At 47.6% G+C, this 144,179-nt stretch overlaps 1 protein-coding gene and 2 long non-coding RNA genes across 12 annotated transcripts; 2 read left to right on the forward strand and 1 right to left on the reverse strand.

Moving 5' to 3' along the window:
* Positions 1 to 45,813: 45,813 nt before the first annotated feature.
* HAPSTR1 (HUWE1 associated protein modifying stress responses) lies at positions 45,814 to 103,712 on the reverse strand. 10 transcript variants are annotated; one of them, XR_009349361.1, is made up of 8 exons: positions 103,316 to 103,712; positions 102,573 to 102,653; positions 91,074 to 91,349; positions 73,927 to 73,997; positions 72,437 to 72,699; positions 66,870 to 67,104; positions 62,343 to 62,435; positions 59,958 to 61,097 (listed from the first exon to the last, which is right to left on the reverse strand). XR_009349361.1 is itself a non-coding variant. In XM_059155262.1 (4 exons), exons 1-4 carry the CDS (start codon positions 103,539 to 103,541, stop codon positions 78,517 to 78,519), a joined length of 828 nt encoding a protein of 275 aa, XP_059011245.1. In that variant the 5' UTR covers positions 103,542 to 103,704; the 3' UTR covers positions 76,287 to 78,516. The 10 variants fall into 10 exon arrangements, 2 of the variants coding, with proteins under 2 accessions (XP_059011245.1, XP_059011246.1); XR_009349363.1 differs by lacking the exon at positions 66,870 to 67,104; XR_009349360.1 differs by lacking the exon at positions 62,343 to 62,435.
* Positions 71,922 to 74,274, forward strand: LOC131819866 (uncharacterized). Its single transcript, XR_009349367.1, has 3 exons — positions 71,922 to 72,026; positions 73,895 to 74,031; positions 74,193 to 74,274. It is a non-coding gene; the product is annotated as an uncharacterized LOC131819866 (long non-coding RNA).
* Positions 103,713 to 104,322: 610 nt separating the features above from the next.
* On the forward strand, positions 104,323 to 105,347 carry LOC131819489 (uncharacterized). The gene is made up of 2 exons (XR_009349203.1): positions 104,323 to 104,954; positions 105,202 to 105,347. It is a non-coding gene; the product is annotated as an uncharacterized LOC131819489 (long non-coding RNA).
* The last annotated feature ends 38,832 nt before the right edge of the window (positions 105,348 to 144,179 follow it).

Consider the following 144,179-nt stretch of genomic DNA (forward strand, 5'->3'; position numbering starts at 1 on the left):
CCACAAGGAAATGGATTTGCTCTTAACAAAAGGAAGGAGGCTGGCAGGCAGAAGGGCCAGACTAGCAGCTGCCTACCAGCACGGCCTCAGTGAAATGCCACAATGCCTGATTATATTCCTCCCCGTTGGGTACAAGCCTGAGGTCGAAAGCAGCCTTAAATTGGAAAGATAAAAAACACCCTAATTACGCGCAAGGATGAAGTAAAGCAGGTCACCCTGTCCTGCTGCCACAGCTTTCTTTGTGCTTCTACCCAGCGAAAAGGAAACCTGTAAAACTCAGGCATTTACAAATCTACCCTAGGCTCATTTACTCATTCGACAGGCATTGAATGAGCCCCAGAGGTGGGTTTCCCCGCAAGTCACCTGCTTGAAGCTTCAGGGGCTGTCTCCCCGATGGGTCTCTCCCAAAGCCTTCTGCCTCATTTGTTATTTGTAATTCTGTACTCTTTTGCTTAGAGATGTTGTCCCTCAAACTGTAGAAGCTTGAGGCTGCACGAATTTGGGATTTGCCCTCCGTGAGCTCCTGTTAAGTGCCAGGAGGAAAGGGAGTACGGCTGCGGAGATGAATCCAAACGGGATGCCTGACTTCGAGGAGCGCCCTCTCCTGGCGGACAATGGGAATGAACATGCGAAGCAAATCCCAGGCAAGACAGGTGCTGGAATTCATTCATCCACTGAACTGACACGCATCCAGTACCTATCACATGCGAGGCACCAGGGGTCCTGGGATGCAAAGTCAGAGGAAGGCTCTTCTCTCAAGGAACTTATAATCAATCAGTCAATCAATACCAAAAAATCAGTACAAAAAAAAAAAAATAGGGTGAGGAGGGGACATATGGTTAGAGGAATGCCTTCAGTGGTCGGTCAGGCCAGGCCTCGTTGAGGAGCAGTGCTGGTTTACGAACACGGAGAGGCCGCAGCTGTGTCAAGGGGGAAGGAAGTCCCAAGGAGAGCCAAGCGCATGCCAAGGCCCTAAGAAAGGCCTGACCGCAGTGCTGCAGAGGGAAGAGCAGAGACAAGGCCGGGATGGCCAGGACAAGCAGAGCCAGGGGCAGAGAGTGGCAAGATGAGGTCACAGGTGGAGAAAGTCACCCGATCCTGAAGGACTCTACTGCCAGGGTGAGAGGGCTGGAGGCTGAAACTGGAAGCCATCGGGGTTTGATGGCAAGGGAGTGGCATGGTCTCGGGAACATTATAAACAGAGCACACTGTCAGGTAGAAGCAAGGCCCGCCCAGGGGTTGGCAAACATTTCCCAGAAGTTTTACAACCTCCTGTGGTAGGTGGTGGGGAAACAGGCCTCTTGGATGTTACTGGCGAGTATATAAAAGGGCCCAGCTCCTATGGAGGGGAATTTGGCAACATTTAGCAAAATTTCATAGGCATTTGTCCACTGACTCAAAATCCGAGTCCTAACCATCTATTCCAACATACGCTGGCAGAACGACAAAGGGTACAGGAAGCTACTCACTGGGGCATCACTTATGACGACACAAGACTGGGGATCCCCGGTCCTGGGGCCTCAGAAGGGGGCTGGTTAAAATAACACGGTATGTTGAGCCGGTCCTGTCCACGACACAGCTCTCCAAGTAAGGCGCAGAGCCTTGCCCTCTGCTACGCAGTGATCGCCACGATGTCCTATTAGAAAAGCAAGGTAGAGAAAATTGTGTCTGTTTTGTTACCATTTACCTAAGAAAAGAGCTGGAATATGAACAGATGTTTTTTAATGGGAAGATAAAGCAAAAATAAGAATGAGTTCCTACAGGGGGAGGGAAGAGACAGTTGAAGGGGAAGAGGGAGAAACTAGATGTCGCTGAACAAATTGTTTCGATTTGACTTTAAAATATTGTGCTATTTTAAATAACACATTTTTTACTTAAAAGTTAAATGTTTTTTTTTTAAGATTTTATTTTATTTTATTTTAGAGAGGGAGAGCGAGCGCTCAAGCAGGGGGAGAGGCCGAGGGAGAAGATGACAAGCAAACCCCCTGCGGAGCGTGGAGCCCCACCCAGGGCTCAGTCCCAGGATTCTGAGATCATGACCTGAGCCCAGATCCAGAGTCGGACACTTGACCAACTGCGCCACCCAGGTGCCCCTAAAAATTTAAATTTCAAAATTGTTTTAGTTCCTCAAAATTAAAAACAAAATGAAACCAATGAGCCTAACTGTGTATCGACTTGGTGACATCCCCATATGGAAAAAAGTTTAGTCGGGTGGCTTTAAAAATAGTGATTTCGGGGGTGTCTGGGTGGCTCAGTCATGATGTTGGGGTCCTGGGATCGAGCCCCGCATCAGGTGCCCTGCTCAGTGGGGGCCTGCTTCCCCCTCTCCTCCCGACTCATGCTCTCTACCACTATTTCTCTCTCTCTCTTTCTCTAATAAATAAAGTCTTTGGAGAAATAAAACTAATTTTTAAGCATCCCTAGTAAGAAATACATGAAGAACAAAAAAGGGACAGCAAACAAAAGTCTGTTTTCATTCATCAAATCATCGTGGGGAATGTTATTATTTTCCTGAGACCATTCTGTGCGTGATAAAATAAAGCAAATGCGTAATTATGTAGGCTTTCCTGGAACTTGGGTATGGAAGAAAGAAGGCATGGATGTAAAATTGGGGAGGTTAAGAGAAAATCTGCTCGTCCTGAGTTGACACCCAAAGACTCAGTATTAGGGCACCTGGTGGCTCAGTTGGTTAAGTATCGGCCTCTTGGTTTTTGACTCAGCTCATGATCTCATGGCTGTGGGCTTGAGCCCCACGCTGGGCTCTGCACTCAGTGGGGAATCTGCTGGAGATTCCCTCCCTCTCTCCCCCTCCCCCTACTTGTGCTAAATAAATAAATAAATATTTTTAAAAGAACTTTTTAAAAGTCTCCTATAAACTCAAGATGTATTTTTATCTCCAAAAAAGGCACCCCCTAGCACCCAGACTATGGGCTCTAAGTACCACTCTCTGCCAAGAGAAAGCAGGGGTCGATGCAGAAATGTCTGAATCTGTGCCTGGGGCAGAGGCGGGAAAGCAGGAAAGGGGAATTATAAAGCAGCTGTCAGTGAACAGGATAAAAAAAAAACCAAGAGAGTGAATGGACACTGAAACCCAGAGAAGCAAGTGTTCTAAGAAGGTGGGAGTTGAAAATTATCAAGAGCAGCAGCAAAATTTAAAAAAAAAAAAAATGTTCTGGAAACTACCAAAGGAAGAAAAAATAACACAGCCAGAGGAAACGGATCCAAATCCTGCCATCTGCATACTCACCTCTAATAGGAACCTGGCATTTGGAAAAGGCAGGTGAAAAAACACATTCTTTTCCTTGTGCTTCTCATCTGCACGTGGTGACATTTAAGCAGGAGCGCATCATTTCAGCTCCCCAGACCCAGGTGAGGCAGTGAGCACCCCATCTCTGGAGGTGATCAAGTTAAGGAAGGAAGATCATCCTTCAGGGATTCTAGAGAGATGATCTGGCCTTAGATAGCGTAAGAAGGCTCCCCAGAGCAACAAAGCAATATGGCCTAGCACACAGCAGGGGCTGTGTTCCAGAATGTTCCAGGCTGATCTGTGGAGCTTCCGCAGTCTGCCCTCCATGTCCTCCAGTTCCAAGATACTGTAATTTCATGATGTTTGCTTTGGATAAGAAGACCCTGAGTCCCTTCCACGCAGCAGTCCTCTGGGTACTTCTCTGCACTGACAGGTCTTCCTCTCCATCTGCCAGGGTGTCGCCGGCACATTCTGCTCCCAGGATTAGCCACAGAAAAACAAGCAAAAAGGAGGCTTTTATGAACACCACCAGCTGCCCAGCCCCAGGCCCTTCTGCAGACTCCAGCCATGTAAGGATGGACAAGCAGGCCTGGAGCACATCTGTAGGACGGAGAGGAAATGATCAGTCCTCCAGTGTGACCCCTGGGTGAGTTAGGGTTCCCGAAAAGAACAGTACCAATGGGAAATATGCAAGCATATAGAAGAAAGTTTGTTCCATGGGACTGGCTCACATGATTTTAGAGCTGAGACATCCCACTATCTTCCGCCTGCCAGCTGGAGGCCCAGGAAAGCCGGTGGCATGGTTCCAGTCCAAATCCAAAAGCCTGAGAACCAGGGGAGCCCCTGGTGTGAGTCCCGGGTCTGAGTCTGAGGGCCTCAATAAATGGGCATGAGGACTGTCATTAGGGCTGGGCAGTAGCTTCATAACTTGGTAAATTCACTTAAAGAAAAAAAATCACTGAGTTACACACTTTAAACAGATGAATTATACAGTATGGAAAATATGCTTCAATTAGCTTTTTTTTTTTTTTTTAAGTGTTGGCACTTTTTAAGGGCCCCCAGAGGATCAGCTAAGAGAAATTCCAACATCAGAAAAATAAGGAGGCACCTGGGTGGTTCAGTCAGTTAGGTGGCTGCCTGTGGCTCAGATCATGATCCCAGGGTCCTGGGATTGAGCCCGCATCAGGCTCCCTGCTCCCTGGCTGCAGGGAGCCTGCGTCTCCCTCTCCCTCCGCTGCTCTACCTACTTGTGCTCTCTATCCCTCTGTCAGATAAATAAAATCTTCTGAAAAATAGGGGGGAAAAAAAAGAAAGAAAAATGGGTAAGAGGTGCCCTAGCAGAGGAAACGCAGCATGTATTAGTTCAACGGAAGTCCCCAGATGTTTAAAAGTGATTTTAGGAAAGATAATGTCCTGTTGCATTATGTTGGTAGGAGAAGGTTATGGGGAGGGATGAGTGACCACAAGACAGCATTTGTAATAGGTTTGGAGTAACTCGAATTTATACTTGTTTTGCTTGAAAATTTGAGGGGGAGGGTGCTGTCCAGAATGTCAAGTGATTATTTCTCCATGATTGATTAGTAGTGACTGGCTGGAGCATTGTGTTGGGATTGATTAGTGATGTCTTCCAGGGAGCCAGTATTAGCAGCATAAGCAGGTGTGCCATTTATTTGCCAACCCAGCTTAGACCCTCAGAATCACTGCCCCGATTCAAGAGGGAGATGCCATCAGCCTGAAATACATGGGAGGCAGGAAGAGCAGAATCATCTTGCCCTGCATCCAGCAGAGAACAAAGTCCCAAAGCAGAGGCAACTTCTGTGGTCTGTTAATGCCTCTAGAGCCCAGAAGAGAATCATTTTCCCTAAGGAGCCTTGACTGCACGGACAGTGCACTAAAAAAGAAACGATTCGGGACGCCTGGGTGGCTCAATGGGTTAAGCCTCTACCTTTGGCTCAGGTCATGATCTCAGAGTCCTGGGATCAAGCCCCACATCGGGCTCTCTGCTCAGTGGGGAGCCTGCTTCCCTCTTTCTCTCTCTGCCTGCCTCTCTGCCTACTTGTGATCTCTCTGTGTCAAATAAAGAAAATCTTAAAAAAAAAAAAAAGAAAGAAAAGAAAAAGAAAGGAAAGAAAAGAGACCATTCACTGAAACCAGAACCTCTAAGGGGTCCCACTGACACACTTAAACTACCAAATGCACATTTCCATAGAAGCAAGGAAAACCACGAAGCAGCCCATTCATGCAGTTGGGACATTTTTCCCACCTCTGTTTTATGAGAATCTATCATCATCCCATAGAAAAGTTCAAATAATAATAGGATCAGAAACACCAAGACTCATCTAGGTTTATCAGTCATTAACACTGCCACATTTGATTATCTGACCATTTTTTTTTGCTGAGTTATTTGCAAATAACCGGGAGCATAGTGACATTTCATCCCTAGTACCTCAGCTTATATTTCTCAAGAATACGTCCAACACGGGACGCCTGGGTGGCTCAGTTGGTTAAGCAGCTGCCTTCGGCTCAGGTCATGAACCCAGTGTCCTGGGATCGAGTCCCACATCGGGCTCCTTGCTCCGCGGGGAGTCTGCTTCTCCCTCTGACTCTGCCTTCCACTCTGTCTGCCTGTGCTCTCTCTTGCTCTCCCTCTGAAAAATAAATAAATAAAATCTTAAAAAAAAAAAAAAAAGAATACGTCCAACAGCGTCAGCGCTGTGCAACAGTGCCGTTAGCACACCCACGAGATTTAATCAGACAATCCTAGTACCTTACAGGCAGTCCATGAGAAAATCTCCCCAACACGCCCAGGAATGTTCTTTTCCTTCAATTAATTAATTAACCCAGAATCCAATCAAGGCTCATGTACTTCACTTAGTCATCACGTGTCTCCTTAGTCTGCGTAACCGAGAGAGGTCCGGCAGCCTTGAGTTTATTTCCATGCGTTGATGCTCCTTCTAGGCTAGCTGTCGTGGGTGTTGCAGAAGGTCCCTCTCTTTCTGAAAGGGCACAGCTCTTCAAGAAGGCTTGAACACATAGATTTCCCTACATCTTTCCCACTCTTCCGCCTGCAGTCTGAGATTGCAGTAAACATCCTGTGCACAGCCGACTCCATTCGGATTCTCTAGTGAAAAACGGATTCAAGGCACCTATCTCTTCTCCACACACTGCCCTCGTTAGAGGTGGCCGCCAACGACGAGGCGGGTGTCTCTGGCTTGGCTTAAAGTCAAGGGACGGTCATCTGGCTGGCCTCTGCCTACCCAAAGAGGAGGGAAAATTCGCTCAGGTTTGGGGCTGTTGGTATAGTTTTGACGTCTTTCTAAAATAACCTTCGTGCTGCTTTATTCATTCCAGTGGGTGTTTCATAACCGGTGACAGCTTTGCCCTTTAATTGCTGAGGGATTTTAATTTGGCGCTGCTGTTTGCTGTTCGAAGTGATTTACCTCGGTTCATAAACACCTGCATCCCAGGGACTTAGAGCTCGAAAAGCAAACTTGCCGGCTGTGTGACTCCAAGGTGTGCATACACACACACACGCACGCACACTTTCAGCTGGGACCGTCTATCTGACGTCGTGAAGCGCGTATCACCTTCAGCATTGGCGTGTAATTGCTTACCTAATACTGTCCTCCAGACCAAATTGCTTTTCTTACTGAAATAAATAACTTTTCCAGTAAGATCTCTTATCACTATTAATGGGAAACAGGCATGATTTTCCATAATCGGCAGGAAGAAGCAGCTGACCCTGAGGCTTGTTTCATCTTATTTAAATGGGAGATCAGCAGGAGTTCGAGACAGAGGATGGTGAGCCGGACTGTCGCTAGGAGCCATCGGGGAAGGGGAAGGAGCTAAAAAAGGATCTTCGGCCACAAGATTTGCAGTTCTTTAATGTCTGGTCCGACAACCCTCTGGAATGATCCTTCGTGCCCCCAGGATGGCACACACTACCCTCTTTGAGAAACACCAGTCTTCCTATTTGGGATGACTTCTTTCATTCTATTTTTCGTAATACTCTCTTGGAAAATCAAACCTTATGTTCAAAGACCTCTTCTAGCATCAGCTTGGAAAAGCTGGTCATCACATCGCTGAAAAACCAAAATGAATAAATAGTGATAACAGAAAAAGTTGATCTCACCTGGGTTTTTTTTTTCCTTTCACTTTTCTTAATGTGGCCACCAGAAAATTTTAAATTGTGTGTGCAGGGGCACCTGGGTGGCTCAGTGGGTTAAGCATCGGACTTCGTTCGGCTCAGGTCATGATGCTGGGCGTCCTGGGATCGAACCCCATGTCGGGCTCCACATTCAGCAGGGAGCTTGCTTGTCCCTCTGCCTCAGCTCATTTTTTTCTCTCTCCCTCTCCAATAAATAAATAAAATCTTTAAAACTATATAAATAAAGACACTGTACATGCAGGTTGCATCCGTGGCTGGGGCTGTAATTTCGTTGGACAGTGTGACTGCTTCTCTCTGAAGCTGTAGCACAATCCCCAGGTTGGGAGTCCACAGGGACGGAAAACGGAAGGGAGGATGAAGAACTAAGAGAAGTCTTCAAATGTCCCCTTCCTAGTCCCTACTCCACCCTTCGATCAAAGAATCTCAGATGCGCACGACACCTTAAAGTTTACCAAGCTCACAAGTCAGCCAACCGGCAGCCCAGATCCCTATAAAGGCAGGGCACTTAGTGGACATGCCCCTTGGGTTAATAAAGTAACTCTCTGTGTGACCAAGAGTGACACTGGGAGCCAAACATCCCAGGTCGAGCAAAAAACAGGTTTATTTGAAAGGAAAAGTGCACCATCCAACCTGGGTACTGCACTGGCTTCCTGTGAAATGCCAATAGAGTATTACCCCCACCTTAAAAGACCACCAGAGACGTGAGTCAAAGCCACTCAGCAAGGGTCGTTTATTGCAGGTTCGAACCTGGACCTCTGCGCCGCTCGTTGCCGATAACGCCGAGAGGTCCAGAGCTGGGTTGGTGCAGGGTTTTTATAAACAGATACAAACAAGTTTCGGGTAGGGCTGTGCTAATTGGTTGACAATTTGAACAGGTATACCTGGCGCCAGTGGATTGGGTCAGGGGGACCCGTGTACACAAGCAGGGGTCTGCGCAAAAGCTGACAAAGCATGACAAAGCAATCTTACAGAAGCAGATCTGGCCGGTTAGCCCGCGCACGCGCGAAAAAGCAAGTGTTCGTACAGAAGCGAAACTAGCTGGTTAGAAACGCACTTGGGGGGGGGGGGGCATTTTTTTGGTCTCTCACCTGTAGCCACAGCAACAAATGACCAGCAACTGGGCAGCTTAAAACAAAAGAGGAAACTTATTCTCTCACAGTTCTGGAGGTGAGACATACAAACCCAGGTGTCGGCAGGCCTGGTTCCCTCCGAGGCTTCTCTCCTCGCGCCTGGTGGCCGCCGCGATCTTTGGCCCTTCCCTGGCCTGAGTGTCCATGCCCCTCCCAGTCCTGTCTCTTTCACTGTCATCACACAGTGGTCTCTTCTGTGTCCCCTCCTCTATCTCTGTGTGTTCTCCCTTCTCAAATTCACCATTCATTGAATTTGGGGGCAAGACCAACCAGATAATCCAGAATGATCTTATCGCAAGATACTTAATGACCCCTGCAAAGATCCTTTCTCCAAGCAAGGTCCCATTCACTTGTTCTGGGGAGGGATAGGCCTTTTGGGGGGGCTGCCCGTCAAGGCATCGCGGGTACCCAACACAGTCATCCCAGGTAGGAACCGCTTTCAGTCCAGAGCAGGAATAGTGACCAGGGGGTGTGAAGCATTTGCTGCAGGCCTGGCACGGTGCAAAGTCATGTCCACTTCTTAGCTCATGTATCCCATTCAGTTTGCTCGGGCTCAGCACGTGAAAGCGTGGCTGACACTTCCCCGGGGCCGTGCACAACAGTGACACGTGAATTAGTAAGTGGCACCATCTGGAAGCGGATGGGAGCACGCGCCCTCCTGCCTCCGCCATCCGTTCTCCTGTGACAGTCCATAATCTGATCGCTCTAAAGGATGGGAGGGGACAGCCCTGCTTCAGCAGAGGCGTCCCTTTTATCTTCTCCAAGACTCTCCTTCAAGTGGGGGCAAAGTTTCAGAAATGAACTGTGGTTTGTTTCTTTAAATTCCTGTAATGATGTAAAGTGTGGTGTTTGCTCATGGGGTGGGGGAGGGGGTGTCAGGGAGAGGGTTGGAAATAAACCTTTTCCAAGGCTGCAGATTTTCAACAACACTTGCACCAAGTAGAAGCAATAGTAGCAAAATAATAACAACAGTGACAAGAAAGGCAGGTGGCCCCACCGCCATGCCAAATCCTTCTGGGGCTGGCCTTCTGCAGCCTGGGGCTAAGGGAGACACAGCCGGAGCCCTGGGGGAGCTCACAGCCCCGAGGGGAAGGCGGGGGAGCGGAACGGGGACCAGGAGCGTGCACGAGCAGCCTGACAGCGATCTGAGGCCCCACGACCAGGGAGAGCAAGCTTGCAGGTGAGAGACTCAGATCCTGCCCCCCCGACTAAGAATATTCCTTGGGAATGGCTCTAGTACACAGAAGCGCAAATGCACGTGGGGACCCTCCGAGTTGTCAGATGCGGTCTGAGCTCCTCACACGCGTCACCTTGGTTAAAACCCTGCAGCCACCCCAGTTGCCCGAAGCGATCACCCACAGCCTCTTCCAGCCCGCTCACAGCCTCCCGTGGACAGACCGTTTGGGGCAGGCTGCCAAAGCTCCCCCGCCCCCGACGTGTGGTCACCACAAAGGAAAATATTGAAAGTCCCGGTCCTTGAGATTTTCCTTCCCGATGCACATTTCTGGTGCTGCAGAAAATATTTTGACATCTGCTCATAGCCGGCTCTAACAAGTACCTTTTCTCTTCCTCATGCTATATGAAATGTGAAAATTAAACAGAAGGAGCAGCCCTCACAGGGAGGACTGGAAGGACAGGACAGTCACTGCGCAACTCAGGGACCAGACCGCCGCCACTCTGCTGGGTGACCTCGGATGAGCAACAGTGCCGCTGCCTCAGTTTCTCCATCTGGTATAAGGCAATAATCAGACCGTCGTGGGAATGAAAGAACTGGACGTAACAAAGCAGGATTCAATGAACATCTGTGCAGAGCCAGCTCTGCTGCTATAGGAAAAGCAGCCACAGAAAATGGGCAAAGGCATGGGCATGTCTATGTTCCAATAAAACTCCATTTATAAAAGCAAACCATGGGCCAGGATTTGGCTTATGGGACTGCAGTGTGCTGACAGCAGGCCTGGCTTCAAATCCCATTTGTGCCTCTTAGAAGCTGTGTGAATTGATGCAAGTTACTTAACCTCTCTGATCTTCAGCCTTCTCATCTGTAAACTGGTGTGAATAACAGAACCTACCTCTTGGGGCTAAAGGAAAGACCTGTGAGATACTGCTTGCAATCCCACAGGGACCGGCACATGGGAAAGATGCAGCAGACATCAGCCCCTCCTATTGCTAATTCAAACCGCTGCCTCTCCTGAAGTCTTTTGGGCAGGGTCAGCCCTGACTCCCGCAGCCCACCTTCCAGCACTCATGGGACTGCAGGGGAAGCCTGCTTGTTTCTTCACCACCCTCTACCCATGAGCAACTTGAACCTACAACGGCACTGCCTGGCATACAGTAGGTGCTCAATAAACACCATTAGAATAAATGCCTACATGGACCCTGTTCCTAAGTCCGAAGTTGAACCAAACCCAAACATGAATTTCACCTCCCAAACAAACCTTGAAAAAGCCAGGCAGAGGTGAATAAATAAATACTCTTTGAATGGTCTGCCTTGGCCTCATAAAAAAACCAGAGTCAGATGTGGAAAGAGTGGGCAAGGGAGACACAAAGGTATGCTTAGAGCCACTCAGCAGGTTCAAGGCAAAGGAAGGAGTGGAATCCAGAGTTTGTTCCCAGGCTCCTGGCTTAGTCACCGTATCCCTCTCCTTTCTCCTTCATTCTGCCACCCCTCGGACAAATGTCCCCCCAACCCAGGTGGGGTTTCACTGATGCTGGTGGGCTAGACAGGCGAGCCCAGATTTAATGTCTTCTGCTTGATCATCCCAGCCAACGCTGAATTTCTCCAGTTTAGCCCACCACCCTGCCCAGCCATGGCTTGAAAGTACATTCACTCACAAAGTGAAACCACGGAACCAGGGCTGGGGTGCTAATGGAATTGGAACACAGGAGCAGGGCGGGGAAGTAGGAGGCTCTGACTTAGTACAGATGCCCCTTCTCAACTTATCCTCAGGATCCAGAACCTCCTGTCTCCCACTCTAATAATAAAGACAAATAGCAACTAAATCATCGAGGCTATATGTATCATGTGACAGCTCTGGGCAGATAAGATCTGGTTTAAGCTTCACAACAAGGAGGTAACAGAGCCCCACTCCAAACTGTAGCAAGACACATAGCTTTGGCACTTAGTAAGAGAGGAGATTTCCCAGCCTCCCTTGCAACCAGGTATGACCATGTGACCAGGTCTGACCAATGGGAACTAAACAGAGCTGCTGAGTTTCCATGTCCTCTCCTTCAAAGGAGTTGCTAGTCCCCATTCCACTGGTGTACTGCTGGGGAGCCCACTTGGCCATGCTGATATTAGCAGAGTAACAAAGCAGAAGGGATCTGGGTCTCTGAATGACTTCATGGAGGTGCCACCTTGAAACACTCACCTTGACTCTTGTGTGAGAGACCAAATAGACTTCTATATACTTAAAACCGCTGTTTAGGGGCCTCTTTGTTACAGCCTTGTACCCTAACTAATATAGCCTTAGTACCCTAATAAGTGTGTCTGTCTGGCAGATGAGGGACTGAGTCTCAAAGTGATTAAGTTACTTGACCAAGTGCATGCAGATAAGATACAGCCAGTCGGGGACAGAACAAGGCTGTGTTTGACCCCAAGGTCTGTGTCCTTCTCCTAAGTCCCAAAGCCTCTCAACTGCAAGGCTCATGCTGCATGCACTTCAATGTATGAAGTCCTTCCACGTACAAGCACACTGTTTCAGAGCTTTGCTCTAGCCTGGTGAAGGAGGTTACTCCTTTCGTTTTACAGATGGGGAAACTGAGTTCCCCCAGGATTAAGACATGTCCAAGCTTACACAGGTGGTGAGAGGCAATTCTGGGACCTGAACAGAGTCATCTAGCTTTAAAGGCAGCTCTCTGTCTAATGCTCTACAGCTGTCCAGCCATTTCAGTATCGACAGGAACCCCTAGAGAAAGGTCCTAGTACCTGCTCCTGAGGTCAAGCTGCTTCCACAAAATCACAGATGGCCAGCCATCTCTGCTGGGCTCCCCAGGAACAGACCCCGAGACAAGGTGTTCAAGGCAAGGCTCTCCAGAGAACAGAACCAATACGATACAGTATTAATGATAACGGACTGTCCCACACAATTCCGGAGACTGAGAAGTCCCCCTGTGTGCCATCTCCAAGCTAGAGACCCAGGAGAGTCAGCAGCCTACTCTGATGCTCTGAGGGTCAGAGAGCTGAGGGTGGAGATTCCACCCCAGGTCCAGGAGCACCGAGGCCAGGAGAGCTCTGCTGCAGCTCCGCGGTAAGGCAGCTCATTTCTCCACCATTCTGGTTCTGTGCAGGCCCTCGATGGACGGCGTGATGCCCAATCAACATGGAGGAAGGCCACTTGCTTTTCTCAGTCACACCCAGAAATCCTGGTTTTTTTCCAGCCATCTGGTGGCCCAATCAAGCAGACACATAAAATGAACTTTTGCGCAGGTTTTCTAGTGAACGTAGTTCATCTGGAAGGGGATGGCAGGTGTACGGGGAGGGAAGTGAGGCCGGGAGAGAGACAGACAGACAACCAAGCATGCATTATCCAGAAAGATCCCCTGAATACAAAATGGCGCTCAGTACCACTGGGTGACTCTCGGCAGACAGTGCTGAACGCCCCTCCGGCTCCCATCGAAGGGGTGAGGAATCTGCAGCCCTTGGTGGGGGGGCTGCTTCCAGTGGTGGCCACTCCCTGCACTTCCGGCCTTCCTATGCACAGCCAGATCGTGCCACTGGCCCCAAGGGCCCTCAGAGTACAAACACAGGAAGACAGGCATGTAGAGACGGACGCCAAAAGGAGGTAGAACACCAACACCTTCTGCCCTCTAGTGCTTGGAGGACACTGAGCGGGCAACTGGTCTACCTCTTTATAGCACAGAAGAGGAAAAGGAGCCTCATTCTGGATTGATCACTGATTGAGGCAGCTTTGATTTCAGAACCAAATCTTGCTTGATTTTAAGATTCTATTGCCTGTAAGATAGACAGTGAGGATTATAAACAGCTTTTCCAGCCTTAAAAAAAAAAAAAAATCTACATTAAATACACACAAAAGACATTTTAATTTCAGAGCTCTTAAAAGGTTTAAAAGCAAGCATCTCAAACTCTAGACAATAGGGCGTTATTGTCCTGCTGTCCAGATAAGCACATTTGCACCCTTCCCGACCCTCTGCCCCACTCTGGGCTCAGAAATTAGAGGTATTTTGTTTAAAAGTCTGTTCTGCCACTTAAGTTCTGTGATTTTCTATTTCCTTGCCACGTCTTTGTCATGGTAACAAATGCACATTTGCATTTCAAAAACCACCGCTACCTACTCCACACCTAAAAACCAGAATCACAATCCCACCCAACATTTATAAACAGGCAGCTTCACCCCCTTTGTTTCCAGGTACCTCTTTTCAGAGGCAAAAAACAGACACAGACAGTGCCTTGTTCACTCTGTCCCTCTCTCTCAAATGCACTTTTATTAATCAGATGCAGTAGGGGCTGGCTAATTTTGTTACATGGAGGAGAGTTAACATTTATTAATTGACTGTGGCTCCTAGACAATATATAATGGCTTTAGGTGTGTCATTTCTAGCAAGTTCCACAGCCCTTCCACCCACAAAAGAAACTAGATCTCAGCTCCCTTAATATCACCTGCCCAAGGTCGGGGGAGCTGGCAAGTGGCAAACCGAAGACAATGTTGGTAAAACTGCCTCCCGCCACAACTAGCATCTTGTCAGGGCTTTTTGCAACAGACAAAAACAGAAAACAGACAGAGGAGAGAGCAGGAGGAGGAGGAAAAGGCAAAGAGACTGAAAAAAAAGATCTACCCTCGGGGCACCTGGGTGGCTCAGTGGGTTAAAGCCTCTGCCTTCAGCTCAGGTCAGGATCCCAGGGTCCTGGGATGGAGCCCCACATCGGGCTCTCTGCTCGGCGGGGAGCCTGCTTTCTCCTCTCTCTCTCTCTCTCTCTCTGCCTGCCTCTCTGCCTACTTATGATCTCTGTCTATCAAATAAATAAATAAAATCTTTAAAAAAAAAAAAATCTACCCTCCACCTGTTGTCAGACCGGTTGAGGTCACTAAGGAAGGAAGGTATGTGCCCTCTGTTTCCTAGTTTCCAGAGGGAGAGATGGCATCATCCCAGCCAAAAAGGGAGAAACTTCCCCTTCCCTGTTCTCTACCCGTTTTTCCCACTTAAATATTCCCCAGCCTACATCGGCCAGCCAAAGTCCCTGGTTTCCGAGATTTGTTATCTGTTCTCTGGTTCATTTAACTGAGCCTGTTGTTTTTTATTAGCATTGTTCTCTGTCTTTCACTCCGGGAAAGTTTTAGAGAATAGTAAATCTGGTCTCTTTAGAATCCCACATGAATTTCTCAGACTCCGTTTTCCCACGTTGGGATAATAAAACTGGTCGCTATGATGAGGGAGCAGGAGGCTGGCTGAGAACGGAGCAGGGGCTGGCACCTTGCACCCCCTCTCCACCCACTCCCCTTGGTAATATGTGTGACATTTCACAGGCACCCCTGACTGCCCTAAAAGAAGAGCAAATGGTTATCTTGCAGAGATCACAGTCCTGCAAGGCAGGAGTCTCTCTTGGTTTACAAATGTCCTTGAGATTTACAACAAAGAAGTTGCCTTATCAATAGCCCAATTTCCAAAGATACATAGCTCAGTTCCTCAAGCCCTAACGTCACCCTCCCCTCCATAAAAAAACCGAAGGAGATGGAGGTAGAAGGAAAAGTAAATAAAGTTAAATTTCTTTTAAAGACCTAAATCTCACTAACAAGGACGTTTGATAGCAGGAATGTAACATTCCACCAGGAGACTCCCAATTGTCTTTATGTTAGTGCCTCATTAGAGGGAAAGTGGCCTTGGCTTGATAGTAACCAGGCCTTCCATATCCTGACAGTCTTCTTTATCCCAATAGCCCTTCTGAACAACCCTTTGTCCTCACCTACCCAACTCCTGTGTATATAACCAGCCACTCCTTACAACCCGGGGCAGCAGCTCTTCCTGCCCACGGGTCCTGTCCCCGTGCTTTAATAAACCACCATTTTGCACCAAAGATGTCTTAAGAATTCTTTCTTTAGTCATCAGCTCCGAACCTCACCCCACCGAACCTGACTTAGGTTCTGGGACTTCATCAGCTATACATTGAGCTACTGAGCACAGCTCTCAGGCAAGCGTGGCCGGTGTAGGGCCAACTGAGCAGGCTCCTGGCTGCCCCCCACCCCCCGCGCCCCGCCCTGCCATCCCTGTGCTCCCACCATTAAAGATTCATTCTTTTGGCTATTCAAAGTCATCTGTGAAAAATCTAATGATCCCGGGAGAAGTGATAGATACCTAAGATCTGGGGGTTCTTAATTCACATTTTTATGGTTCGAGAATGGGGGTGAGATGTGGACGCCATGGGCCTTCTGCCTACAGCAATGCAGACAGATGTGAAATCCTGCAGGACGTGTGGACCCCAGGGGGGGAGCCCCAGGAAAGAGGAGGGAGGGAGGAGGGACCCAGGGTTTAAGGGGTAAGGAGGGCAAAAAGATACGAGAGACAAAGTTAGTTTGTTGAACAATAATCCCGAGGTGAGGAGGAGGAAGAAAGAAGTTACCAGAATCTGGAGACAAGGACAGGTGTGAGCCGAGTGCTATCTGGACAGGAAGCTGTGACCTTTGGTCAAGAGATGCAGTGGAGCCTGATTGACTTTTCAATGAAGAAACAGAATTTCTTGAACTCACTGCCTCGTGCTCCTCCTGCTAATGATTCCGTTTTACAGATGAGCAAGATGGGCCTCAGAGAGACGAAGGCACCTGTCCAAGGCTGCTGGAACATGGAAGAGCCAACACTGGAACCCAGTCTTCCTCTCCCAAAGCCCACAACCTCGATCCTTGACTGTCTCCCAGGACAATCCAAAGCAGGCTTGGATGAATGTGTCCCCAGGAACCTGGATAACTGGTTTGCTGTGACTCGGCTAAGACCAGGGTGCAAAATTTAGCTACCAAACTGCCGTGTTACCAAAGGGACGGCAGGAGAAGCGGATCTTGCGAGTGAAATCTACCAACGGGTGATATGCACTGGGCTCCAACCGGTGTCATTATCATCAGTCATTAAGCAGAGACAGTTCCTGGCAAGTCTGTCCCAAGAGCACTGTAAAAGCTACTGAGCCTTCACCAATCCTGTCAGTCTCCCAGGACTGTAGGGAGGGAATGAAGCCCACCCAGGAGACTCTCACCCTTCGAGAGTGGTCGCGGCAAGGAATGAAGAACCTACTTCCTCCCTCCTCACCCTCCTCTCCCGGGGGGCCTCCAAGAGCCCTGCCTTCAGTCTCCCGACTGGGCCCAAGGCAGTGCCGGCCCCAGCTGGGGGAGCAGGGCTGCCTCCACGCTCTCCACAGTCAGCTGCAACAAGTCATCAACTTGGACCCACTTGGGCTGCCTTTCCCCCGGGTGGGGCTGCTGTGTGAAATGCCAACTGAGTATTACTCCCACCTTAAAAGACCACCAGAGACGTGAGTCAAAGCCAAGCAGCAAGGGTTGTTTATTGCAGGTTCGAACCTGGACCTCTGCGCCGCTTGTTGCCGATAACGCCGAGAGGTCCAGAGCTGGGTTGGTGCAGGGTTTTTATAGACAGATACAAACAAGTTTCGGGTGGGGCTGAGCTGATTGGTTGACAGTTTGAACAGGCATACTTGGCGCCAGCGGATTGGTTCAGGGGGCCCGCGCGCGCGAAACAATCAAAGCAGTCTTACAGTCTTACAGAAGCAGAACTGGCTGGTTAGGCCGTGCAAGAGAAAAAGCAAGGGTTCGTACAGAAGCGAAACTAGCTGGTTAACAGGATAAAAATGCACTTCTAGCCAGGGGGGTTCTTTTGGTCTTTCACTGTGCACGCCCAGCCGATGGCCTCTGAATGCAAACCAAGCCCAGCACCGCAGGCAACGCTGCCATCGTGACACTAGAGCATCGCCCAGTGAGGGGAGTGCAGCCCAGGAGAGGGCAGAGGTCAAGGAGCAGCCCTCACCAGGAGGGCATCCGCCAGGAGGCTCTGCTGGAGCCGAGATCTTAAGGACGAGGTGGAGTGGACCGGGTGGAAGTGGGCCATGGCCTGCAGGGGGCCAGCAGCTACCCACGCACCAAGAGCCTCCATCCACGGTCACTGACGTGACACCGGGCACCAGGCCCAGGCGTTAACCCACCCGTCTCATTTAACCTTTCTGGCAACTAGGATGTAGGCAATGCTGCTGCACCACGTTGCAGGTGACCGAACTCAGGCTCAGGGACACCAGTCATTTGCCCAGAGTCCCACAGCTACGAGCGGCAGCCCCAGGACCCCACAGAGCCAAGCTCCCGCATGTGTGTCCTTCTCTGCTAGCAAATAGCAGGTGTCCAACGCGAGATGGGTTTTCTCACTACCTAGGAACAGGCTGGGAAGGAAAGCAGAGAAGTGGGAAGAAGGATCGTCATGGAATGGGAGCTCAAGAGGGTTCTCTTTCTCAAACTGTAGTGTCGCTCTGAGAGCCTGTCTCCGGAAGCATGGATGGAATCAGTGGCGGATCAGTGAAGGACAGCAAGCCTCCTCCCTCACCCCCGACACCGTGTCTTCAGCAGCGGAGGCAGCCTGGTGCCTGCTGTCTTCTTGGGGAACAGCAGAGCCGGTGCCAAGAATGAGGGGGGCAGAGCATGCAGTCTCTCCCAGGAGCCCCAAAGTCACTCCAGTCCCAAGGGCTGAGGACATGGCGGTTAAGGCATCAAGGACCTTTGTTTTTTGGGGTTTGTTTTTTTTGGTGGTGGTGGTTTTTTTTTTTTTCAAGATTTTAGGGCGCCTGGGTGGCTCAGTGGGTTAGGCCACCTGCTTCCTCCTCTCTCTCTCTCTGCCTGCCTCTCTGCCTACTTGTGATTTCTCTCTGTCAAATAAATAAATAAAATCTTTAAAAAAAAAAAAAAAGATTTTATTTATTTGACAGAGATCACAAGTAGGCAGAAAGGCAGGCAGAGAGAGAGGCGGAAGCAGGCTCCTTGCTGAGCAGAAAGCCCGATGTAGGGCTCAATCCCAGGACCCTGGGATCACGACTTGAGCCGAAGATAAAGGCTTTACCCCCACAAAGCCACCAGGCACCCCAGGTGCCCTTTGCTTCTATTAGAAATTCCGAGCGGTCTGCCCATGAGCCAGGGCACCCTCTGATCAGAACAGCGGCAGCTCCCCAAGTCCAGTGGGTCTCTCTGTACCTTCCAGACGGAGGCCAGCGGGGAAGGGGCCCTCCCAGTCCCCGGGGGGCCGGTGGGGGAGATGGCAGTGGCAGAAGGATAGCCCGTTCTCTTCCTGCAAATCACACCATCTCATTCAGGAGGCCAAGAGCACTGGGGAGAATCTGAGATTCCACCCGAATGTCCACATGGGCATGGGGACAACAAGAGGGTACATCCCGGGGCCTCATGCCTCACGCTCCGTAAATATTGTTATTACCACTCCTATGAGTACCAACCACTGCTGCGGTCATATTACTGTCATTACTATGGAGATCACTGCACAACACAGAGACCAGACAAGATGACCCTTCTGAAGCACTTAGCACATAACAGAAGCTCAGTCAATAATATCTATGTTTATAATTACGATTACTCCACACAGACATTAACAAGACAACCGACATATTGGCAAAGGTGTCCAAGGAATCAAAATACATAGAGTTACAGAGCCAAAGTTTTCACTGACTAGAGGGCCAACCTAGCTTGTGCTAGCAAAGTAAAACAAAACTCAAATCAGACAAGGCAGTCTCTGCCAATGAGATTTGCTAACCAAAGCAGAGGCACCTATAGCCAACATATCCCTCAAATTAGCCCCACTATTTACCAAGGAGCCTCACTCTCTGCAGGGAACAGGATCCCAACACTCATTCGCTCACACGTTTATTCATTCAGGAAGGACTTCCTTGAAGTGGCTTGAGATGTGACCCAGCACCTTCATTTACAAGCGATGGCCCCTGGTGAAGTCTTGGATTCATGGTCCTCTCATGGGTAAGTTGAAGCGGATCCTTCCTCCCTTGTGGATTAGTCTATTTGCTTGTTTTCTGTCCTCATGATGCCCTGGCCTCTGGGATCTTATGGGCCTGGCCAGGGAGAGCTAATTCCTCATAGCAATTGACATGCCCTAGAGAACGCCTTTCATATGCAAACCCCCGCCGCCTCCTACACCCGGGCCCTGCCTGTCTCCACCTCAAGGCCTGGAACCACAGGCCCTTTGGCCATGCTGTATTGGCTGGTCTCCCACAGCAGCTTTAACATATTACCTCAGTGTGGTAGTTTTGGGCACCTGTGGGGCTCAGCCATTAAACATCTGCCTTTGGCTTGGTTCTTGGGGTACAAGAGCCCCTGAATCAGGCTCTCTGCTTGGTGGGGAACCTGCTTCCGCCTCTCTCTCTGCCTGCCTCTCTGCTTACTTGAGATCTCTCTCTGTCAAATAAATAAATAAAATCTTAAAAAAAAAAAAGATTTTATTTATTTGACACAGATCACTAGGAGGCAGAGAGGCAGACAGAGAGAGAGGTGGAAGCAGGCTCCTCCATCCCAGGACCCTGGGATCACGACTTGAGCTGAAGGCAGAGGCTTTAACCCACTGAGCCACCCAGGAGCCCCATAAATAAAATCTTTAAAAAAAATTTTGTGGTAGCTTAAAACAACAGAAACTCGGTCTCCCACAGTGCTGGAGGCTGGAAGTCCAAAATCAAGGCACCTACAAACGCTAATAAAGGACACTCCAGCTAACAGTCACACATTTGGCTCACGCGGGCCCTGTGCTCAGACTCTCGCGTGCATTCGAATGTGTCTGATGCTGTCGTGTGCGGGTGCTGAGCCGGCCTGTTCCAAGTCCCACCTGTCATTTACAGACTGTTGGACTGTCACCTCTCTGGGTCTCAGTTTCCCCACTTATAAATGGAGATAAGAAGGATCCAGGGCGGCGTTGCCAGTTTTATATTCTAGAGCTGGCCCCAACAATATATCCCCCCCACCCTTGCATGCTCTCCTGCGGTGCAACTCTCCACCAAGACCCAGGGTCCACCTCTCTGCCCTCCTCAATTTGCTTGGGGCCTATGATGCTCCGCCCCATAGAACACAGCAGAAGTAACCCTGGGCGGGAGACAAAGCCTTTCACTGGCCTGGCCGTGTGCAAATCCGCTGCCAGGTAGAAATGCAGCTACGTAAAGACCTCTTGGGGGGGGGGTGCAGAATGGCCCCCAAAGTCGTCCGGAGATTAATCCCCAGACCCTGTATGTTACCTTAAATAAAACAAGGGCTATCCGGATGTGATAAAGTTATGGACGTCTGGCTAGGGAGAGTATCCTGACCACCCAGGTGGGTCCAGTCTATCGGATGAGCCCTTAAAGCAGAGAACTTTCTCTAGCTCAAAGCACAGACATGCAGCAGAAAGAGAAGTCAGGGAAGTTCGGAGTGTGAAAGGGACCACCGCTGCTGGAGGGGCCACGTGGAGAGGAGTGGGGGCAGCTTCTGGGGACCCAGGCCAGCCCCCAGCTGGAAGCAGGGACCCCACCTACGTTACTGTATTCAGCCAACGACCTGTAAGGACTTGAAGTGGCTTCACTCTCAGAGGCTCCAAAAGGAACAGCCCATCCACACCTTGATTTTTGGGCTTGTGAGGCTCTAAACCACGGCCTCTCTGAGCCAGCCGTACCCAAACTCCTGGCCTCTAGAACTGCGACTTGATGAATGCGTATTATGGAAGCTGCTACGCTGGTGGTAATTTGTCACAGGAAGACGCCACCATGCTGTGACAGAGTCACAGGGAGGTGTCCGGGAGGCTGAGAGCCCATGCAGAGAGCGGCCAAGAGCACCACGGCGCCTGGGAGCAGACTCAGCTGGCCCCACAGGGGCATCTGACCCCACCCCTGCACGGCAGACCCCAAGCCAGGAGCACCAGCTGAGCCCAGCCAGCCCACAGAAGTGAGGCAGACAAGGATCACGCCACAATGTTCGGCAGAAATAGAAACCCAGACTGTCTTGTTAGCAGGATAAATGAGAGTTAATGCCCTAAAGCATCTGGAATAATAAGTATTCCACAAATGTCAGCAAATGCATTTTTACTGTGATCATCTCTGCCCCCCCCCCCCCATGAAGAAGGAGGGAGCAGGGACTCAGGGCAGTGCGGCGACATGCGGAGCTAGAAGGCGGTCCAGCTGGGATGTTGACTCCAGCTCTGCCTGGCCACATCCTGCTCTCCCCATGGCACCGGGCTGCTTCCTGACCTTCCACACCTACTGGAGAGGAAGGGAGCTGTGCTGTTCCTGCAACAGCTGACCCTGTGCTGCCAGGCCAGTTAATGGCTATGCCCCAGGCCAGAAGAGGCTGTGGGAAGCTCAGCCCCCACCAAGACTCTGACATCAGCAGACTCTCATTGCCCCTCTCCAGGGGCTGCGGGAAGGGTCAGGCTGGGCTCTGACGGAGCAGCTCATGGGTATGGTGCCCACTGCTCAGCCCTGCCTCCGCTCGCCCCTCGCTCTGCACCCCAAGAACCAAGCACAGGAAGCTGCTGCTGTTCCTAGGTCAGTGTCATTGCCAGGGTGCTGGTGGCTCTGGGCCTGGTAGGCTGGAAGAGTCTTTCCCTGAGGGTCCGCAGCATCCTGCTTCCTGAGAACAGCAATGACTAGGTCCACCAGCGGTGCTTCCTCCAGGGGAAGCTGCAAGACCAGATGTGGAGCCCACAGACAGCCCAGAGTCGGCCGCCCCCACCCAGCTGCGGGATGCCGGGTGGTCCCCTTCCCCTCTGCAAGATGCAGGGATATTATTTTTCACTTCCCTCTCTCCCTTCCCCACTCCTTCCTTCCGTGCTGCCTTCCTCTCCTCCTATTGCTTTCCCTCTGAATTCTGTGTACTTCCTCTCTGAGTGCTTCTCTGCCCCCTTTATGTGCGGGCACACATGCACAAACACCCCATCTCCCAGACCCGGGGAGGGCACCAGCTCCCCGCCAGGCAAGCTGGAGACAGAGTGGAGACCCAGAACATACAGGCTCCTCAGGGCTCAAGCCCGGGGAGGCTCCCACAGGCCTCCAGAGGTCGCAGCTTCTCCCCAGCACGCAGCCTCCTCCCTCCCTGAGGGCACCCCGTCAAGTTCCAGAACAAAGGCTTCCAAAGGCCAGGTGTCCTCCCCTCCCCAGGCCTCACTGGCCATTCCTGCCCACCTCTGCCTTCCGGCTACTCCGGAGACCTGGCTGACGGGAAGACTTGCAGGCTGTGCCAGGCTCTCCGGACCGCCCTGCTGGCTGTCGACGTCCTGCTGCACAGACCGTGGGTGTGGTGTTAGAGGGGAGGGGCCCCAGAGCCAAGACAACAAAACTCCCCCCCCCCGGGGGGGGGGGGCGCCAGGGTGGCTCAGTGGGTTAAAGCCTCTGCCTTCGGCTCAGGTCATGATCCCAGGACTCTGCACATCAGACTCTCTGCTCGGCAGGGAGCCTGCTTCCACCTCTCTCTGCCTGCCTCTGCCTACTTGTGATCTCTCTCTCTCTGTGTCAAATAAATAAATAAAATATTTAAAAAAAAAAAAAAAAAAACCCTCCCCCGGGGCTCCTTGCAGGGTCTCTTGAGGTTTCCTGCCTGTCCTGACTCTCCTTCAAGATCTGGAGCATGTGGCCCAGAACCCTCCCACCACCACAGGACTGCAGGTGAAGAAGTGACGTGCGGAAAACCCGAGCCACAGCGCAGAGGGTGCGAATGGTCTGACCTCCCTCACCCACTGCGCCCCCCATCCACACTCCTCCCCCGCCGACCCGGCTTCAGCAAGCCTTCCCTCCCTTCTGTTTTGTGGGGACATCAAAGGTGAGGGATGAGCTATGTAAGCCATCCCTGAGACGGGTCCTTCAAAGGCTTCTCTTTTGAGACGATCACTCTGGTGTATAGAAAAGATGCCACTGGGGAGACACCACGGTCTTGGGTAAGTGATAAAGCCTGCGGGTCTGAGTCAAGTCCAGAAATTACCACCACCTCTCTGCATCCCAACAGCGTGAGGAAAGGGGATCCAGGAGCACAGCACTGGTTACTAGGATCTAGGAGAATAGCGTTTGGTCTCCTGGGAATTCTGACAGCGGGCTCCATGGGGTACGTGGGAACATCCGGGAGGGTGGACCACGCTTCTCCCAGGCGTGTGGCATGACGGGACGCAGCCTGTGACAGGTGGGAGAAGGTGCCACATGGAGAGACTCCATCTTCAAGGCACCTGGCTGGCTCCGCTGGTGGAGCGCACAATTGTCAATCTCGGGGCTGTAGGTTCGAGCTCCACATGAGGTGTAGAGAGGACTCAAAAAATAAAATCTCAAAAAAAGGAAAAGAGAGAGACCCCCACCTTCACCCTTCGAGATCTTAGAGCAGCACGAGAACACACGCTAATGCCACCATGTAAGGATTAGTCGCACTTTACAGTTGGGAAAAGTGACACTGGAACAGTGAGGCGGCTTGCCCCGGGTCACACGGCTTGTTACCGGATTCAGTCTCAGGTCTACACAACTCTTAACCACAGCGCGGGCCTCTGGCAGGGAGGGACGCTTGCCCGCTTCCCTCCAACGCCTGCGTTCAGCACTAGAGCTGGGGGCCCAAGATTTACCCCCAGAGCTGGGAGAGAGGTATGATGCTAATTTCCATCAGAACTAATAGAAGAAAGAGCCTTTTTTTTTTTTTTTTTTTTTGTAATTAGAAGAGAATTCAACCTTCACAGCCAAAGAGTCTAATATCTCAGATTATGTAACAAAAGAGAAAAAGCAAATAGATGTAATTAGGGAAGGGAAGAAACAATTTGGATTCCTGGCCGCAGAAGGCAGGAGGGGCGGATCTGACGCGATTCCAGATGGAAATAGCTCTCAGGTCACCGTCCCGGTCAAAGCCATCACTTGTAGCGAACCCGTGTGTTCCAGCTCTGCACATTGTATATTGCATCTTCTAAGAACGCCCAGTGACAGGCTACTCGTGGGCCCATTCCACAGATGGAAGACTGAGGTTCACAGAAGCGACGGGTCTTGCCAATCTCTGCAAAATGGATTCCAGCCCTCAGCACCCACCCATCCAGCAGGAGCCTGCTGTACGCCAGGCACACGCCAGCAACGCCAGAGGGACTCAGAAGAGCAGAGATGATCCGGGACCCCAACCTGCACCTGTCTCACACCACATCCACTCCCTTCAGAGTAGAAACTCAGTCGCTATTTGTTGAATGAATGGATTCCTTCCAGGTGTTCCTATCATGGCTATTTCTTGATTGCCGGCAAGAGTTCCTGGCCGAGGTCAGCCAGGATGACACATTCCACATCCCACGCAGCCATCAGCTCCTGGTGCCCCAGAGGTGGCGTCCCCCCCCCCTTGCCCCTGCCCCCAGTGGCCTGCATTAGACAGCCCACGAAAGGTGTCAGCTAATGGAGTATTGATTTTTTTTTTTTTTTTTTTTTTTTTTTTTTTTTTTTTTTAAAGATTTTATTTATTTGTCAGAGAGAGCGAGCGAGAGCGAGCACAGGCAGACAGAGTGGAAGGCAGAGTCAGACGGAGAAGCAAGCTCCCTGCGGAGCAAGGAGCCCGATATGGGACTCGATCCCAGGACGCTGGGATCATGACCTGAGCCAAAGGCAGCTGCCCAACCAACTGAGTCACCCAGGCGTCCCGATTTTTTTTTTTTTTTAAGAAGCAAAAATTGCAGGTGTTACAGCAATCGATAGCCAGGGAGAGGGAGTGAAGAGAGAGCCCCTTGAGCTCCTCCAGCACGTTCCCCCAGCTCCGACAACCCCCTGCACCCCTGCCTCCAGCTGAGGTCCTGGGAACACCATGGAGGAAGAGGCACGAAGGGTAGCCTGTGCGGATGGTGTGCAAGTGGAGTCCCACTCTGTCCTACAGGTGAGGAAACCCACACGGGAAGGGGCTGGACACTTGCCCTATGTTACATGGCCACTGAGTGACACTGTGGGGACCTACTACGATTATAACTACATAACCTGGACTGGGCCCAGGGCAAGCCCCAGTGCACAGGTTCTCTGGAGAGCTTAACAAGCATATCTTGTCCATGAGGCTTTTTTTTTTTTTTTAAAGATTTTATTTACTGATGTGGCAGAGAGAGACACAGCAAGAGAGGCAACACAAGCAGGGGGAGTGGGAGAGGGAGAAGCAGACTCCCCACTGAACAGGGAGCCTGATGCAGGGCTCAATCCCAGGACCCTGGGATCATCACCTGAGCCAAAAGCAGACACTTAATGACTGAGCCACCCAGGAGCCCCTATGAGGCTGTTTCTTTTTTTTTCTTCTTCTTTTTTTTAATATTTCATTTATTTATTTGACAGAGATCACAACTAGGCAGAGAGGCAGGTAGAGAGAGAGAGGAGGAAGCAGGCTCCCCGCCAAGCAGAGAGCCCTATGTGGGGCTCGATCCCAGGACCCTAAGATCATGACCCGAGCTGAAGGCAGAGGCTTAACCCACTGAGCCACCCAGATGCCCCTATGAGGCTGTTTCTAACGAAGACCAGAAGCATGGCCAGATTGGAGCCCTGCAGGCAAACAGGCAAGAGGAGAAACCTGGAGGAGTGAGCACATACTCACCGAACAGGTTATTTATTGACTGCCTACTGTATGCAAGGCACAGGACGTTCATATGCCAGGCACAGGAGGTGTACTGGGGAGACAAGAATAAGCAGAAAGAAACACACTCCTTGCTTTCGCAGAGCTCATGACACAGTGGGGGACACCAGTGACGCAAAGGATCACAAGAATGAATCTAAAATCCCAACCATTATTCGGCTCAGAGAGGAGATGTACAGAACTGTTAGAGCAGGATACAAAGGAAACAGACCTGGTCTGGGTTAGGATTAGGAAAAGATTGATAAGGTTGAAGAAATGATGTTTGAAATGAGACCTTAAGGATACAGTGGAATGAACTGGGCCAAAGAGCATGTGGTACAAAGGCAAGAGCTTATGCAAAGGTCCTGAGGAAGGCAGGGGCAAGGATTTGCAAAAAGGCCAGGATAGTTGGAATTCAGGGCACAAAGAAGAAGCCAGGCATAGCCTGAGGCTGGAGAGGTAGGCAGAGGGGAGGCCTTGCAGGTTCTTTGAAGAAATTTTGCCTTTATCCCAAGAGAAAGGAGAGTCCATTGAACTGTCGTAAACCAGGGGGTGGGGTGGGAATTTCCATGATCCCGAGATCGGGCTGCTGGGTTGAGAATGGAGCCAGTGGCACGCAGAGCAGAGAGAGCACCAGTAGATATGCCTACGCTGGGGCTCCCGGAGCCTTGTGCCACCGTCTCTGGGCCCACCTGGTCTGGCCAAGCTGCAGGGGGCGCCAGCCACAGCCTACCTCAAGGATGCATGGAGATGATGTGTGCTCTGTTCCCTGCCCAAGGAGAGCCACGCATCCCAGACGTAGAGAGACCACACCTGGCGCAACCCTCCATGGATGGGAGATGGGAACAGACAGAGTACGGTAGATACCCTTGCCTACACCCCTGTCCTCTGGTGAGTCAGTTCTAACATCTGTTCTAAGTTCTTCCAGAATCCCAGCTAGGTAAGGCCCGTGCCTGCAGCCTTTCACCAGCTCCAAGACCCTGTCCTCGTCACTTTCCCAACAACCCACCTGTGCCCACGCCCCACTTTTGGCAATATTCAAACCCAGTCAGACCGTGGTGGGAGAACAGGTGAAAATCTACGGGACTTGAAGCAAAATACCAGCAAAGCAGGGGTTCACTGGTGTGGCTGACTCACCCATTCACCCACTCATGACCTCACCTTCTGGCTCATTCATCCCTCATTTATCCTCACCTACTCGCCCCTCCCGCCATTCCTGGGTGAAGGTACAACCTTCACGCATGTGAAGGCAGAACCCCTGGGGTGAAGGCAGAACCCCTGGAAGGTGAGAGAAACTCTGCTGGCCTGGTTTCTATTTTTGGCACTGAAGGAGCATTCCCCTTCTGCATAGGGTGTGAACGTGCAGTCACACCTCCATTTTTGAGCAGAAAGAATCCTATTCCACTTCTGAGACAACAGAAGTCCATTAAAGAGACTTTGAGAGAGGGGCCTAAAAGCCCAGATTTCCCAGCGGGGGGCGGGGGGTGGTGGTGTCACTGTTCAGGAGAGACCCAGGGATCTGGAGGCAAGTCTCAGCCCTGCATAGACTATCTAACCTCAATTAAATAATCAAGCACAGCCTCATTCCACAGGACAGACCTTTCCTTGTGAGCATGAGACTGCATTTCCTACTTCAAGTCCATTGTTCACCTCATCTCAACTCTGAAATGTCTTGAAAATCTGAAAAGACATCTTGGAGAGATCAGAAAATCATTTTGTTTCTCAGGTCACAGGTTTTTATCTATAAGCCTGCAAGCTTTAGGATACTGTAAGACTACATTCGCTGTGTCCACCCTACCTAACGTCTTCTACCTCCTCCACTCCCAAAGTTCAAAGAGTTGCATTTATTGAGCACCTACTATGTGCTAAATGTTTGATGTCAATGAATCGATGTATCTTCAAAAACAGCCTTATGAGGGCTATGCTATCACCACCACCCCCACTCTGAAATGAGAAAACTGAGACCCAGGCTAGTTGTATACGTCATCTGGTCAACACAGGTGGAAGTTGGCAGTTGAACTTGGAGCCCAAGGTCATAGCTGCGGCACTGAAGGACCTCCCTCCTTTTCTCACTCCAAGCCTTTGGGGCCTTAAAGGGAATTATCAGCAAGGGCCATTTGTACTGGAACCAAAAACAGTGGGTAAGGTTCTGTCCTGGGGGGCATCAGGAACCCAGAACTGGAAACCAGACCAAGGGAGTTTACCATATGACTGGGGGCAAGTCAGCAGATCCTCTAATCGTCCGCAGAACCAGCAGGTTCTCCAGACTGCAGCCCTTCAGACCCATGCATCCTCCCCCGCTTCTTCTCTGTTCCTTCCCCTCACGCTGCAGAAACCCCTGACTGCCTCAAGCTCCCCATGCTTTGAAACTTGGTGCTTCTGTCCCAGTGGTGCCTGTCTCCTTCAAAGTCACTCCCTATTCTTCAGCTGAGCTCATTTTTTCAAACCTCTGCTTAGGTGTCACTGTCAAGAACTATCATTGAGCATCATGAGGAGGTCTGATTTTAAAAGAGATTTGGGGGGTCCCTGGGTGGCTCTGTCGGTTAAACATCTGCCTTTGGCTCAGCTCAGGATCCCGGGGTCCTGGGATGGAGCCCCACATGGGGCTCTGTGCTCAGCAGGGAACTTGCTTCTCCCTCTGCCTCTGCCCTCCTCCCTGCTCACGCTGTCTCTTTCAAATAAATGAATAAAATCTTAAAAAAATAATAATAAAACAGAATTGGAAGTGCACATGGACAAAAAGAAAACCAGCACATCTTGGACCTCCACAAATTTGGCCAACAACCCTTGTGAGGCACACTCTGCTTTGCATTATCTATCGCCAAGAAGCAAACCACTCCAAAACTTAATGGCATCAAACAACAGTATTTCTTTCTTTCACTCACAAATACAGAATCTGTGTAGGGTTCAGGGGGAACAGGCAGCCCAATTAAGGGCAGGACCAGCCCCCTTGACTGGCAAGTGTGGGCTGCCTCTCTGCTGGGACCTGGGCCAGGGCAGGGGTGGGGAGCTGGGCACATCCATTCCTCCTCACCTGGGCCTCTCCCTATGATGTCTGGGCTTTCTCCCAGCCTAGTGGCTGGTTTCCAGGAATGAGTACATATATTCCAAGAATATATGCATAGCATTTTTATGACCCAAAGTCATATACCATCACTTCTCCCATACTCCGTTGGTCAAGACAGCCTCAAGGGCATTCCAGGTTCACAAGGAGGGACCCAGACTCCTGATGGGGCTGGCAAGGTTCTAACACATGCGTGAGCCAGGGAACACTGTTGCAGCCATGTCTGGGAAATACAGCCGGCCGCAATTTGCATAATGGCTTTCCTGTGATTTCCAGTTAATTGCTTTACAATGTCTAGTTATTTCTCCACACCTCTCGGATAGGAATCAGTACCGTGAAAGGAATAAATCCCAAGTCACCCAGGGCATCCAACACACAATGCTGAACTTCCCGATGGTGCTGGGTCCCAAGGAATATCAAAGGATGTGACAAAGCCTCAGGCAAGATAAGATCAAACACCGGTACTCCTGCCTTTTTTGTTTTGTGGGTTGCCATGGTGATGGGAAGGGCAGAAATGAGGAGACGAGACATTATCATAATATTGGAGCTTAGAAAATCTATGTCAATTTACACACACACCTGCCCAAAGCAGGTAGAACTGGGTAATTGCCAGAAGTGGGTAATTGCCAGCACTGAGTATTTGAGATTTAAAAAAAAAAAAAAGAAGAAAAGAAAGAAAAAAGAAATCAATTAAATCTTTTAAGATTCTGCAGGCTGAAAGGCCTACCTTGGGACCCCAAAGAGACAAAGCTGCTGGGACGGTAGGTCACCTCCTCCAGGAAGTCTTCCCTTGTCCTCCAGAGGAGGCTATGTTCAGCCTTTTCTTGGTTTCAGACAGAAAACTAGCATGTCTTGGACCTCACTGACCAATGTATCAGGCTAGAATCCAAAACCGTGTTTCTCCTTCCATTGTAGTTATTTTTGTTGTTGTATCACACGTAAGCTTTTAGGTTTCAACTGTCACTTCATTTTTTCATTTTTTCATATTTATCTAACAGAAGGCTTGCAAATACGTATGTAACTACATTTGAATTGCCCACTTTTTAAATGTATTTTAACACACATACACAGCCCAAGAGGTAAAAAAAATCAACTAATGCTTTTAAAACACTATTTTTACACTGATCATTCATCATTTGTGATGTTGGCTTTCCATTTATAATAAAGCTGTCAAGTTCTCCGCTTAAAATGCAATGAATATATGAATTTAATTCATATATATTATCTATGTTATAAAATCCACATATTATCTATGTTATAAAAATAGAGTACTTTGTATAAATCACATTCATGTATTTGTTGCATTTTTAAACAGGTTAATTCAGGAAATAAGAAAACACGGCCATCGTCACGACTGCACAGGTGGTACCTGAAGGACTCAAGTCTGGGGAACACAGGGAAGCTTGGTTCTCAAACTTGGCTTCCTGAATTCTAATTTCTGGCCACAGGAGCCACATCCCATCTCGGACAGGATGTTTCAAAGGCAGCTGGCACTGGCTTGGGGCGAGAAGAGGTAGGGAGCAGGGCGGAGGGAGCTGCACCCTCACCAGATTCCAGGCAAGTTTCTAGTGCCTTGGAGCCAGCAGCCCGCCTGTCAGGGTCCTTGCTCTCAGTTACTAAGCTGGGAGCAGACAGGGAGCGATCATATGGATCAAGACGGGATATTACAGAGAAGGCAGTTTAACGAGCAGTGGTTTGAATTAAGACCAGTTCTAACGTCTTCTTTTGTTTTCCACCAACTGTCATAGAAATTGCCAGGAATGATGTGTTAATTCTGTTCCCTAGCGGGTCTCTGATAGGGTGAAGGATGAATTTTAAATTGTTTGATCAGAATTAGCAACATTAGTCACTGCAAATAGCCTTTTAATTTCCACAGAGTTGCCAAGGGGAGCAGAAATAGAAACGGCGAGGAAGGTTCCAGCAGGCAGATGTGCTGGTGGTAGATGAGGCCGTGTGACTTTGCCGCTGGGAGGTTCCGGGGCGGGGAAGGGGGCTGTCTCCAGGGGCCCCCACTGGATCTGAGCCCCCAATTTTGACTCTGCAAATGTTGGAAGGGTTGCTCTCCTAGCAGCTCTAGGGTCTGAGGGGGATGCCCTTGGGCCCCACGGAAGCTGCGGTGGGGCCACCCCTCCTGATGGGAGACCAAAAGCCTCCTCCCTGGCTCAGACCCCACCTCCCCAGGCTGTCACAGGCATCCGCACCAGAACCTCCTAGAGAACAGTCCCTTCTCCCACAGCAGCACCAAGAGAGACCTTTCCAACAACATTCTCTGCTTCAAACTCTCCAAACAGCTTCCCCTTGCACTTAGACTACAAACCAACTTCTTGGTTTGGCCCACAGGTCCCCACCCACCTCCATGCCCCAACTCCAGCCACCCCCGCTCCTTCTAGAACAGCCCAGGTCATTTTTGCTGGAGAGATTTTTCACTGCAGAATAACGCTTCCCTGGCTTCCCCTGGGCAGCTCCTTCTCCTATTAGGCTCAGCTTGAAAGCCACAACTTCCTAGAGCCCACCCCCCCCCGCCCCCCGGCCAGCCCACCTGGAGGACAGTCCCCTTCATTCCCATCCGCCTCCATGACTCCTCATTTACTTCCCAGAACTTTCCAGCATGCCTCTGCCTTTCTGGGGGTGGCTGGCTTGCGCAAGAGTTCAGTCACTGTTTTGCTATATTTGTTTTGTTCGTCTGTCTCGTCCCACTAAACAGCGTCATGCCTGGTGCCTTAGGACAGCATCAGGTGCATAGAAATCCTCAGGCAAGAGCCGTGAAATGAACAAGGGAATGAACGAATGAGCAGCCCCGTTCTCGCAGGCAAACGGCTTCTATGGCGGGGGGCAGGGGCTCCTTCCTCCACGCCTGGGCCTCCCTGGCTCCAGCGTCCCTTGCCCCACTATGGACCCAGCCTCCACCCCAGCCAGGGCCGCTGCTAAACCTCCCAGTGTGCCCAGGACAGCCCCCACACCAGAGAATGACCCAAACCCAGGTGACCAGAGTGCCAAGACGGAGATCCCATGATTTGTATCATAAAGAAAGTGCTGCTGAGACATGATCTGAAGACCGGCTTTTTTTTTTTTTTTGGTGGGGACGTGTACATTTTGAAGCCTGCAGATTATGAAAACAGGACCAGCCTGTTATTGAAAAGAATCAGTACGCAAGTAGATACGGAGAGCTACTGATTCTATCTAAAACACACCTGCATCTTAAATTTAAGCACTGCTGTCCATCTCCACCACCTCCAGCCCAGCCCCGCCACCAACACCCCATACCTGGTCTGTAGGACGCATGCCCAGCTGCCCTCCTCCAACCCATGTGATACCTGGTAGCCAGAGCAGTCTTTTAAAAGCATAGCTCTGATCAAGACACTCTACCTGCTTAAAACCCTTCAGTGTACTATGCCATCCTACTTACAATAAAATCTAAAAATCCCACAAGGCACCGTGTAAGCCTTCCCTGCCTCCCCTTTCTTGCTTCATTCTATGTCCTGTTTCCCCCACTCACTGCTTTTTACCCACTACTAGAACCAATTCATGTCTTCCCAGCCCCAGGGCCTTTGCATGTGCTGCCTCCCTTTCCCCAGTATTCCCATGACTGACTACATCTCACCCTCCAGGTATCACCTTCAATTTCCCTTCATAAAAGAGCCTTTTCTGACACCCCCGCCCTTGCAAGAGCAGCTTCCCACCCACACCCGACTCTAACACAGTGCACGTTATCCTAAAGGGCGCATATTAATCATTGGTTTTCTGTGTTTATTTGCTTGTTTTTGTCTGTCTCTGGCATTAGACTCTGTCTCCCCCTGTATTCCCCTAGCCCAACACTGGCCATTTCACACACGGTGTCCCAAAGGGCCACCCCCCCCCCATGCCATGTGAGGCGGCAGTCTCCTCCCTACACTGTTGATGAGAACAGCGAGCCCTGGAGAGGCAAGGAAGTTAGTTGTTCAGCGCCCATGGCAGAGCCAGGATTCATACCCTTTGACCCCAAAAGCCCAAACCTCTTCTTAAAGGTTCTGTTAGCAAAGGAAGACAATTCTGTACGAGGCCAGACCCAGTGCACCTTCACTTTGAACCTCTCTCTTATCATCTACAGAGTCAAAAGTAATTCAGTCCTAGCTCTTCGAGGCAGCATCTGGGTATGTAATGCTGGCCTCAGCGAGGAGGAGGAGGTGGCTATCAGAAATGTCATCATTTTTCTCCTTTTCCCAGAAAGAGTAGCCTCAGCAAAGCCATTCTACGCAGCAGCCACAGCTGCTGACAGCTACAAACCACGGCAGTTTCCAGCTCTCTCCAAAACAAACGGCAGCATCGGTCTTGGGCCCTGTCAGACGTACCTGCTGCATCCAAAGCCACCTTGCTTACAAGAGCAAAGACACCGCAGTGGCCCCCAGGTCCCTGCCAGGCGGCGGGGCGGGGCGGGAGGGGGCCTTCGGAAGAAGGCCAGCCCGGCCCCTCACAGAGCCCACTGGTCGGAAGGGCTCGACCCATAATCCAGGTGCTCACCCCAAACCTATCACCTCTGCCTTATGCTTATTTATTTGGCTCTCGGTCTAGTATCCCTGTCTCCAGAATGTAAACTCCAGAGCAACAGGGATCCGTGTCTACAGTACAAGAGGAGCCCCAGCAACTATTTTCGAAACGATCCAGACGAAGAGTCCCAGGGTGCCACCATTATATATCCAAGAACAAGAGGGTCCATTCAAAATTATCCACCTGCTCCCACCCAACTGGAAAGTCAAGTAGAGAGATCGTTCTGTGAACACAGCTTTCGCAGGAGCAGTGGAGACATGCCAGGTAGGGGACACTGTTGGCGGATATGAGATCACCTACATCAGGACCCTGGTTCCTACTATCCCCACCTATGGGCTGGGCAGTTTGAGCAAGACCCCTACCTTCTCTGGGCCTGTAAAATGGATATGGTAGACAGAATGACAGCCGCCAAGGGGTCCACATCCTCATGCCCACAACCTGTGAATACATTACCCCAGATGGCCTAAGAGGCTGTGTGGTTAAGATTAAGTCAAGGGTCTCGAGATGGGGAGAGTATCCCGGATTACCTGCTGGCCCGGGGAAATCACAGCATTCTTAGGAGGTGGCGGGAGGGTAAGAGTCAGAGAAGCAAGAGGCGGAGGTCAGAGACAAAAGAGCTTTGAGGCTTGAACACTGCTGGCTTTGAAGATGGAGGAAGGGGTCACAGGTCAAGGAGTGCAGGTGGCCTCTAGAAGCAGGGAAAGGGGAAGAGACAGATTCTCCCCCTGGAACTTCCAGAAGAAACGCAGCCCAGCTGACACCTCGATCCCAGTCCAGGGAGACATTCGAGACTTCTCGCCTCCAGAGCTATAAAATAATAAATTTGTGTTGTTCAAGCCACCAAGTATGTGACTTTCATCACCAAAGCTATAGAAAGCTAAGATGATGGACATAAATAATGGTACCTGCCTCATGGTGGTGTTGGGAGAATTAAATGGTATTAATGAGCACAGAGAGCTTAGCACAGTACCTGGCACATAGTAGGTGCTCAGTCAGGGTAAGTCAGCAGTATCCCACTGAGGCCCTGCCTTCCCCAGCCTTCTGCTGCCACCCATCAGGGACGATGCCATTCTCCAAGGATGTTGATACTTACTTTCCCTCCAACTACGTCCTGCAGTTAATTCACTTAAATAAACACCAGGGCTTTGAAGTCAAGCAAGCTGGGGTTAAGGTCTGGCTCTGCTCCTTCCTCCTAGCACAAGTGTGGGTCACTTTCTTGACCTTTCTCAGACTCAACACACCTCCCAAAAGGCATTGCTGTGAGGCCAAGAGGAATCATGCCACGAAGTGCTCAGCATCCTGCAAACAGTACTGTTACTATTACTATCAATAACAATGGCAAAGCTCACAGCTGCGCTTCAAAAGAAGGAGCTGTGCTAGAAGGTAGTGAGTCCGTATCACTAGAAGGAGCCAATCTCCATCCTGATAATGACTCATCCCCGAAGACCACACAGTAGATGGTGGGGGGACAGACTGATATAAAAGTAAGAGTAGAACAGACAAGGGAGAGGGGATTATCTTCTGAACCAGCCCCCCGTCTTATACAGGGCTGATCTGAGGCCCACAGTGGAGAAGTGGAGCCCCAGCCAAGTTCTTTGTGTCCTCCCAACTTCCTGAACTGTGAGCGGCCTTTGTTCCCTGCGCAACCCCCCACAACTGCATCCAGAGCCAACTGTCTCCTATTAATATTAATGCGGTGGAAAATTAAACCAGGCTCACGCATACCACTTTCCAGGCTGCAACCACTGGGATGTGCCGAGCATTTTTTTATCATCAACTGCCATTGGCTTAAGACAGATTACAAAGTCCTGAATTAAGGGAAAAGGTGACATCTCACTACTCCGAGGTGAGAGAAGGACACAGATCACACACAGAGAAAGCTCCGGAGCCACAGCCAAGAGGACTATGCTTTCCCCTGATAGAGCTGTCTGCATTCTATATCCTCACCCCAGACCCTCCCCTCTCGACTTCCGGGAAGACTCATCATAGCATCATCATCCTCACCACCATCATCCTCACCATCATCATCACCACCACCATCACCATAATTATCACCATCATCACCACCATCATCATCGCCATCACCTCCACTACCATTACCATGATTACCACATTCTCTACCATCTCCATCATCACCATCACCGTCATCACCACCAGTATCATCACCATAACCATCACCATCATCTTCACCACCACCATCATCACCATCAACATCACCATTACCACCTTCTCCACCATTTCCATGATCTCCATCATCACAAGCATCGACACCATAATCCTCATAATCACCACCATCACCATCAACATCACTATTATCACCAGCATTACCATCAATACCATCATCACCACCGTCACCATCATCACCACCATCATCACCATCACCACCAACTCCATCATCACCACCATCTCCATCACCACCAACTCCATCATCACCACCATCTCCATCACCACCACCACCATCACCACCACCACCACCACCAGCAGCAGCAGCATCGCCATCATCATCACCATCATCATCACCCAGCCTCTCCCTCAAAGGGAGAGGTTGTGACAAGGTCATAAGCACTGTGAGACCCCCAGCAAGGAATTGGGAATACAGGGAGTAAAGGAGAGGCCCCATGGAGAGTTGCAGGCTCACCCGAGTGGAGAGCCAATAACCAGCACTGGCGTGAGCAGAGAGTCACAACTGACCACATTCTCTTGGAGTCATTTGATGAGCACTATGCTGGGGGTATGGAGTCCAGAATTCAGGTCCTGGCTTGGCTCTAAACTTGTGACCTTAAGGCAGAGGTTCTCCACCCTGGCACTATTGAGATTTTGGCTGTGGGGACCGTCCTGTTTACCTTAGGATACTTAGCAGCACCCCCTGGCCTCTCCCCAATAGCATCCCTCATCCTCCACCCAGGGTGACAAGCACAGTTTCTCCGGACACTGCCAGATATCCCAGGGAGTGGGTGCAAAATCACCCCTGCGGGATTCTAAGGGTTAAGAACCTTCAGGAAACAAGTCACTCACTGTGTTCACTTCAACAGCACATATAATAAGTCACTTACTTAACCTTTCAGTCCTGGCTCTTCATCTGTTAAATGGCATTCAGAGCTTGTGTCCCCCCAGCAGCCTGCCTGAATTTTAATCAGGCCTCCACCAATTAATTGCTACTTGCATGTCCTTTGTCCCTCTACACCTTGGTCTCCTCCTCTATACAACAGAGGCAATAATCACGCCTACTGCCTAGAGGCACTGTGAGAATTCAGTAAATGATGCATGGAGAGTGCTTAGCACATGATAAGAGCGCCATAAAAGCTATCATGCTCTTAGGACTACGCAACTCCGCGACTCGCAGACAGAGCAAGGATTGATGGGAACGAACGTGCTGATGCTTCAGATCTAGGTCTCTCTGCCCTTTCTCTGGTGCTCAGCCAAACCTTCCATGGGAAAGTTCCCAGGGAACCATGGCAGGGCAGACAGAACCTCTGGAGTTCACCTCCATGCGCTAGGCAGAGAAAGCCTCGGATTCCCGGAGTCCCGCTGCCAGCAGCATTCCCAGCCTCAGCTCCAGGCCTAGGAGAAAGACGTGGCAAACAATTCAAGGGTTTGAATACCCTTCTGCCTGTTCATTACTACTGTCATGGTGCCTTTGGCCAGGGTGCTATGCTTTTTAACCAGAGACCTGACAGCTACCCAGTCTGGGCCCAGGAAAGAGAGGTGCCATGTTGGACATCACACGGACAATGATTTCAAGAAGGGAAAGATACAGAGAGAGAGAGAAAGAGAGAAAGAGAGAGAGAGAGAGAGGGAGAGAGCCCGCGCACGGACACTCTGGAACATGGGAGTAATTATACATAGGTTAAAAAAAAAAGATGCTGCCTTCCTCTTGGTCTCAAGGAAGTACGTCCGGCCTCTGATACGGATGGATTCAAGAGAAAGGATGTGGTTTTATACTCAAAAGAAGGGCTCGGTATTAATCATGCCTTTTTTTTTTCTTCTGTATTCTTGATGCTTTGACATCTTGGAGGCTTGCTGGTTTAGAAGGCACCGATCCTCCGAGGGTTAGCTGGTTCCTAAAGGTAGCAAACGGGTCGCCTTCAAGCACACATTCCACAGGCAAACCAGCCAGTCCAGCGCCCACCCCCAAGCACCTCCTTATTTCAGACTCACACTCTCCCTCCTGGCCACCATCTCTGGCCCGAATCACTCCAGGACCGGGTACTACACACCTAGGGACAGTCCCTATGTCCCAGAGCCCACTGACACTAGTCCAGCCAGCCAGCCCCAAGGCTGCTTCCCCTGCCTCACCGAAACAGGTTCTAGTCCAGTTACGTGGCTTTGGACAGGCATCTGTTACACTGTCCCGATATCTCGGTCTACAAAATAGAACAGTCCCGCCCGTTGGTGAGGCAGGAAGGTTTCTTTGTGGGTTTTTTTGTTTTCTTTTTGTTTTTTAAATTTTATTTATTTATTTGACAGAGAGAGATCACAAGTAGGCAGAGAGGCAGGCAGACAGAAGTGGGGGGAAGCAGGCTCCCTGCTGAGCAGAGAGCCCGATGCGGGGCTCGATCCCAGGACCCCAAGATCATGACCTGAGCTGAAGGCAGAGGTTTAACCGCTGAGCCAACCAGGTGCCCCAAGGCAGTAAGGTTTAAAATGGGTGTAATATGCTCTGCACTGTGCCTGGCACATGGGGTGGGCAATTCTCCAGGTCCAGACTAAGGAGAAGGGGGAGTGCGGGACGTGAGGAGGCATGCGGGGAAGTGATGGGCCTCCGAGGCAGGGGCTGCTGACCAGCAAGAAAGAGACATCAGGGAGGAGCCCTGGGATACCCCGAATCTGTGACAAAGAGGGGTCCTCCCTGTGAACCCCCATTCTGAGACCATGGCCAACACCCCCTCCCCAAATGAAAGAAGGAGCCCCGGGCCCAACATTAGGATGTGGAAAGCGGGGGGTAATTTACAAACACCCCCCACCACACACACACACACACACACAATCACCTAGAAAAGTCCTAACGTCCCACAATATCACCTCTCTGGTCTCCATTTTCTCATCCCTGGAATGAACCATAAAATATGCAACTGCTTACATCACTGAGATGCTGTGGGTCCCAGAGACAACAGGTGCAAAATCAATGTCTTAGTCAACTGCCAAGTGCCGTACAGAGGAGGGGGTATGCTGGCGCCTTGTTATGGAGCATTCCGCCTTCCCCAGACGATTCTCAGGTTTTGACAGTTCCAGACGCTCGCCTCAACTCCCCAAAATTCAACTGTCTTTTATGTGCACTGTCTCAGACCCATAAACGCTGCAGAAACCATCTGCCCACGCTTGGCATTCATCTGCTTTCAGACCATACCGCAAGCCCATTTTTATGAATTAGGTTCTTCTGACACCTGGAATGTTCATCAACCAGCCACCTAAAAATGGTACAAAGGCATCAGCCACAGCTTAATCATGTGGCACCTAGCAGATGTCCGGAAATATTGGATTAACCAGCCCAAGTCCCAGACATGTCTCATAATCCATAGATTCCTTGGCTTGGCAAAATCCAAAGAGAAAATCTCTGTTTAAAAAAGAAAAAACAACAATCAGGGACACTTGGGTGGCTCAGTGGGCTAAAGCCTCTGCCTTCAGCTCAGGTCATGATCTCGGGGTCCTGGGATCGAGCCCCGCATCGGGCTCCCTACCCAGCAGGGAGCCTGCTTCCCCCCTCTCCCTCTGCCTGCCTCTCTGCCTACTTGTGATCTCTGTCAAATAAATAAATAAAATCTTAAATAAATAAATAAATAATAAATCAGGGGCACCTGGGTGGCTCAGTCCATGACGCATCTGCCTTCGGCTTGGGTCGTGATCGCAGGGTCTGGGATTGAGCCCCACATTGGGCTCCCTGCTAACCCTAACCCCTGCCCTTTGCTGCTCCCCCTGCTGTGTTCTCTCGCTCTGTCAAGTAAATAAATAAAATCTTTTTTAAAAATTTTTAAATAAAAAAAAAATTTTTTTTAAATCAGTGCAAAACCAACCCAAGAATTCCTGCTTTTGAAACAGGAGGGCCACAAACATCTCCCTGTGCTTACAAACTAGAATGGCAACATGGAGAGCAGAGCAGAAAGAAAACCTATAAAATAAATGTCTTTCCTTCCACGCGTCCGCGCAGGTGCACGTAGGCACAGACAAATGAAAACACGCCCCCAAGGTATGGAGAGGGGCACCCTGGGGAAAAACAAAACTCCTTGAGCTCCCAGAGTTATTGTAGATGTAATTTAGGTGAGTGAAGAGGAGGTCATACTTTGTGGAGTGCCTGGGGAGGCTCACTTGGTTGATTTAGGACTTCCGGCCTCCAAAACTGTGCAACAGCACAGTTTAGGGTTTTTTAAACTATTCGATGTATGCTACTTTGTTAGGGAAGCCACGAGAAACAGATCTATTTCACAGCACAAGAAGTCAGGACTTCTGGTCTTCCCGACTTGGCTCATGCTGTTCCCTCCACCCAGAGAGCTCATTTCTCCCTTAATCCACCCACTAAAATTCTACTTAACTTTTTTTTTTTTTTAAAGATTTTATTTATTTATCAGAGAGAGAGAGGGAGAGAGCGAGCACAGGCAGACAGAATGGCAGACAGAGGCAGGGGGAGAAGCAGGCTCCCTGCTGAGCAAGGAGCCCGATGTGGGACTCGATCCCAGGACGCCGGGATCATGACCTGAGCCGAAGGCAGCTGCTTAACGAACTGAGCCACCCAGGCGTCCCTCTACTTAACTTTTTAAGGTACAACTTAGATGTCACTTTGTCCAGGAAACCTTCTGTGACTCCCCCCAGCGCCACGCCTCTTGGGCAATTCCATGGCACCATCACCAGTCCCGAGGCGGGACAACTGTGTGTTCTCAATTTATAGTCACTGTTCCCTGCTCTGAGCTCACGGAGGCTGGGGAACTCAGCTGTTCGTATTGGTGTCCCAGGGACCCGCGAAGGACTGCTCATCACCAGAATTCAGTTACATTCTTGATTAAATAGCTTGTCTTAGCTGTAACTAGAATTTTTTTTTCCCTCTTGTAAAGGAGGGATCTGAAGCAAATATGACAAAATGTTGACATCTGTTAACTCCAGAGGGTGGGCACGCGGGTGTCATATTATTTCCTGTGCTTTTCTGAAGATTTGAAATACTGCATAACGAAAACATTCTCAACCTTAAAAACAGAAGGTAGTGGGCTATCTTGGGACACGACCAGTCCGCCGGAGCCTGGTTTCTATTGGAAAGGGCATTTCTAGTTCAAAACACGGCCTTGCACGCCATTTTAGAACTCAGCCCACCGTGTCTAGGACGAGGAGTATTATTGCTTGAGTACCTTCTCAGCACTCCTTCATGGCGGTAGGTCTTGTTTTCATGGTTACGGCAAACCTATGAGATTATAGGATTGCTTCCTCTGAACTGGGACTTGCCCAAGGTCGTACAGCTCATACATGGTGGACCTGGGACTGAAACGGAGTCTGCGTTGTTCCAAATCTAAGTCACAGGAGCAGGAATTACAGTTTTCACAATGTCCCAGGCATACATCAGCTTACTTCAGTCACACAACAGCCCTGTGAGACAGGTCCTGCTCTTATCATCATCCCATTTAGGCAGATGAAGGACATAAGGACACAGAGAGGAAGAGAAGCTTCCCGGTGGCACAGCCAGCCTGCGGTGGGGCTGGGATTCGAACTTGTGCAGACGTGTTCCCAAGCCTGTGCTCCCCTGCCCTCTGGGGTTCTCCTACCATGGAGAACAGGCTGCTGCTCCTCCAGTAAGGGCCCCCAAAAGCAGAGATGATGCCCCCCAGCCCCTAGGGGGGTCTCTGGAGGTCACCACATCCTAGGTTCTGCCTCCCAACCCAAGAGGAACAGCCAAGCATGCAGCTACCCTGGGGAGAAGGACACAGACGGGACTCTACCCAGGTGGGTACTGACACAGGGAAACCACCCAGCAACGAGCTCTCAGCCCTTCTTATACGCTCACAGTCGCACATTTCCAGAATGCAGAGGGAAGAGAAGGGACTACCCCAGATCCTTCCCACCTTCCTGCCCGCTTCCTGCCTGCCTTTCCACGTCTTCTCCCCGTGCATCTCACAGAGGGCGCTGTGCTAGGTTTCACTTCTCCCAACCTCACATCTAAGCGAGGCAACCTGTATTTAAAATTATAGGAGCCTAATATTATAACGTTCTAAATTAACCCAGCAGGTCAGCAGCAATTACTCATAATTCTCAACCACACTCCATTCCCTGCTAGGGATTTAGACCAACTAAGACTGCATGCCCAGACATGCAAAGGGGCATACAGACTTCCCTTTGGTGCCTTCCATTGTTCTAACAAGTGACTTTAGGACATGCCTGCTAACTATTCTGCTCTTCTTGAAATACAGCCTTTAGTCACCAAGATAAAGACCTAAAATCCCCTTAGGCATGTAAAGATTTTGATTGCAAAAAAAAGAGATTGCTTTCAGAAGCAATCTCTTTTCAGAGAAAAGGAGGCACCACAGTGTCTTAAAGAATCTGACTCCAGAGAATGTGGTCTTCATAGTCTTTGAATGAGAGGAGGCTCTGTGATTTAGATAGACCTAAGTCAAAAGGCGGCCCTTTAGGCAAACTTGAAGCTCACTTAGCTCTCACCCAGCACAGTGACTTGACTTCATAGAGATAACATTTCCAGAATTACTTCCAACCAGCTCTGTCTTTGTCTTATCCGGCTTATTCCTGGGTCACACGAGAGATGGCACCTGCCAGCGGAAGGGTCTAGGACCTCAGGAGAAACCCATGTGCATCAGAGAAACTCTGCCCCCTGACAATGACTTCTAGCTGACCATGAAAAAAGTGTCTGAGGTTTTTTGGACGTATTGAACCAGCCCTTTAAAAAGTCTCGGAAACTTTCATCAATACCTTCTTCCATAGAACCACTCTTCTGACTTCTATCATCTTCAATTACATGCTTGAAGGAACTTTCTGGGGAAGGCAGAAACATTTCATAGGCCATCCTGAACTGGGTTGTGGATGCACAGGTGTATACCTAGGTAAGCATACACCCAGCTGTATACTAAGAGGTGTACATTTTATACACAGCATCCCTCAATTTTAAGGTTTTTGTTTTGTTTTGTTTTTAAGGCAGGAGATGGGTAATCATCCTCGGGCCAAAGGTCATACAAAGGCAAGAACATGAGAAATTTCCAGAAATATTTCCATGTTGCTGAAAGGCGGCTGATGGTGAAGTATGCCGACATGGGGCCATGTCCAAAGAAAGCCTGATTGTCACAGATCAAAATTCTGGATTTCTGTGCGACTTTTCACAAAGTCTAAAAGGCAAGCTTCTGACTCTCAGAGCTGCTAACCAGAAAGGACCCATCAAGTCAATCTCTGGGAGATGTCCATCCGTCAAAGTGCACAAGGAAATATGACAAGAGGTAGGGGCCAGGAAAGAAATGCTGGCACCAAGGATGTGGCGTCAGGGGGAGATGGGGACCAGGTGACCCTCTCGTTGCACATTTCTCTGACGGGGTGCCCGTAGTGACTGTGACAGAGGGAAGAGGTCCCCGGTGTGGTGAGGCAGAGGGAGCTCAGGGAGAAAGCTAATGGATGTGTCTTCCCATCCCTTTGTATGAGAGCCTTTTGCACAGTACATGACAACCCAGTGTCTCCTCATTAGGAACCCTTGCTGCTCAGCCTGGCTCGTCTCTTCCTAACTATGAAGTGGCAGAGCAGCCTTTTTAATTAACAAGTCGTGTCTCTATCCCACTGTACATTTATTTCACCGCCCAACGCACCAACGCACCAACCAGGTGCCTTCAGGGAAAGAGGAGAATTTTAAGAAGCTGGGAAGGGGAGGGGTGAGTGGGGAGCTGTTAAAGGGTGTCAAATGAACAGGTGCAGGCTTGTTAGTCATGGAGACTGCATAAATCTTTGAAATTAATTTCACTGATGGTTCATTTTTCATTAATGTTTTCCTGGCCGTAAAAAAGTAACTCTATTTTCCTGCACCCCAGGAGACACAGACACATTCTTGGAGAGAGGGCCAGGCTCGAAGACTACACATATGTTTTCCAAGAATGACCTCCAGGTCATTTCAGTGAAGGGCAGGATCCCCTGGGAAGGGAGACAGCTGCGGGGGGAAGACCCTAGAGCAGGACAGAGCAGGTGTAAGGCGTGGTCAGGCCACCTGCCAGGCAGGGAGATGAGAGCAAGTCATGGCCTGTCTGATCCTCGGGGCCTCCCAGGGAAAGGGAAGGAACACCACCGCACGACATTGTAAAAGGGAAATAAAGCAAAGTAGTGATTGGAGGACTTAATAAACTAAGCGCTGAGCACGTATGTATGACCTAAGGTTTGGCTTCTGTGCACGTTCGATTTTGGTGGATAATAAAAACAGACTCTGGCCAAAATTAGTGATTTTTCAAAAAGGAAAAAGAAAATGTAATTGGGAGGATCCAAGGACAACCAAGAGAATGGGGCAACCCAAGATCATTTATCCTTACTCTCATTCATTCACCTCTCCATCTAGTAAGTAGAGGGGTCTCCCCTTATCCTCGGGGTACATTCCAAGACCCCCAGTGGATGCCCAAAAGTGCAAATAGCACTGAATTATCCATATGCTATACTTTTCCCTATGCACACATACCTACAACAAAGTTTAATTTATGAATTGGATACAGTCAGAAAAAAAAAAAAAAAGCACAATACCTAATAATAAAAAGTTACAACGTACTATACTAAGAGCTCAGTGAATGTGCTCTATCTCAAAGTATCTGACTGTCCCCATAGTCGCCCTTCTTCCCATGATGATGCAAGAGGACACAAGGAGATGCCTCCACAAGGAGATGCGGTGAGGGCAATGACATAGGCATTATGACCTGGCATTAGGCCATCTTGACCTTCCGATGATGTGTCAGGAGGAGGAACAACTGCTTCCAGACCACAGTCCACTGTGGATAACCATAACTGCAGGAAGCAAAACCACAAATAAGGGAGGTACTATGGTGCTTCATGTGCTCGTACCATGTGCCAGGTAGAATTTTAGGTGAACAAGATACAGATGATTTCTGCCTACTCTGAACAGTCTGGCAAAGACTTTAGAGAAGTAAAGAGGTCACTACAATGATTCTTAGGAAGAGGGAGTGTGGCGTAAACAGAGATGGTCGATGGCAGCACTGGGAAAAAGTTCTGTAACGGTCAGCTACTGCTGCCTAACAAACATTGCCAGAGACACATAGCACGGATGGTCTTCATGCTCAGCGGGGGCAGCTCTGCTGTGACCCACAGGGCTACAAAGGCCTACAGTGACCTGCTCCACATGCCTCCCACTCCTTAGGATCCGCAGTTACACAGAACATGCTTTTCCTGGCCATGATGGAACGTCTTGCATCTATCAGAGGAATTTTTAATTATAAAACATATGAAGTAAACAAGTTTATTTTCTCTTTCAAGTGTGCACAGTGGGAAAAAAACAAAGCATTGCCGAGCGGGAAATGGTTCAGCCTTGATTGATCCATAATGACCCATTTACATGTCACTGATCTGCCCCGCTTCACCAGCTTTAAGCATAAAACGAGGTCACCGGCCTTTTTAATATTCAAATGAAATTACTCTGGGAGCAGAAATTGGTTCAACCTCTTTGCAGAGCCATTGGATAACACCTCCCCAAATTTTAAGAGTGCTCACCTTTGAACTTGGGGATTCGACTTCCAGGAATCTGTTCTACAGAAATCCTTGCACAAATGCAGAAAGATCTACCTGTTCGTTAAAGTATGTGTGTTGCAGCATTGTAGGGTAAAGCTGTGTTAGAAACGGGAGCAACACGATTGTCAATTAACAGGGGACCGGATGCAAAGAGTGAGGTGGATAGAGACGTCCGTAGTTCGGGAAACCTTCAAGACAGCTGTTCCGTGCACTGGACAGTCGCCAGACCACCAGATGGTGCAATGACATGTATATTTAAAAACACAGCCCCTTTATCTATGTATACCTACAGGTATGTCTATGTCTTTATTCAAACCTGTCTCCACCGACATATGCATGTATCTATGTCCGTGGCTTATCCACAGTTATATTTGTATCTCTGTGTCTGCAACTGTATCTATATGCAGATTCATGCAACAGTCGAGAAAGGAAAGATCACTGGGCACCTGGGTGTCTCGGTTGAGTGTCTGCTGTCGCCTCAGGTCATGATCTCAGGGTGCTGGGCTCCCTGCTCAGTGCAGCGCCTGCTTCTCCTTCTCCCTCTGCTGCTCCCCCTGCTCGTGCTTTCTTGGTTTCGCAAATAAAATCCTAAAAACAGAAAAAGAAAGGAAATATTACCAACAGACAAGGTAAAGGGGGCACATCCCACTTTTGACTCCGAATGTTGCCATGTTACTGTTTTCCATATATTTGAATAGTAGTGACCTCGCTTTCAAAATGCAGATGACCTTGAGCCCCATCATGCCTCCAGGGGAGCAGGTCCTTCTCCTCCCCTGCCCCAGGGTCTCTCAGCCACGATCACACCCAGGAATGTCTGTCCTGGCTGGTGTCACGGGAGACACCAAACTGGGAACAGCGGCGTGGCCGGTGGAGGCATCCTGAGGCTTGGCCAACCCCCAGCCCGGTGCCCGCTGTCTGCTCACGCGTCCCAGGCTTGGAGTGCTCGGGACACAGAATTACTTTTCCCGCGCGTGGGAGGCTGCCACCTGGGGTCTTTCCACTACACGGTGCGCGCGCATGTGACGTGCGACGCGCACACGCAAGCACACGTGACGCACACACACGAGACGCGCACGAGCACCCACGCAAGCACGCACACGTGACCCACGCACACGTGACGCACGCAAACACGCACGCGCAATCATCTTGGTACCAGGGCCTGTCTCGGAAGCAGCGTCCGCTAGGGAGATGCGAGTGCAAACCGCTCAGCAGGGACAAGATCCCGGGAAACACGGGTCGGGGGGACAGTCCGTGCGGGCTGTGCCTGTCCACAGCTCGTACCGCGGGCAGGGCCGACTGCACTGCTCCGAGCCCTCCGGGAGACGGCGCCCCCTCCGCGGGGCTTCTCCACCCACGCCCAGCCATCCCTGCTGGAAGGATGATCCGAGACCGGCCTGTGGTCACTCCCCCTTCAAGTCTCCTGTGGCCTCTCTAACGAACCGGGGGCTTCGACAGCAGACACTTACGGCGTCCCAGCCTGGAGGCCGGAAGCCCCAGATCCAAGCAGGGGCAGGGCTGGGGCCTTCTGAAGCTGGGGCAGGGAGGGGGCTGAATCTGCGCCGCGCCTCTCTCCTGGCGTCCGGGGCTGTGCTCCCACCGCTGTGTCCGGATCTCACGCCTTGTGAGGACACGTTCATCTCGGCTGAGGGCCGACGGCAGTGTCCGCATCTGAACTCTGTATCTGCAAAGTGCCAACTTCCGCAGGGGGCGGGGGGTTGGGGCTCCCACATCTTTCGTGGGGGGCACCGTTCAACTCACAACAAACCCCCACCCCCACCCCCACCCTCCAGCTCTTCCAGCCATGCCCAGGCCAGTGAGGAAAACCCTGCACCGAGTTTCCGTTGTCACAGGTACTCACAGATGGCAGCCCCTAGGGCCGGGGTTGGGGTGGGGGGGTGGTCCCCAGGCAGGACACCAGCCGCTCCGCCAAGGGCTCTGAGCTCGGGAGACCTCGTCTCCTGGCTGCGCTTCCCACGCAGAGCAAATTGGGTAAAAGCCGAAAAGGCCAGCAAGCCGTCAAGCATGACTACAAGATGAAGTGTCGTGCCTTAAAACCCTTACCCAAGCGCACGTGGGGGCGCGGGGGCGGCAGGCTCAGCTGCCAGGTGGTGATCTGTGCAGAGGAGCCGCCTAATACCCAGAAGTGCCTTCTAATGGCCCTCCAGATCATTTCATTAAAAGTTGCAAGGAGGTCTGCAGCTGAACCCCAGTCGTGCTGAGAAGGCCATTAGGTTAATCAAAATAGGAGGACAGCTGGCCATCTACTCTTAATTAACAAATTAGGTCCTGCTGCCGACTCAGCAAAACTGAGAGCCAGCCAATGACCGTTGGGGCGTTGAGACGGCTCAGAGCACCCCTCCATCCCCAACAGTCGATCCAAATTTAAAGGAGGGATACTCTCGCTGTAAGCAAATCAGAAGCTCCAGAACAGCCGGGTTCCCACCAAGCTACCTACCAGAATCTTAACAGGTGTTCACCTGTCTTTCCAGGGCTAGAACACAAGCTCCATGGGGAGCACCACCACCACCCCCCATCCTAGTTTGCCCAGGACCAAGGAGCGTCCTGGGACACCGGACATTTGGTCACTCCAGCTGCATGAAAGCAAGGACTCGGTCTGTTTTGTTCACGGCTGTATGTCCAGAGCTCCAGGGCCTGACACAGAGCAGACCTTAAATAAACGTTAATTGAGCGAAAACAAGGACAAACAAATGCATGAACGAGGTTGTCCCCTGTCTGCAATCCTACAACATAACCGACAGCCTGCAGTATATTCTTCCATGCTTTGAGCACACATAATATAGAGGTTCTTTTTCCCCAAAAGAAAAAGGAAAAAAAGGAATCACAGGCATGAATCAGCGATTTGCTTTATCACTTATCAACATATAGTACAACTCTTGGATCACTACATAGAGATCTGCCTAATTCTTCTTAACTGGCTCAGGATGTCCACAATACTGAATGGGCCATAACCATAATGTATCCTATTATTCACCTATGGGTAACGTTATGTTTCCAATGACCACCAGGGGACACGATGCACAAATAAAATATCTTTGCACACAGATTTTAAGATTTTGGCCATTTCATTTCTATTAGATAGGTTCCTAAAGGTCAAGGGGACTGAGGGTTTGTAATTTAAACAGACATCAGGGCTGACCTTAGGTAGGACAACGCAGAGAAAGGTCACAGAGCCCATCACAGCCAGGCTGTGAAGGAAGAGGTCCAGGAGCTGAGTGTGTCACACACCCATTTCCCCAGCTCTCTCCCAGCAGTGTGCGATACACAAGGGATTAACTATTCCCTGGGGATGCAAAAAAAACTATGCTGTGGTCTCTGCTCTGGAAAAAAAAAAGTCCCACAGTGCAACAGAGAGGAGCAGAGAAGGGGAGCCATCATGGGCTGAACTCCCTCAGGGCAACCGGTATTGTTCTAGGTGCTTCCAAGCACCAGCTGCTTTGTTCAATCTTTAAACAATTCTGCAGGGCAGGAAAAATGATCTCAATCCTCCAGAATATAAACTACTTGTGAGCCAGGAAAGGGGCGTACCTGGCCCAGAGTCAAACAGCCAGCAAGTGAAAAGGCTGGGATTTGAACCTGAGTCTGGCTGACTCCAAAATCACTTTCCACTGCATCACTGGGCTTGAGGTCAGCTATCTTGGAATCAGCCACAGGTGCTGATCCCGGCCCCAGGTGCTGGTCCCAATCCCAGAGAGCCAGATGCAATTGGTCTGAGGTATGCACCCTCCCCCACCCACCCCAATCAAGTCTTGAAAACAAAGGTGTTCCAGTGTGAGACCAAGGCTGAAAACAGCTACAGGTCGCCCCGTGGTTCAGACTCACCTGGAGGGCTTGAAGGGGCCGGCTGCCGGCCCCCAACTGCAGTGTCTGATGCAGGGGTCCCGGAAGTGGGACCCAGAATGTGCACTTCTGAGCAGCTTCTGGTAATGTTTACGATGCTGGTCAGGATCCGTCCTCTGGAAACACTGCCCTACACCTAGTTTGCCAACAGGAACTGGAAGAACCACAGCGCAGACCATATTCAACACCAGCCCAGACAGTGCAGGCTTTAGGGGGTTTTCAGTTTCGCCTCTCAGCTTTCTTTGAGGTTTGCAAGGCTAAGACAGGATTATCAGTGGGTCCTCAGTGACACTGGCTCATCTGACCATTTTCTTTCTGCCTGCTGTTTGCCGTGTACTTCCTGGGCGGCCTGGAAAGAAAGCAAGCCCTGGGTTCCCCCACCCCCAACTAACCCCTGCATGAACACATCCATACACACCAGAAAGAGTGGTGGCTAGAATTCTGAAACCCTGAAACCCCAGGATGACCCCCTCCAGCCCCGTGGACTGTGTCCTTTTACGGTATTTCCAGGGCCAGGGGGCTGCTCCTGCGGCTAGCTCCAGGCAGCTCATCTCTGTGCCTCACCCTGCCAAAAAAAGCCGAGATCCAATGGGCAGGAAAGACACTCAGAGGTCATCTGGGCCACCCCCAGCATGTCCCACCTCCTCAGCAGGACGCCGCAGACCACGCTTCCCCAGCTGCCCAGACATGCAGAGGAAAGTAGTCCCCCAGCGCCCCCTGCTGGCTGAGTTGGGAATGGCTGAGAAGCTAGTGCAGCCCCAATTGCAGAAACCTCAAGATCTCCCTGACTCCCTCCAGTAAGAGGGAAATTCCCCTGGAAGGGGCTTCCGTCTTTCCAGAATTATCTCCAGCACCTGAAACATGCCCACTGTTTGCCTACACATTCCCAACCGACAGCCACCATCCTGCTTAAGAGATAGAAGATATTGGCTGGGGCTACAAGGAGTCTCCCCTCGTACGAGGCATTGAGAACATAAGGACATTGCACGCGCTTTGGAGAAATTCACAGTCTAACCTGTAGGTCGGCCAACCACAGCCCACCAGGCAAATCTAGCCCACTGTGCTTCTGGGCAACCCATAAGTAAGTATGACTTTTCCGTTTTTTAATTATTTTACAAATCAAAAGCATTTACTTACCATGATGAGAGCACTGAATAATGAACACCTGAAACTCAGAAAACACTGTATGTTCACGACACTGGAATTAAAAGTTTAAACTTAATTTAAAAAATCAAAAGACTATTTTGTGGCCTGTGAAACGAGCTCAGAGAGGTTGCTCAGCTTACCCAAGGCCACACAGCTAAGAGCTGGCAGAGCTGGGTTCGAACGCAGATTGGCCTGATTTCAAAACTCACATTGATTTTTTTTTTTTAAAGACTTTATTTTTTTGACAGAGATCTCAAGTAGGCAGAGAGAGGGAGGAGGAAGCAGGCTCCCCACTAAGCAGAGAGCCCGACACGGGGCTTGATCCCAGGACCCTAAGATCATGACCTGAGCCAAAGGCAGAGGCTTTAACCCACTGAGCCACCCAGGTGCCCCACTCTGGTTGATTCTACTCCCCCAGGTCACCGCTAGGCTTGCAGTCTCAGAATCTCCTCCCATTTGACAGAGGAGAAAATGTGGCTCATCGAGCTCGGGTGACTTATTCCCACGGCACTCAGCCAGTGAGCCACTGGTGAGGAGGGACTTGAGCCCTGGCATCTGAGTGCAAATGCAGTGCTCCTTTCTAGCCTGCGACTCCTGACTTTCGGACGGGGCTGATTCTCTGTAGCAATGAGGCCCAGCAGTAGCACGGAGAGGGAAGGAAGGATTTCACCTTCTCCTAGAGGGGTCGCTCCTACCACTCCCCGACTGACAGTTCTGCAAAATGGGTATAATGCTCCCATACCTCCGTGTTTAAAGTGTCCCCCGAGAAAAGTATCTGGGGCCACCGGAGGCCAGATGAGAATAAGGACACCAGACAGAGGAACCAGGCAGCCCCTCCCACGGCATCGGTCCCCCAAATCAACCCTGCTTTCCTGGTACACATGTGGAGGAGCCACGTGAGATGTCCCCTGGAGAATTCAGCTGTTTGGTTAAGGAAATAAAGCTTGCAGATGACCACTCAGATCAGGGCTACGTTATTCTGATCTGGTCCCAAGTCCCAGCGCTGAGTGAATGGGCTCCGACCGCCACTGACCCAGCAGCTTGAACAGCAGAGATTTATCCCCTGGAGGCTGCAAGTCCAAGGGCAAGATCCCCGCAGGCTGGTTTCTTCTGTGGCCTCTCTCTTGGAATGCAGACAGCCATCTGTGTTTCCGTGGCGTTCTCCTTTCTAGGCATGTCTGTGTCCAAATTTCCTCTTCTAATAAGGACACCAGTTATGCTGGATGAAGGCCCACCCCAGTGACCTCCTGTTACTTAATTACCTCTCCAAATACAGCCACGTTTGGAGGTGCTGGGAGCTAGGACTTCTGCATACAAATGGGGCAGGGGGCGTGTTGGGGGGGATACAGTATAACCCAGAAAAGAGCATTAGGGGGCACCTGGGTGGCTCAGTGGGTTAAAGCCTCTGCCTTCAGTTCAGGTCATGATCTCGGGGTCCTGGGATCAAGCCCCACATCGGGCTCTCTGCTCAGCAGGGAGCCTGCTTCCCCTCTCTCTCTGCCTGCCTCTCTGCCTACCTGTCATCTCTGTCTGTCAAATAAATAAATAAAATCTTAAAACAAAAAGAAAAGAAAAGAGCATTAGGGCATCTGGCTCATCTGTTTGTCTGTCCTGCAGAGTCCTACAGCAGGGACAGCAAGGAGGTGAGAAGGCCCAGAGCCCGCTTCAAGGGGAGGGACGGAGAGCTGACAAAGGCTGGAGCAGGGCCCAGCCTGCCAGGCACCTAGACTTGGGTGGCCAGGATTTATCACTGCAGTCAGTCACCACGATAATTGGAGAGAAGCAGGCTGTCAGGGGCAGAACCCAAGGATAATATTTCAGCAGAGAACTCCCCTGCCCAAGCCCCACCAAACTCTAAGAGTTGTCGCCCCGGGACCCCCGCCCCCCACTCTGGGCCCTGCAAAGGTGAGTACTTGTCCATCTGAGAGACTTTTCAAGGTCGCCTGTCTAAACCGGCTGCTCTGGGCTCTCGGGGAGCAGGTCAGGGTGGGGAGTGGTGGGGAGAACCTTTGCCACCCTGGCAGGTGTTGGCACACTCCAGCTCGGCACAATGCAGCCCCCCCCCCCCGGATGGCTCACCCCAGGCAGTTCTGGTGGCATGGATCTGGGTGTGGAGCCAGGATGCACTTTTCTGTAACCCAGCCCCAGATCTGAGCAGAGAACTCCCCCCTCTCAGAGAACATTCTAGCTTCAGATCCTGCCTAGCTGTCTCTAAGTTTTCTGGATGTCTCTCATCACAAGCAGGAGCCACATGACAAAGTGTCTCTAACTCCCTTGCTGGCTTCCCATCCGTGCTCTGGACCCCGACCCCACGAGGCCTTTTCCTTTTTCTCCCGTCCGCCACCAAGCCATCACCTCTCAGTCTTCTGGCTTCCAAGCCAGGGTCCTTGCACCACTGGCTTCAAACAGCCCCTCTGGGAAGATACCTCAGCAGAGCGCTTCGCCCCGATGGGTCACCTAGCAGATTGGGATGGAGGGTCAGGCAGAGATGGGGCTGGCTTGGGTTGAAGAGTGTGTGTCATCCTACCCCCACAAATCCTCCTCCACCTGGAACCTCAGAATGTAACCTTATCTGGAAATAGTGTCTTTCCAGGTGCAGTAGTTCAGATGAGACCAACTGGGGAGAAAGCCCTAAATCCAATGACGGGTGTCTTTATAAGAGAAAAGCTTGGACACAGACGCTTGAGGGGAGCAGTGGGGCAGCCGCAAAGCCAAGAAACCCAGGGCTGCGGGCGCCAATGAGCCAGCGGGGAGGCATGGAACAGGTTCCCCTTCAGAGTCCTGGGCAGGGACCAGCCCTGTGCACACACTCTGACCCCCAGACCCATGAGGAGTAAATTCCCATTTTTTTAAGCGACCCAATCAGTAAATAAGCCCCATTTTTAAGAGCGGGGGCTACTCCCATGCTGTTGGCACATAAGAATTTCGGGTCTTTCGTTAAGGTAGCCCCAAAAAAGGGATACATGGGCCCACACATGGGGACAATGAGGACACCCCAACAGACCTCCAACAAAGCCACCATCAGACTTCTGACAGGCAAGGGATGGGGAACAGGCCTGTCCCGGGGAAACAGGCCTGGAGAAACTGAAAGCTATCAGGAACACCCCCCCCTCCCCAAACACACACACACAAACACACAATAGGGGATGCAAAAGTGTCCAAACGTGGGGTGCCCCAGGACTTGGGATGGGAGATTTGCACTAGACATTCAGACGTCCGCTGGCTCACTTAACCTCAGTGTCTTCATCCCTTTAGTGGGGTGTAAGCATCAGCCACACCAGGTGTGGCCTGGAAGGGAGGACTCTGGGACACGGGAGGGGAGGGGGGCTGGGGTGGCCCAGGAGAACTGTGTCAGGATCTCATTCGGTATTACTCTAGGACAGAGCTCCCGCGTCACCCGTCCAGCCCACCCTGAAATGCCTGGCTGTTTTGTTACCCTCCGTGCTATGCCCACGCTTCATCACTGGAATTTACTTTGAGGATTTTAATAAGAAGGGCATCTTCGGGGCGCCTGGGTGGCTCAGTGGTTTAAGCCTCTGCCTTCAGCTCGGGTCATGATCTCAGGGTCCTGGGATCGAGCCCCGCATCGGGCTCTCTGCTCAGCGGGGAGCCTGCTTCCTCCTCTCTGCCTGCCTTCTGCCTACTTGTGATCTCTCTCTGTCTGTCAAATAAATAGATAAAAATCTTTAAAAAAAAAAAAAAAAAAAAAAAAAAAGAAGGGCATCTTCCGTGAGCTCCCACTGATATCTCCAAAGTAGAAAGGCTCAGAGCGACTCTTTCTTCCCCAGCAAATTACACAGAAAAACAGGGTAAAGTCCGATTCCTGAACATGCCACAGCCCTGTTCCCTTGGAGAAGGGTTTCAGATGGGACACAATGATCCATGCTTGAACAGGAGCTGCACCCAAGAGAAATGCAGAGACTCCAAAAGAACGGTAGAAACCCTGCTTATGGAAAGGCCATCGGCCAGTAGCGACCACAAGGGAGGCATCAGCTGGGAATCACATTCGAACTATACACAGTGGGCGTGCTGGGTGCGTCCCACACATGAAAGCCGGCCATCAAGCCACAGCGTGGGGGACAGAGCCCTGCAGTCCTCTTTCCCCCAAATACCTCTCATGGGTCTAACTTCTGAACAGCTGTTACAGTTAGCACTGGGTTTTTGTTGGGCTTGGGGCGGGGTGGTTAAGCGTATTTCTTTGGTATAACTGATACCCGATGTAGTATTAGTTCAGGTGTATAACGTAGCGATTCCACAGTCCTCTATATTAATCAGTGCTCTGTCGAGTTTTAATAATATACATAGAAACTTCAAATCAGCCTATTTTTATTACTTACCCTTTCATAAACACCGCATTCTCCAGAAGTTAATTCTGAGAACATCCAGCTGCACAACCCAACAGACCTGGCTCCTGCGTCTGTTTGGAGAAGAAATTCCTGGTGGCTGGGGATGCTCGGCGCTCTGTCTGGGTGCAGTGCGCATCTCCCACAACCGCATGGGGCTTAGGGTGCCTGCCTGCAAACGGCAGAGTTAACACACTCGTGGGGGAGAGGGGGCCACAGTGACGGGGACACAGAGCGGGGGAGCTACTTCCATGCTGTTGGCACAGAAGAACTTGGGGATTTTTATTTGTGTTTACAGCTTAGGAGCCCACGAGAAAGGGTGGGCTCTGTGGGGTGAGCTATTTCTGTTCCGTGAATGCAAATTCCAATTCCCTCAGGAAACAGTTGAGTGGATTCCAGTAGCATCTTGAGGGTTGAAATGGATGCTTCTCTTTGAGCTGCAAATCCTTTGTCTTTAAAAGGAAGGGAGTGAGGAGCGGGACCGGCAGGCCTGGGCAAAAGAAGGGGATCAAGTGGGACAAGTTTCCTATTAAAAAATAAATGAGTCCCAGGGACGAAAAGTACAGCAGAGAAAATGTAGTCAATAATATTGTAATAACACTGCACGGTGACAGATGGCAAATGTGCTTGTCAATCTGAGCATTTCATAATGTACATAAATGTCAGATCTCTCTGTTTTGCATCTGAAAGTAACATAGTATTATATGTCAACGGTACCTCAATTAAAAATTTAAATTTTAAACAGATTTTTAATGATAAAAAGAAAGGACAAATCCGGTGTTTGTGATTGCTACAGACTATCGCAGACCGTTCTGTCCCTAATGTAATTAATGCCCCTGGTTTGCACACTTAAAGAGGGTCAGAATGGTGCAACTTATGTGATAACATATTTTATGACAGATATTTAAATGAGTAATGTGATATGCCCCAAACCATCCAATAATACCTTCAAGTGGGTGAAGTATATGGTATGTGAATCGTATCTGAAAAAGTCGCAAAAAAAAAAAGAAAGAAAAAAAAAAGAAAATAGGTAAAGGGTATTAAAAATGATCCACTCTGGGTGGAGATATGCACCACATATGCCACTGGGCGGTATTATCCCTATTTTATAGAAGAGGAAACAGAGGCTCAGAGAGGTGACGTGGTCTGCTTAAGGTCATACCTTGAGACTAGTGGTTCTCAAAGCAACTGTGTTCCCCCAGGGACAGCCGGCAGTGTCTAAAGGCATGTCGTATTGTCACAACTGGGGAAGAGATGCTACTGGCATCTAGTGGGGAAGGGGCCCAGGTCCCCACAAACACAGAAGCATCCAGCCCCAATGTCAGTATTACTGGAATCAAGACAGATAAGGAGCAGGCGCAGAAAAGGGTAGGGACCCGGGGACACACACACACACATGCATGCGCGCACGCACACACACGGACCGTCATTATCTAAGGCAATGACAGTCCGTGTGTGTGTGCGCGCGCCTGCGTGCATGGAACTGGGGACCATGGGGGTTAGGGGGGAAGAGCTCAGTCCAGCAGCCCCACCCGAGCCGAGTTCCAAAGCCAACAGCCTAACATTTTAAAGATTTGAGTAAAAATAAATTAAAAATAAAGATTTGAGTAAAAGTAAAAATGTGCTTCAAAAGAATGTATTAGGGTGCCTGGGTGGTTCAGTGGGTTAAGCTGCTGCCTTCGGCTCGGGTCATGATCTCAGCGTCCTGGGATCGAGTCCTGCATTGGGCTCTCTGCTCAGCGGGGAGCCTGCTTCCCTCTCTCTCTGCCTGCCTCTCCATCTTACTTGTGATCTCTGTCAAATAAATAAAATCTTAAAAAAAAAAAAAAAAAAAAAAAGAATGTATTATCTGTGCCCATCCCAAAGGCTGGTAGCCTTTGCCCAGAGTGCGGTGAAGGAGTGACCGACCCAAGCTCAGCCACCAGAGGGGGCAAGAGAAAAAATAACCCAGGAGAGCAGGCTTCCGCCATCCCAGGAAAAATATTTTAAGTCATTTCTAATAAATCAGCCACTGGATTTTGAAAGGGTGTATTTATTCTGTTTCCAAAGGCTTGAAGAGCACCAGTTCCCAGTCCCAAACTAAGAAGACCCAGATGCAGCCCCAGAAACCCTCTTTGCAAAGTCCCAATGGCCCTAAGGGGCAGGGCTGAGCTTGTCAAGGCCCAGACACCCAGCGTAGTTTCCAGGGCAAAGCAGTGCCCCAAAAACATGTGCAATGGTTCCAATGGCTCAACTTGACTTCTTTGTAGGGCCAAGGTCTTCCAGCGGGCTCATCCTTTCCACTTTCCTACTCTGTTCCAGCCACGCTGGGCTTCTGTGCTGTCCCTCAAATCCACCAGGCACACTCCTGCCCCAGGGCCTTTGCACTTCCTCTGCCCTCACAACTCTCTCCCTCTTCCCCTTCAGGTCTTTGTTGGAAGGTCCATGTACAAAACTGTCACTTTCTCTCTTCTTCATTCTCTGCTTTGTTTTTGGCAATATCACTTACACCCTCCCCACTTGATAAATAATTGCCTCCTGAACTTGTTCAATGTTTACTGCTAGACAGACTTCAGGTATCTAAGTAATGGACCCCAGTAAGTATGTATTGAAGGAAGGAATGGTCTTTAAGCCTCACAATGACTCTCTGTGATAGTACTATCATCAAACCCATTTAAAGACAAGGAAACAGATGCACAGAGGTCGTGTGACTTGCCTGAGGTCACTTAGCTACAAGTTCCAGAGCCGGATTCCAGGCAAGACAGGTGTCCCCGAGGTCTTCCTTCTCTACCACATGGCTGTGCAGCCTCCCAGGGAAAGCCTTTCCTGCTCTGAATCCTGAATCCTGCTCTGTCCCTGGATCCAGGGGACCCTGGGCAGGTTCCCTGACTTGGACCTGCTCACCCAGAATGCAGGCCATCTGGACCTGTTCAAACATCCTTCAGGGATTCCTGCACTAAACGTCATGTGCAATTGCTCCCCTCCTGCGTGGATAAATACTGAGCTCAAACTTTTAGGCTGTTGTTAGGCTGTTGGCTTTTAGAGCGATACCATGTGGAATACGGAAAGCTGGGGGTAGCCCTAGCCTGCCACCCGACTGTGGGATTTCCCTTTGAAGAACGCGGATGTGATGGGCTGAACTGGTTGAAACCAAGGAAGTTATTGAGACCCTCTCAGGACTTTGCAATGTGACCAACAGAGGGAGCTATCTGACCGAGAGAGGGAACCAGGTTGCGCTAAGGCCATGAGAGTGGGCCCTAATCCCGATAAGACTAGAGTCTTTATAAAAAGGAGACACCTGGACATAAAGCCGTTGCACAAAGAGAAAATGATGTGAAGGCCCAGAGTGAAGATATGACCTATTACAAGCCAAGGATGCCTGAGGCTGCAGAAGCAAGGAGAAGGGCTGGTACAGATTCTCCCTCACCTGCCTCAGAGGGAACCAGCCCTGCCAGCACCTTGACTTTGACCCTCCAGCCACCAGAACGGTGAGAGTCCATGTCTGTGGTTCAGCCAAACAGTTCATGTTGCTTTCAGTAATGGCCTTAGCAAGCCACAGCTGTGCAGAACCAAATAAAGGTGGGGTTCTCTGGAAAGTGTAGAAGAGAGATGGTCACCAAAAGCAGTCACTACATACACACTAAAACCCTTTCAAGGCCAACTGCCAACTCAACGCTTAACCCTTGAGCTGAGGTCCCGTTTCTAGGTGAACTTCAATTCTAGTCTTCAATCCCAATGGGATGTGTCTTGTACTCTGTCTCAGAAATTCTCCTGGCACTCATTCCTTGATTCACGGGGTCTCCCCCAGTCCTCATGGCCTCCCCTAGAGACACACGGCAAAGTGTCTGGTCACACGCACTTTGGGGATTGTGACAGATTTTATTTTTGCCCAAATACTGAGCATGCTTTGGTAACCAAAAAAACTTCATGAATGGGCGCCTGGGTGGCTCAGTGGTTTGAGTCTCTGCCTTCGGCTCAGTTTGTGATCTCAGGGTCCTGGGATCGAGTCCCATGTTGGGCTCTCTGCTCGGCGGGGACCTGCTTCCTCCTCTCTCTCTCTCTCTCTCTGCCTACTTGTGATCTCCCTCTGTCACATAAATAAATAAAATCTTTAAAAAAAAAAAAAAGGAAAAAGCAATTGAAACCCTGATATGGATTAGCCTAAAGAAAAATAAACAGGTATAAACCAAGATGAAGAGGAAAGTCTCTCCATTTGGGAGAAAAGAGATGGACCTAGAGGATGTTGTGCTAAGTGAAACAAGTCACATAGAGAAAGACGATTTCACTTGTGTGCAGAATCTGAGACACAAAACGAACAAATAAGGCAAGACAGAAACTGATCCATAGCTATACGGAAACAACTACTCGTAACCATATGCAGGAGGCGGCTCGGAGGGGGGCAAAATGTGTGAAGGGATTGAGGTACAAACATCCAGTTACAAAGTAAGTCTTGGGGGTGTATAGTATAGACAGGGTCAGTCAATAATATTGTAGCAATTTCATGCAGGGACAGATGGTAGCTCCACTACTGGTGGAGATATTTCCTGACATGCACAAATCAAGTCGCTGTAATGGATGCTGGAAACAACTGGGATATGGGAAGACAATTATACTTCCACTAGAAAAAAAAAGGAGAACAAGAAGAGAGAAGTAATTTAGGGGCACCTGGATGACTCAATCGGTGGAAGGTGTGACTCTTGATCTCGGGGTTGTGAGTTCAAGCCCCACATGGGCTGTAGAGATCACTTAAATAAGTAAGAATGCTTTTAAAAAAGAGAGTAACAATCTTTTTTTTTTTTTTTTAAAGATTTTATTTATTTGACAGAGAGTGAGAGACAACACAAGCAGGCAGAGCAGAAGGCAGAAGGAGAGGGAGAAGCAGGCTCCCCACTGATCCTGATGTGGGGCTCAATGTCAGGACCCCGGGATCATGACCTGAGCAGAAGGCAGACGCCTTAGATGACTAAGACATCCATCTTGATCTTTCTCTCCTCTTTCCTTTCATCCATTGATAATAAACCTTGTGACAAATTTCCTCCTTCAATTTGACTGTCCTTGTTTTACCCGTGGAGTTCCTTAGGAATCGAGGTTTGGGTCCAGAAGACTGGCAGCGTTTTACCAAAGCAGAGAACCTGAGAGTTAAAAAGCACCTTAGAACAACATTAACTAGACAACAGACATTAATTAGACAACAGTAGAATTAAATAGTTGATAAATGAACCACCCACAGGTGACCAGGCACAAAGTCGAAAGGGGCCACGGACTCCTAGAAAACATTCCCACTTGTATTTTAAAACAGAGAAAGCCACGAAGAATGGAACTAAATTGTTTTGAAAGGCTGTGTTTCAAATATGGAACAATTGAGCTATGTGTTTGTAAACACAGCTATTTAAAAGAATGTCTGACTTATCTCCCAATTAAAATACTATGCAAATTTGTAAGGCAGGGTTTTGTCAGCTACAACTAGTAAACACAACAGCTCAAGTGAAATCATTTCTAGTGCAATTAGCTGTTTATGAAGATGCTGTTTTCTTTTTTTGCAATTGTTTGGAACCAAAAAGAAGTTAACAGCACCATCTCGATCGTTTTTTTTTTTCTTTGCAGAAGCACTCCTCCCTGGAGCTCTCACTGGAGAGGAGGGATAGTTATTCTACCTGAACACTACAGAAGGTACTAATAAGGAGTTTACACTTCCTGAGTGTTTACACTTTGCCAGGTATTGTGATAGGCAAGTTGTATACAATAGCTCATTGAATCTCCCCCAAGAAATCTATGACGTCATGCATTTATTAAGACTAAATTCATTTTACAAGTTAAAGAAGCCTAAAAGGACAGTGGCTTAGTGTCACTTCTGTGACATAAAAATCTGAGATGAAATGGTCCAGGACTGGTGTAGCAGCTCCATGGTGTCAGGGAAATGACTTTCTTCTGTCTTGGGGGTCTTCTATGCATGCCTTCCATTCTCCATTCCTAAAAGGACCTCATGTTCCATAGGGCTGCTCCAGCTCCACTCATTACGCCTATAATCCAACTCAGGGAAAGGAGGAAAGAAGAGAAAGACAACACCCCACTCCCCATGCAAAAGTTTTCATTCCATTTTTACCGATGCCACATTGGCCAGAACTTGGTCACATGGTTACACAGCTCTATGACTGTAGCTGCAAAGCAGGCTGGGAAGTGTAGTCATTATTTGGTACAGCCATATGCCCCCAGCTAAAAATCGAAGGAGAAAGGATCTTGGGACATAATGAGCAGTTTTTGCCGTAGGAAAGATACTGTTGTTCATTCTCTTGTACAGATGAGAAAACTTAGAAGTTAGTAGCCTGACCAAAGTCATAGTCAATTCTCTTGATTGTGACACTCTCTTGATTGAGTCTTGTTTTGTGATTCTTTTTCTCATGCACCTGGTATTGATAAGATATTGGTAATCAACTCCTCTATGTTGCTTGGAAGAGAGAAATTATACAAGAACAATGCATTTAGAATTATACTCTTTTACATTCACATCACTGCTTCTTTTATCAAATAGAAATTTTAAAGTGCAGTATCTCTGTGACAGAGAAGAGTGTGCAGACTAGCAAAAAATAGGCTTTCCTCCTTCTCCAGGGGCTGTGAGTGAATGAGCCAGCCCCACTCATATCCCAGGTTGCTGCTGGCAGACCTGGATCCCACCATCCAGGGCTCACTGTGACCGTGGCTGCAGCACTGGACACCCAATTTTTTTGTAATCACAGACTTATATGTAAAACTACAGAACTCCCAGAACATAACATAGGGGAACCCAGATAGAAGACTGGGTATGGTGATGACTTTTATTTAATTTTTAAATATTTTCTTATTTGAGAGAGAGAGAGAACACAAGCTAGGGAAGCAGCAGGCAGAGGGAGAAGCAGACTTCCCAATGAGCAAGGAACCCAATGCGGGACTTAAGCCAAAGGCAGAGGCTTAACCAACTGAGCCACCCTGGCGTCATTTTATTTTATTTATTATTTTATTATATATTTTACTTTATTTATTTATAGTCATGATTTTCAGATACAACACCAAAGGCACAATTCATGGAAGAAATAATTGATGAATTGGTCTTCATTAAAATTAAAAACACCTGGCCTCCAGGGACCCCCGGGGTGGCTCAGCTGGTTGAACAACCAACTCTTGATTTTGGTTCAGGTCATGATCTCAAGCCCCATGTGGGGCTCCACAGTCAATGCAGAGTCTTCCTTGTCTCTCTCCCTCTGTCCCTCCCTCTGCTCGCTCTCCAATAAACAAACAAAACAAACAAAAACTTCTGCCCTATAAAAGACAAACAACATCAAGAAAATTAGAAGACAAGCCACGGACCAAGAGAAAAATACTTGCAAAGGACACATCTGAGGGGCACCTGGGTGGCTCAGTGCGTTGAGGCTTCTGCCTTCAGCTCAGGTCGTAATCCCAGGGTCCTGGGATCGAGCACCGAATCGGGCTCTCTGCTCAGCAGGGAGCCTGCTTCCTGTTCTCTCTCTCTCTCTCTCTCTGCCTGCCTCTCTGCTTACTTATGATCTGTCACTAAAATAAATTTAAAAATTTTTAAATCTTTAAAAAAAAAAAAAAAAGGACACATCTGATAAAGGACTGCTACCCAAAATACACCAAGAGCTCTTAAAATTCACCTGGCTGGCTCAGTTGGCGGAGCCTGCGACTCTGATCTCAGGGCTGTGAGTTCCAGTCCTATGTTGGGTGTGGAGATTACTTAAAAATGAAATCTTTAAAAAAAACAACAATAAGGAAACAAATAACCTGATTTTAAAAAGGGGGCAGCAGAGCTTAACAGACACCTCTCCAAAGAAGATACACAGATGGCAAATGAGCTTGTGAAAAGATCCTCATCATGTATCATCAGGAAATGCAAATTTTAACGATAGGGAGAGGTTGTCACATACCTGTTCGAATGGCCAAAATCCTTCAAATATGGGTGAGGATGCAGAGCAACAGGTACCGTTATTCATTTATGGGAACAAAAAATGGAACAGCCACTTTGGAGGAGACTCTAGTGGTTTCTTACAACACCCAACAGACGCCCACTGTTATGATCCAGCAACTGCTGCCCGCCCCCCGCCCGCTGTATTTACCCAAAGGAGTTGAACGCTTATGTCCACACAAAATCCTGTATGTGAATGTTTACAGCAGCTTTGTTCATTAACTGTGATACATCCAGGCAATGGAACACTATTCATCACGAAGGAGAAATTAGCTTTCAGGCACGGAGAAACAGGGAGGAAAGTTCAATGCACCATTACTAAGTGAGAGAAGCCAGTCTGAAAAGGCTATACACTGTCTGTCTCCAACTATATGACATTCTGGAAAAGATAAAGTATAGACACAGTGGGGTGCCTGGGCGGCTCAGTCGGTTAAGTGTCTGCCTTCAGGTCATGATTCCAGGGACCTGGGATCGAGCCCCGCGTCGGGATCCCTGCTCAGCGGGGACTCTGCTTCTCCCTCTCCCCCTCTGCTGCTCCCCCTGCTGGTGTGCTTGCTCTCTCTCTCTCTCTCTCTTTCACAGTAAATAAACAAACAAAATCCTTAAAAAAAAAAAAAAAGTATGGGACAGTAAAAAGATGAGTGTGGTTGCCAGAGGTTGATGAGCAGATGAAGCACCGGGAATTTTTAGGGCAGTGAACCCAGTCTCTATGATGCCATAATGATGGATACACGTCATTGTATGGGTCCTACCTAACCCACGGAACGCACACTACCAAGATGAACTCATACGGAAACAACAAACAATGATGTAGACCATGTGGGTTCATCGACTGTAAACATAGATGTCCCACTCTGGTGGGGGTGTTGACAGTGGGAGGGGCTGTGCATGGGGGGTGAGGTGGGGGTGTGCGAGAAATCTCTATACCTCCTCTCAATTGTGCTGTGAACCTAAAACCACCCTAAAAAAAAAAAAAAAAAAAAAAAAAAAAAAAAATTTCTCAGAGCAGGCGCCTGGCTGGCTCAGTCAGAAGAGCATGTGACTCTTGTTCTTGGGGTCATGAGTTCAAGCCCTACATTGCAGGGGTAGAGATTACTATAAAACCAAAAAAAATTTTTGTAACTAAAAAAGAAATCTTAAAATACAGTCAAGAAGAGGGTCTTGGGACACCCGGGCCCAGTGTCCGGAGTGAAGGGCTTTAAGGGACAGCTGCCCTGTGGGCCAGGAGCCTCTAGGTGGCAGTGCCCAGCCAGAAACAGGGCCAGCTGAAGCCCCAGGGAGCCGAGGAACAGGAAGAGAAAAGCCAGGGACACCAGGGACGCTGCCCCCACAGCCCTCCCCACTTGGCTCACATACCAGATGAACGTCAACAGAGCACAGAATATATCAACAAACAACTGAATGGTCCTTTGAGAGTCTGCAATCCTTGATAACGACAGTAGCTAACATTTATTGAAAACTCGCTGCCTGGCACCATTCTGGTCAAATGAAGATCTTGCCGTGTGTGTTTGTCATGTGAACAGCATTCTCCCGTTTCTTAAGATATCTGTCAACAGTGTGCTTTACCAAGGCTTACCCACCTAGTGAAATTGGCATGTTTGATCAGTCTCCTAGCATTGGGTTTACGCTGTCTTGTTACTCCAAGTACTACACTTTGTATTGTTGCTAAAGGACTGCCTTCCACAACTCTTGATTATTGCCCCACTAGGATTAATGCTTCGAAACTGGAATTAGAGGGTAGGAAACAATGACTGTCTTTAGAGATCTTCCTGTATGTGGCCAACTGAATTTTCAACGTGTGGCAGGCAGGCTGTCCTGTTAGGAGTAGCGTGTGCTGCAGGTACATCATCTCAGACTTCCTGGTGCTGGGTAGTAGCAACGGAGCTTCTCAGAAACTTATTCCAACCACAGTTTTGGGGCGCCTGGGTGGCTCAGTCGGTTAAGCATCTGCCTTCAGCTCAGGTCATGATCCCAGGGTCCTGGGATGGAGTCCTGCATCAGGCTCCCTGCTCAGAGGGAAGGCTGCTTCTCCCTCTGCCTCCCGCTTTGCCTACTTGTGCTCTCTCTGCCAAATAGATAGATATCTTTAAAAACAAAAACAAAAACAAAAAAACCCCACAGAATCTCCTTTTCAAATCTGAATTTCACAAAGTAAGGCTGAACTTGGGATTCAGATGTTGATTGCTCATTTGTATTTCTGCTTCTGGAAACTCCATATTCGCACTTTTTGTTCATTTTTCCTTTTAGGTGTTTTACTCTCTTATTCAGGTATGTGCGTGTGCACATGTGTATGTCGACAGAGATATATACATACATTAGATTTGCCATAACTGTCATGGTCTCTTTTTCAAGTTTGTTTATATCGGTCGTTTTTACACTTATAATCGATTACTCTTATAATCAAGATTTTATTTTTAACTGTTTTCTTTAAAGATTTTATTTATTTGAGAGAGAGCGTGAGCAGGGAGGGGGTGGGCAGAGGAACAAACAGACTTCCAGCTGGGCAGGAAGCCTGATGTGGGGCTGGATCCCAGGACCCTGAGATTATGACCTGAGCTGAAGTCGGATGCTTCACCAAACGACCCAGGCACCCTCAAGTTGTTTGTTTAAAAATACTGTCACACACACACACAAAAATGTCCCAGTACCTTTACACTTACAAAGCTAAATATTCACATATATGTTCCCTCAGCTTTTAATTGCTTAAATATTCATTTGACAGAGAGAGACAGAGAAAGAGGGAACACACGCAGGGGAAGTGGGAGTGGGAGCAGCAGGCTCCCTGCTGAGCATGTCTTAACATTTAGCTCATTATAATCTGTCCATATATCTGGGAGCGTGAAGTGATACTCTTAACAAAAACCTTCCCTCCAAACAGTCAATGTTCCTGATGTCATCTGTTGACTGATCCATCCCCTCATTTTGTGCTATTTCCTGCTGGAGTATCAAGTTCTTCTATAAACAAGAGTATTTTTTGGAGCGTTCTATCCTGTCTTACTACCGGTGCTACTATCTTCTACTTATTACTACTTTTTTGTTTTAATTTTTTATTTCAAAATTTCTTTAGCTATTCTCAACTGTAAATTCTTTTGACTGAACTTAAATACTTCTGACCCATTTCCAAAAATCCTTTGGGGCTTTTATTAGAGCTATAAACCACAACTGTAAGTTAATTTGAAAAGAATCAGCCCTCCAGGGTGGAGAGGGGGGAAATGGGTACTTTTAGACAAAGCCAGAGGTAGTAAAAACTGGCCTTCTGGGAAGATAACCGTAGAGTCTCCATCATAAACTTTCCTTTTTTTCTTAACTTTTTACTTATTTAAATAATCCCTACACCCCACATGGGGTTCATACTCACAACCCAAGACCAAGAGTCTCACGTTCCTCCAACAGAGACAGCCAGGCACCCTGGGAGTAGAAACTTTTAGATGTTATCAATGCTTTTGACCCAGAATGTCCACTTCTTGATATCTAGAAATCTCCCACATGAGCACAAAAGATGTGCACTGCAGGGGCGCCTGGGTGGTTCAATGGGTTAAGCCTCTGCCTTTGGCTCAGGTCATGATCTCAGGGCCCTGGGATCAAACCCCGAATTGAATCGAATCGGGCTCTCTGCTCAGCGGGGAGCCTGCTCCCCACCCCCACCCCACTTGCCTCTCTTGCCTATTTGTGATCTGTCAAATAAATAAAATCTTTAAAAAATAAAAAGTAAAAGTGCACTGCAACGCATTTTGCAACAGACTCCAAACAAAATAAAGTAAGTGACATCGCAGAGACTGATAGGAAGGTATGGCAGAGCCACGTGCACCGAGGAGGGAGGGGGTCCTTGATTTAATGTGACGAGGAGCAGACAGCTAGACAAATGCCTACACCACGAGCCCATCTACTGTTTTACATCACAGGACGTGCTCTGGGAGAGGAGGGCAGCCAAGTGCTTCCTGTAAAGGATAGGACAGTCCGTATTTTTGGCTCTGTGACCTGTAAGGTGTCTGTTGCAACTCTTCAGCTCTTGCCGTTGAGGCGCCAAAACAGCCCAGGACAATAATGTGAACAGACAAGTCTAAATGGAGCTTAGGGAGAAAACCAGCCAGTGGGATGGATTTGGCCCTCGGCCTGTAGTTTTTTGGACTCCGGGCCCAGAAAGAAGACTGACTACCAGTGTCAAGGTCTGTATGAACTATATGGCAAACACTAGCCTAAGAAGTTTACAAATACTCACTCGTTAAACTCATGTAAGCCTCCTAAGAACGTGGAAGAGAGACTATCCTTCTGCACATCTTACAGAGGAAGAGACTGAGAGGCTCTGCTCAAGGTCACACAGCTCGTCAGCAGAACTGGGATTCAAACCCAGGTGGTCTCCACACAGAGACTGTCCATCAGTGTTACTCAGGTTAGTCCTCCGGTGGTGTCCTGTTTCTCTGAGTAGTGTGCTTCTAGGATCCTGAACCAGCCACCTTGATAAAGAATTTCATTCTTACAATACAGAAAAAGCATGACTGCTTGGGAAAAGACGCGGTTTATCTCTCTTGATGTTGAGACCACAAAACACCACCATTTGACCAGAGTCGTCAAAAAAAAAAAAAAAAAAAAAGTTAGACACACAAAATGATGTCAGCGTCATGCTGCCCGCTGTACCCCCAAGTTCCAGGGAAAAGAAGGATCGTGCCTGTTTCAGGTACGGAAAGTCACACAGGAGAAGAGTCCAGACTTTTTAGAGAAACGCAACCCTGTGTCTGAGTCACAGCTGGGCATCTCCCAGACAAGTCACTCAACCTCTCTGAGCCCTAGCTTCTCCACTGGCAAAAGAGGCTGGGACACACATGCCTCAGGGGTTGTGCCATAACCTTACAAGAGACCGTTGAGAAATGGGACTAGGAGGATGCCTGGCCCCTTTCCTGTTGCCCACTACATAAATTCCTGTAGGATTGGCAGGTCCATTCCTGTCTGTCTGGTCCCCAGCTAGCTGCACACTGAGAAGCCAGAGCCTGCTTTGTCCACAGCCACAGACATCTTCTACCAAAGGCTAGCAGAAGAACTACAGCCACAACAAGAACCAAGGATGGCCAGGCCAAGGGCACTGCCAGCACCCCATGTGGTACAGCTTAGGAGTGGGAGGGAGGTGGAGGTTGGGGGAGCAGTGTCTGAGCCCTGAGGACAAGTATCTGCAAGTTACAGCCCACTGATGGCCGAGTGTCCCAGATCCCAAAGCCAGAACCGGGGAGAGGGTCCATTTTACAAGTGGTCAAGGTGAGGCCCAGAGAACCGGACAGGGGCTTCTGAAGGAGCCTAGGAAAGCATCCACCCAAGCATTCTCCCGAGGTCCTGACCCAAGTTAGGCCAAGGTCAGCCCCACCCCCAGGTGCTCTGTTGGACCAAACACATGAATTTGAGCACAGGCACTGAAGGGGACATGCGCCCTGCAACCCACTGTTGTCTCTGGGCTGCTGGCCCCAATCACTTATCTGTCCCCACCCGCGTCTATGTGTGCTGTCCCCGGCAAACAGGATCTCATGGGATTTTCGCCATCAGTCTGGGATATGGTTACCCAGCTTGATAGGACGTGCAACAAAGGACAAGACAGTAAGGTGTTGGCAGTGTGGGTCCTTTCCAAACTGGCACAACAACTGGATTGGGCACGGCACAAGTGGGGTGGGGAGGTTCCTTAGGGGACAAGGTGGCGGCTGTGGGATCTGGCAGCAGACCCCCTGGGTTCATATCCTAACTTCGTCAACGTGCCCCCCCCTTACCGGGGGACCACCCCTACCCCCACAAGCCCTGGGCGGGGACAGCTGTCCCTTTAAGGCTCTGGTGGGCGGGCCCAGCCGTTCCCATGGAGCTCTCTGAGCTCCTTCCCGGCTTCCAAATTCCTGGCCCAAACAGGAAGTGAGTCACAGCAGGAGAATGCAGGGCTCCTGGCCTTAGGGAGACATTCAAGGGCAACCACAGGTTCCCCAGTGGGGGTCGGGCCTTCGTAGGGTGCTTGGCTCCCAGGGAAGTGGGACAAGATTTCGGCATCTGCTTGCATTGCTGGCTGGCGCACAAGTGACAAAAGGTCTCTGAGGTCACCCGAGTTGACTGGGGTTAGGCAGGAGGTCCCACAGCCGTCTCTTTTTTGGTCACTAGCCAGAACCCCAACACCAGGGTTTGTGGAACCCATACCAAGAGCACGCGACAGGATTTATAGATTCTCACAACACTGCAAGGCGGTCACCTTTGTCATCCCTACTTTCCAGGAGAGCAAACTCAGGCTCAGGTTAAGGAACCTGCCCTGAGTCCTACCACCCCACACTCCCTAGTCCTTATGAATTTGAACCCAGTGCCTCCTACAGGACGGGGCGGGGGGCAAGGGGTACAGATCTGGATTAGGATCCTGGCTTGGCCACTCCCTGACCCTTTCGGTGGAGAGGCCCTCGTCCTTCCAACCACTACAAACTGTCTGCTCCTGTGAGGGGCAGGGGGACAGGCTCAAGTGAACGTACACAGCCTCCAGGGAAGACAGGGAGACGCCAAACAAAAGCAGACATGACGAGAAACAAGGAGCAGAGAGAACAGTGCAGGAGTGGAGGGTCAGAAGGGCTCTCCCAGGAGGGGACACAGAAGATAAACAGAAAAGAAGGGGACAGACAGGGGCGCCTGGGTGGCTCAGTGGGTTAAAGCCTCTGCCTTCAGCTCAGGTCATGATCCCAGGGTCCTGGGATCGAGCCCCTCGTCAGGCTCTCCACTCAGCGGGGAGCCTGCTTCTCCCTCTACCTCTGCCTGCCTCTCTGCCTGCTTGTGATCTCTTGTCTGTCAAATAAATAAAATCTTTAAAAAAGAAGGGGACAGACAGCCTTTTCAAAAAGTGGGCAGAAGGGCAGCTTGGGGGCTGACGTAAATCAGAGAACTGCATCTGATAGAGCCCCTGAATCGAGTAAATTTTAAAAGGAGGGAGAGGCCTCTACGGGAGAAGGTTCCAGTGGGGTGGACACTGGGCCCTGCCAGGTCACGCCCAGGACGGGAAATCCTCGCTGCTGGTACCCACTGAGAACACCAGCAGGAATGCCAGGGCCTGTGGCCCAAGCTTGGTCCCTCCTCCCTGGCCTCAGAAGTGGCCAGTCAGCACCCTGGAAACAACTGACCACCTCCCCGCCACCCCCCCCCCCCCCATCCCTTTGGGGCCTCCCAGCCTGCTGGGAGCCGTGCAGGACTGCAGTCACTGGTCTGGTGCCCTGCAGGCCAGTTACCCATGTCGGGAACATCTGTCGACGCTCTGGCTTCCACCGCTGGAGTGAAACCCACGTGGTGGACGGAGGGAGGCAACCCTGCCTGGGAGCTAACTTAACGTGGGATTTCTTTGGGTTGTCAGGTCCCAGGCAGCTCCTCAGGAGCCCACCTGCTCCTGTGTTGAGGTCGAGGTCAAGGCCATGCGCCACTGGGAAGAGACAGTTCCTGCCCTTGGGAGGTGGGTCCGGACCGAACCCGGGAGTGTCACCTAAACCGTTCCTTATGACACTCGCTGCACCTAACCTGTCCGCTGACCTCTGCGCACCCCACTCCTCCCCCAGAGTGCTCTCCCCTCGCTGGGGACAGCTTCCAGCCCACCACCACTTGCCGGTCTTGAGAGATCACTTCACCTCCCCCATGAAGGAACGGAGAGCACACTCATGGCCACAGTGCTGGGGACCCTCCCATTTTAGGCATTACCTCACTTCATCCTCACAACCTTCTTTATAGATGGGGGAACTGAGGCAGGGGGGCTCATGAACTAGCCAAGATGGGTGACACAGGAAGCACGAGGCTCCAGGCCTCGCACGGGTCAGCGGCCACAAAGCCAGTCACCGAAGCCTCAGCTCTTGATCTGGGAAATGGGAGAAGGGTGATGTTCCACAAGCAACAGTCAGGGCACAACGTCAGGGCACACCTGCCCAGGCGGGAAAGAGGTACCGAGTGCGGTCTGGGGCGTCTTGAGACCCCTTCCGTATACTGTTTTTCAGGTATACATATACACAGGCACACACAGAGCCATGTTTTATAAAAGACCCCCAGTACCTCGAGACAAGGCAGGGAGACTTGGGGTGTGGTGGGCGCACCCCACCCGGTGATCCTGGGGCAGGGACTGGTCCCTGGGTTCCAGGTTGAGATGGTGCAACAGCCCAGCTCCCCGCTCTACTGCAGGCCACACGCGGGCACCCAGGAAGCCACTCAGGAGAGGAAGACTCCTCACCTGGGACCTTCCTGTGTGATCTTCCCCCGACATGCACTACTATCAATGTCATCTTTAAAATGTAAACAGACGTAACCAGGTGGCAGGACTTAGGATCCATTTTTGTGTTCTTCTCCAGATACCCTGTCCCCACTCCCAACCTTTGCATTGGCGTATGTGGGTGGAGCACCCAGGAATCTGTATTAAACCCCTCCCGAGGTGACCTATTCCCAAGCAGGTGCAGGAGAGGCGTCCTGGGGGCACACCTGTTGGGCCACTCCTGGTGAGCCATGATTCACCACACCCTGAAGGCTTGTGGGTGCAAACTTCCTCCTGCCAAGCCCAGGAAAGCACCCTGCCCCGGAGGAACCCGCTCAAGTCCAGACTTCCTCCAAGCCTGCGGGACTGAAGGTGGATGGGCAGGCAGCGCCCAAGGGGAGGGCCAGAGTACTCTGACGGCACCAGCTGCCCTCAGCCTCCGCGATGGCAGAGTCCAGTGACACTGGCCACCTGCCTAGGAAACAGTCTGGAAAGGGCCAAAGCAACATTCCCTTCTACATTTTCTGCAGGACGCGCCTAGGCGCTTGCACAGGGATCCTCAGCTGGAGGGGCTTAGAAAATGCTGGCGCCTGCGGCCCACCCCAGGGAGAACCATCTAGCTTGCCTGAGCACGGCGGACTCTTGACGTGCAGGCAGCCTGAGAACTGTGCCATCTGAGGGGAGAGAGGAAACGGGAGACACAGAGGCTGCAGGCTCATGGAGAACCCCGGGGTGATCCCTCCTAGACTCTGACGAGGGAACAGAGGATGGCAGCTAACAGGCGTGTGCTCATCAGCTGTCACGGGAGGCACCGTCCCTCCCACCCCTCATGGTGGGGGCCGCCTCCACCTCACAGACCCCCAGGGTCGAGCTCTTTCTTCACCAACCACACCCTGCTTCTCAACACACCGTGAAAGCCCAAGAGGAGAAATGAGGGACTTTTCATGAAAACCTAGGAAATTTCAAGCCACCTTTTACCCACTCGTTCCTTCAAGAACTGTCTGGGCCAGCCACGGAGCCCAGGGAGCCTGGGTTTCCGATCTGGTGGTGAAATCGATGCCATAGGACCACAAAGAGCAATCCGTCTTGTGAGCAGCAAGAGACCAGAGTGGCGTGCACACACAGAGGGAGGAACTGCTCAGCTCTTAGTACACAGTGAGTATGCATTTATCTCCGCACTCGGGTCTCGGTGGCCACAGATCATTCTTACTGTGGCTCGCAGTCCAGCACATCTGACAAACACTGAGATGGGCAAGAGTCGAGCCTTAATATGCCAGATCCAAGTGTACACAAGCATGAGGCCCTGTGTTCATGTTCCCCTGAGTTTCCTGGAAGTTACCAATTTCTAGATTCACCTTGAAACCATCCCTGCCACGGTGGTTACAAGACTGGCTTTTGGGGAAGAGCTGGGGGAAGCCATCAACCTCCTCCCCCGGCACCCAGGGACCACTGGTAGGGGCTCCCCTGTCCCCCGAAGGTATCTCAGCCCTGGCATTAATACCCCCAAGGAGTTATCAATGGTTTAAGACTCTCCTCTCAAATCTCAAAGCTAGCGTGGCACATACCTTGGTGGGTTTCTGGAGGACATCAGGGTGAGGAGTCCACTGGCCCAGGTGGCTGAGAGCAGCCCAGAGAACGGTGGCGGCAGACTGCCCCGAGGACCGGAGCCTTCTTTCTCCATCAGCTGCAGGACTGCTCTCAGCCTGCTAGGCCTGCCCACTGCGGAAGCTGGATCCAACCTAAGACTCCTTTAAGCTCTCAGAGGCAGGTCTGTACGTGATCGGGAGCCCTAAACACTGCTGGCAGCTCACAGTGGCACAACCCCAACCTAAAACGAAGGAAAGCCACAGCCCTCACCAACAGGTACACTCGTGGTGTGCCAGAGGTCTGCACCAAGAGCCTCTGCAAAGCAAACACCCCCTCAACCTGGGTTCAAAGGGTGTGCTGCGGGCCCCCCTCCCCCCACCCGAGGACTCAGACCCAGCGAGGCAAGGCCTCCTGTACTTGCCAGCCCATGACTTCTCCTAGGGTAGGCACTCAAGTCTGTCTGAAAACAGGGTCACGCTCACATGTGGACAACTTCTGCTTTGAAAACTAACCACCTCACAGCACAAAAGCTTCACTGTGTGTTTGTTTAATACCAATCTCTCTGGCTTTAAACTGTGCTGGGACGTGGTGCAATCAGTCCATTTCCAACACTGAAGACTCTAAGTTCATCTCCCACAATGACTTATGTCCCCCCGCCAAGCGTATTACCCCACACTAATTTATAAATAACCATCAATCAAGCTGCATATTTTGTAATGGCTGCATACATGAAAGGCAATTATTAGGAGGGTTGCTCTTCAAAACTATTCAGTTTTGGGGTACCTAGGTGGCTCAGTGGGTTAAGCCTCTGCCTTTGGCTCAGGTCATGATCTCAGGGTCCTGGGATCGAGCCCCATTTCAGGCTCTCTGTTCAGCAGGGAGCCTTCTCCCCCCCCTACCCCCGCCTGCCTCTCTGCCTACTTGTGATCTCTCCCTGTCAAATAAATAAAATCTTAAAAAAAAACCCAAACCATTAAGTTTTTACCTTTGGGGAGAACAAATTACACAGGCCTTCATATTAATGTCTAACATTTTTTTTTTTAAAGATTTTATTTATTTATTTGACTGGCAGAGATCACAAGTAGGCAGAGAGGCAGGCAGAGAGAGAGGAGGAAGCAGGCTCCCCGCTGAGCAGAGAGCCCGATGCGGGGCTCGATCCAGGACCCTGGGATCATGACCTGAGCCGAAGGCAGAGGCTTAACCCACTGAGCCACCCAGGTGCCCCTAATGTCTAACATTTAAATTACAAAAATGCATGTATGTTAGTTTTTCTTAATGTACCATTGCAAAAACTATCAGCCACATCCCAGAGCGCTTCAAGGGCTCCCCTGACAGGGAGGCAAACTACAGGTGTAGATATAAGTGCCCCCAAGGAATTCAGGTCATTGAGATTCACATCTTTTTTTTTTTTTATTTCCAATATACCTACTTCATAGACGATGAAACCGGCCCAAGGAGGCACACTTACCCAGGTCCTCACACCCAGTTAAGTGGTGGAGTCAGCATTCAAATCCACAGGATTTCGAGCAAAGATTCTTCCTTCAGACAAGGGGGCAAAAAGCAAATGAAAATGGTAAGATCACCCTGCCTGCAATGGTCCAGGTTCCCGACACTGGCTCAGAAGTAGGGAGAACCCTGGGGATGCTTTCATTAACCGGTACTTTGCAGAAGGTCCTTTGGTTGGACCCATTAATAATTTACTTTAATATTTTAAATATGAATTCCTTTGAACAGACCACTTTTACCTTCAGAAATGGAGCCCACAGATATCATGTTCACTACTGCACCACTGCTAATTACGAGAAGCTAAAGGCCCATCCGTACAAGGGAGGGCCATCCGGTCCTAAAGTCATCAGCATATATAACCTGATGCAGAAAAGATACAGCCGTGTGGCCAGACTTCGGGGAGTTTTCAGTGTTTCTTCAAGGCCTTAATGCCATACAAACGCAACAGAGAGGTCTCAGGAATGCAGAAGAGCATCACTGAGACTTCCAAGTTTTCCCCGAGGACCACCTGATCTGTGTTGCACCCTCCAAACCCACTGGGTGTCCTACCTAGGCTGCCGTCTGCCGAACTTCACAGAGAACGAGCCGGTGTGTGGCAGAAGTTAAACCCTGGATCTCAGCGCATCACATGCATCAGTGCAAACACAGAGCGAGAGGACGGCCAGCCTCGGGGTGCGGGCCTGCTGCTCGCCCAGATGTCGAACGGCACACCCCATGGGAACACTGCGGTGAGGAGTCTGCGCGCTGGCGGTGGTGGGGTCAGGTCACCTAACACAGTGGTAACAGCTTTCAGGGAGGGGGAGCAGGTCCTGAGGACATCTGACCACAACAACCACCTTTAACTAAATTAAACGGATGAACCTTCGGTTTCTTGTGGCTTTAGAAATAAACAACGCCTTCTCTGGCAGAATCTCTCAAGTCACCTCCCCAGCCCCATAGAGTCCAGAATGTATCTCTGAAGACGCCCCCACCCTTGTAAGCAGACACACGTAGGTAGTGTATCTCAGGAAGCAGCAGGCTCTAACAAGCACTACGGAATCAAAGGCAATGGGTGAGGTCAATATAGTCACCGTGCCCCTCAAAAAATCATGCTGGGGGCGCCTGGGTGGCTCAGTCGTTAGGCATCTGCCTTCGGCTCAGGTCATGATCCCAGGGCCCTGGGGTCAAGCCCCACATCGGGCCCTCTGCTGGGCAGGAAGCCTGCTTCTCCCTCTCCCACTCCCCCTGCTTGTGTTCCCTCTCTGGCTATCTGTCAAATAAATAAATAAAATCTTACCCAAATAAATCATGCCAAAAATTTAATGATTCACTCATAATACTCTTCCTAAAAGTAACTCTGCAGCCTGTATTCCCAACTAGGTGCCCAGCTCCCTCCACTTCCCAACTGTTGCCCACTCTCTCAGGCCTTGGCCACCCCCTCAGACTCACACAAGCAGCAGCCAGCCCCACTTTCACGACTGGAGGGAACCTCAACGGCCCAAAGACACAGTTTGGCAAGTTTAATGTGTTCCAATAGCCTGGGGCGGGGGGGGGGGGTGGTGATGGGGGGGGGCAGGGGATTCAGAGGGCTGGTTCTTTTCTAAGTCTGGACTTGATTACCTCAAAAAAGTTAATTCAAATGTGATGACCAAAACAAAACTGCAGACAAGCCCCATAGTTTCTCGGTTTTTTAAAATTATTTATTCATTGAATGATTTTAAGGTGTGTACCACTACTCCAGTTGGGTAAAACCACATTGAAGAATTTGACTGTGGGTCTTTAGATTCAGCCAAATGCTTTCCATTAACTTTGCTCTATAAAATACTAAACATTATAATTAAGTTTTTAATGCTTCAGCCATGCTCAGAACACTGCGGTATAAGGATGAGTTCAACCCACTCATGCCAAGTCAGGGTGACGGGGACAGATCTAACGAGCCATGATGTCTAAAAGAATCCGAGAATCTAGCTTAAAAAGATAAAGGGAGGTTCTGTTCCCCCCAAAGTAAACTGTTTTAAGATTCAGCCTATACTGCTTTCAAGAGGGGAGGGCATGGGGGGGGGCGGAAATCAATGTTATTAAAAAAAAGTACCACACAATACTCAATCTTCCATGATTTGTTTGCATCTAAAATGGCACAATCAAAGCCTTCAAAAATCTAGCAGTCAGAACTAAGTCTTCCTATGAGAAGAAATCACTTTCCTTTCTACTCCTAGATCTTAGGGTTATCTTGTGCTGAGGGGGGCGCGGGAGAGATCAATGAGACAGAGCAGGCAAACGGGTTCCGGTGAGGTTGACAAACAGCATTTGAGATTAAATGCAGTGGAAAAAAGTAACGAGTGCTAAAGTTTTTAAAAAGTTTAATGGAGCCAATAAGGCATATAAATCGTGTTCTGGCAGACATAAGACCTGCTTTCTCTTACCAAAGAAAATGGCACATGTTTTATCAAAATTTTGACAATCAAGAGTAAAGGGTACTGAGATTAAGCGTCAGAGCACCAACTAAAACAAAAACAAAAAATTTTTTTAAAAATTGTTTTTCAACTCGGAGGGAGGAACTAGAACCAAGGCATATGGGGGAGGTTTTACATCTGTTCCTCAATCTCAAAATCCTTTAGGAAGAGGAGTTCTGGCCACTTGTGGGCAACTCTTCACACCACCAAACGCCAATTCCAGAATCTAAATTGACAACGATAGAAAAACAAAGGTAACTCCAAATGCATTTCTGGGCATATTCCAAAGGGAAGCTTAAAAGTATTCATAATACACAGGCTTGTCTGTTTCACGTAAAATGACAGATTGCTGTAATTCTTCCTGCTATTATATTCAAACAAAAACTGATCCACTTTTGCAAAGATTTGGAAACACCGCACTTTCGTTCCTGGTTCTAGTACGGAATGGACTTTTTTTTTTTTTAAATAAGGGCTAAATCTATAGTGAGTACAGAACTCCAGCTCACACATTCCATTCACCTCCCACCCAGTCAATGAAGATTATGGTTAACTCAGTAAAGTTTCTTCACAGAAAGATTATTATTAAATGGCTGAAGGAATTGCAAACTTTAACAAAGTGCTGTGAGTAATTACTGGAAAAAACCCTTACACTGATCTGCAATGGTCTTTTCAGGATAAAAACAGGAAGTTAACTGATACTGGACTACAAGTTTGCAAGGAAACATTTTCACTGTCCTACTTGATATATAATATAATAATATGATAGAATAAATTACAGTACCTGGCAGGCTGACATCAGTTCTTCATCTAAAAAAGACTATCATTCAGTTCAAGATATTAAAAATGAAGAGGAAACAATCAAACATGCTCTAAAACATTGTGGCTACAAGAGGTCTTATAGGGACAGAGGATCTACTCGTAACCTTTATTTAGGTCTACCTAACATCTAGAGAGCCTCCATGCGATTCCATCTCTTCCAGAATGAGATTCCAAACTGCACTTGTTAGGGGAGAGGGACTGGAGACGGCTACTTAAGTTCTGACCACGTTATTAGCAGATAAAAGACCTTTATCTTCCACCATTCCAATGGAAACTGCACACAAAATAGGGCATTCATGAAAAATGTACTACAGGACATAAGAGACTGGAATAGCTACCCTCCCCCACCATCCGTCTCCCTCTCGCTAACACTGAACCCAAAAGGAAGCCCATCCTCCAACTTCATGACCTCTCTACTTCAGGTCCCCCTTGAATGCAGTCTATGTGTTTACATTTACCATAAGGAACAGTACCCTGCATGGGAAGTAGTACTCGTCTTAGAACGGGAGTATTTTAAGCCTACGGGGTCTGTCTGGGGGCAATTTAATAGTATTGCTACTTTTAGAGCGCTAACACACACAAAGTGAATCCGTTAAAGTTCTGTGTATTGATTCAATATTAAGTATTAATTGCATGACCATCATAGCACCTCTTTACATCACACAATCACCAGAATTAGAAACTGCTTGGAAAACGAAAAACAGGGCACAGTCCAATTGTTAGAGGTCGCACGCTGGGACTCGAGAGCCCAGGTGCATGATAGAGTGCTGCATAGAAAAAAAAAAAAATAATAATAATAATAATAATAATTTTTTAAAAAATGGAAGCCTGCAGATTTGACAAGGAAGCCAAATCGTGGGTTTGAGATAATTTTAGGAACCTGGCAATACTGTTGAAGCAAAATACTCAACACAGCAGGAAATGGACCAAAGGGGGGAGGTGGGGGGGCAGGAGCATTCTATAACCAAATAAACATCTGATATTTCCTTTCCCTTTGAGAATAAATACAGTTAAGGTCACTTTTAGCCTTGGAACGGATATATGTTTGCCTATGATGATCTTGCTAATGACTACACGGTATCTGATGTCCTCTGCTAGGATTATAGTTTTAAGAAAGCCATAGTTACAAGAGGCATCTACTGTAAATACCTAGAACTTCCTTTTATGGCAACCACTATAGAATTCACTTGTCTTAAACAGTGAACAAGGGAAGATGGCCTCATGTTTCCTTTGCAATAATAGTATATGTTGAGGATCAAGTGGCTTTCAAGCAGCATGGTGGGTGTGAAAATGTTTGCAGTTTAGATCATTCTGTTGCGTTTATGGGTTGGTGAGTCTGTAATGACATCGCCACACTGGGCTGAGGTACGCTTTCTAGTTCCACCATTGTCCAAGTGGAGTGCCATTTCTTCTGATATGAAAGTGTTCAAATCGACATCATGGAGTCCATTTCTCCTTCGACTAGCATTCGATCCACTGCTTACATGTGTAGGAGAGCCTGGGGTACTCGAACGCACGCTTATACTAGCCATTGCACCACTAAGACCTAGGAAGAAGAAAAAAGGTTTTAGAGTTGCTCAATTATGGAACCCTCTCGAAAGCAACCCACTTTACGTTCAATGTCTCATAGGGTCAAAGGAGGCCTCCCTGTTTTCTTAAGGGGGTCACCAGAGAGCAGTTACGTTTTCTTCTGGAAAAAACAAATCGCTGGGCTCTTGACGTAGGAGAGGTTTTATTGGTAACACTACCAATATTTACAATATTGGTAATTACCAATTACTAGAAGTGTATCAGGTTGCAAGCATCATGCTAGGTGTACATATTTATCACAAAACCCTCCCATCTACTCTACCAATATGTATGTTACTTGTAGCTTATGGCTGAGGTTAGCAGATGCTTGCTTTTAAACAGGACCATTTAGTTATGCAGTCACCATCCCCTACAGATCCTTCCAGTGTGTGTATGTGCACACAGGGGAGGCAAGCAATCATCTCCAGGCCTGAGTGGGCTTCTTCCAACTACCTCTCCAGATGAGTTGACTTTATAAATTTATCATCCAAAACAGTGCACTCTTGAACCCAAAAAAGGGGTCATTATTAAAAACTGTGCTGGGACATCGAGTACAAAGTCAGTCTGCCCTTGGACAAATCAAGCTATATCGTCACCCAAGGTCTGGACTGTATTTGGTAGACACTCCTTTGGACAGTCTAACTTATTACCATATATAATCCCTCAGAGAAGGGAACACAAAGATGGCATAAAAAAAAAAAATCCTGCTGCTTTCAAGGTTGAATTAAATCCAGAATAGACCTAGCACTCATCGTTGGACACTCATTCCATAGACTCTTGAATAGCTAAGGAGGCAAACATATGTTCTGCTCTGAAATATACAGGATAAACCCGTGACAGGCCCAAGGGAGGCAGGAAACGTTAACCACAGCGTTGAATTTGAAAACTTCAACATCACCAACAGTGGCTGTACCTTATGAACTTCCCTTTGCTATGCCAGCCTCATACGGGGATTTTGTTATTGCTGGACTGAATTTATAGAAAAGGATCTAGCACAATCCATGTTCCCAAAGAACAGAACTTAGATTTTAGAGTAAGCTTACAGGTTGGCTTGGTAGGGGCCCATTTTTCCTAATCTTATATGCCCTGTAAATGTGATTGAAATTTAAACATTAAGTTGAGAAAAAATTCTCTACTTTCTACCACATCAAAACTATTAATAAACTCCCTCCCACACTGTTCTTACGCTGCAGATACTCTGAGCATGCTCAGCCCCATGGCCTCAACAGTCTCCCTCCATTAGGTTGATCCTACTCTGCAACCCAATTCCCTGCCTGGTACCCAGAAGCCCCCTCACTGTTCTTTCTGTGGAAGATGTGTCTTCCCGCTCCAGTGGTGACCAAAGGATGATCAATCACAAGCCCCTCTGTAGCTCCACACGGTTCCAAGGCTGGTGTCTATTTTAAAAACATTTATATAACAAAGGCACTAATCTTGGAGCACTTCCTGTGTTGGGCACTAGGTACTTTTAAATTTCATCCTCCAAATAATCCTACATCTGGATTACCACTTTTACAGATGAGAAACCAAGATTAAAAGGTTAAGCAAGCGACCCAAGGTCACACAGCCAGTGAGCAAGAGCAGGGACTCAAACTCAAGCCCCAGCGAAGATTTCCCCTTCACTGTGACCCTGCCCGTTCTTAAAGTCAACATTTCAGTAGGAAGTGGCCACAGCGTCTAAGGTCTGGCTTGCCTTAGGCTTCACTGAACAGTTAGTTCCTCCCTTCCTGCCCTCTGCGCTCCACCTGGAGAGCGGATGTGCGCTGCCAGAGCAAAGGACCTGCGGTTCCTTCCAAGGGTTGGGCCTGCGCCTCCCTTCCAACATTTGCTCCTGCCCATGAGGCCTCCAGTCCTTCAGCAGCTCCTCCCAGCGGAGGCTTCTTTCCTGGTTCTCCTACCTCTCTCTCACTGGCTCCTCTTCCCTCCTGTTTGAAACTCTCTGCTCCTTCCTGTTCTCCAGCCTGTCGGTTCCTTCCTCAGTGGCCTCTGCAGGCTTCTCTTCTGCCCCTGATAGGCTGAGGTCACCCACAGTGGTGCCCTTGACCCCTCAGCTGACCTAAAGGCATCGTTTTCCACCGAAGCAGGCATTTCTCCTAAGCTCAAGGACACATCCATATTTCTAACTGCCTGCTAGACATCTCCAGTGTTAACACCAAAAGGGTACTACGCTTCCTCCTCAGCCCACACCAGTTTATTAAACATACAGGAAAAGAAGGAAAAGCCACATCCCGGGCTCATCTTAATACAGCGCACTAGGATCCTTTGTCTTTTCCTATCGACAGGGTCATTTCCTATCTAACTAATGCACATGGTGCCTGGCACAAAGCAGTCACTGAATTCTGAACAGCAGAGTGCTTCCAAGTCCTGCCCATTTTGAAATCCACTGAAATCCAAAGCTGCTGAGGTTTATTCACCTCTCCAATGCCTGGAAACAAACCCAGGTGGCCCTCTTAACTCTTTGCCATCAAGTTTTAAAAAACTCAAATACTCCCAAATTGCTGGCAATTTTTTCCCAGCTCTCCACCAGTTTGAGGAGAGAGCTGTGCTTTCTTTTTTCTAACCTACCAGCCCGTAACAAACTACTAAAAGGTGTCCATGAACTTAGACAATAATCTTTTCATAGCTGTTTCATAATGCAGGAAGTCCTGAGGTAATTACACTGTAAAATGTGGGTCTTCAGCATGAAACTGGGCTACTTCAATAATTAAAACTGAGGATCCCTTTATCATTTGAAACCACCAAAAGAAGTCCAACAATCCCCACCCTTCCCGCCCCAGAAGCCCTCTTGTTAACATGGTAACATGTTTAACACCTAAGGACAAATACCCAAGGCTCACAGAATACTCCACCAGAAGAGAACAGGCACATCAAGCAAATACTTCTATTTTGTTTCCACTGCTATGCTCCATGAAAAAGAAGAGATATTAAGTTATCAATTTCATCAATTTGAAAATTCCTAGAAAATAGCAATCTTTTCTCTGTTGGGTGTACGACTCAGGGCTTAGTTTGGAAGCTAAAGTCAAGTCACAATGTGCCACATTACCTGCTTCCTATCTACTCTCAGCAGTGAAAATTCTTTTCCAATTTTAGTGATCTAAAATCTTTCCCAAAAAGACTTTTTGTGTCAAAAAAAAAAAAAAATTAAGATGAACAACCAAAAAATATATTATTTTAAACAGCCCAAATTTTATTTTATAAACCAATGACAGCTACTGGAAGATGCTTCAGGAAACCTTAGCTAAGCCACATGAACAATCAAGCCTATACAAGTACAGAGTCTGAACATGCTTCAGAACTAAAAAACTAAGTTGTACGGCCCAAGGGCATACAACTTAATTTCTACCAAAACACACTTTTTCAAAAAGGGCTATGGGAATATCAATTGACAAAAGCAGCAGAACAAGTAGTATGATTAGACAGAAAAGTCTCAATTGCTTAATACAAGATTAAACTCAATCAGTTTTAAAGTTTCTGCATTCATTTTAAATGATTAGTGTAGGAGTAGGGGTAAAAAAAAAAAAAAAAAAAGATTAGATGATTTCATACTTTGAAAAGAAAGCTCCCACTGGAGCTAAAACAAAGGCACAGTCCAGGTTATAGGAATCTAGGTTACATGGTCAATTGTTAAAAGTAGCACATAACTATTATTTTCATTCCAAGTTCATGCTTGAGATAGTTAAGAAAATCCTGTTTTCAGAATTAATTACATGTCATTCCAGTTTCCCAGCATGGAGTCAGGTCACAGGCACAGAAAGAGCAAGTGCAGAACGGGTTCAGCTCCCTTCCTCCGTCGGCAGCCCGAGGCCTGGGGGCTGCATCTACACTGTCTACTTGCTCCCCAACCTCCTTTGGCCTGTGAGGGCAGAGGGCCAGCCCAGGAGGAGAAAATGCAGCTGTCATTAGGGTTGATCCACTTAGCACAGGCTCAGGACCCTGGGCAGATCTGCTCCACCAGTTCTCCCATCTCCAGTATGAAAATGGGGGGGGGGGGGGGGGGGGGCTGGAATCCCCGCCATTTGAACAGAGTGATAACTTCCTGACTGGAACACCATGACACTGGTATTCTTGCATTTCAAATGAATCGCACTATTCAGTGGGTAGCGTTCCCTCTGCAGTGGTGTTCTGAGGTTTTAAGCAAACAAGCACTGTGTGTAAAATGTTGTGTTTTTAAAATGCACCAGGGAATAAGTTCAAATCATTAAAAAAGGAATTCTACTAAGATTTTAGTAATTTGAAGTAGATACCACTCCCCACCCCAATATGTAAATTGTAATACTGAATTTTTATTGAAGTAAAGCACACTAAATCAAACCAGTTACAAAGATACATGTGTCACACCAAGAAAACATTTTCAGTTATGCTGACAGCCCAATGCTTTCAAATTTTTCAAAGACAGTTTTAATGCCATGGGAAAAATGCTCACGACGTTAAAATGAAAAAGGCAAGATACAGTACCATATATGCAGTATGATCTCAACTATGAAATAGTTTTAATATTTATACATTGAAAAAAAGACTGAAAGAAAATGCACCAAACATTTAACTGTAGTTATCTCTATATAGTGGGATAACAAGATATTGAGCTTTTTACTTTTCGGAAATTTTCAAAACTTTCCAAGAAAGTGCTATTTATAAAACAGGAAACTAGTGGAAAAATTAAACTCAAATGTTAAAGTGCTTTGTAACTATCAATACTAGGTGTGTAAACGGAATGAGGCATGGCTACGAGGACTCCTTTTCACGTCAATGAAAAAATGTCCGACAAAATTGTACTGCAAGTTCAAAATCAATTTCGTATCACTGACGTTGGTAACTTAATACTTAAGTCCTACCCCAGAAAACTTCAGCAACTAATATCTAATCTTAATATACAGAAAATGCCACTTTTCATCAAAAATGTTAATGCTATGTTAATTGCCTTCATTGTTCTTGTTCTCAAAAGCTGGCTTGAACTAAGGCCATCATTTAGAAATTCCAGTCTGCAGAGGAATTTTAATTAAAGAATCTTTGAAGTAATCAATTTTAAGCAATTAAGTGAGGAGATTGCTTTGGTGCATTAATCTCTTACATCTTAATTTCCACATAAGTTTTTAAAATATTTTACTGTTAAGTAAGTATCAATGGTGCTGGTATTTCAGGAAGACGCAGACTGCAACAGTCAACAGGCATCTATGAAGTCCCTACTACTGCGTTCCACACGCTGTACCAGAATTACAAACACGCAAGAGAAGGAAGGACTTCGAAGACAGATGATCAAAATACCCTATAGGTCAGTTCCAGTTAGTCCTCTGCAACAGAAAGTTACAAGGAGTTTCGTGTATAGCATGCCAACAGTGTAAAAATACTAAACCTAAACATCTGTGTTAGCTATCAAACATTTGTTTCTATAATATTTAGCTCTATGGATGGAAGGGGACAAGAGGGAAAGGGGAAGAAACAGAACCAAACACAAATAAATCCCTCTTAAATGTATTGGATTTCAGGTGTCTAGCAAATTCTATCAAGAAGCCTTGTTCTCACCAAAATCTCCTCTTCGGTATCACTCTAGTGCACACAGGTCCAAAAATGTTTTCCAACAAATTAACAAAAGCTACAAACACCTGTCTGCTCAGAGAACAAAAACCCTATTGCTTCAGGCTATCTGGAATCCACAGATTTCCATAAGCACTAGAAGAAGGCATCAGTTTTATACACTGAGTATGACAAATTAGGAATTTGCCTTACATTTTTTCTAGGTAAAAGTTCCTATCTGACCTTTTATGGTTTTCTGAAAAAGCCCTATACCCAGTTCCTCCAGACCCAAGAATCTTTCAAGCTATTGTATCACAGGCCCCTTCCCCTAGCCTCTAATCAACTGTGCTTAGTACTTAGTGTTAGGTAAATGCTGGGCAATGGAGAGGCTACAGAATGACAATACATACTTTATTTTTAAAGGACCACCACTTCCACAGAAAGAGCTGAAATGCAGAAATCAGAACTCTTAATACCACATCCACCAAAAAGGGAGGGTTTCAAACCAGAAAAGGGTTCAGATGTCAGACTTCAATACTAAGGAGCTGCTGTCTTAACTAAGTGCTTTCTTTGAAACAAACTTTTTGTTTCTTTCCTTTGTTTGAAATTCTCCAGGGCTACATTAAAGGCTAGCCTGCCTAAGCCCCTTTCACTACTTACACCAGGGAATGGGGCAGCCCACTGCCTTTTTGAAACTAATTTAAACATGAAAGGAACTTAATACTTGGCAAAGTGAGATCCTAAAGCCAAATGCCAATGGCAGCAATTCCCAACAGCGCCTACGATGACACAGACTGTACATGCTAGGGCCCTCTGATATGAATGGATGGAATTTTACAGAAGAAACAACCCAGGCCTAGTAAGCTTGGTTCCTAAAACCTCGGTCAAGAATGTCATCAAAATGACATTTGGAAATAAAAACCAAGTGTTTCTGATCTGTACAGAAGAGTCTGAACCACAGCCAGGAGCCTCCAAAGACCATCTATGAGATGACGTCAATGAGGCGCTTTGAGTAAGAGTGAAGTCTGCCTTGGCATCCAGCTGCTTCTCCCAGCCTGGTCTCTTTCTTCCCTTCCATGAACGCATGCCCCATTCCTCTCTGGACCCTTTTCACCTAACCCCCTCCCCAATAATGAATAAAACTCAGAAAGAGGAGACCGGATTTCAATCTAAGGCTTTCCAGACACAACACTAGCTTGGGTAAGTCAACTGAGAATCTGTCCATCCAGTAGAAAGAGAAAAAGCACCAACTTCACTGGTTTGTATCAACATGAAAAATTAAAAAAAAAAAAAAAAAGATCCTAGCAAGTAACATAGTAATTAACAGTAATTTTTACATTATCCTTCCCCTCTGGAGTGATATGTGCAATTTAGAAGGTCACCCTTACTGAAGGGGGGGGGGGTGTCTTAAGAGGCTATCCAAACTCTAGGTCTACTTTTGCACTGAAATCCACCAAGAGGCAAAGAGGGTGCTCACAGAACTAAGCAGAAGTCCCCCTTCTCTCAGGGTAAGAAACAGTACAGTGAAAGGGTAGGTAGGTACTTTGCTTAGTTTCTCATTCAATCTAACACCCTACGAAGAGGAGGAGACTGCCTTGCAAAAGTTAACCATCAGGGTGCCTGGGTGGCTCAGTCCTTAAGCGTCTGCCTTCAGCTCAGGTCATGGTTCCAGGGTCCTGGGATGGAGTCCCATATCAGGCTTCCTGCTCAGCAGGATGCCTGCTTCTCCCTCTCCCATTCCCCCTGCTTGTGTTCCCTCTCTCGCTATGTCTCTATCAAATAAATAAATAAAATCTTAAAAAAAAAAAGTTAACCATCTTGCCCAAGGTCATAGTGGGAATGTAGCCTACCTACAAGAAAGCGTAACTACTCTTCCTACTAAAGTGAACCAGAAATACAGGTCATGAACAATTCATCCTCAATCCTACTTAACAAGATTTACTTATAGTGAAAATGCCAAAAACAGAAAATTCACGTATGGAGTGATATCTTTAGAGAAGAAAATTCTTCTTTCCCACCCTCCCTGGGGGAGGGACCACAATGTAAAAATGTGTAGGAAGCACAATGGTTAAGAGCATGCACTTTGGAGGCAGGCAGATCTGGAATATCTATTCTACCACTTATGAAGCCAAATAAGCCCGCTCTCTTCAACAAAACTGCAGTAACTCCAAGCAAGTGAGAATTAAATGACAACCTCCTTAGCAGAATATGCAGGCATAAAGTAACACTAACATAGCTGTAATGGTGCCATCATCTTCAAGCCCGGTTCAAAGTATCAGTTGTTCTAATTTAAGTAAGGAGTTTCCTCTAGCTCTCCTAACGTACACACAATTCCTTGTACCCCCGCTGCAATCATCCTGGGATCTGTTGATCCTCAATTCTTCCTGAAGGTTTTTTACCCCCACTGTGTTGTATCCATCCATGTAACAGACCTCTGAACTCTGTTCAACTCAGAACACACCTATGCCAGTTTCTTCGCCAGATTCTGTTAAAGCCAAGAGCTTTAAGACAAGGCCCTGCCCTCAGGTACTCCTAGTCTATTGGGAGGGACAGCCAGAGAAGCAAATCCAAATGGGAGAAGACTAAAAGCTCAAGGAAGGCTTCAGAAAGGAGAAGTGCAAGAAAGCTTAATTTTAGAAGAGGCGCTTGATCTATCTTTAAGTATAAGCAGGCAGAGAGAAAGATCTGGAAAAGGGCAAGGAGACATTCCATAGATGAGGCCATATGGCTAAGATATCTGACCCAAGGTCAAGACCCACCCAAGGTCAAGACCCAATCAGAAGGACCTTATAATGCCATGCTCAGTTCTGACTTCAACCTATTAGCCATAAACAAAAGCTATTTTTCACTGAAGTGACAAGATCAAAAACACTACTCCAGTGGTCCCAGGAAACATGGACAGGCAACTGGGTCATCTCAGGGCCAGGAAGCAAGAGCAGGAAGGAGATTATTCCAGAGCCCAGGGCTCATCTCCTCCAAAGACTCTTCTATTAACGCACAGCCAGGCCACACAGTAAAAGGTCCCTTTCTGCCTCTGGAGTATCTTTACACATACCACATCTCTGGCATTAAATTACCCAAGTATGTGTTGACCTCAACAGAAAAGTACTCCTTCTTCATTTATACATTTCCAGAGACAGCAGAGAATCTGCCATGTGTGCATCTGAATGGCTCAATGAGGACAAGACAGGTATTTGCTAACGGGCTGGAACTACTCTATGTGAAAGAGGTCTGCAGGGATGCTGTGGTGTGGACATCCACCAGAGGACAACAGTACACACACACCAGGCAGTCAGGAACAGGCTAAACTACAAGTAGAGGGCCTTGTGGGAGGTGGTTAGGGCTTAAGATACGGGGAGTGTAGGGGCCACCTGGGTGGCTCAGTCAGTTAAGCAGCTGCCTTCAAGTCAGGTCATGATCCCACGCTCCTGAGATAGAGTTCCACGATGGGCTCCTTGCTCAGTGGGGAGCCTGCTTCTCCCTCTGCCTGCTCTGCCTGCTGTTCCTCCTCCTTATGCTGACAAATAAATAAAATCTTAAAAAAAAAAAAAAGTGGTGGGGAGTGTAAGCTAATCAGTGGAAGAGCCTGAGGGGGTGGGGATCAAAGCTGAAAGAACATAGGAAGAAAAAAAAAAACCAAAAGGAAAATTCCACATGAGAAAGAAAGGATGCCTAAGAGGTAGAATCAGAAAGGGATACGGAGAACCACAAAACAGTCAAGAGGATTTTAGGTCCATCTGAAATTGTCTATTACATTAAAAAAAAGGAAGCAGGTACTATTCAGTACTTGGTAACTTTCTGATGTACTTATTTTAAGACAAGAATTAAAAAGGCAAGGACATCAGTTTATAGTACATGCTTATGTATTTCTCAGACTTCCTGTTAAGTTTAATATCCAGATGACTAGATCTCATGGTACACAGGAAAAAAAGCAACCCATAGTGGAGACGAGTGCCAAAATAAAGTGGATTATAGTCTTTAAACCTCAGTAACCAGGAGATTTGTCTGTAACTGTTTGATAACCACTGATATATGTATGACTGAAACTGCATTAACTCCTAGGCTGACGAGGTACTAATCAGAAGACCTTACTCATTACCACACCCTCAGTGTCTACAGGAAATAAATGCTGTTAAGTATCTTATACCTTTGTCATTTTTCTTCAAATAAAATGTGTAATTTGGGTGTATGTAGGTAGGTGTGTTTCGTACAGGAGAGTACTTAGGAGCCAATTAAGAAAAACTACGGGGGTGGGCGCCTGAGTGGCTCAGTCAGTGGGGCGGCTGCCTTCAGCTCAGGTCATGATCTCAGGGTCCTGGAATCGAGCCCCAGGGAGCCTGCTTCTCTTCTCCCTCTGCCTCTGCCTACTTGTGCTCTGTCAAAATAAATAAATAAAACCTTTAAAAAGAAAAGAGAAGAAAAACTATGGGGGAAACTGTCCTCTCATAAAAAGGAACAGGATGATATGACCTCCTACACTCATGTTTGCGGTTTAAAAACTTAATAAGTATACTTCAATATGCAACTCTTTTCCTAAGTCCCCCCTTCCTTGTAGGTCAAAATCTCATGAATTTAGACTCTCCTTCCAATGCAGATCCCTAAAAACTTCAATATGACTTCAACTACATTTCACACATCTGGCTAAGCAATTATATGCAAAACTAAACTGACAAGAATGTACTTCACTGAAGATGGCTCCAAATACATTGTAGGAGATCTGGACAGCTTTCACTTCAATTTAGACTATCCAATAATTCAGATCACAAGGACACCTGGTTACAAAGTTGGTCATTAATCTGCCTTACAATTTAGTCAACAATGCCCTATCATAAGAAATCATTCCAATCTCAAACCAGACTAGCATTCTCCTCAACAGACTGATGTTCTCCAAAACCACTAAGCGCAAAACTTGGTGTAATTTATGTTTCTGTATACTCTTCCAAGGGGCCAAATTACCTGACCACTACAGGAATTCAGCGTAAGAACCTTAGGACTAGAGTACACAGAGTCTCCAGTATATGGTACTTGAAGGCTATTAAAGGGAAAGGTTATTTGCCTACACAGCTTTATTGTTCAACTTTCTCGAACTTCACAATTTAAATGCAAGTCAAGATTATGAAGTCTCTTCTTAAAACTACATTGTCTTAGTAAATCCAAAAATTCACAAAATGACAAATTACAAGCTGAACAGTCAAAAAAAGGCGGGGAGGAAGAAGGGGGCGGGGCAAGAGAGACCTGGCACTTTTTACAAGGTATACAACTGCACTAAGATTTTATAAAAGGGTTGGCATTTTTGTGTCTTAAAACTATCTTCTCAAGTATAGTATGCTACAGAAAAAAGAAACTTAAACGAGAGAGGTATGGAATGAATCATAAATACACCTGATGATAAAGAAAATCAGAATGCTCAGACACAACCACATCCAGCCCTACTGTGCGCAGACAGGCCAGTCACCTGACTGGCAACTGACAAATGACTTCCAGTCATTTGTTCCAAACTTAATGGTGAAAGAAGTGAACTCTGGAACTGAACTGATTAAGAACAGATCGAACTCATTTTTGCCTTGAGTTTGAGAAGTTCTAATGGCATGACTATTCCCCTATATTAGAAACAGCCACCAATCCTAAGTACTGCATCCACACATCAGGGACTTTCCTGCAATAAATGTTTTGTGTTTTTAACTTAAACTATCAGGAGGAAAAAACATTTTTTTCCAACCCCATGATCTGAATAGGGTTTTAGGTAAAGAATCAGGGTCCACCAAAGAGAACAAGAAATCTGCACAAGCCTTAAAGCTTCAAGGACATAAAAATCCTCTGCATTTATATCCCATCCTTTTTAATACCAGGCTACTTAGTTTTAGATGACCTACTATGGCCCAGAAATGTTCGCTTTTAACAGGCCTCCTGACCTAACTCACTAATTACTTCTCTCCTGGAAGTTATGTGCATCACGCATGTTTCCTGTTCAGTTCCAACTAAGTCTCAATACTTCATTGTTCTTTTATTAAACGTATAAATGCATTGAACGTCTAGTAAGTATCTCTTCCAGGTCTACCTGTAAATCTGTATTAGAGAGGATCAAACAGCAGCAGCCTTGTTGACTACTCACCCCAGGCTTCTCCAGTAATACTTAAAGCCCTTAGCCAAGAAGGCCTTCTTATGGCCTGGGGAGATGGTGATTAAGACTGTCCTGACAGTCCTATCAAAGCAAGGATCTAAGGAACAACAGATGTCAAGGAAAGTCACTTATTCTTATTCTTCTTACATCTATCCATTCCCACTTGGGTCATCAACTCTCACCTTTTTAGGCACACTCAATAATTCAAAAGGGTCAAAGGGAGTTCCCACAAGAACAGCCCAAAAATTACCTGCCTCATTTGCCTGCCACTGACCAGACTCTCACGGCAGTCAGAAATGTACTAGAATCTTAAGACACAAGAACTTCCTCTTTGACTCAGAATAGTAAGAAAACATGTACAACAATAAGTATAAAGCAGTAAGGTCTAATCAATGTTGCAAAAGATTCTGTTATTGTGACACTGATAAGCTCAAACTAGCTTTCTAAAAACATTTTTTAGGATGGGCTAACTAACATTCAAAAATTGCCCACGTTATGTTCTTAGCTTACATTCTACTTAAACATTTCTAGAGCACGTAGTTACTATAATAGACAAAACACAGACAATATTATCTGGACCTAAACCTAGATGTGAAAATGGGTCCACAGGCACACTCTTAACCATTTTTCCAAAGAAATATGTTTAAACGGCTTTACCATGCAGAGCTATGGCTTCCCGGAAGGGTTGCAAATCAGTCTCTACAGATGAGCTAGTTTCCGTTGAAGTAGCTCGGTTAGGGGACACTACAGTCAGTCTTGGGGGAGCTCTAGAGTTTCGTGGTGGAGGAACTTTTCCACACAGGAAGCTGATCAAATCTTCTCTACGAATAGTTCTTCTGCGCTTTTTAACCCAAGCCAACACATCCTTATTGCGTCGCTGATAGCCAATCTGAATTCCAATATCAAAACTTCGCTGATGAGTATCCACGCTTTCTGTTAGAGAAAAAAGAACAAGAAAAAAAGAGACAAAATGATCAGTAGAGCCAGGATCCATTCTTTTCTGAAACAAAACCACATGACAAGTTAAACAAAATGAGTATCATGAAGTATATGGGGTTCTCAAACCTTAATGGCAATCCATTAAACTAAACTGTATTTCATCCCTGTTTGAAGTGTTACACATGGTATTTAATCTTAATGGTCTAAATTCAGAGATCATGAAGTCCTACAGCTTCTGCCTGGTTCTTTAAAAAACAAATAAAAATTAACTTTTTTAGGTTTATTTATTTAAGTGACCTCTACACCCAATATGGGATTTCAACTTACAACCCCGAGATCAAGAGTGGCACGCTCTTCTGACTGAGCCAGCCAGGTGCCCCCCAAAAACACTGATTTTAAATAGAAACAAGGACTATTTCTTGTTAGCCGAGTTACCATTTTTAAAATGCTATTCCCCTTAAAATCCTGCTAAGCTTAATCAAATTAAGCTAGCTTGTTTAATGCTACTAATGGTGGGTAAATTATTAAATGTCTATTAGTACTATATGCTGCTTCACCTGTGAAAAAAGGTAGTAAGGTAGTAAAGTAGTAAGTAAAAAAGGTAGTAAGAAGACCTGGAGGGGGGGACACCTAGATGGCTCAGAAGTAGAGCATGCGGCTGTTTACTTTGGGGTCATGAGTTCGAGATTGACACTGGGTGTAAAGACTGCTCAAATTAAAAAAGAAAAAAAAAAAAAAAAAAAAAAACTTTGAAAGTGGTACAAAGGTTCCCCTATTGCAAAAAGAGAACAGCTACTGAGCAACTCTAGCAAGGTCAAAGAATACACACAAGACCTAAAATTGTGCTCCAGAGTCTGTGGCTATTAACCACTAAGCTCTACTCGCCTGCAGAAATGCGAATTCTCACAATTAATCCTAAGTAGGAGCATCATATCATTCAACAGATGACTACATAGTACATACACATCACTCAGGCCACCTGCATTTACCGTATCATTTTGGGAATGATACACTCCTAACAGGTTCAGCACCAAGAATTGGGAACACACTGAAGGCAGCAGCCAACATTTTAGAAATCAAGAGGAAAAATTAATTCTGACAACTCAACACCAAAAGCAAACAGCACAGTGGAAACAGTCATTCATTCCCTTCATATACTTTCTTTGTGCTTCCAGTTGCCAACAGTTTCCCATAAGTCAATCACTCTTGAAAGACCTAACTTAAAAATTTCTCAGACTGGCCTCCAGTCTCCCTGTAAATAAATACTACCCCTGTATATATGTAACCCACATTTTCAGTAAATGATTCCTGACCTACTGGGAAATTTAAGTCACTGCCATTTATTTTTAGTTTAACTGCTAAGCTCACAGAAACTCAAAAGTATACCTTTAATGACATTAAAGACAACGGTTCTATCTATCCCTGGGCTTTTGTAAGAGCAAGAATTTTTCTGCAGCACAAAGAATCATTCCTCTATTACTTTTCTGGGCCATGATTTCTTTTTAAATTACTTGTCTGAAACACGTAACTCAGAAAGGGAAAGGAATAACCAACAGAGTTGTTTTCCACAAGCACAATAATCCAGTACAGAGGATCCCAAGCTGCATGAATTTGCATTATTAAGCAAGAGTGCAGGAGGGCAGCACAAGCAGAACTTTATCAGAAGGCCTATTCCTTAGATGATCAGTCCTTATTGCTGAAAACTTTTCCAAACAAAAAATAAACGGAAAACCTTGTCTATGGGAGCACTCTTAAGATTTTTTTTTTTTAAATTTGAGAGAGAGAGATCACAAGTAGGCAGAGAGGCAGGCAGGCAGAGAGGAGGAAGCAGGCTCCCCACTGAGCAGAGAGCCCAATGCGGGGCTCCATCCCAGGACCCTGAGATCATGACCTGAGCCGAAGGCAGAAGCTTAACTCACTGAGCCACCCAGGCACCCCTGGGAGCACTCTTAAATAAAACAGTCAACTCCATAACAACTTTGAGAACTGGATTATTCTTATTCTAAAGACATAAAAAGCACACGTGGAATGAAGTAATTTCTCCACTTTCTCATTACTAGAGTAATGGTCAAATTACAATGTGAACCAATGGCTTCTGATTTATCAGTTCATCATAAACAAAGCAAGCATAAACTCCATTTTAAAACAGTGGCAGCCTGAGTGGCTCAGTCATTAAGCGTGTGCCTTAGGCTTAGATCATGATCCCAGGGTCCTGTGATGGAGCCCCTCATAGCCCTCCCTGCTTAGCAGGAAGCCTGCTTCTCTCTCTCCCACTTCCCCTGCTTGTGAACCCTCTCTCAGTGTGTCTCTCCTTATCAAATAAATAAAATCTTAAAAAAAAAAGGGGGGGGTAAATAACATTAGGGCACCTGGGTGGCTCAGTCAGTGAGGCCACCTTCTACCTTCAGCTCAGTTCATAATGTCAGGGTCCCTGCTCAGTGGGGTGTCTACTTCTCCTTTGCCCTCTACCCCTCTCTCCCCCCAACTTGTGCTCTCCATCTCTAATAAATATAATTTTTTTAAAAAGGTAAATAACATTTAAGAGTGTAATATAACATTTTCCAATCTCTTAAAGACTTAGAGAAAGGCAACGGTAGGAGTAGATAAACTCAACATAACCTTGGTAAAGCTGTATCTAGAAGAGTGATTTTGAAAGAGCTCAAAGCATTTGAAGAGAAATCAAAACTGTGAGCAAAACCCACAGCACCAGAAAAAGGAAACATGTAAAGTGTGAACGTTGACGCAACCAGGATTCAACAAAACTGCCCCACCTGAAAGAACTGTTACACTCAAACTTGTAAGTGGAGAAGCAGGTTCCAAACAGAATGACCAAGGAAATTGTTTTTCAAGAACCAGACGGAAGGAGGCCCAGAACTGTAAGCAGAGAGGGAAAACACTGCAGGTATAGAAGGACTATAAGAAACAGGTCTGAAGCAGGTCTGTGCAGTGTAAAGCCAAGATGAAGCGGGCATGTAAATACACAGCTGCCAAACCAGACGACAAAACCTCCTCCTTCAACTGAATGCAGAACTCAAGAGCCAAAGGGAGAGGACTACCTGAGGCAGTTTTTTAAAGAACTGACAATACAGGGAATAAAGTTGCTACATTTTGGTCTGAGGACAAAAGAAGTTCCAAAAAATCAGATCTGCAAGGGCCTGAGGCTTTTTTTTTTTTTTTTTAAAGCAGGCTCCACACCCCAAAGTGGGGTTTGAACTCCTGACCTGAAATCAAGAGTCACATGGTCTGACTGAGCCAGCCAGGAACCCCAAGGGAGGGCCTGATGCTTCAATCACAGACTTGAACAAAGCTGGAAAATGCAATATTCAGTGGTTTACATGAAAGACCGTTATCTAAGTAACCTGTGATGCTCTTTTATTAAAATTTACACAACTTGGGTGCCCAGGTGGCTCAGCTGGTTAAGCGACTGCCTTCGGCTCGGGTCATGATCCCGGAGTCCTGGATCAGATGGAGTCCCGCATGGGGCTCCCAGCTCCATGGGGAGTCAGCTTCTCCCTCTAACCTTCTCCCCGCTCATGCTCTCTTTCAAATATATAGAATCTTTAAAAAATAAAATTTACGCAACTAAAAAAAATTTTTTTATGTGACTGACCGATCATTTCATCTAAGAAATTCTGAGCAAGTCTCAACATCAAAACCAACCGAGAACAAACTAAGGATCAGGTACTCCACAAACACTGACTTTTACAGATTAGAAAGTACAGAAGACAAAAGCAGACAGGACATTTAAGGTCTTCAGGTACCTACTTCGGCACTGCCTGGGCAAGATTTGGTTTTATACCATTCACAGAATATCCTGAAAGCCAAATCAATAACCTTACCACCCCCATTAATCCCATTTCAGTTATTTCCCTATAGAGAAAATCTCATGTTGACACAAAAGCATTTCAAACACAGTCCTTACATTTAGGACTTTAAACAGTTAAATGGTTGAAAATAAAACCCTCCTATCAAACAGGAGAGATGTGAATACGTACTGGAGAATCTTAGGCATGACTGTACTAGATTTTAATGTAATCACAGGCTGATTAAGTGTACAGCAGCACAATAAACACAAACAGGGATGGCTTTCTCAAGGCTCTCTGCCAAAAACTACCCGGAATACATCTGAACCTTGACAAACATTCAAATTCTAGAAATGCAGAGCACAGAAACTGTGGGGACAGTCTTATGTCCAAAATTATTTTACTGAAGCCAAAGCCATTGGCAAGCAGGGCCCTAAGTTTGAAGGTTAGGCAAACCCCAAGGGCATCAAAATGTCAATCTAACCTTTAAGCACAACAGTCACTTCCCTATTCAAGAAACAAACTGACGCAGACAAGTCACGGGAGATGTCCCATGTTTCTTATGTTTTTAAAAAACTGTTTTTGCAGGGCACTTGGGTGGCTCAGTCATTAAGCGTCTGCCTTTGGCTCAGGTCTTGATCCCAGGGTACTGGGATCGAGCCCCACACTGGGCTCCCTGCTAGGCAAGAAGTCTGTTTCTCCCTCTCCCACTCCCTGTTTGTGTTCCCCTCTCTCACTGTGTCTCTCTCTGTCAAATAAATAAATAAAAACCTTAAAAAAACAAACAAAAAACTATTTTTGTATAAGCAGCTGAAATGGAATTCCAGATTTTTAGAAGTCTAGTCCTCTAACCACTGGCAGGGGCAACAGGCACAGAATCACCTAATTTCTGAGACGGAGACCAAATGTACAGCTTTCTTACATGATATACAGACAAGATTAATCCAATTTCACTATTTATAGTTTCTGATACAATCCTTTTGAGCTGGCCAGAGTAGACATCCCAATTTCTTAAACAAGGAACTGGAACTGAGAGGCTCAAATGGCCTTGCCCGAAGTTAGGTAAGTGACAGAGTTCCTTCTATAAGGTAGTTCTTCCCCAAAACAAGAGAAACTATCCCCCATCCGCCTTAGAGGACCTATAAACTCTAAGAGCACACTGCTAGATCAAAGCAACATTTCAAAAAAATACTAATGACAAAATATTTGAACTTAGAAATTCAATTTGCATTAACTAGTCATCCAGTCTGCCACAGGGGAACAAGTATTAAAAGTGTTTCATTGGAAACAAAGATTTGAATTACAGGCAAAATAAAACCATTTTCCAACTGTTTTGAGAAACAACTCATGCATTCTCCAGCAATGAAGTATCTGAAAATAGGCACCAACTTCCACTATTTAGATATTTACTTTTTTTTTTTTTTTAAAGGTTTTATCTGTTCATCTGACAGACGGAGATCCCAGGTCTGCAGAGAGGCAAGCAGAGAGAGAGAAGGAAGCAGGCTCCCCGCTGAGCAGAGAGCCCGATGGAGGGCTCAATCCCAGGACCCTAGGATCACGACCTGAGCCCAAGGCAGAGGCTTTAACCCACTGAGCCACCCAGGCGCCCCCCACTATCTAGGATAATTCCTTAATTTTCACCTAGCACACAAAAAAGGACAGGAGCCAGAAAAGAAATGTATGTAGTAACCCCATGTGTCTGGCATCCAACCTCATCCTTCCTTCTCCTACCTAAAGGTACTTCCAAATTTGTTTGGATAGCTTTGGGGCGAGCTTCCTCCACATTCAAATGGTTTAGTCTGAACCTAATCTGCATAGCCCCAGACAGTAGCTAGGATACTGGTTCTGAGTAAGCATGTGACCCAATTCTGGCCAAGAGACTATAGAGCAGGACAGTTTGAGGCACTGACTGAAGCTAATCCTACCATTGGCCTTTGGGTCGGAGAGAAGCCAATCCATGTTCACACCAATGAAGCCTGCCTGACTTGTACTTTCTGCTTACCTGCAATCAAAACATCCTTTTACAGAAAAGTTATGCCGAAGACAATGTCTTCCACAAAAACTTAACACACCATCTACAGATGATGTTATGAATGACTGAGGCCACTGCTCCTTATAGAGCAAAAGTTAAAGAATAAAACTTAAGGGATGCCTGGGTGGCGCAGTAGGCTAAGTGCCTGCGTCAGCTCAGATCATGATCCAGGGATTTTGGGATGATGCTTCTCGTCTCCCTCTGCTGCTCCCCCTGTTTGTGCTCTTCCTCCCGCTATCAAATAAATAACTAAAATCTTTAAAAAAAAAACAACTTGAGATTTAGAGTTTCTAATTATAATCCAAAGGTGTTGTGAACAAAGTCTCAAAGCTCAGTATTATTTTTTTTGCAAAAAGAAGGGTCACAAACCAGATCCACAAAGTCAAATTTTAAAAGAGATGAAATTCTGGGGCGCCTGGGTGGCTCAGTGGGTTAAGCCTCTGCCTTCGGCTCAGGTCATGACCTCAGGGTCCTGGGATCAAGCACCGCCATCAGGCCCTCTCCTCAGTGGGGAGCCTGCTTCCCCCTCCCTCTCTGCCTGCCTCACTGTCTACTTGTGATCTCTGTCAAATAAACAAATAAAATCTTAAAAAAAAAAAAAAAAAAAAAAAGATGAAATTCCACTATCTCCAGGTGGAACACGCTTTCTCTGACCATTTGTTTATATATGCCAATCACTCACCACCAAGCCCACAAATTTCCAGCATGTCCTACTCAGTTTCATTTTACCTACAGTCTAAGATGGCCACGCTGAAGTAAGAAAGCATGTTATAAAGGGATGTGGCATCAAGAGGCCTCAAAAACAAGGACTTAAATAAAAGGCATCATACCATTTTTCTCACCTGGCGATTCTATTTAACCTTTAGGGAAAGATGAAGAAGGAAAGCACCACACCACAAAGCTTATTCACAAGAAGAAATACAAAGATAAAAAATAACCTAGAATTTCTTGCTTTCATCTTAAGGACTGCCCATAGCCACAAACACCTGGAAAACAGAATTATAATAACATGCCAGAACCAGAACTCAAACAATCTAGCAGTAGATGCCCTTCTAACAATGCTGGGCTTCTTCAAGCACTGCTGGAGTAAAGATGTTCCCTGGGCACATGCTGGTCAGAGAGAGAACAAGGAACATCTTTCAAACACACAGTATCAACAGAAAGCTCTCAACAGGGGTTCCTGGGTGGCTCAGTGGGTTAAATTCTCTGCCTTCGGCTCAAGTCTTGATCTCAAGACTTGATGGAGCCCTGAGTCGGGCGGTCTGTTCAGCAGGGAGCCTGTTTCCCTTCCCCTCTCTCCCTGCCTCTCTGCCTACTTGTGATCTCTGTCAAATGAATAAATAAAATCTTAAAAAAAAAAAAAAAGAAAGAAAGAAAGCTCTCAACATATGTCATAGTACTGCTCAACATGCAATGAAAGTTATTAAAAGTGGAGACAAGGGTGCCTGGCTAGTTCAGTCGGTAAAGCATGTGACTCTCGATCTCAGGGTCGTGAGTTTAAGCCCCACGATGGATGTCGAGCTTACTTAAAAAAAAAAAAAAATTAAATTAAATTAAAAATATTTTTTAGTAAGTAGTTAATTAAAAGTGGAGGCAAAGAAATGGAGCTAACCATAAAACAAAAGTCAAAGAAGAAAAAGACATCAAAAAAACCTGAGAGAACAGGGGCACCTGGGTGGCTCAGTTCCTTGAGCGTCTGCCTTCGGCTCAGGTCATGATCCCGGGGTCCTGGGATCAAAGCCCACATCAGACTCCCTGCCCAGCAGGGAGTCTGCTTCTCCTTCTGCCCCTTTCCCTGCTTGTTCTCTCTCTCTCTCTCTCTCTCTCAAATAAATAAATAAAATCTTAAAACAACAACAACAAAACCCTGAGAGAACAAACCATTAGGGACGTGCTGAGAAGTGGCCCTGGGCCATGTGATCAAACACTGGGTCAAGGACGCTGGTAAAGAGGTAAGGCACCAGCACCCACCTCAGGCAGACCACCGGGGCTCCCAAGATAGCCTTGTCCCAGAGGACCAGCACCAGTCCAACCTCTCTTCTGAGCAAGGAACCCAAACAGAAGAAGTTGGTATTAAACAAGGAGAACAACTTCCTAATGAGGAGTCTGGAGACCGAGATTAAAAGTAGCGCCCAGGAAAATGCAAGGAGGGGGCTTTAAAAGGCAAACCAGCAGGTGTGGTTAAGTATTTCCCAGGTAAGCATGAATCTGGGCTAAATTAAAACCAACACGGTAACTTTTCACTCCCCTCTTCTGTTGCACATATCAAAAAATGTACTAGGCCAGGAACAGAACATAACTGAAAACTAAACAAACATCACCCTTTTTAGATCTACCAAATCAAGACTTTTTTCCTCCCCTTTCCAAAAGAGGATACCAAAGTCGTGCCCTACAACACGGAGTAGCAAGAACCACACACTCCATATTTTGCTGAATTCTGTCCACACTAAGAGACAACTCACTCTCCTCCACATCCTCCCAGCCAAACCAAAATGACTGAGCCTTAGACTTTTCAAAAGCACAAAAGCAATCAAAAGGGGCCCTCAGCTAGGCTTTTACCTCAAATCTGAACTTCCTATGTGTTTCCTTTAGGAGCTATCAAAAACCTGGCATAAGTGCCAACCTCTCCCCAGTCTGCAGAACAAGCCATTTTCAGCTTGCCAGTTAAGTGTATAATCAGAAAAAAATACAGCAGCACTACCCTTTAAAGAGACCCCATCCCATTATCTCCCCCCCTTGTACATAATATCTAAATATTTAATCGGAGCTATGAACAAGAACTTAGATTTACCACTACACGTAATGCTGCATGTGCTGGTGACACTACCTTGCTAACTACACTGGTTCTATTTAAGGTATCTAACTAATCCTACAGCTGTAGTCCTGTTCTCCAAAGACTTCACCCTGAAAAAGAGAAAGGTGAGTATCTCTGCAGAGCATTACCTCTTTTCTTTCAATCAGGTAAGAGTATGTTGCTACACTACCAAATTTCACGAACCACAACTCACCTTTCCTACCAGGTAAAAAAGGATGCATTTACTTTTAACAAAAACAGGATATAAAACAAAACCAGTTCTAACAATCTAACACATTTTCAGTAACAAGAAAATTTATTTCCATTTTTTAAAAAATGAATGTCTCAGGGTGCCTGGGTGGCTCAGTTGTCGGGCGTCTGCCTTAGGCTCTGGTCATGACCTCCCAGAGTCCTGGGTTACAGCCCAACATCAGAACCACAGCAGGCTCCCTGCTCAGTGGGAAGCCTGCTTCTCCCTCTCCCACTTCCCCTGCTTGTGTTCTCTCTCTTGCTGTGTCTCTCTGTCAAATGAACGGATAGAATCTTTAAAAAAAAAAAAAAATTGAATGTCTCTCTCATTAAATCAGCTGAACAAAAGAAAACTAATAAATTATAAAAAGCAATTTCAAATCAAGCAATCCATTTTGGGGATTATTTCAGAGTTCAGCTTCTAACCCATCTTCTATTTTGAAGCACTGTCAGCTTTAGTCCTAAAAAGATAACATAAAACAGCACACAACAGCACCAAAAGTTAAACAGAAAATCTAAAGGATGTGCATGTTTTTGCATGGCCTAGGCAAAGAGAGGCATACAAAAGCCACCAAAAATGGTGCCATCCCCACCTTCAAGAAAAATAAATTGCAACAAACAAATGGATAAACTGTAGCACCACACACAGAATAGAATGCTACTCAGACCAAACAAACAATAAACCAACAACACTGGGGTCGGGGAGGGGGCCAAAATGGACACCCAGCTACTTATTAACACCTGCAGCATGTACACCACGGATCAATCTCAGAAACACGGGAAGTTCATGAAGCCAGGCACAAAAGACTGTGCCATAAGGCTCTATTCATGACTTTATGGAAACAGGAAACCATACATACAACAGTCACATCAGTGGTGCCAGGGGCTCGGGTTGGAGATAGATGCTCTATGCCGTCACAGTATATGTTGTCTGTCAAATTCAAGCTATGATTCTTAAAAGGGTGATTATATGGTATCCAAATTATACTCCAAGAAATGAGTCTCTAAAACAGGTTTTAAGTATTATTCCAAATTCTCTGGATGAAACCAAGAGACAATCCAGACAATGCTGAAGACCCTCTAGAACTGATGGATGTTAATTTACTCAAGAGTCAAAATTTAAGGAACTCAGCTACATAAAATCAAAGTTTGACCACTGGGGCACCATCTGCGTTTCCCGTTTCTCGCAGGCCTAGACTATGAGTTCCTCCTTCCCTAAAATCAACATTCTATTCACGTTTCACTTTATGTTTTCAAATTACTAACCCAAAAAACTGCAAATTCCACCCACGATGCCTCACAATAATGTATTTTTCCTATAGAATGCTGCCATTATTCTTGGGCAAAAATAATACAGGAAGGTGCTCCACAGCTTGTTTTAACCTTTAATCATTCTGAAATGCATTAAGTCCATTACTGTTATATGCAGCTTCTCCCAAGTTTGAAAGCATTTAATTTAATTACATTTTTACTAAGATTAACAAATTCAAATCCTTTCTCCACAGACACCCTGTCCCGAAGAAGCATCAAATCCAAATTTCCAAATCTTCAAAATCATTTGAGACATAAAACCTAAAGCCGTGGTTACTGAGAGCACAATAAACAAGAACACTTACTTACATATCTTCACGTCTTGGGGAGGGGTGAGGATTAGCTCCAGAAAAACACTACCATAAAACAAATCTACCAACGCAAACTCTGATCACGCATTTCCTGCCAACAATATACAATCAGATATGCGGTAGTTTTGAAAGCAAACGCGACGTTGCTAGGAAGAGCAGTATGTTAATATGCACAGATTAGTCCAATCAGCTCGTTTTCAGCGCACTTAAATGCTACGAAAATATCTCGGTCTACGCTGCCTAACTCAAGACTCTTTTCCGGGAAGTGCTCACCTCCCTGTGGCACCATGAACTCCCTTCTTCCCTGGGTGCCCTCGCCAGTGAGAGGCAGCAGGCCTCGCTGGTCTCCCAGCTCGGGGCTTCTCAACCCCGCACTACCGACACTTGGGGCGGGGGAGCCTGTCTTGTGCCACGCAGGATATTCAGCAGCCCTCTCCTAGGGATGACATGCAAAACTGCCCCCAGTGTCAAACGCGCCCAGTGGGGGGGACCGGAGGGGGTCAAACGCCCCGGCTGAGATGCAGGGATATAGGAGACCATCCCCGGAGTTCTCAACCGACAAAGTACTCGGGGCACTTGGTGGCCGGACTCCGCAGCAGCAAAGACTCCGGCAGTCTGGACCCGGGGAAGGGTGTCCAATACGCTCGCAGAGCAGGGCTCAAACCCTGACACAGGCTGCCCTTCCCCTTAGCGACAATGCAGCAAGGTTATCTTTACCTTTATAGAGGTTGGTGACGGCGGTGGCTGCGTTTTGGAAGGGGACCCAGAGAGAAAGTCCTGGCTGCTGACACACTCGGTCTGAAAAAGCGAAGGAAAGAGAAAAAACACACAAAAGACACAGAAAGAGAGAGAGAGACACAGAGAGAGATGATGTTATTTGGGCGTCAATCACTCCGGAACGGCCATATTAGGTTTCGCCATTTTGTTCCAAGGCTTCAGGATCCCACACTCAACTGCGAGAACTGCAGGAAAGGGGTCGCGGCGGGAGCAAGGGCGAGCCGCGGGGCCCAGAGGCGCAACCCCGGGACCCACCGCGGCCGAGGGAGGCGCCCCCTCCCAGTCCCCGCCCGGAGGCCGGCTTCGGGCACAATGGGCCGGCCCCGCCGCCTCCCTTCGCCATTTTGTGACCCGGGGCCCCTCCCCTCCCCTCCCGGCCGGGGGGCGCCAGCAGCCGGGCCTCAGCCGCGGGCGGGCCCCCGAGAGCGGCCCCAAACTGGAGCGCCCCCCGCGCCGGCCCCCCGCTTGGCCGCGGCCGCCCGCCGGGCCCGCCCCCTGCGCCGCCATCTTGTGGGGAGGGGGCGACGAGGCGGCGGGGGCGCGGAGGCCCGGCCCGGCTCGGCTGGCGGGTGGGCGGCCGCCCTCGGGGTTCTCCACCGACCCGCGGACCCCGAGGCGCGTCGGCGGCGGCGGGGGAGGCGGCGGGGCGGCGGCAGCGGCAAGATGGCGGCGGCGGGCCTCACCTTTGTAGAGCTGGGCCACGGCGGTGGCCGAGTTCTGGAAGAGGTGCCACAGCTTCTGCTGCTTGTGCTCGGGCTGCGCGGCGGCCGCCGCCTCCTCTTGCAGCTCGGGGGGCAGCTGCTCGTCCTGCTCGGCCTCAGCCAGGCACTGCCGCTCCCACTTAGAGAACCAGTGCTCCGGCCCGTGCTCCTGGATCTCGGCCTCGCCCTCCTCCTTCCGCTCCTCCATCCTCCGCGGCCTCCCGCGGCCTCGCCGCCGCCGCCGCGTCCTCCTCAGGCGGGGCCCCCGCGGGAGCGTCGTCGTCGAGCGGCCCGGCGGCGGGGCCCAGCGGCCGGCGGCGGCTCCTCGAGGCGGCCCAGGCCTCTTGCACCCCGACGGCTTGCGAAACCCGCCCCGCGGCCCCGCGCTGTCCGGGACGACCCCCGCCCGGGCCTCCCCACCCCCGGGCCCCGCCGAAGGTCGCCGCGGCCCGGACGACCGCCGCCGCCCCTCGCCTTGCCGGCCTGAGCCTGTCTACCGCCCACCCATGGCGCCGCGGCCCCCCTAGGGCCGCCGCCGCTGACCGCCGAGGCCTCCGCAAAGCTCGGCCTGCGCCGCCGAGCCCACCCCGAAGACTGAGGAACGTCGTCGTCGCCGCCGCCGTCGACGCCTCTGCGGCTGCTGGTCCCCGCCCTCCCCCGCCCACATGCTGACTGGGGAAGCACCGCCCACTCGGCCTCGGCTCCCCTGCCCGGTTGGGGCGCGCCCGCTCCGAGCGCCCTCATTGGTCGGATCCGACCGGTTCCGCGTGCCGGCCTCTGAACACAGCACTGTGATTGGCTTACCGTCCTGTCTGCCTGACGTAACCAATGGGCGGGGGGAAGGGAGCCTGTGTCAGGAAGGATGGAAAAGGAGGGGGAGGAGCTGACAGTGGTTGCGTCCAAGCCAACCAAAGGGGGAAAAAAAAAAAAAAGATAAAGATAAAAGGTACGCATGCGCAGTGGTTGCTTCCCCCCCCCGCCCGGCGGGCGGCCAGTGACAGTCACGTGACCCGGCCCAGCGACCGCGCCCCGCGGGGTCTTTTCAGGCGCTTCCCGGCAACAGGGGCCCCAGAATTAAGTCGGGCCACCGCGCCCTGGTGTCTGGGGTGGCAGTCCGCTTGCCCCAGCTCCTTGGGCTCCAAAACGGCTAGGGGCGTAGAGAAAGAATAAAACGTCCAAGTTGGCAGATTATCTTTTGAGTCCCATTTCTCGGATGGGCAAGTTGGGCTTCCGAGCCCCAAGGAAAACTTTCAAGTGGAGAGGCTAGCGGCCCTTCCTGCGGCCCGCTGCCCTTCGGAGAGTGCGTCCCGTGACGCGGCCATCCGCCCGATCCAGAGGCCGCCAGCCAAGCGGACGGGACGCCCCGGCTAGGGTAGCGACCCCCAAGCTGTCCGGAGGAGCACACTCCGGGGCCACGTGTGCCCGTCTGCATCACGCGCCAGCCCCCGCCTCCCCCAGCCGGAACCCGCGTGGCCATGCGGGGTGGACTGCCCGCACTCCCGTTAACCCGTGCCGCGCGGTGGCCCCGTCACCCCTCCGGCTCTGGGGGCCCCCGGAAGAAGCCACCACGCAAACGAGTGATGACCGCACAGAGGCGAAACCCGCCCTCCAGCTGCTGGAGGTGAGAGCAGGAGCCACCCAGGGCCTGCAGAAGCTGGCCGGGGTACCACCTCGCAGGAGCTACCACAGGGAGCTCCTGCAAAGTAAGGTGGCTTTAAAGCTATCACTTCTGGACTTAAATGTGACTTCCTCGTTAAGGCCTACGAGTCCCTGTGGGACCTGGGCCCACCTCCTCCGTGTTCATCTCACGCCATCTTTTGCTTGGCTCGTGCTGCCCAGTAACACTGGCCTTCTTTCTGTTTCCCCAGGACACCAAGCTCTTCTCTGCCTCAAGGCCCTTGCTCTCACGGTACACACTCTCCCTCTAGAATCTTTCCCCTCAATTCTCAAGGCTCTGCTCAAATGGCCTATAAGCCCTTGTCATACCAGCTTTATTAAAGTAGAGCATTCCACACTCCTGTTGCCTGGCTTTATTTTTTCATACCCTGAATCACTACCTGAAATGACCCTACTATTGATGTGTTTACTTATAACTCTCTTGTCACTAAAAAGTAACTTATCAGACGGCAGAATCTTGGCAGTCTTGTTCCTGGCTGAATCTTAAAAAGATTGGTAAATAGGATGTAGGAAGAAATGGTGTTAGAGGCCACCCCAGAAAAGACATGCCAGGCAATAGTAGGAGTTATGGGGGAACCCCCAGTTCTTCAGCCAACCAGAATGGGAGCTGCGGGCTGTGCACTTTGTCCATCCAGTATCAGAGGCACACAGCCTAGGGTTTACCGATTTTGTAAAAGCACTACAAAAACACAATCTGTTGACTCTATAATATGAAAAGAAATATTTTTTTCAGGAGTGTGTGGATGGCTTAATCCATTAAGTGTCTGCATGTTGCTCAGCCCGTGATCTCCAGGGCCTGGGATCAGCCTGCATTGGGCTCCCTGCTCAGCGGGGAGCCTGCTTCTCTCTCTCTCCCTCTGCTCCTCTGCTCTGCTTGTGCGCTCTCTCTCTCTCAAATAAATAAATCTGTAAAATCTAAAAATCTTTTTCAAAAAAAGTTTTTTCAATAATGATTACAATAGGGACGCCTGGATGGCTCAGTTGGTTAAGCAGCTGCCTTCAGCTCAGATCATGATCCCAGCGTCCTGGGATCAAGTCCCACATCGGGCTCCTTGCTTGGCAGGGAGCCTGCTTCTCCCTCTGCCTCTGCCTGCCACTCTGTCTGCCTGTGCTCACTCTCGCTCCTCTCTCTCTGACAAATAAATAAATAAAATCTTTAAAAAAAAAAATAATGATTACAATAGAAAAACATCTGAAAATCTGTCACTTTTATGGAAAAAAAAGTTTAATCTGAGTGCATTTTCATAGAGATTTTTCTGAGAACTGCCATGGTCTTAAATGAGTCTCTCTCCTTCTTCCTCCTTCTCGCTTTCTCTCCCCCTCTCCCCTACCCCGAGAAACGCACACACACACAGAGATGACTCTGGACACCAGTCTACAGGTCAGTTTCATTCTAAACTGCCCTTTTTTTTTTTTTTTTTTTAAAGATTTTATTTATTTATTTGTAAGAGAGAGAGAGAGTGAGAGCAAGCACAGGCAGACAGAGTGGAAGGCAGAGTCAGAGGGAGAAGCAGGCTCCCTGCGGAGCAAGGAGCCCGATGTGGGACTCGATCCCAGGACGCTGGGATCATGACCTGAGCCGAAGGCAGCTGCTTAACCAACTGAGCCACCCAGGCGTCCCTAAACTGCCCTTTATAAAACCTAAGCAACACTATTAGACATCAGTACCTGGTGGGTGCTCATGGTCAGGCTCCAACAGCTGAAGGATGAGGTTTATCAGTAGCCACTGTGAAAAGCAGCCTGTGCCAAATGCCATGAGGACAGAAAGTAAGATGTGTAAGGGGTATAAAAGGGTACTTCCCACTGGTGGGAATCACAGAGGACCTCCTGGGGTAGAAAGCATTTTTGCTAGGCCATGAAGCATAGACAAGTTTCCTGAAAGGGAGAGGCCCCTCAGAGCAGAGGGACGCATGGATTCAAAGGCACGGAGGTGGAAAAGGCTTAAAGAACCAGGAATAGAGGGGTGCCTGCATGGCTCAGTGGGTTAAAGGCTCTGCCTTCGGCTCAGGTCATGATACCAGGCTGCTGGGATCGAGCCCCACATTGGGCTCTCTGCTTGGCGGGGAGCCTGCTTTTCCTCTCTCTCTGCCTGCCTTTCTGTCTACTTGTGATTTCTGTCTGTCAAATAAATAAATAAAATCTTAAAAAAAAAAAAAAAAAAAAAAACAGGAATAGGGAGTGCCCAGGTGGCTCAGTGAGTTAAGCCTCTGCCTTCGGCTCAGGTCATGATCTCAGGATCCTGGGATCGAGCCTGGCATCAGGCTCTCTGCTCAGCGTGGAGCCTGCTTCCCCGTCTCTCTCTGCCTGCTTGTGATTTCTCTCTCTGTCAAATAAATAAATACAATCTTTTTAAAAAAAAAAAAAAGGAAAAAAGAACCAGGAGTAGCCTGCTCTTTCTGCTCATGGGTCCTGTCCCCATCCTATAATAAAACCAACATTTTTGCATCCCAAAAAAAAAAAAAAGAACCCAAATAATCTGGTTTGCATTTTCTTTCTTTCTCTCTATGAGAGAGTACTGCCTTGTTTGGCTTTCTAAATTTAATAAGTACTTCCTATCTGAGTGACCTTGGGCAAATTACTAAGACTCTGAGCATCATAAATGGAGTTGGTAATAGAAACTCCTTAGGTTTGCTTTCAGGATTAAGTGTGAATAAATGAGAAAAGGACTGAGTGCCATACCAGTCCACAAAATTATTCAATAAAAACTAGCACTCTAGGGGCCTGAGAAAGTGCTCCTACATTAGCCTCCAACCTTGGAATTAGGAGGTCTGGACGAGCCACAATGCATATGACATCTCTCAGCTAAACTCTGGAAACTTCACATCCATTTGAAGTAATTAGCTTTTGGTGACTTGAGAAAACGTGGGTTGGTGTATACTTTTTTTCTTTTCTTTTCTTTTCTTTTTTTTTTAAATAGGCTCCACACCCAACGTGGGTCTGGAACTCACAAACCCAAGCTCAAGAGGCACATGCTCAGCTGCCTGAGGCAGGCCAGGCACCCCTGTCCTTTCATTTTTAACATCCTTCCAGACCTTTAAATATGTATATGTAAATACTTTTTTGCTGTTGTTAAAGATTTGAGAGAGAGAGACAGAGAGAGACAGTGTACGCCTGCAGAGGGAGGAGCAGAGGGAGAGGGAAAGAGCGAATCCTCAAGCACACTCTCCACTGAGTGCAGAGCCCAATACAGGCGAATCCCAGAACCCCGAGATCATAACCCCAGCTGAAATCAACAGCTGGACGCCCAACCGACAGAGCCACCCAGGCGCCCCACATAAACGCTCTTTAACATAAAAGATGTATTACATGGGCGCCTGGGTGGCTCAGTGGGTTAAGCCGCTGCCTTCGGCTCAGGTCATGATCTCAGGGTCCTGGGATCGAGTCCCGCATCGGGCTCTCTGCTCAGCATGGGAGCCTGCTCCCTCCTCTCTCTCTCTCTCTCTCTGCCTGCCTCTCTGCCTGCTTGTGATCTCTGTCTGTCAAATAAATAAATAAAATCTTAAAAAAAAAAAAGATTATTAAAAAAAAAAAACATAAAAGATGTATTACAGAGCATGTTAGGAAACTGAGCTTTTATTTTCAATTTTACAATAGATCTTGGACATCTTTTCTATTTCAACAAGGCACAGGTGACCCCTTGAATGATGCAGGGATTAAGCGTATGACTCTATGCACAGTTGAAAATCCATAGGTGACTTTTTTTTTTTTTAAGATTTTTATTTATTGATTTGACAGAGATGGAGAGAGGGAACACAAGCAGGGGGAGTGGAAGAGGGAGAAGCAGGCTTCCTGCTGAGCAGGGAGCCCTGTGCGGAGCTCAATCCCAGGGCCCTAGGATCATGACCTGAGCCAAAGGCAAGCGTTTAATGACTGAGCCACCCAGGCCCCCCCCATGTGTGACTTTTGACACCCCCAAAACTTACTGCTAATAGTCTCCTAATGACTGGAAGCCTTATCCATAATATACAGTTGATTAACACAGATCGTGTATGTTGTATATACTATCTATCTACTACTCTTACAATAAAGTAAGCTAGAGGAAAGAAAATGTGATTAAGAAAATCATAACTAAGAATACTTTTATAGTACTGTAGCTATTGAAAAAATCCACATATAAGTGGACCCACACAGTTCAAACCGATGTTGCTCAAAGGTCAAGTAGAGTTGGCTCTTTCCTCATTAGCAGTCACATTGTACCCCATGGTGGAGGTCCATGATAATGTATTTATCAGTTCACCACGAAAGAGCATTTGGCTGTGTTCAGGAACTTAGGACTACAGCAATATGTACTCAGCGTTCCCATACATTCATCTTTGCCTTCCTTCAGTAACTTCTTTCGTATGCATTCCATGACATAGAATCACTTGGTAAAGGCACTGGATTCTGTATTCACTGGTCCTGTTATTACTAGTACCACGGAAGTACTCCATGTTTCAACTGAACAATTCCAATTACACAGAACAGAAAGTAAAAACGGGAAGTCATTCCACCTCCTCAATTCCGAACTCCAGAAATAATCTGTAACCTTTGGAAATGATGTCCACGTTTATGTGTAACTATATATGTGTGTGTCTGTCTTTAAGGGAAAAAAGGTGATCGTTTTAAGAGTACTATCAAAACATTTTTCTCTTGTGGCGCCTGGGTGGCTCAGTGGGTTAAAGCCTCTGCCTTTGGCTCAGGTCATGATCCCAGAGTCCTAGGATGAGTCCTGGGATGGAGTTCTGGGACCGAGCCCCATATCAGGCTCTCTGCTCAGCGGGGAGCCTGCTTCCTCCTCTCTCTCTGCCTGCTTCTCTGCCTACCTGTGATCTCCATTTGTCAAATAAATAAATAAAATCTTAAAAAATTTTTTTCTCTTAACATAATTTGAACATTGTTCCATGTCAGTACATAAATTCTTTTAAAATACTGTGAAATATTTCATTGCCTTGATTAAGTATTTAAGATTCCCTATGGATGGACATGTAGGGTGTGACCAGTCTTTGGCGATTATAAATAATGCTGTAATCACCATCCTTGTATAAATGTGCTGTACTGAATATCCTTGCAAATGTGTACCCCCAGAAATAGTATTTTGCAGTCAAAAGGTAAAAGAATTAAATATTTTATGAGAGACTTCAAAAATGTCCTTCAGAAGGCAGAGTAATTGTCACTGCCTCCAAGAAATACATAAATGCATTGTTTTTCCCGTCTTGTTAATAGTATTAAAAAAAAAAAAAAAACCCTCTGCACTTTGCTGATCAAATAAGCAAAAAATCGGTATCTCCTTATGGTTGTACTTTGATCGGTCCAGTTTCCCAGGCTGTCATTGGTTTTTTTATTTTGTTTATCCTTTTTCATCTTTCTCACCCTGGAAATTTTTAAAATTGTTAAATCTTTGACTTTCTAGCTTCTGAGTTTTGCATCAGGCTTAGGAAGGCTTTCTACACTCCGAGATTATCTGTTAACATGATTGACTCAAAACTGAAATGCAGCCCATCTTTTGCCTCTCCCACCGGACTACTGAGCATAAACGTCAAGAGAATGCATGATACCATCAGCTTCTCATTAAAGTTATATAATGCATGCATTCATCACAGTAAGCACTATTAAGTGGACTCGTAGATTAATTGCTGCCAGAAAAGGTCAAAGTTAGGCTCAAGGACATGAGTCAAATGACATGAGAAAATTGAAATAACACTGTGAGCACAAAGGGCCAATCAAAATAAGATAAAATCAAACGCCTTTTATTTAACACTTAACAGCATATACCTTTATACAAGAGCAGTGTTTCTGTGTGTTTTAATATATACCCTGTTCCTGTTTGGGACAATGTTGACATACTAAATACACCCCCCATGCTGCATTCAGCTCCCCACGGAGGATGAGATTCTTCGTCCGAGGAGATCTAGACGCTAAAGGTGGCCTGGCTTGTGCGGTTGAGGGCGGACCCACCACAGTCCGCATGCCCAGCAACAACCTTCCGCCTCTTCAGGGAGGTGGACGAAGGAGAGTGGGACACATGTATCTAATCCTTTTTTCATAGCTTTCCTGGGGCACAAAAAGGCAAGCTCATGATCAAATCTGCTCACAGCTTACCTCATTCGGTAAATTGAAGGGAGGCGTTTCTCCCCTAAACTCTTTGTTTTCAATACAAACCTAGAAAACAAAGTTGAGTTTTGAAAAAGATTTTTAACAAAACTGGAAGCCTTATATGTTCTTCTTGCCTTGCTATGAAATGCAGTTTATCTCAGACAAGCAAATGCTATGCCTCTTTAAAAAAAGCAATAGGAAATACTGCTGGTCTGTTGTCTGTGACACGGAAAAAGTGTCCAAGACTTTCAGACCTCGTGCAGGAAATAGTGGATTCTCCAAAGGGTCTCTTCAAACTGAACATAGAATGGGATCGTATAAACATAACACGGCCGGCTAGCTCCCTTCCCAATATCCATTCCACAGGTATTTTTTGCTAACAGAGCCTAAATTGTAGTCCAGTGGGCAGTGTGCCCAGCTCAAGGACTACATTTCCCAGCCTCCTTTGCGACGAAGGGAGGATGATGAAATAATAACAGGGAGTCATAGGGTGGGGCTTCCAGGAAAGCTATTTAAAAGGAAGTGACTTAGCTTGGTCTCTTCCTCTCGCTACTTCCTCCTTCCTGGGGCTTGGAATTCAAAGGAGATAGGCTGGGCTGCGGCAGCCATCTTTGACCAATGGGGTAACCTTAAGGAAGCCATATGCAGAGAATGGTGGAGCAAAAAGGAGGAAGTCTGATGAACTTGTGGGTGTCCTCAGACTACCTCTAAACTTTTTTTTTTCTTTTTTGGTAAGCTAGTTCATATAAGCGTCTGTGCTCACGTTTCCGCACTAACAGTGAAACATAATTCATTACTCATTATAGTACATAAAGCTCATGTAATCTGGACGGTGCCAAATAAAGATAATATTCTGTAGTTTGGGGAGTTTTGAGATTGCTGTTTGTGCTTTATCTTTGCTCTTACCCACTTTTTATGTAACATTTCCCTATTACAACAGTGTGTTCCTTGCATGGCTGGTGCTCAGTCTGAAACCAAAGTTAGAGTTTGCTTCCAGTTATAAAATAGTGGGTTCAGAATGATCTCTCTTGGGGCGCCTGGGGGGCTCAGAGGGTTAAAGCCTCTGCCTTTGGCTCAGGTCATGATCCCAAGGTTCTGGGATCGAGCCCCACATGGGGCTCTCTCCTTGGTGGGGAGCCTGCTTCCTCCTCTCTCTGCCTAATTGTGATCTCTCTCTGTCGAATAAATAAATAAAATCTTTAAAAAAAAAAATGAATGATGTCTCTTAACTGCTATCTGAAGGGTGAATCGAAGGCAGTTAAAGGTATTTTCAGAAAGACTGCCCATGGCCTTCCCAACTTGCCACAGCTTGGCAGGTAGTGCCCAGGGCTGGGGCTGGAGGCACGCTCCAGCACTGCGGTGATGTCACCATGAAAAGAGCCTCATGACAGAGTTTCCCAGGCCTCCGGTTTCTGGCTGCTAGGTGATTCCTTGATTTTCCCAAAATCTGTTTTAAGATGGCACAGCTCTGAAGAAAAAAAAGTCTCAGGTCCATTTTGCCAAGATGGGTGTCAAGAGAGAACCAGCTTCCCACTGGGCAAGATGTCCACACCACGGAGTCCCAGTGTCTGGCCATAGCCAGCATCCTGAAACAGTAATTCAAGCTCTAGAATTCAGTCCACAGCTCTGCGTGCCTCACGCAAATCCCGGTTGATCTCGCTCAAATGCAGAAGTCTGTTTCTGTGTGGCTGGGATGGGTCCTGAGTGGGTGCATTTCTAACAAGCTCCCAATGATGCTGGTGCTCCTGGGGCACAGATTGCATCTTAAGCGGGAAGGCACTTGCTGGCTCTTCTCACAATACAGTCCCAGTCTCTGTTGGGCACCTTTTTGTCATTCAGATCTCTGTTCACATGCTACTTCCTCTGAGCAGCTCTCCTTGACCAGCCAGCCCATACTCGTCTCCTGGCCCCCATGCTTTTCTACTTCACCCAAATTTCACCTGTATCACATGGGGCCTCCCCACCCCCAATGCCCACCACAATTTTCATAAGATCAGGTCAACTGAGTGTCTAAATCATAAATTTAGAGTTTGGGTTGAAACCAGAAATTGGGAGTGGAGTCATATTAATGCCTCGGTTGTTCTATTCCTCCTTGAAGGACATAACCCCAGCCCAGGAATCATGCCCTCAAATTCATTTCCAGGCAGGCTGGAGCTTCTTGGTTTCTAATATATGCATGATCCCAGGGCATTAGCCTTTTAGCATTTTTCTGTCCAGTCTTTCGTATTAATATAATCATTTCCAGTGGTGTGCTGGAGCTGGCTCCTGCAAGTTTAGCAAGCCAGTTGCTTCCATCTGTCCAACTCCTCCTCTGATGACATCATGAGGTACCTTGAAATCAGCCACAGTGGGCACGATTATACCATGGATATGCTACAAATGAGAGATTTTCCAGTTTCAGAGTGTCAGTTTTTTTGTTTTTTGTTTTTTGTTTTTAAAGATTTGAGAGAGAGGGAGAGAGGAAGAGAGACCATGGAGGGGGAAGGACAAGCAGACTCTCCGCTGAGCAGGGAGCCTGATGCAGGGGTCAATCCCAGGACCCCAAGATCATGACCTGAGCCGAAGGCAGACAGTTAACTGACTGAGCCACCCAGGCACACCTCCAGAGAGTCTATTGTTAGCAATCTACCAGGACATCACTGATTTAACTTACACGACATCAGTTTTCCCCAGTCACGTATCCTAACTACTTATTGCCCCTCCTAAAGTACACCAGGAGCTTGTCCCAGTAAATGGGGACAGATGATACATCACTAACCACACAAACAAGAAAATTCTAGGAAGCAGTACAGTATGAAGAAAATGAACCAAACCACTGATATGTTCAATGAAGTCCTTTTATCCACCCTTTCACATATCACAAACAGTTGCCCAAGTTTTAAAAAGGTTTAAGGAGCATTCTTCTTCCTATGCATAATATTTACTCCTCATGATAATAATCAATTTATTTATGCAATCCTCAACAGATGAAGGCTTTTTAGCCTTGGCACTGTAGATATTCTGGATCAAATCATTCTTGGGTAGGAGTGCTGTCTCATGTGTTGTAAGATGTTGAGCAGGATCTCTGGCTTTTGCCCACCAGATGCCAGTAGCAGCAGTGCCCACTATCCCAGTTAGGGCAACAAAAAATGTCTCTGGATTTTGTCCCCTGGTGAGCCAAATCACCCCAGTTGAAGATCACGGCCTTAGCTGGATATTACATCGACAAACGAAGGCTTCTAAGAAGGAAGGGGGTCTCAGAGAGTGGCTCCAGTAGCAGCCGTGCCAACTGGGAACTTGTTAGAAATGAAGATTCCCAGGCATCAGAATCTCTGGGGTGGGTCCAGGCAGTCTGGGCTCTAACAAGCCCTCCCGGGGATTCTGATGCACAGTCCGGTTTGATTGGGGGCCAGGGATGAAGGTTTTTAGAAACCACAATAGTGTTTGGTAGCTTTGTATTGCAATGCGTGGTTGTGGTTGCATCATAATGATGTGTGTGTGTGTGTGTGTGTGTGTCCCACCTACGCATCTCTGGCTAGTATAGGTGATTAGAGCAAATTAGCTGAGTTCAGGTGTACTTTGGACTTAAGTACCACCTTTTAGCTCAGGATTACCAAACACCACTTATTTTTACCCCAGGGAGGCTCTGAGAGGCTCTGGGACATGCAGTGGGATGGAGGATGTGAGGGGCGGTGCCCTGCAACGTCCAAACACATTGTCTGGGTTATTGTCTGGAAGCATTCAGATGTGTAACAATAGTCAGGATGGGGCGCCTGGGTGGCTCAGTCATTAAGCATCCACCTTTGGCTTATGTCATGATGCCAGGCTCCTGGGATCAAGCCCCGCGCTGGGCTCCCTGTTTGGTAAGAAGCCTATTTCTCCCTCTCCCATTCTCCCTGCTTGTGTTCCCTCTCTCGCTGTGTCTCTGTCAAATAAATAAATAAAATCTTTAAAAATAATACTACTAATAATAGTCAGGATAGGTTATGCCGTTGTCAATGACCAAACAACAACAAAAAGATCTACAGTGAAGACTAGAAAGCAAATGGGTCCCGACTCTACCTTCCAGCGGCCACGGGGCGATTCTCCACGTGTAAACCCTGGTTCTCTAAGAGAAGCCAAAGAGCCACAAAACGCAAAGTCAAGGCAAGATGTGCCACCAGCAGCTACCTCCTGCTCTTGCCACCGTCTTCTACCTCAGGCGGCCATGAACTCTGTTCAGAAATACGGGTTCACAAGGCTTCTTTCATCCTTTGTCAATGGGGGTTCCTACCGTGGGAACAAAAATGCTCTGGTCCTGCCGTTCTCGAATGTGGCGGTATTGTCCCATTCCAAAGAGCATTTTTGGAGATGGGGGTGGTGGGAGTTAGGGTGTTACAGTCACTGGGTCTCCTGGTATTTACTGGGTTAGTGCCAGGGTCATTAAAACATCCTAGGGGCCCCTGGGTGGCTCAGTGGGTTAAGCTGCTGCCTTCGGCTCAGGTCATGATCTCGGGGTCCTGGGATTGAGTCCCACATCAGGCTCTCTGCTCAGCAGGGAGCCTGTTTCCTCCTCTCTCTCTCTCTGCCTGCCTCTCTGCCTACTTGTGATCTCTGTCAAATAAATAAATAAAATCTTTAAAAAAAAAATCCTACAGAGTGCTCGTGGGATTGTAAAATGGTACCATCCATCCCTTTGAAAAATAAGTCAAGAGTTCCTTCAAAAATTCACCGTACAGGGGCCCCTGGCTGGCTCCCTCAGTACAACACCTATCTGACTCTTGATCTGAGGGTCATGAATTTGAGATTTAAGTTATCTCTACCCACACAGGTCACTTTAAAAATAAATAAATAAATGTCACAAAATAAAATAAAATTCAACAGACACTTCCAATAAGACCCCCACCATTGGGGCACCTGGGTGGCTCAGTTGGTTAAGCCTCTGCCTTCGGCTCAGGTCATGGTCCCAGGGTCCTGGAATCGAGCCCCGCATCGAGCTCCTTGCTCATCAGGGAACCTGCTTCCCTTCCTCTCTCTCTGCTGCTCTGCCTACTTGTGATCTCTCTCTCTCTGTCAAATGAATAAATAAAATCTTAAAAAAAAAAAAAGACCCCTCACCATTCACCTAGGTATTTACCAAAGAGAAAAGAAAGCCTATGCCCACACCGTACATACAAGTTCACATCCACCCTGTCTGCAAGAAGCAAAAACTGAAAGCCATGGGAGGGTCCCTCAACAGGTGGAAGAAGAAACAGACCTCGGGGCATCCATGCAACTGACAGATGTATAACAATAAGAAGAGATGAACTCTTGGTACATGACACGGTATGGATGGATCTCAAAATAATTATGCTGAGTGGAAGAATCGAGATAGAAAGAAAGAAAGAAAAGAAAAAGAAAGTTCATGCTTTATGATTCATTCCCTTTATGGAAAATGCAAACAAATCTATAGGCACAGAAAACAGACCAAAGGTGGCTGGAGATGAAGGGGAGGCCTGGGAAAGACCAGAAGGAGGGATTACAAGGGGAATCTATTGTAATCCCCTTTGGGAAAGGAAACCCTTTGGATGATAGTTATGTTAATTAAGTCTCCATGGGGCAGCTTGCAACCTGGCAGCTGGTTTCTCTTTGGGCAGAGGAAGAGAGAGAACAAGAAGGTGCCCTGAGCAGAAGTGACAGTTTTTAATAACCTACTCCTGGATGTGACATCCATCGCTTCTGCGGTATTCCGTTCATTGGAGGTCCATCAGGGAACCCAACCCACACCATAGGAAAGGGAATTACACAAGGGCATGAATACGGAGAGAGTTGTGGATCTTTGGGGACCCCCTCAGAGGCTGTCCACCCCAAGGAACAGGTGCAAAGGAACCTACAGATTCTCCGGCTCCCAAATGAGGGGATTCCCTAAATGAGGGGATGTTAACGATGGCCTGGCAGGTCAGAATCACCTCACAAGGACATTTTCTTTCCTTCTTAAAAAAAAGTGGGGGGGAGGGGCACCTGGCTGGCTCAATGGGTTAAGCCCCTGCTTTCAGCTCAGGTCATGATCTCAGGGTCCCGGGATCGAGCCCCACATCGGGCTCTCTGCTCGGTGGGGGAAACTGCTTCCCCCTCTCTCTCTGCCTGCCTCTCTGCCTCCTTGTGATCTCTGTCAAATAAATAAAAATCTTAAAAAACAAAAAACAAAAAACACAGCACTGGGGAGACTGGCTGGCTCACTCAGGTAAAGCTTACGACTCTTGGCCTCAGGTTTGTGCACTAGAACCCCACTTTGGGTGTAGAGATTACCTAAAAATAAAATCTTTTTTTTTTTTTTAAAGATGTTATTTACTAATGACAGAGACACAGACAACAAGAGAGGAAACACACAAGCAGGGGGAGTGGGAGAGGGAGAAGCAGGCTTCCTGATGTGGGGCTCAATCCCAGGACCCCAGGATCATGACCTGAGCCCAAGGCAGATACTCAAGCACTGAGTCCCCCAGGTGCTGCTTAAAAATAAAATCTTGGGGCGCCTGGGTGGTTCAGTGGGTTAAAGCCTCTGCCTTCAGTTTGGGTCATGATCCCAGGGTCCTGGGATTGAGCCCCGCATTGGGCTCTCTGCTCAGCAGGGAGCCTGCTTCCTCCTCTATCTCTCTCTCTCTCTTTCTGCCTGCCTCTCTGCCTACTTGTGATCTCTGTCAAATAAATAAAATCTTTAAAAAGAAATAAAAATAGAATCTTAAAGACAAACAAAAGACTCCACAGCACTTGTACAGTATGGGGACTATAGTCAATACTGTATCGTACACTTGAAAGTGGCTAAAAGAGTAAATCTTTAAAAGTTCTATTTACAAGGGAAAAATTGTAATGACATGTGATGATGGGTGTTAACTACATTTACTGTGGGGATCATTTAACAATATATACACTTACTGAATTACTATGTCATGCCCCTGAAACTATTACAACATTCGATGCCAAACACCAGTCTTATCTCAATTAAAAAAAATTTAGCCCAGTGGTATCTGCTGGAGGAGTCCTCTAAGAACTGAAGGCACCAGCACCATTGTCAGCAGTGTGTGTTTCTGACGTGTGGTGGGAGGAAGGATGTGAGAGGCGGTGCCCGGTTCGTCTAAACATATTGTCTGGGATACTTTCTGGAAGCATTCAGATGTGTTCTAAGAGTCAGGAAAGGTTATGTTGTTGTCAGTGCCCAACAACCACAAAAAGATCTCAGCTAACCCCACAAACATCTGTGTCTTACTCAGGCGTAGCCTGCTCTGGGTCCTGGCAACAATCTGGGGCTGCTGCCCTCCACGGGTGATGTGCCGTGACTCAGGGATGCAGGTGGCTTCCATCTCAGGACCCCAACCTCCACAAAAGGGAAGATGACGCCTGGAGAGTCTTGCAGAGACTTTCTGCTGCCTCAAATAGGAAGTGACACATCACTTCTGATCATAATCTGTTGGCCAGAGCTGGTCATATGGCCCTGCCTAACACGAGAGGAGGACAGTGACGGGTATCTCCTTACACCCGAGAGCAAGTTAACGTTAATACTAACCTTTTTCATAGATGGCCCCCCTGCCACACGTAGGATTCCACATGTTTCAATATTTACGGTAAGGCCTTTGTATTAACTTATTTGCTCCCAAGAATTCCCCAAGGAGATTAGTATTTATTTAAAGATTTGTTGGGGCGCCTTGGTAGTTCAGTCCGGGAAGCATCTGCCTTTGGCTCAGGTCATGAACCTGGGGTCCTGGGATTGAGCCCCACGTCGGGCTCCCTGCTCCACGGGAATCCTGCTTCTCCTGCTTCTCCCTCTCCCACTCCCCCTGCTTGTGTTCCTGCTCTCGCTGTCTCTCTCTGTCAAATAAATAAAGTAAATCTTTTTTTTTTTTTTAAGATTTTCTTTATTTATTTGACAGACAGAGATCACAAGTCGGCAGAGAAAGGGGAGGAAGCAGGCTCCCCGTTGAGCAGAGAGCCTGATGCGGGGCTCGATCCCAGGACCCTGAGATCATGACCAGAGCCGAAGGCAGAGGCTTAACCCACTGAGCTACCCCGGCACCCCAATAAATGAAATATTTTAAAAAAAAAAGATTTATTTGTTATTTATTTGAGAGCAAGAGAGTGCAATCTCAAGTAGGCTCCCCGCTGAGCACTGAGCCCATGCAGGGCTCCATCCCAGGACCCTGGAACCATGACCTGAGCTGAAGGCAGAGACTTAACCGACTAAGCCACCCAGATGCCCTGAAGTTTGTATTTTTATTCCCATTTTAAAGATGAGGAATTGAGGGGCACCTGGGTAGATCAGTTGGTCAAGCCTCTGCCTTCAACTCAGGTCATGATCCCGGAGTCCTGGGATAGAGCCCCATATTGGGCTCCCTGAGGGGGTCTGCTTCTCCCTCTCCCTCTGCTCCTCTTCCCCACTTGTGTTCTTTCTCTCTCTTTCAAATAAATAAATAATCTTTAAAAAAAATAAAGATGAGTAGCGCCTGGGTGGCTCAGTGGGTTAAAGCCTCTGCCTTCAGCTCAGGTCGTGATCCCAGGGTCCTGGGATCCAGCCCCGCATCGGGCTCTCTGCTCAGCGGGGAACCTGCTTCCCTCTCTCTCTCTGCCTGCCTCCTTGCCTACTTGTGATATCTCTCTCTCTCCCTCTCTCTCTCTCAAATAAATAATATCTTTTTTTAAAATGTGAAAACAGGGCGCTTGGGTGGCTCAGTGGGTTAAAGCCTCTGCCTTCAGCTCAGGTCATGATCCCGGGGTCCTGGGATCAAGCCCCAAGTTGGGCTTTCTGCTCAGCGGGGAGCCTGCTTCCTCCCTCTCTCTCTGCCTGCCTCTCTGCCTACTTGTGATCTCTGTCTGTCAAATAAATAAATAAAATCTTTAAAAAAAAAAAAAAAAGATGAGGAATTGAGGTGCAAAGAGGTTCCTAAGATCTGTTTCTATCCACAGAACACTTCTTTTTGTTTATATTGTTTTTAACTGAAGTATAGTTGATGTTACCCACAGAACGCTTCTGACAGCAGATGCCAATGGACGGTAGGGTTGTGTCTTCAATTCTAAAACTAATTTCCTATTTGGGGCACTTAGCTTATTTTCAGTGTTTGGTTCCTACAAATAATACTGTAATGAGGTAGGCTGGGTTTTCTGTTGCCCCAATCTTTGCATACATATTTGTTTTCTTCATATAACTTTCTAAACATAGAGTGGAAGGGTTAGGGTAGCCTATTTCAAGACTACAGAGGTGAATTGCTGAATGTCCTCCCCATCTCCACCCCCACCCCGGACCGTGCCCGTTTCTCTATATACCCACCCACACTGGATATTAAATATTTGTTTAAAACTCTGTGCAGATTGCTTCAGTGTGATATTTTTAATGCAATTCAATGTCTTCTATCTGAAAAAAGAAAAGGTCTTTATTTAAAGTGCGAATCCGGAGGGGCCTGGCTGGCCAGTCCACGGAGCATACAACTCTTGATCTCAGAGTTGTGAGTTCCAGCCCTGTGCTGGGTATAGAGATTACTAAAAATAAATGAGTAAATAAAAGTTAAAAAATCGAGAATGGCATGTTCTTCTGACTGAGCCAGCCAGGTGCCCCGGCCCCAAAATTTTGGAAGTATGAATCCAAATGAAGTATTTTAAAACTAGCCTTCTTTTGGGGCCCCTGGGTGGCTCAGTGGATTAAAGCCTCTGCCTTCAGCTCAGGTCATGATCCCAGGGTCCTGGGATCGAGCCCCGCATCGGGCTCTCTGCTCAGCGGGAAGCCTGCTTCCTCCTCTCTCTCTCTGCTTGCCTCTCTGCCTAATTGTGATCTCTGTCTGTCAAATAAATAAATAAATCTTAAAAAAAAAAAACTAGCCTTCTTTTGAATAGATCTATGCTATAAAGACTAATATTAGATCTGTAACCACAAGGCTAAAGTAAGAGGAAATCAATGCAACTTTCTATTAAAATCAGGCATTCAGGGCGTCTGGATGGCTCAGTCATTGGGCCTCTGCCTTTGGCTCAGGTCATGATCCTGGGGTCCTGGGATCCAGCCCTGCATCGGCCTCCCTGCTCAGTGGAAAGCCTGCTTCTCCCTCCCCTTCTCCCCCTGCTTGTGTTCTCTCTCTCTTTCTCTTGCTGTGTCTCTCTCTGTCAAACAAATAAATAAACTCTTTAAAAAAAAAAAAATCAGGCATGGGTGCCTGGGTGGCTCAGTGGGTTAAAGCCGCTGCCTTCGGCTCAGGTCATGATCCCAGAGTCCTGGCATTGAGCCTGCATCGGGCTCTCTGCTCAGCGGGCAGCCTGCTTCCTCCTCTCTCTCTGCCTACTTGTGATCTCTGTCTGTTAAATAAATAAATAAAATCTTTAAATAAAATGTTTATTTAAAAAAAAAATCAGGCACTCTACAGTGGAGAAATCTGGCAGACACTGTGTCTACCAGGTGACCAAAGTTCACATCAAAAGTGAGAAATCAGGACACCTGGGTGGCTCAGTCGGTTAAGTGTGGTTAAGTGTTTGCCTTCAGCTCAGGTCATGATCTCAGGGTCCTGGGATCAAGTCCCACATCTGGCTCCTTCATCAGTGGAGAGCCTGCTTCTTCCTCTGCCTCCTAATCGCCCTGCTTGTGTCCTCTCTCTCTCTCATAAATGGATAAAATGTTAAAAACAAAAGGGCGGGGGTCATGAGAAATCCTAATGGTAGTACATACCCTTAACATAAGTGGTGAGGAAGGCACTTTGTCTCAGTGGTTTTCCTCCCCAAAATACATAACCCCAGCATAATCATGGGAAACACATCAGACAAATCCCAATTGAAGGGCATTCTACATTTATTTATTTTTAAATCATCTCTATACCCAATGTGGGGCTCGAACTCATAACCCTGAGATGAAGGGTCACATGCTCTACCGACTAGGCCAGCCAGGCGTCACTGTATCCATCCACATATATGAAATACGCTTAATAAGCAAATCCATAGTAAAAAAAAAAAAAAAAAAAAAAAATCAGCGGTTGCCAGGGGCTGGAGTCCGCAGGAATGGGGAGTGACTGCTACATGGGTATATGGTTTCTTATAGAGGTGAAGAAAATGTTCTAGAATCAGAACAATTTTTGAATATACTAAAACCCAGTGAATTGAGCACTTTTTAAAAAAATAAGATTTTATTTATTTATTTGACAGAGGGAGACACAGCGAGAGAAGGAACAGAGCAGGAGGAGTGTGAGACGGAGAAGCAGGCTTCCCACTGAGCAGGGAGCCCAATGTGGGCTCGATCCCAGGCCCCCAGGACCCTGGGATTATGACCTGAGCCGAAGGCAGACACTTAACGACTGAGCCGCCCAGGCACCCTTGAACTGGGCACTTTAAAATGGAGTGTGTTATAGTATACGAATTAAATCCTAATTAAAAAAAACCAAAGTCTGAGAAACCATTATGATCTTAAAGAGTCTAAGGAGATAGGACACCAAATGTAATGTGGAATTCTGGGTGGGATTCTGGAACAGAAAAAGTGCACTCAGTGAAACTTAAGGAAATCTTAACATAGTACAGACTTTAGTTAATAATCGTGTATCAGCATTTGTTGTTTAATTGTGACAAATATACGATAATCATGTAAGATGTTCATACAGGAAAATCAGGGGAAAGTGAGTGTGCGGTATATGGGAAATCTCTGTACTATCTTCGCAGCTCTTCTGTAAATCCAAAACTGTTGTAAAAGTTTATTTTCAGAGGCTCCCGGGTAGCTTAGACAGTTGAGCCTCCAACTCTTGGTTTTGGCTCAGGTCATGATCTCACAGTTAAGGGATTGATCCCTGCATCAGGCTCTGTGCTCAGCATGGAGTCTGCTTCAGATTCTCTCTCCTTCTCCCTCTTATTCTCTCTCTCTCTCTCAAATAAATAAAATAAATCTTTTTTTAAAAGTTTATTAAAAAAAAATACAAAACCACACCCAATTGCAATCATTTGGGCCACTTTAAAAAAATATATAGCCTCTAGCTCTAAGGACACAAGGCTATTCAGATTGTGTCATCAGGAAAACTGCCCCTTTGGAAACAGGGCCCTGTTGTGGGCATGTGGGATCACCACGGAAGCTGTTGGCTGAGCTGAGGATAAACACCAGCAATTCTATTCTCAGGAAGTGGTGCTCACTACTAACAATACCTCCTTACCCTTCAGTGTGTCTCATGTCTGGGCCTGAATTATCCTGTCTGGCTAAGTCCTGATTCTGGGAGATTTTCTTGTTGGAAAACATTGGGAAATTTCAGTGGATTTGCCTAGAAAGAGAAAAATCTTACTTTTTTTTTTTCTTTTTTAAAGAAAAACAGGTCACTAACTTCAACATAAATTCCAACGCTTGTGACGGGAAATCAGATGATTCAAGGTGAAGCAGGAGTGTCAGACTTTGAAATGACATGGGTCTTTAGGTGACAGCCAGGCCCGCTGGCTTGCAAGCACACACTGGTCCAGCCCTGAGAAGCCGCTCTTGCAGAAACACCTAGGATGCTGACCTATTCCATAGAAAATAACTGCCCCAGAGGTGGGAGTTAGGTTCTTGAGAAAGTTTAAATTAGGAAAAATTGTAGTAGAAGAATTTAAAACCAGAGGGAAAAACAGGGGAATGGACATCACATCTGTAAGCATTCTGAGAAATCATTTAGCTTCACTAAAATTATTCTAACAGCAACAGAAATAGCAATGAGTAGCATTTTCTGCACACGCAGCAATGCTATGTTTGTTCCCTTTTTAAAAGGAATCCTGTGACCCCTCTCCCCACAAAACCTGGTATTGAGGTCAAGGCCTGAATCACTCTGGATACATACCCCTTGGAGAGGCTTGACCCAAACCAATTCAAAAAAAGAAAGTGCAGAAGAGCCAAATTCTTGGCTTTCACCAGTTTCTAAACAGGCTTTTGAAATTCGTGGCGGAGATAATAATCTTGATAGCCAAGGCTTTTGATTTGCAAGATTCGCAAAAGAGGCTCTTTTTTCAAACGTCTCTGAACTGGTTTTGAGTAGCAAGACTTTGGATTCAAAGCAAATCCCTGAAGGAATCTTGGAATAAAGTTTCTGCCACCACAAGCAATACATCTGCGGGGGGGGGGGGGGGGGGGGGGAAGCGGGCAGGGAGGGTAGATGAAAAGTCAGATTATCCCGTGCCTGAGGGTGAAAATGTCCAAAACAAAACAAAACAACAACAACAACAACAACAAAACCTTGGGGAAGAGGAATTAGAAATTCCAGGACCCTAAAGAAGGTATAAAACAAGTTTGGCCATGAGCTGAGGAGCTAATCATTATTGAAATTGCCTTCGTTATTCTATTCCCTCTATTTCTGTTTTTATTTTTATTGTTTCTTTTCTTTTCTTTTCCTTTAAGTAAACTTTACACCGAACCGGGGCTTGAACTCATGACCCTGAGATCAGGAGTTGCATGCTCCTCGGACTGAGCCAGCCAGGCGCCCTTATTCTACGTTTTTTGAAAATCTTCATATTAAAAATTCTGCTATTGTTAGTTTTAACAGGGAAGCTGGGAGACCCGTTATCATGATTGTGCAGGCAAGAAGTGGTGGTTGTGTGCACCAGGATAGCTAAGATGGGGAGGATGTGGGAAGCCAGAGTGAGGCAGATGGATATCTGGGAGGCACTGGGTGAAATCCCCATGCATTTCCCCTCCTTCTTCACCTAGGGAGTTTAGGGGACCCCGCCCGCCCGTAGGGTGCACCCCAGGAAGTCGGGGATGAGGAAGGATAGGTTGGGAGAAGAGTGATCCTAGATTAGCCACCGCAATGGTTCTGGAGAAGGGTCCCTGCCCCGTGGCGCCACCTACAGCCCGGGGATATTAGGTCTATCCTAACATCAGACGCTTCTGGGTTTCAGTCTAAGGAGCCTTGGAACCTCAAAGGATTTTCAGTAGGCAGTGGCCTGAACTGGTTTTCCCAAGGCCCCTCTACCCCCCCTACCGCATGGAGCAGTTCAGAATGCGGCAAGGATGAGCTCTGGTTTGTCTCCATATCTCTGCTCTTTGCTTCACTGGGGCCTTGCCGACAACCAGAGTCCCCAGCAGTCGTTTGTTGTGTGGATAGAGAAGTGGGTGTGCCATGTCAGAGAATTTGGGGGCCTTTCTGGACAATCCAAAAAGTTGGTACAGTGAGTCCAGTCAATGGATAAGAACGTCCATTCTGAGAGCTGGGTTCATATCCTGCCACCGTCACTCACCTACCAGCTGTGTGACTGCAGACAAGTCATTTAAGCCTCAGTTTTCCCATCTGTAAAGTGGGGGTGTTAATACTAGCAATAATAACATACCTTCCTCATAGGTCTGTTTTGAGTAAACTCACCCAATGACATGCTTTATATAAAGAAAGGTCACAGGAAAGGCTGGCTGTGATGAGAGGTGAAGAGTAAGATAAAGAAACCACTAAAATGTTGCAAACCCTCCTCGCGCTGCCAGGAATGCCCAGAAAGTTTCTCTCCTCCCTCACCCGGCGGGGTAAGGGGTGCAGTTGTTTTATTCCCCATTGGCTCTAGCGTGATGCATAGAGCTCTGCTCCCGGTAGGGGGCGCAGTAAATATTGGTTCAAAAAGCCAACAAGCCAGGAGAGGCGTTTCTCAGGGACCAGAATCCACCTCTTAACTTAAAGAATCCCACAAAAGCAAACACTGTGTCAGAGGGAATTTATTTGAGGAACGACTCCCTAATGTGACAGTGGGTGAGGAAAAGCACCTCTTATTGAAAAAATTGTGTATGTGTGTTTTAAGATTTTTTTTTTCAAAAGGAATCTCTACATCCAACTTGGGGCTTGAACTCACAACCCCTCAACCAAGAGACGCACGCTCCCCCGGCTAAACCAGCCAGATGCCCCCAAAACACTGTGCTTTGAGACAAATGTTTGCTTGCTCAGAAGCAGCAGAAAAGGTTTGGGGGTGGCAAGCCACAACAAATACTGTCATTAAAGCAAAATTAGTACAGGTCTTAAATTCTCGAGGTTATAAAACAGCCTGGCTGAGGTCATTTGTGCCAAATTATTGTGCCTAATAATTACCTTGACTAATTAGAGCAAAGGTATTGGAGTGTGTTTCTATTCCCAGACACTGAGTCATCAGTGACCCAGAATAAATCATTTCACTCTATTTGTGTCTTGGATCTTCAGCATGGGAGCACCCTTGGCCAACACCTCCGGGAAATTCCAAAGGCTTCATTAATTAATATTTGGAAAACAATGTAATTTGTATATGTCGGGCCTATAGAAACATGACATCAGTATGTTTTGTATGTTGGGTTCATTTATTTAATTATTCACCTACTCCCCAGGTGCACTTAATATTTATTAATATTTATTAAGTACCTCTTCCTAGCCAGGCCCTGAGAAAGGAAGTGGGAGTACAGGGGCACCTGGGTGGCTCAGTGGGTTAAAGCCTCTGCCTTCGGCTCAGGTCGTGATCCCAGGGTCCTGGGATCGAGCCCTGCATTGGGCTCTCTGCTCAGTGGGGAGTCTGCTTCCTCCTCTCTCTCTCTCTCTCTCTCTCTGCCTGCCTCTCTGCCTACTTGTGATCTGTCAAATAAATAAATAAAATTTTTTTTTAAAAAAGTGGGAGTACAACATGAACAAGACAGATGGACCCCTGTCCTCATGAAGCTTATAGTCTAGGGGTGGAGGCAGATGGTAAGTAAGTAAAGCAACAGACACAATAATTACAAACTGCGAAGTGCTACAAGGAAAATTACTCTGCCACAGGTACTAGCACAAGAGGTGATCACAGAGGGCTTCTTAGAGGAGGTGGCCCCCAAGCTAAGTCCTGAAGGAAATAGCCGGTAGAATCGGCATTCTATATGAATGGAGGGCATGACAGGAAGCAAGACATGACAGGCGGGCAAGAGTGGTAAGTGGTCATGACAAGCACAGCCTTTCCGGGTTTAAAGCCTGCTCTGTCCCTGCCACTGACTAGTGGTCGTGGGGGACAGGGGAGAGCTGGGAATAGGAAGTGACTGTTTAGTGGGTATAGGATTTCCTTTTGGGGTGATGAAAATATCTTGGAAGAGGACGGAGGTGATGGTTGCACAACAGTGTGAACATACTAAACATCACTGAATTGTTCACTAGAAAGTGATTAAGGTGTGGGGCGCCTGAGTGGCTCAGTGGGTTAGAACCTCTGCCTTCGGCTCAGGTCATGATCCCAGGGTCCTGGGATAGAGCCCTTCAGTGGGGAGCCTGCTTCCCCCTCTCTCTCTGCCTGCCTGCCTCTCTGCCTACTTGTGATCTCTGTCAAATAAACAAAATCTTTAAAAAAAAAAAAAAGAGATTAATATCCACTTTTATGCTATGTGAATTTCACCTCAATTAAACAAATCTTAAACACACATATGCACACACACACACATGTGCATGCACACTGAGCAAGCTTTCCTCCCCCGCAGCTGGGAATCCTAAGCCCAGCCCAGGAACCTCATTTGGGAATGACCTTCCATCCCCTCTAGGGAGTGGAGGCCTGTTCAGTTCTGCAGACTGAACAGGTCTTACTCCCTAAACTGCAAGAAGGGGAACTCAGATCTCATTGTGGAGGCCTTACTATGTGCCAGGCCCTGTGCCAGACAGTTTCTAGGAACTGTATCTGTCAATCCTCCTGACCCTCTGTCCTACCCCACTGTTCGATTCTTCACGGAGCTTATCACCAGCTGACATTTCAATGTATATACATTATTTGATCATTGTTGTTTTTTTCTCCCCAGAATGTAAGCTTTGTGGGGGCAGGAATTTTGTCTGTTTTGTTCACTACCACATTCCTCATGCCTGGCACATAGTAGGTGCTCAATAAATTAATTAGGTGGAATAACCTAGCAAGAGAGGACTTAGCATCTGCAGTTTACAGGTGGGGAAAGGTGGGCTCAATGATTTGCTAAGTTCCCATGACGGGTAAGGAACAGAGACAGAATTTGAACTCGGGCCACCCGGGGGCAGAGCCTACGGTGCAGGGAGCATTCCTTCATCAGCTTCCTAGTCCCTGCTGGGACTATGAATTGAAGTCTGAAAATTAAAGGCGTATAGGCCATGACTCATCTCTTAGGCAAAGAGGAGGGAAATCATGACCCAGAGCTGAGTCATCGTTTCTGCTTCCCTCTGTGCTGACTTGTTCATTCTCCAGTTCTTGGCCTCCCCAAGCTCTGTGCTGGGGTGAGGCCAGGGGCTCAACATAGTCCAAGGCTCCTTTCTCATCTTGACTCTGCCCTCTTGGCTGGGACATTCTGACCCAGACGAAACCACAGATGTCGGTCCAGGCCAGCCATGCCCGGAGGGCCACGCAGATCTGGACACAAGAATCTGAGGCCATGGAGGTGTCTGAATGCTGGCAGTGTGAGGCCTCAGAATGCCTCCGACTTTTAGGTTTTCTTGCATGGAGGGTGCCAGGAGTAACTTATTTAAAACACGAATTAAATCTAACTTCTAAAAAAAGACGCAAGCCTTAACATCAGAAAGAGATGGGTTGGAAACACAGCTCGGCTGCTTATGAGCTGTGTGCCCTTGGGCATGCTACTTGACTGTTCTGTTCCTCAGGTTCCTCCTCCGGAAAACGAGGACATATTATCTGCTTCTGAGAGTTGGAAAGAGGACAGAAGAGGACATTTTGAGTGGGGGCCATTTGCACAGCCTGAAGTAGGAGGAAAACATGCCCTAAGACAGTGGAATGCTGAGGACTGAACTCTGGGGCAGAGATGGCGCTGGGGTGAGGTTGGAGGTAACAAGATTCTGGGTGTGGGCCCAAGGCTGTCCGGTGAATCAAAGCATGATGCTGAACTCGTAGCTTAACCTCTGGAAGCTTCCCTTTCTCCTACTGTGTAAGAGTGGAGGTTGGACCTGGCCAGACCCTGCCCTGTCCCTCACAGAATGAAAATATTCCACAAAAGGAAGCCTGCTAATGGACATCAGGGTGAGAGAATGGAAGGCAGGGGCTTTAAAACAATTCCCCTAGTGATACACGAATATATTTTTGTGAAAGATTCTAAAAATTCAAATCTACACAGAGCAAAATATGAAGTTCCTCTTCATCAGCTTCTACCATCAACAGTTTGGAGCATATCCTTACAGCCTCTTTGCTTTGTGTTTATGCCGATATGTGCGCAGGGCTCCTAGCTAACGGCACTTACTATCTGTCAGGCAGTGCTCCAAGGAATTTACATAGGTTAATTTTTTGATCTCCACAGCAATAGCATGAGGCAAATCCTATGATCTCATTTATGTATTTATTTACTTTAAAGATTTTATTTATATGAGAGAGAACATGAGCAGGAGGAGGAGCAGAAGGAAAGAGCGGAGCCCCGACGTAGGGCTCCATCCCAGGACCCTGAGATCATGACCTGAGCTAAAGGCAGATGCTCAACCTACTGAGCCACCCAGGTGCCACTCTATTATCTCTTTTACAGAGAAGGAAATGCAGGTCCAGAGAGGTGAAGTAACCTCCCCAAAGCCACATAGCTTCAGACAGAAGCTTGGATTCAAACCCATATAGCCGGGCCCCAGATCCTATATACATAGCCACTGCATTCTACTCTTTTAAGTAGTTTTTCTCTTCTATGCAGGGCATCATAGCTGGTGTATCCCTGGCATGTTGCTGTTTGCATTCAATAGCCTTTTGAGAACATCCCGTGTCAGTTCATAAGGGTCTTCTTCCCTCCCTTCAAGGACAGCACAGCACTGTATGGTGTCCCAGCACAAAGATGCTGTAATGTATCTGTCCATTTCTTGCAGACAGACCATCAAGGGGTTTCTACCCTTTCAGTTTGACAAGCAATCCTTTGGCCCTCACCACTTGACCATATGTCTCTAGGCACTCACAGAGATTTCCAGTTTATACCCCACTATCAGCGTATAAGTACCCAATCCCCACACTCTTGCCCGCCCTGGTTGGGTACAGCTTCTGCTTATGGCCCCTGGATGGGAGAGGTGGGAGAGTTATATCTCGTTTGATGTTTCGCTTCGCATTTCCCCAGATTACCGGTGAGCTCAGGCATCTTTTCAAGTGTTTATAGGGGTCATTTCTGGATTATCTTCTGTGAGTGGATATCTTCTTTTTTTTTCTTTTTTTTTTTTTTAAAGATTTTATTTATCTTTTGACAGAGAGGGAGTGAGAGAGCACAAACAGGGAGAGCGGCAGAGGGAGATGGAGAAGCAGGCTCCCCACTGTGCAGGGAGCCCGATGAGGGGCTGGATCCCAGGAGCCCAGGATCATGACCTGAGCCGAAGGCAGATGCTTAACCGAATGAGCCACTCAGATGCCCTTGGATATCGTTAGAGGCTCTGAATATTTGATATTTCTTTCTCAGCATGTCCTAATTCCATTCAATTGTGGCCACTTATGTTCTGCTGTCCAAAGCCTCTCCCTTTTCCTGGGATAACAGGTCCTCTGTCTGCGACCCTTTACACCAGTCCCCCATGAGGTCAAACCCAGTCTTTGACCTAAAGGGAGCCAACAGGTGCACTTCAGTCCCTGGGCCATGTTGCTTGGTTTAGGGCAGTGCTCAGGACCCAAGAAGAGCCAGCCAGAGAAAACAAGTCTTTGATCCTTGACATCTTTTTAAGACATTGGACAGAGGAACTCTGCCTTCCTCTGTTTTGGGTTCAGTGATATAGAAAACCTGAAGTGGGGACGCCTGGGTGGCTCAGTGGGTTAAAGCCTCTGCCTTCAGCTCAGGTCATGATCCCAGGGTCCTGGGATTGAGCTCGCATCGGGAGCAGAGAGCCTGCCTCTCCCTGCCTCTCTCTGCCTGCCTCTCTGACTACTTGTGATCTCTGTCAAATAAATAAATAAAATCTTAAAAAAAAAAACAAAAAACAATAACAAAACCTGGGGTGCCTGGGTGGCTCAGTGGGTTAAAGCCTCTGCCTTCGGCTCAGGTCATGATCCCGGGTTCCTGGGATTGAGCCCTTCATCGGGCTCTCTGCTCAGCAGGGAGCCTGCTTCCTCCTCTCTCTGTCTGCCTCTCTGACTACTTGTGATCTCTGTTTGTCAAATCAATAAAATCTTAAAAAGAAAAAAAAACCTGAAGTGGCCTTGGATCCCCCAAAAGAGCCAAGAAGTGAAGACATCACAGAGAAGACAAAGCCAAGGAATGCAGAGATTTTGAGTCTAGACGGTGTTGTCTGAGCTGCTGGGTCCCGCCTCATCTAAAGTCAAACTATGCTTGAACGTCCCAGTGGTATATCAATGATTGCATCTCTTTGTTTTAATTATCATTATTTTTAAAGAGCTTGAGTTGAGATGGTTGGATTTTCGTTTTTTTTGTTTGTTTGTTTGTTTTTCCGTTTCCCACCATGCAATGCAGCCTAATCCATCCTGGTGCCCAGAGGAAGAAAACAGATTTGTCCACATTCAAGCAAACTTGGTCCTCCAGCCTGAAGGTGCACAGATGTGCTTCTAAGTATGCCCAGAAAAAGTCAACTTTTTTTTTTTTTTTAAATACTAAACCACATAGAAGGAATGAGCCCCACTGTTTTTTTTTGGGGGGGGGGGAGTTAAGGTAGGCATAAAAAAGAGAATCCTTACCTTGGCAGATGCTTGAAGACTTCATTTAAAAAAAAAACCAAAACAACAACAACAACATAGCATGGAGCCTTTGTGATCTGAGCAAACAGCAGGGGCGGCAGGAACGAATAGTTCTCATCCCTTTTTGTTTGACTCAGGTTTTCTGGTGTGGGGGTGGGTGATCTGTGGGCTGGAGGCACTCCTTTGTGGAAGGAAGCACAGTTCCCACCAAGAGAGCCTCTTACACATTCTGTGAACAGTTGTCTTTGAATTATGGGTTTTCTTTTCCAGATACAAATGACTGCTCTTTTTTTTTTTTTTTTTAAGATTTTACTTATTTATTTGACAGAGAGAGATCACAAGGAGGCAGAGAGGCAGGCAGAGAGAGAGAGAGGAGGAAGCAGGCTCCCTGCTGAGCAGAGAGCCTGATGCGGGACTCGATCCCAGGACCCTGAGATCGTGACCTGAGCCGAAGGCAGAGGCTTAACCCACTGAGCCACCCAGGCGTCCATAAATGACTGCTCTTAAGATCAGGTCGAGGTCCCTGGGCTTGGAGAGGGGAGGCTGCGGACTACTGATAACACAGACGGTTCACCAGGTCGAATGGGCAGGGAAAGGATGGAAGGACAGTGGAAAAAGTTGGGGACTCCCAATGTCAGACCCTAACTCCCCCACTTGCTAGCTGTCCCAGGCATCATGACCACAAGGTACCCCCAAACTTAGTGCCACAGAGCAACCAGTAATCGTGCTTACAGATGCTGTAGGTCAGGAATTCAGACAGAGCCACAGATGGGGGCTTGTCTCTGATGTACCTTATCTGCAGGGCTGCAGCTGGAAGACAGTGGGAGCCTCCCTTACTCGCACAGGTGACCGCTAAGGCTGCTTGTAGGCTAGGCCTCAGACTCTCTCCACATGGCTCTCTCTGCAAGGTTGGTTTGGGCCTTCATATAGCATGGTGCCTGGGTTCCAGGGCTGAACATCTTGAGAGAGAGGAAGCTGGAAGTTGTATCACCTTTCACAACCTAGTGTTGCAAGTTACGTACCATCACTTCCCCCATATTTAATTTTATTGCATTGTATTGGATTGTATTTTTGAAGCATTTATTTATTTGAGAGAAGGAGAGAGAGAGAGAGAACGCATAAGCTGAAGGAGCAGAGGGAGAGAAAGAGAGAATCTTAAGCAGATTCTGTGCTGAGCATGAAGCCCGATGTGAGGCTTGATCCCAGGACCCTGAGTTCATGTCCTGAGGCAAAACCAAGAGTCAGATGCCCAACCAACTGTCCCACCCAGGACCCTCCCTCACCACATTTTATTAATTGAGGCAGTTCCAAGGTCCTGCCCAAGGTCAGATGGAGAGGAAGTAGATTCTGTTTCTTGACCGGAGTCACAAGGTTCTGGAAAGGCATGTGGGACCAGAAATATTGCAGTGAATATTTTTGGAAATGATAATCTGCCACACTTACTGTATGAGATACCAGGCACTTTCCTTCACCTCTCTGGTCTCAGTTTTCTCATCAGTAAAATGGGGATAATAATAGCGTCTACCATGTGAAGAAAGAATCACATAAAATAATATATTTAGAATACTTAGCACTATCCCTATGATGTACCGAGTGGTCAGTGAAAATTAGAATTTATTGTATATAATAGCTATTGCTGAACAATGAGGCATCTGGGTGTGGCTGAAACAGGGTGTTGTGAGTTGAACTGTGTCTCCTAAAAAGATAGGTTCATGTGTTGAGCCCTGGCCCGATGAACTGTGACCCTGTTTGAAAATCGGGTCTTTTGCAGATGTAAATTAAGATGAGATCAAATGCCACGTGACAACAGAAGAAATCAATGGGATGAAAAGAACTCCATGGGTCGCTAGCAGCCCATAGAAGGAGCAGGGGGAGAGGGAGAGGGAATCTTAAACAGCATGGAGCCCAACGTGGGGCTTGATCCCATGACCCTGAGATGAACACCTGAACCCAAATCAAGAGTCAGATGCTTAACTGATGGAACCACCCAGGTGCCCCACCAATCCCACTTCAATGTGACAACCACCATTAACAGTTTGGAATATATCATACATATTTTTTTCTTTTCTTTTCTTTTTAAGATTTGATTTTTAAGTAAGCTCTACACCCAACATGGGGCTCAGAATCACTACCCTGAGATCAAGAGTTGCATGCTCTTCCTACTGAGACAGGCAGAGGCCCCTCCTTTTACGTATTTCTACACACATGTTCGATTTGTTCCCAATATGCATATGGTGTATTTTTCAACAGTGAGATCAATCGGTATTTGTTCTTTTCCTACACGTTAACGTATGTGGGAGATCAGGCCCAGGGCCACTGAGTTGCCCCACTCCAGAGGGCATCCTGGCAAAGAACACAGTGTGAATGGGTTGGAGAAGAAGCATCACAGGAATGACCCACGCCATGAAGATTCAGCACTGTGGACAGGGGCAGCCTCACTCTTCCACTCCCACTCCTGGTAGTAGGTTCATTATGACAGACACGGGTGACTAAGATGTCCCATTGCCCTTGGGGAGCTCACAGTCCTTTGGGAGAAACAGCTTTGTGGTTGAACAATGACTTAATAATAACATATATGGATTACATTCTTATTCAAGGAAAAAACCAATACCAGTAATGATAATTATCATTTCTTGAGTGCACTGGACTAAGCACTTTGGTGCATCAGCTTAGCAAATCCTCATAACCACACTACTGTGGAAATTGTGATCTTATTTTGTGGATAAAGAAACCAAAGCTCTGAAAGGTGAACTAACAGGAGGGAATGGTCTTGATCTTACAAGTACCCATCATACTGCCTTCCAGGAACAGTTCTAGACACGGTATTTGGGATGCAAATGTCGGTGGCCGGGTAGGACGTTCAGTCAACTGGCCTTGGGGGCGTTAAGCACATTCCCACAGCAGATTTGCCTGTAGTCTGGCTCTTTATTTATTCATGCTGCAGTAAGAACTCCGCTGAAACCCACTCATCTTTTACTTATTTTGGCACAGGGACAACGGACATGTATCTCCGTGGCCACATCTTGTATGGGCTTTTGACTGTGGAGGCATCCAGAGCAGGACGCCCTTATTCGGGGTGTCCCCACGCCTGCAGGTGGATGTCCCAGGATGACCTCTGCTGGCCTCCTCTCGCCCCCTGCTGTCTACTTTCCATACTGCAGCCGGCGTCATCTTTCTACCCTCCTCCCGCAGCCCACCAGACTTGGGGTGCAGTCAAAGCTCCCCGCCCCCACCCCCAACCTGGCTGCCATTGTGCACTGACCCTGCCCACCACTCCTGTTCTGCTCTCACAACATGCCCCTGAGAATGTGGCGATGCCAAGCTGCCGAGGGCACCCACACCCAGCCACTGGTCAGCCTTATCCAGCCTCATCCAGCTACCCTGTCTCCTGGGAGGAGGCGTCCTCCACAGGAAAGAGTCCGCTCTCTATGGCTCCTGGCAAGCATCCTGGCTATTCACCAAGTGAGCACATTTTGTCATCATCCCCTTGCCCATCAATGGCAGGAGGACATTACTCTGTGGATGCCTTCCCAGAGCTGCACATCATTCCCCAGGAGGTGCTGAAATAGCCTCGCTTCCTTCGCTGGGTCAGTTCCTTGGGCGACCTGGGAGGGCCTCAGGGCTCTGGTGCCACAGCCGCTCCCCCACCCCCGACCCCCTGCATGATTCTTCCTTTCTTCTCTGCCTTGTTAAAGGGTCTCCCAGCCTGCCTCTACAGATAAACCAAATCCTCAGAGAATTTAGGTCCCAAGGGGCACAGCAGCAAAGATAAGCCTCTCCTAACCTAATTGAGAATCAGAACTGTAAGTACTGTCTCAGTCCAATGGGCTAAGTCTACGTCCAAGCCTACTGTGTATAAGTCTGTACAGTCCACGCTGTAACAACAATACCACAGATGGGGGCTGAAACAACACACATTTATTTCTCACCGTTCTGGAGCCTGGGGAGTTCAAGACCAGGGTGTCAGGAGATCCTGAATCTGGTGGTGGAGGGGGGGGGCTCTTACCGGTTCACAGAACTCTTCCTGGTTCCCGCTGTGTCCTCATGTGGTGGGAAGAGAGCTCTCACGGTCTCCTTTACAAGGACACTAATGTGGGTCACCGGGTCTCCACTCTCATGAACGCTCACCAAAGACCCCACCTCCTAAAACCATCACATCATGGGGCAAGATTTCAACATAGGAATTTGAGGAGGACACAAACATTATCTTTTTTCTCATACTGAGTTTTGAAATCCTGTGTGGTCTTTTAATACATCAGCATCATTGCAAAGGCTCAGGGTGGCTGGTGGCTCCCATATGGGAAAGTACAGCTCTAGAACACTGGTTCTCAACCAGAAGGGATCACCCCTCCCAGGGGAATGTTTGGGGGAACTTGGAGGGGCTCTTTTTTTGTTTGCACAGTTATTGAGGAGCTACTAGCATTGAGTGGGCCACAGTTGGGGATGTGTCCTATAACACATCAGTACTACAAAATGAAGAACTGTCCTGCATCCCCTATATGACTTAGGAGTATCCCACTGAACATTCATTAAAAAAACAAACAGGGGGCACCTGCATGGCTCAGTGGGTTAAAGCCTCTGCCTTCGGCACAGGTCATGATCTCAGGGTCCTGGGGTCAAGCCCCATATCAGGCTCTCTGCTCAGCGGGGAGCCTGCTTCCTTCTCTCTCTCTGTCTGCCTCTCTGCCTACTTGTAATCTCTGTCAAATGAATAAATAAAATCTTAAAAAACAAACAAACAGAAAACCCTATAAGCTTTCAACGTACTTCTGTTTTATGTATAATCAAAAGTACCTTATGTACTGTTTCATTATACATGGAATATTCCAGGAAGTTAACTATCAATAAATTCTGGAAAGATCATGCTTTGTTTTTGTTTTTGTTTTGTTTTATTTTTTGAATTTTACTCAGAGTCCTCCACCATTTATCCACCATTTGGAAACTCACATCCCCAAACCTTACGTATATGTGTACATATGTGTGTGTATAAATATATACACATATTTTTTTTCCAGATGTGCTCTATGAGTGGCTCTAAGACATACCCGTATCACTTGAAGAGTCTGACTGCTTTTTTAAATCTTACAGAGTAGTTGTGCCCAAGCATTAACTTCTAGGGGCACCTGGCTGGGTCAGTGAGTAAAGCGTCTGACTTCAGTTCAGATCACGATCCCAACATCCTGGGATAGAACCCCACAATGGGCTCCTTGCTCAGTGGGTGCCTGCTTCTCCCTCTGCCTACCACTCCCCCTGCTCATGCTCTCTCTCTTGCTCCCTCTCAAAGAAATAAAAATCTTAAAAAAAAAAATAAACTTGAGACATTTACTTATAAAAATGCATGCTCTTTTTATTAGAGAGGGCTTTCTTTTATTTTTTATTTTTCAAATGGCTTTCTTCTTATTTTTCCTTTTTAGAATATAGTTGGGTCATCATCGTGGGTTTTGCAGATTATGTGTAGAGAGAGGCTACCTTATTCACGAATTTCCTTTCAGCATAGTTAAGTGAGGTTATAAAATATTTGGGATAAAAGGGAGCTAGCTGTGGATCTGATGAGCTGTCCACACGACCCAGGTTCTGACCCCGCCCAGCTCTTTCGTTGACCTTGAGGAGCAAAACTGGTAATTGTCTTTCACATCTGGGTTTCTAGGCTGTCTGCTGATGACACACTTTGATTGTGTGTTCCAAACCCTAAAAGATCTGGGAACAGTAGTCAGATCAGGAAGGACCTCGAATGCCTTCCCGAGGGCTTTGAACTTAATCCTGAAGACAGTAGGAAGCCACTGAAAGTTTGCTATTTTTACTCTGTTTTGTTTGTTTCTATCAAAAATGTCATGCCCAAAGGAGCTCTTCAGTTCTTCCCATTTTTTAAAAAAAAGATTTTATATATTTACTTGACAGAGAGAAAGAGCACAAATAGGGGGAGCAGCAGGCAGAAGGCGAGGGAGAAACAGACCCCACTGAGCAGGGAGCCCATGTGGGCTCGATCCCAGGATCCCAGGACCCGAAGGCAGAGGCTTAACCCACTCAGCCACCCAGGCACCCTATGTTTTCACATTTTATTTATTTATTTATTTATTTTTAAAAAGATTTTATTTATTTATCTGACAGACAGAGATCACAAGTAGGCAGAGAGGCAGACAGAGAGAGAGGAGGAAGCAGGCTCCCTGCTGAGCAGAGAGCCCGATGCGGGACTCCATCCTAGTACCCTGGGATTGACTTGAGCCGAAGGCAGACGCTAACCAACTAAGCCACCCAGGCGCCCCTATTTTCACATTTTATGAACCTAAAGCTCCATTCACTGCTCAGTACTAATAACCTTGTTCCATCAAAGTTCCTTATCTTTATCAAAGGACTTCAAACTGGGAACCAAATTATGTGGGATGTCATGACACATCCCCCTGCTGTATCATTTTTAAAAGGAATCATAAGAATAACTAATGAAATAATTTTGATAATGATTCAGTAAAGTGAATCCGTCTTGACTGTACATTAGAAACATGACACTGAAAAGATTTTTAAAAATTTTTTAAAAAGATTTCTTTATTTATTCGAGGGGGGAGCAGAAGGAGAGAGTCCTCAAGCAGAATCCTTCTGAGCTTGGAGTCCGATGTAGGGCCCAAAACTATAACCCCAAGATCACGAGTCACACACTCTACTGACTGAGTCAGCCAGGTGCCCCCTAAAGATATTTATCTAACAGATTCACAGAGACACTTTATTTTATTTTATTTTTTAAAGATTTTATTTATGGGCACCTGGGTGGCTCACTGGGTTGGGCCGCTGCCTTCGGCTCAGGTCATGATCTCAGGGTCCTGGGATCGAGTCCCGCATCGGGCTCTTTGCTCAGCAGGGGGCCTGCTTACCTTCCTCTCTCTCTGCCTACTTGTATTCTCTTTTAAAAAAATCTTAAAAAAAAAAGATTTTATTTATTTATTTGACAGACAGAGATCACTAGTAGGCAGAGAGGCAGGCAAAGAGAGAAAGGAAAGCAGGCTCCCTGCTGAGCAGAGAGCCCGATGCAGGGCTCAATCCCAGGGCCCTGAGACCATGACCTGAGCCGAAGGCAGAGGCTTAACCTACTGAGCCACCCAGGCGCCCCACAGAAACATTTTAACACAGTCAAACTGTCAATTACAGAGTTATGCCAACCAGGAGTTTGGGACGACTGGATAACCACAGGCAAAAGAATGAAGCTGCATCTCTACTTCACACCAAACACACAGGATCAATTCAAAGGCTCAGTGACCGGGATCACTGTTCTTCCTTCCACACAGCTGGATCTCTCAGCACCCACTTCTCTATCAAAAACAGGAAAGTGAGATGACAAGGCTCCTTGGCATTTGAAAAAAATAACCCTAAGAACTGTATTATGCAAAGTGAGATTACTCAAGACGCCTTGGCATTTAGTTCCATGAACTTGCCTTTTTGAACTTCAGATTCTCACTAACACCTGTCAGAAGCTGACAAGATGAGGAGGGAGGGGCTGGGTGTTGGGGGGAGAATGGAGAGCATGGAGAAGTTCGCAGGACTCAAATTTGTACTGTGGTGACAGAATCTAATGTTGGGGCATGAAATCCAGCTCTAGAAGGCTCTGAGGAACAGGAGATGGACAGACTGCTGTCTTCTTCTGCACCCAAACAGGGCCAGCACTTTTGGCAAGCACTGAATTCCAGGAGATCAGAGAAGGCATTTCAGCCACGGGTGTTACATTGTTACTTCTGGGTTCTCTGCATTTTTTTTCCCTCCTTGGTAAGAAGGAGTTGGGTTAATGCTCCTAAGAATCATTGAACTGAAAGGTATTGTTTTAAAGATGTGAGGAAGGAGCAAATACGAAGGATGAGATTAATCATTCATCTGATCACCTAGTTCGTGTGCTATGTACTTTATAGACCCTGAGTTTTCTCCCTGACTCTCACCCTTCCAGTTCCCTGAATTCACACTGAGGTCGGCCTGGGGCTGACCACATCAGGGAGAGAGATGTAGCAGGGGACTCACAGAAGGAATCTTTGGGTCTTTCATTTTCCAAAGTCGAAAGCGCATACTTGGCATGATACCCAGGATATACTGTGTTGCGAAGAAGATGCAGAATGGCTTGGTTAGCTTGCTAGAGTTCGTGCGTATGGAAAGAAGAGAGCTGTGTAACCCTAGCAGGCAGATGGCTCCTTGGATAAATGGCTGTTTTTAGCCCTGGAGCAGGAAGTGTACAAGTTGAGCATGGCGCTATTAAAGACTACTGGGGTCCTATCAAATCATCTCAGGTGCCAAGTTCAAGAGTCTCCCACAGGCCAAAGAGGGGATGATTAGAGTACTGATAAGGATAACTCAACAGGCTGAAACATAGCAAATATATTTAAGTCAATAAACTCAGGGTGCCTGGGAGGCTCGATGGGTGAAGCATCTTTTTTTTTTTTTTTAAGATTTTATTTATTTATTTGACAGACAGATCACAACTAGGCGGAGAGGCAGGCAGAGAGAGAGGAGGAAGTAGGCTCCCTGCTGAGCAGACAGTCTGATGCGAGGCTCAATCCCAGGATGCTGGGATCATGACCTGAGCTGAAGGCGGAAGCTTTAACCCACTGAGCCACTCAGGCGCCCCAAAGCATCTGACTTTTGATTTCCTCTCTGGTCAAGATCTCAGGGTCCTGGGATGGAGCCCTGTGATCAGTGGGGAGTCAGCTTCTCTCTCTCCCTCTGCCCCTCCCACTCCTTGTACACTTCCTCTCTCTCTCAGATAAATAATCTTTAAAAAAATGAATAAATCTATAAAGTCATAATCATATTTAAAAAAAAAAAAGCCTCACCTTGGTAGGTGCTAGTAAACAAATTCATTATCTTGAAAACAGGTAAATAACAGGAAAGAAACGAGCATTTGTTCTGCCTTCTGAGAACCGTGCCTCAATAACCAAACAGTTAACAAAAGAGTTTATTAAGGGAAGATTCCACCTAATACAGGAAGAGGAATAGAGGCAGTCAGCATGTCACTGTTTTGCAACTTCTAATGAATTAGTAACAGATGGAGGCAGAGAGCACACAGGACAGCCAGTGTAACAGACAAGCTCTATACCCCACCCTGAGGAAGCAGTCTTGCCCAAAACTGGAATCTGATTCTGATGAAGCCATTAGACCTCTAGAGGGTGAGAGAGAGACTGGCATGGATCACAATGCCCGAGCCTTGTCATGCAGGTCAGATCTTAAGTGCCAGCTTAACAGCAGCACAGGGAACAGAGGAGTATGTGAAGCGACATTATCCGGCAAGCGATCGGCAAACTCTCACGAGGGAAAAGGGCAGAGATGGAGGGAAACAATATTAAAAGGGACTTAGCCCATGGAGTAATTGGGACGTAGGCGCTTTATTTGTGTCTCAGTCCAAAGAAAGAGTAAAACAATCTGGGACATTTGAACACTGATGTTTTATTGCATCGAGGAATTACTGTTAAAATTACACAGATAATGGTGTTATCCTGAGTGTGACCTCTAAAAGGAGTCCTTGTATATTTGAGGTCCATTCCGAAATATTTATGAGCGAAAAACTAATGTGTCTAGGATTTGCTTCAAATTAATCTAGTGGGTGGAGGTACAGATGACACAAGGCTGGCTGTGGGTGGACAGTGGCTGAAACCGGGCAGTGGGCACAGGGTAAGGTCATTATGCTGTCCTCTAGACTTTGACATATGTTTAGAATTTCCCTCAAAAAATTCAAATAGGGGCGCCTGGGTGGCTCAGTGGGTTAAGCCGCTGCCTTCGGCTCAGGTCATGATCTCAGGATTCTGGGATCGAGTCCCGCATCGGGATCTCTGCTCAGCAGGGATCCTGTTTCCCTCTCTCTCTCTCTCTGTCTACTGTGAACTCTCTCTGTCAAATAAATAAATAAAATCTTTAAAAAAAAAAATTCAAATAATGATGTGTACACAACAGGGAAGGAAGATATGTGGAACTAGTTGCTAGGATCTGCATGGATTTTTTTTTTTAAAGATTTTATTTATTTATTTGTCAGAGAGAGAGCGCGAGCGAAAGCGAGCACAGGCAGACAGAGTGGAAGGCAGAGTCAGAGGGAGAAGCAGGCTCCCTCTGGAGCAAGGAGCGCGATGTGGGACTCCATCCCAGGACGCTGGGATCATGACCTGAGCGAAGGCAGCTGCTTAACCAACTGAGCCACCCAGGCGGCCCGGATATGCATGGATTTTTAACTGGAAGGACAAAAGGATTTAGTAGCAAGGTTGGTATCTGGGGTCAGGAGTTGGAGGGAAATGCACAGGGGAAGGAGGAAGACTTTCCATTGTATCTTTTTATGTCTGTTAAGCATATAAAAGGCTTACCTAAAAAAGTAGAATGGGTTTGTTGGTCAAGTCAGATAGCCGAAGGCAGAAACGGAAAGAAGAGTGATGGTTCAGGGGCACCTGGATGGCTCAGCCAGTTAAGCATTTGCCTTCAGCTCAGCTCGTGATCCCCGGGTCATTCGATGAGATCTGCACTGGGCTCCCTGCTCAGCGGGAAGCCTGCTTCTCCCTCTCCCACTCCCCCTGCTTGTGTTCCCTCTCTAAATAAATAAAATCTTAAAAAAAGAAAAAAGGGTGGTGCTTCAATCCAGACCTCCTCTGGCTGAGGGCGTACGGAAGAGAAGTGGTGGGAACAGAGGTCTGTGGGTCTCTGAATCGGGGGCTCCGCCTTGGGCAGTTAGTGAACGGGATGCAAAGTGCTGGAGGGGGGATCGGTTGGGTGGTGCACCCCAGCAAAAGGGACTGGAGAATCCTCCATCCCCATCTCACAGGTGAGGAAGCCAGAGCCTGGAGAGGTGACAGGACTTGCAAGTGGTAGAGGAACAGCTGAACCCAGACTTCCTGGAGGCCCCGAACAAGATGTAGATGCCGCAGGGGAGGCTGGAGCCTGAGACTCCCCATACACCAAGATGGCGGGTGTCTCCATGGCCATCTCTGTGGCTCGATGATAGAGGGCCACTCTGGCACTGGGAAAGACCCCAGGACTACAGCACCACCACAGAGAGATGGGGGTGGGGGTCTCTGAAAGGACGGGGGTTTGAGTGAACCTGAATTCTAGAACACTAAGGAAGGGATTGTTTTTGCACACCTGCATTTGTGGCCTGTATACTGTAGTAACGGGCAGTGGAATCGGACTAGGCTAGCAGACCATCTCTCTGTGGCTTTACTCCCTCATCTGCAAAATGGGATTAATGAGGCTCTGCCTCTTAAGAAGTGAAAAACTTCAAAGATACAGTGTATATAAAATACTTAGGCCACTCGTTGAAGGCATAGGTATGAAGGGGGACCTACTTTTTTTTTTTTTTAAGACTTTATTTATTTGACAGAGAGAGATCACAAGTAGGCAGAGAGGCAGGCAGAGAGAGAGAGGGGAGCAGGCTCCCCGCCAAGCAGAGAGACTGATGCAGGGCTCGATCCCAGGACCCCGGGATCATGACCTGATCCGAAGGCACAGGCTCAACATACTGAGCCATCCAGGTGCCCCTGGGGACCTATTTTAAATATAAAGATATTAGAGAAGACTTCTTTGAGGAAGTGATTTTTTAAATCTTTTTTTTTTTTTTAAGATATTATTTAGGAGAGAGAGAGAGCATAAACATGGGAGCAGTGGGAGAGGGAGAAGCAGGCTCCTCCCTGAGCAGGGAGCCCGATGCAGGATTTGATCCCAGGACCCTGAGCTCATGACCTGAGCCAAAGGCAGATGCTTAACTGACTGAGGTTAAGGAAGTGATATTTTTATTGAGGTTTGAAGAGTACATGGATATTAGCCAGGGAATGAGTGGTGTGTTAGTTAGTATATTGGTTTGGGTGTTGTAACAAAGGTCAAATTAATGGCGGATAGAACAAGATAGAAATTTCTCTCTTATTTAACTTTTCTCAGTGCAGGACTCATAGGGCAGCTCCTCCATGTCAGGAATGCAAACTGTTACCTCGTAAACCAAAATGGTTGATGTAGCACCTGCCATAACACTAACATTCCAGCCAGCAAGAAGGAAAATGGAGAGCATGCAGCTTTCCTTTAAGGCCATGATCTAGAAGTTGGACATGACATGGCTCACACTCCTTAAGCCACAATTCAATCAGGTGAGAAATACAGTCTTCCTCTGTCTGTGTACTCAGTTATCGCTCGGGCATCTAGTACTAAGGGAATAAGAGAAGAATGAATATGAGGGGGTTGTTAGTGGTCTTCGCCACAAGTAAGAGGAAGAACATCCCAGGCAGAGGGAACTACATGTGCTCACAAGGGATTTCAGAGCAAGCGACACTTGAACTGAATATTGGAGACAGTTTGGGGTGAGCCACTCAGGGAAGATAGTCCAGATGGAATCATGAAGACCTGAGAAGTGCCAGCCTCTGGGGACATGAAATTCAATGTGGCTGGAAAAGTCAGAGCAAGAGAATTTTCTGCAGTTGACGCTGCCCCCCCCACCACCACGTTACAGGTAATTACAGATCAGCAAGGTCATGAAATCTGGCCAGTGTCACAGTCTGGTCCCTGTGACATCGAGGTGGAGTCAGGACCCAAACCCAATTTCATAGGATGCTTGTGGTTTCCAATCTCCATTTGCTTGTGTTTTCTTCTGTGTGTTCAATCGCACCCCTGCCCCCAGCCTCCCAGGACATGGAATCCAGGCATCAGGATT

Source organism: Mustela lutreola, chromosome 17, assembly GCF_030435805.1.
Source record: "Mustela lutreola isolate mMusLut2 chromosome 17, mMusLut2.pri, whole genome shotgun sequence".
Lineage (NCBI taxonomy): Eukaryota > Metazoa > Chordata > Mammalia > Carnivora > Mustelidae > Mustela > Mustela lutreola.

Excerpts from the sequence above, each read along its gene's own strand:
- HAPSTR1 (XM_059155262.1), bottom strand. The coding sequence starts at position 103,541 with ATGGAGGAGCGGAAGGAGGAGGGCGAGGCCGAGATCCAGGAGCACGGG. Across the intron at positions 91,350-102,572 it reads CGTCACCAACCTCTATAAAG|AAAGCGTGGATACTCATCAG; the intron begins GTAAAGATAACC and ends TTTCTCTAACAG. Across the intron at positions 78,762-91,073 it reads GGAAGCCATAGCTCTGCATG|GTCTTAGTGGTGCAATGGCT; the intron begins GTAAAGCCGTTT and ends TCTTCTTCCTAG.